This window comes from Dipodomys merriami, unplaced genomic scaffold (assembly GCF_024711535.1).
Source record: "Dipodomys merriami isolate MVZ:Mamm:240054 unplaced genomic scaffold, mDipMer1.0.p SCAF_92, whole genome shotgun sequence".
Taxonomy (NCBI): Eukaryota; Metazoa; Chordata; class Mammalia; order Rodentia; family Heteromyidae; genus Dipodomys; species Dipodomys merriami.
The window spans coordinates 3,052,708-3,174,603 of NW_027206535.1; the positions used below are offsets into that span (position 1 = coordinate 3,052,708).

General features: G+C 46.2%; 8 protein-coding genes and 1 non-coding gene across 20 annotated transcripts; 5 read left to right on the top strand and 4 right to left on the bottom strand.

Annotated features, from left to right (window-relative positions):
• Window positions 1–11,677: 11,677 nt before the first annotated feature.
• On the bottom strand, window positions 11,678–20,088 carry S100a16 (S100 calcium binding protein A16). 3 transcript variants are annotated; one of them, XM_070013669.1, is made up of 3 exons: window positions 19,926–20,088; window positions 13,100–13,278; window positions 11,678–12,422 (listed from the first exon to the last, which is right to left on the bottom strand). In XM_070013669.1, the coding sequence occupies exons 2-3, from the start codon at window positions 13,250–13,252 to the stop codon at window positions 12,264–12,266; spliced, it is 312 nt and encodes a 103-aa protein (XP_069869770.1). In that variant the 5' UTR covers window positions 13,253–13,278; window positions 19,926–20,088; the 3' UTR covers window positions 11,678–12,263. The 3 variants fall into 3 exon arrangements, with proteins under 3 accessions (XP_069869770.1, XP_069869772.1, XP_069869771.1); XM_070013671.1 differs by lacking the exon at window positions 19,926–20,088 and adding an exon at window positions 19,803–19,869; XM_070013670.1 differs by lacking the exon at window positions 19,926–20,088 and adding an exon at window positions 14,583–14,669.
• A 1,097-nt stretch (window positions 20,089–21,185) lies between these two features.
• Window positions 21,186–23,013, bottom strand: S100a14 (S100 calcium binding protein A14). Of its 2 annotated transcripts, none has more exons than XM_070014018.1 (4): window positions 22,941–23,013; window positions 22,514–22,618; window positions 21,899–22,045; window positions 21,186–21,708 (listed from the first exon to the last, which is right to left on the bottom strand). In XM_070014018.1, exons 2-4 carry the CDS (start codon window positions 22,541–22,543, stop codon window positions 21,571–21,573), a joined length of 315 nt encoding a protein of 104 aa, XP_069870119.1. In that variant the 5' UTR covers window positions 22,544–22,618; window positions 22,941–23,013; the 3' UTR covers window positions 21,186–21,570. The 2 variants fall into 2 exon arrangements, with proteins under 2 accessions (XP_069870119.1, XP_069870120.1); XM_070014019.1 differs by lacking the exon at window positions 22,941–23,013 and adding an exon at window positions 22,841–22,911.
• A 2,773-nt stretch (window positions 23,014–25,786) lies between these two features.
• Window positions 25,787–34,830, bottom strand: S100a13 (S100 calcium binding protein A13). Its single transcript, XM_070014052.1, has 3 exons — window positions 34,727–34,830; window positions 33,624–33,816; window positions 25,787–26,031 (listed from the first exon to the last, which is right to left on the bottom strand). The coding sequence occupies exons 2-3, from the start codon at window positions 33,774–33,776 to the stop codon at window positions 25,888–25,890; spliced, it is 297 nt and encodes a 98-aa protein (XP_069870153.1). The 5' UTR covers window positions 33,777–33,816; window positions 34,727–34,830; the 3' UTR covers window positions 25,787–25,887.
• Window positions 34,831–35,546: 716 nt separating this feature from the next.
• S100a1 (S100 calcium binding protein A1) lies at window positions 35,547–39,419 on the top strand. 3 transcript variants are annotated; one of them, XM_070013725.1, is made up of 3 exons: window positions 35,547–35,650; window positions 37,567–37,720; window positions 39,082–39,419. In XM_070013725.1, exons 2-3 carry the CDS (start codon window positions 37,580–37,582, stop codon window positions 39,223–39,225), a joined length of 285 nt encoding a protein of 94 aa, XP_069869826.1. In that variant the 5' UTR covers window positions 35,547–35,650; window positions 37,567–37,579; the 3' UTR covers window positions 39,226–39,419. The 3 variants fall into 3 exon arrangements, with proteins under 3 accessions (XP_069869826.1, XP_069869825.1, XP_069869827.1); XM_070013724.1 differs by having other exon boundaries at window positions 35,559–35,663; XM_070013726.1 differs by lacking the exon at window positions 35,547–35,650 and adding an exon at window positions 37,316–37,393.
• Window positions 39,420–40,958: 1,539 nt separating this feature from the next.
• Window positions 40,959–51,736, top strand: Chtop (chromatin target of PRMT1). 3 transcript variants are annotated; one of them, XM_070013718.1, is made up of 6 exons: window positions 40,959–41,208; window positions 42,020–42,101; window positions 43,396–43,549; window positions 47,612–47,798; window positions 48,589–48,726; window positions 50,562–51,736. In XM_070013718.1, the coding sequence occupies exons 2-6, from the start codon at window positions 42,037–42,039 to the stop codon at window positions 50,765–50,767; spliced, it is 750 nt and encodes a 249-aa protein (XP_069869819.1). In that variant the 5' UTR covers window positions 40,959–41,208; window positions 42,020–42,036; the 3' UTR covers window positions 50,768–51,736. The 3 variants fall into 3 exon arrangements, with proteins under 3 accessions (XP_069869819.1, XP_069869820.1, XP_069869821.1); XM_070013719.1 differs by having other exon boundaries at window positions 40,961–41,208; window positions 47,615–47,798; XM_070013720.1 differs by lacking the exons at window positions 40,959–41,208; window positions 42,020–42,101 and adding an exon at window positions 42,121–42,186.
• Window positions 51,737–55,863: 4,127 nt separating this feature from the next.
• Window positions 55,864–57,813, top strand: Snapin (SNAP associated protein). Of its 2 annotated transcripts, none has more exons than XM_070013722.1 (4): window positions 55,864–56,098; window positions 56,372–56,418; window positions 56,686–56,804; window positions 57,300–57,813. In XM_070013722.1, exons 1-4 carry the CDS (start codon window positions 55,911–55,913, stop codon window positions 57,399–57,401), a joined length of 456 nt encoding a protein of 151 aa, XP_069869823.1. In that variant the 5' UTR covers window positions 55,864–55,910; the 3' UTR covers window positions 57,402–57,813. The 2 variants fall into 2 exon arrangements, with proteins under 2 accessions (XP_069869823.1, XP_069869824.1); XM_070013723.1 differs by having other exon boundaries at window positions 55,868–56,053.
• Window positions 57,814–58,794: 981 nt separating this feature from the next.
• Ilf2 (interleukin enhancer binding factor 2) lies at window positions 58,795–69,200 on the bottom strand. Of its 2 annotated transcripts, XM_070013717.1 has the most exons (14): window positions 69,102–69,200; window positions 68,421–68,480; window positions 67,957–67,999; window positions 66,820–66,924; window positions 65,520–65,597; window positions 64,868–64,970; window positions 63,594–63,659; window positions 62,774–62,890; window positions 62,028–62,106; window positions 61,314–61,401; window positions 59,925–59,986; window positions 59,738–59,852; window positions 59,456–59,546; window positions 58,795–59,299 (listed from the first exon to the last, which is right to left on the bottom strand). In XM_070013717.1, exons 1-14 carry the CDS (start codon window positions 69,104–69,106, stop codon window positions 59,139–59,141), a joined length of 1,173 nt encoding a protein of 390 aa, XP_069869818.1. In that variant the 5' UTR covers window positions 69,107–69,200; the 3' UTR covers window positions 58,795–59,138. The 2 variants fall into 2 exon arrangements, with proteins under 2 accessions (XP_069869818.1, XP_069869817.1); XM_070013716.1 differs by having other exon boundaries at window positions 59,040–59,299; window positions 59,738–59,986.
• A 205-nt stretch (window positions 69,201–69,405) lies between these two features.
• Trnam-cau (transfer RNA methionine (anticodon CAU)) lies at window positions 69,406–69,477 on the top strand. The gene has a single exon. It is a non-coding gene; the product is annotated as a tRNA-Met (tRNA).
• Window positions 69,478–79,091: 9,614 nt separating this feature from the next.
• Window positions 79,092–99,314, top strand: Npr1 (natriuretic peptide receptor 1). Of its 3 annotated transcripts, none has more exons than XM_070014082.1 (22): window positions 79,092–80,553; window positions 81,176–81,375; window positions 82,636–82,749; window positions 83,657–83,792; window positions 84,225–84,316; window positions 85,716–85,851; window positions 86,039–86,123; window positions 86,855–86,975; window positions 88,247–88,321; window positions 88,546–88,623; window positions 89,051–89,155; window positions 89,660–89,731; window positions 89,829–89,985; window positions 90,720–90,875; window positions 91,137–91,305; window positions 94,467–94,604; window positions 94,698–94,821; window positions 94,974–95,042; window positions 95,348–95,522; window positions 95,728–95,826; window positions 98,213–98,304; window positions 98,445–99,314. In XM_070014082.1, the coding sequence occupies exons 1-22, from the start codon at window positions 79,815–79,817 to the stop codon at window positions 98,505–98,507; spliced, it is 3,195 nt and encodes a 1,064-aa protein (XP_069870183.1). In that variant the 5' UTR covers window positions 79,092–79,814; the 3' UTR covers window positions 98,508–99,314. The 3 variants fall into 3 exon arrangements, with proteins under 3 accessions (XP_069870183.1, XP_069870182.1, XP_069870184.1); XM_070014081.1 differs by having other exon boundaries at window positions 79,093–80,553; window positions 94,458–94,604; XM_070014083.1 differs by lacking the exon at window positions 90,720–90,875 and having other exon boundaries at window positions 79,093–80,553; window positions 94,458–94,604.
• Window positions 99,315–121,896: the final 22,582 nt, after the last annotated feature.

Consider the following 121,896-nt stretch of genomic DNA (forward strand, 5'->3'; position numbering starts at 1 on the left):
GTTCACAACTGTAATCTTAGCTACTCAGGAACTGAGATCTGAGGATCATGGTTCAAAGCCAGCCTAGGCAGGAAAGTCAGTATCTCCAATTTGCCACCAGGAAACTGGGAGTGGCGCTGGTAGAAAAAGCTCAGGGACAGTGCCTAGGCCCTGAGTTCAAGCCACAGTACACACATACACATACATACACACACACACACACAGTACACACACACACACACACACACACACACACACACACACACACACACACACACACACACACACACACACACACATGGAGGAGAAGGAAGAGGAGGAGGAGGGACCTGAGCTCAGGTCCCTGGCCACCAGAAGTGTGCCTTTAGGTAAGTAATATCACATCTCTGTGTCTTGGTTTCTTCGGTGAATTGTGAGCATTGATGTCTATCTTGTGGGCTTGTGGGAAGAAATAAAAAGTGTTCTTTTAAACTTTTAATATTGGGCTGGGAAGGTGGCCTCATGCTCGTCTTGCATGCATGAGGCCCTGGGTTCAATTCCTCAGCACCACATAAGCCCCATGACCGACAAAAAAAATAATAACCTTTTAATTTTGGACACAGAAATATCTCCCTAGTTGTTTTTGTTGTTGTTGTTTTCTTTTCTTTTTCTTTTCTTTTTTTTTTGTCAGTCATGGGGCTTGAACTCTGGGCCTGAGCTACAGAGCCACTTCCGGTTTTCTAGTGGTTATTGGAGATAGAAGTCTCACAGACTTGCCTGCCCGGGCTGGCTTTGAACCAAGATCCTCAGATCTCAGCCTCCTGAGTAGCTAGGATTACAGGCGTGAGCCACCGGTGCCCAGCTCCTAGTTTTGTTTTTATTGGTGTTGTTGTTGTTGTTTCTAGTTTTTTGTTTTGCTTTTTTTGTGGGGTTTGTTTTTTGTTTTTTGTTTTTTGTTTTTGTCAGTCATGGGGCCTGAACTCTGGGCCTGGGTGCTGTCCCTCAGCACTTCACCCCAAGGCTAGTTTAGCTCTACCACTTGAGCCACAGCACCACTTCCGACTTTTTTTGCTTATGTGGTACTGAGGATTCAAACCCAGGGCCTCATGAGTGCAAGGAAAGCACTCTACCACAGAGCCATCTTCCCTGACCCTGTTTCTAGTTTTTGTTGTTGTTGTTCTGGCTCTGTGTGTCTGTGTTTGTGAATCCCAGGATTAGACACGTCCCTAAGCCTTTTTTTGCTCAAGGCTAGTGCTCTACCACTTGAGCCCTTCCACCTTTTTTTCTTTTAGTAGTTTATTGGAGATACGAGTCTCATAGACTTTCCTACCTGAGTTGGCTTTTGAACCTAAATCCTCAAATCTCACTCTCCTGAGTAGCTAGGATTATAGGTATGAGCCACCAGTGCCCAGCCTGGCTAGGTTTTTTGTTTTGTTTTGTTGGGTTTTTGTTGTTGTTGTTTCTACGCGGCGAACATTTTAATCATTATTATTGAGCATACGTTTTGGAAATTTATTTCAAACTACAACAAATTTAAATAAATGTTTATAATATACAAAAAAATACAACCAAACATGCTTCAAGTGTCTGGCTAGTTTTTGAAAGGAGTTTTACTAGGAATCCAAATGGGAAAGCATAAGTATCCTATTTTGTATTAAAATTCCTCATTTTGAAGCACTAAAAATAAAGGAGTTGTAACATCAGATTAGAACTGAGTGCTGGAGGGCTGGGAAGGTGGCTCAGTGGTACAGCGCTTGCCTTGCATGCCTGAGGCCCTGGGTTCGATTCCTCAGCACCACATAAGCAAAAAAGCTGGAAGTGGCGCTGTGGCTCAAGTGGTAGAGCACTAGCCTTGAGCTGAAGAGCTGAGGGACAGTGCCCAGGCCCAGAGTTCAGGCCCCACGACTGGACCCAAAAAAAAAAAAAAAAAAAAGAAGATTTGGGCTGGGAAGGTGGCTCAGTGGTAGAGCACTTGCCTTGCATGCCTGAGGCCCTGGGTTCAATTCCTCAGCACCACATAAGCAAAAAGAAAAAAGCCGGAAGTGACGCTGTGGCTCAAGAGGTAGAGCACTAGCCTTGAGCTGAAGAGCTGAGGGACAGTGCCCAGGCCCAGAGTTCAGGCCTCATGACCAAAAAGAAAAAAAAAAAAAAATAGAACTGAGTGCTGATTTGTTTCCAAAGCTTTCCAGATGGTGTCAGGTGTTAATGAAGTGCTAGGGACATAGGGCAAGAGTGGCCATATGCACGCTACTATCATGGAAGTAACTACTCAGGGATGCAATAGCTCTGCACTTACAACCTGCCTAGAAGCACGGACAGAAGCGATATGCAGCTGGAATGTTACACATTCTATTCTGGAACCTATCAATTCACTGTGGTCCTAGGTCCCCAGTTGCCCACCTATGATTCCCTCATGATTCCTTCATCCCTTTTTCTCTCCTCTTCCTTTTTTTCTTCCTTTCTTTCTTCCTTCTTTCTTTCTTTCCTTTTATCTTTCTTTCATTTTTTTTTTTTTGTTTTTTGTTTTTTTGGGTTCGGTCGTGGGGCCTGAACTCTGGGCCTGGGCACTGTCCCTCAGCTCTTCAGCTCAAGGCTAGCACTCTACCTCTTGAACCACAGCGCCACTTCCCACTTTTTTTCCTTTTTGCTTATGTGGTGCTGAGGAATCGAACCCAGGGCCTCAGGCATGCAAGGCAAGCGCTCTACCACTGAGCCACCTTCCCAGCCCCTATCTTTCTTTCTTTTATTCTCTTTCCTTTTTCTCTTTCTTTCCCTCCTTCCTTCTTTCCTTTCTTTCTTTTTTTTTGTGTGCCCATTCTGGGGCTTGAACTCAGGGCCTGGGTACTATTCCTAAGCTTTTGTGCTCAAGGCTAGTGCTCTACCACTTGATCCACAGTTCCACTTTGGGTTTTTTTGGGGGGGCTAATTGGAGATAAGAGTCTCACAGACTTTCCTGTTTGGGCTGGATTCCAAACCACAATCCTCAGATCTCAACCTCCTGAGTAGACAGGATTATAGGTGTGAGCCACCAGCACCTAATATATTCATTTTTTATATATTTCAGTGACTAAACAAACTAAAAGTCAATGGAGATAAAGTGAAAAAGAAAGTCTAGCATTTACAAGAAGAAACACCAACCAATAGAGAAGTACAAAAGCCGCACACAAGTAGTTTTAGAGTCTCTACTCTTGTGTGGCACAATAAGCCAGGATCTTACCCTAAGAGGAACGATGCTGATGGGTACCCACATACACACACACCTTAATTGCAAGAGGTTCAAATCCTGGACCAGGCAGGCCAGACTGAGATCATAGGCACAGGGTCAGAGAAGCCTGCTGCTGGTTCTATCTCCCCTGCTCAGCTCAGGCTCTCTGGTCACCTCCCCTCTTCGACCTTGTCTTACTCACTCTCGTGGGACATTTTAGACTGAGTCCCTTGGTCCCACCGCAGCTGCTTCTGCTCCTCCAGGATCTCTCTGGCTCTGGGCCCAAAGATCTGGCTGCCATTAAAGTCCTACAGACCTCTACAGAAGCTCAGCTTACTCTAGGAAGTTCCTCTGCCTCCTAGCTCCCATCAGATTAAGCTTATACCCTTTAAAAAGCCATAGACATCTAACTGCAGTCATTTGCTGCCACCTGTTCTAAAGTCTTGATGAGGTGCAATGCTGGGCTCTGCCAAGTATTTTGGGTAGCCCATCTTCTCCCAAGGGAGCAGTGCTGGGGACTAGGCAGGGGGTTGGCCCACTCAACCCTCTGCCCCTCCCTCACCCTACCTAAGAGACCTCCCTGGTCTCTGATATGCAAATAATATCTCCCATCATCCCCAGTTCTCTTCTTCCTTTGGAAGAAAGAAGAGAGAGCTGAGTGGGGTGAGAGGGGAGAAGCACTGTGTGGAAAGATGGAAAATCACAGGGAAGCTGGGAATTGGAAGAGAGGGACAGGAAGGGCACCTCTGTCTGGAATTGCTTCTGAGATTTCCTTTGAAACTGGAAACACCTAGGGCTTCGAGGATTGCCATAGTTTAGATCTTGTGTGTCCCCCGCGAAGACATATATGTTAAAGATTTGGTTCCCCCATTTGGCACTGCTGGGAGGTGGTAGAAACACTAAGAGATCAGGCCTAGGGGGAGGGTTTAGGTCATTATGGATATGAGCTCAAAAGGGTTTGTGAGACCCTGACCCCTTTCTCTTCTTTGTGTTACAGCCATGAATTAAGCAGCTGTGTTCTTCTGAACATTCCCTGTCCTAACAAGGAAGCCTACTGATCATAGACTGAAACTGCCAAAAAGTGTGAGCCAAAAAAGCCTTTCATCTTCATAAACTGAATATTCCAAGCATGTTGTTAGAGTAAGAGAAAAATTAAGGACAAGGATCCACCTTCTCTACCACCAGGAGACCTGACATGTACTGTCATCATCTCATTCCTGCTCTATCTTCAAAGTCACCTGCTTCTTTTCCACCCTGTTGTCCACCAGGCCTGTTCCTCTCCTGCTTTCTTTGATTTTTTTTTTTGGGGGGGTCCGGTCATGGGGCCTGAACTCTGGGCCTGGGCTCTGTCCCTCAGCTCTTCAGCTCAAGGCTAGAGCTCTACTACTTGAGCCACAGTGCCACTTCTGGATTTTTTCTTTTTGTTATATGGTGCTGAGGAATGGAACCCAGGGCCTCAGGCATGCAAGTCAAGTGCTCTACCACTGAGCCACCTTCCCAGCCCTTCCTCCCCTGCTTTCTGATTCAGCTCAACTCATGCTTTCTCTAGGAAGCATTTTTTAGCAGCACTCACATTGCAGTAACTCCGTAAAGTCTAACCTTTCAGCTCTAGTTTCTATTGCTCTTTGAAGGATTTTTAAATTATTTCTGCATTGTGCATTTTTAAGTTGACAGCTAAGATCTTACACATTTTATTTATTTATTTATTTATTTATTTTTGCTGGTCGTGGAGCCTGAACTCTGGGCCTGGGTGCTATCCCTTAGCTCTTCAGCTCAAGGCTAGTGCTCTAGCACTTGAGTCACACTGCCACTTCCAGCTTTTTCTGCTTATGTGGTGTTGAGGAATCGAACCCAGGGCCTCATGCATGCAAGGCAAGCACTCTACCATTGAGCCACCTTCCCAGCCCCTCTTCCATCATTTTTAAATGATTGTGAAAGGTGTACTTTCTAAACTGTTTTAGATATTATAACAGTTTCAAATGAAACTATTAAATGTGTTTTAACTGGGTTTGGTGAAATCCAACTACCATCCATTTAAAATATATAGCTATAAGAGAACAATTAGACAGAAGATCAGTAGGCACGCAGAAGAATTGAACACTACAGACCAATTAGAGCTGATAGATATTTATTAGTCAGTATTTCATAACCATGATGAACTACCTGCAGCAACTAACTTTATAAGGAGGAAAGGCTTATTTAGCTCACCATTTTAAAGGTCCAAGGTTCAAGACTAGATGGAGAGACCTCATTAGTTTAGCATCTGAGGAGGACAAAAGATGGAGGCAAGTTGTTTGGGAGTTTATGTGGGAGTTTCAATCACATCTCACACAGACAGAAAAAAAAAGCATGGGTATGGCCAGGCCTGCTCCCTTTATAACATTCCTCTTCTGAAAATGATCAAAGGACTCATAAGAGAAATTCCTCATGCCTCCAAAAACCTAAGTATCTTTCACTAGGTCCCACCTCCCAACAATATAGGACCAAGCCTATAGTCAGCAAAGATCCTTGAAGAATTGAGAGTATGATCAAACCCCAGCAGATATACACAGAACACTCTGTACAACAGCAGTAAAATGCATTCTTCTCAAATGTTCTCAAACAGTGAGAGACTACATGTTAAGTAATATAACAAATCGTAACACATTTGAGAAGATTGAAATTGGACCAATTGTCTTCTCTGACCACAATGGAATGAAGCTAGAAATCAACAACAGAAACTGGAAAATTCACAAATATGTGGACATTGGGCAATACACTCTTGTACAAGGTCAATGAAGAAATCACAAGATAAATTAGAAAATATCTTAAGAAAATGAAAATAAAGACACAGCACACCAAAACTTATGGTAGAGAGCAAAAATAGTATAAACAGAGAGGTTTCTGGGGATAAATGTTACTTTTAATATGAAATAAAGATCTCTAATAACCCAATTTTACACTGCAAGAAACAAAAAGACTAATTCTAAACTTAGCTTTAAAAAAAAAAAGAAACTAGTTGAAAGTAACAGAAAAAAAACATGAAAAAAACAACAAAACAAAATGTTTTTGTAAAGTCAACAAAATGACAAGCACTTAGCTAGATCAACTAGAGAGGTTTCAAATAACTAAAATCAAGAAAGAGAAGCATTACAATGACACCACAAAAGAAGACACTATTGTGTAAACTACATGCCAACACATGGGATAATCTACAAGAAATGGACAAATTCCTAGACATACAACCTCTCCAGACAGAATCATGAAGAAAAAGACCCTCTGAAAATAAGACAGATGTGGTGATATATGCTTATAATCATAGCACTTGGGAAGTTGTGTCAGAGAATTGTAAATTCCAAGACACCCTGGGATACATAGTGAAACTTTGTCTTAAGAAAACAAAAAACAGCCAGGTGCTGGTGGCTCACACCTATAATTCTAGCTACTCAAGAAGCTGAGATCTGAGGATCAAGGTTCAAAGCCAGCCCAGGCAGGAAAGTCTGTGAGTATCTTATCTCCAATTAACCACCAGGATACTGGAAGTGGCACTGTGGCTCAAGTGGTAGAGTGCTCACTTTGACCTGAAGAGCTCAGGGACAGCGCCCAGGCTCAGAGTTCAAGCCCCATGACTGAACAAAAAAATTTTTAAAAATAAAATCTGAAGAATTATAGTTAAGGGGCTGGGAAGGTGGCTCAGTGGTAAAGCACTTGCCTTGCATGCATATGAGGTCCTGGGTTCAATTCCTCAGCACCACATAAGCAAAAAGAAAAAAAGCCAGAAGCGGTGCCGTGGCTCAAGTGGTAGAGCACTAGCCTTGAGCTGAAGAGCTGAGGGACAGTGCCCAGGCCCAGAGTTCAGGCCCTGCGACCGGACCCAAAAAAGAATTATAGTTAATAAAATAGTGAATCTGATCAAAACCCCCAATGAAGAAAAGCTCAGGACTAAATGACATTACTGGAGAATTTTATTGAACATTAAAGAAAAATTAATACCAATCCTTCACAAACTCACCAAAAAAAAAAAAAAACTGAAGATAGAAGCAATATTTCTGAACTTATTTCATGAGACCATCATTACTCTAATACCAAAGTTTAAAGACATTATAAGAAGACTACAGTCTAAAATCCCTGATAAATATTAATGCAAAAGTCATCAACAAGTTAACACCAATGGCTCATGCCTATAATCCTAGTTATTCAAGAAGCTGAGATCTAATGGTTTGGAGAGAGCATGGGTCGGAAAGTCCATGAGACTCTTATCTCCAATTAACTACCAAAAATCCATAAGTAATAGAGCACTAGCTTTGAGCAAAAAAGCGCAGGGACAGTGCCCAGGCCCTGAGTTCAAGCCCCAGAACTCACACACACACACACACACACACACACACACACACACACACAAACACACACACACAAATTATCAACAAGATGCTAGCAAATTGTATTGAACAGTAGATTGACTATAAACCATCACCAAAGAAGGATTTATGCAAGGTTAGTTCAACACAAAGAAATCAATAACTGTACCATACCAATAGGAAAATAAGCACAAAAAAATCAAATGATCATCTCAATTGATGCAAAAAAGCACTTAATAATATTCAACACCTTCATGATAAAAAACATCAAAGGCAATTAGGAATAGAGGAAAATTACTCAAGTCATATGTGAAAAACTCACAACTAACATCACATCTAACAGCTTTAAACTTAGAATTTTCCTCTAAGATCAGGAACAAGACAAGTATATCTGCTCTTACAGTTTCCTTAAGCTTGCTTAGCAAACTCAAGACACTGAGTTCAAACTCCATACCATTTAAAAACGTATAATATATGTGTACGGGCAGCAAGTTCAAGGCTAGCCTGGGTTATTTTGGTAGGTCTTATCTCAGAAACACACATACACACATGCATACTGAAAGGCAGAAGATAAAGGGTTAGTTAAATACAAAATTAATCAGAAGGATCAAGCTCTAATGTTCCATAACTCAACAGAATGACTATAGTGGCTCACGCCTGTAATGCTAGCTACTCAGGAGGCTGAGATCTGAGGATCATGGTTCAAAGCCACTCGGGGCAGAAAAGTCTAAGAGACTCTTATCTCCAATTAATCACCAGAAAACCAGAAGTGGTGCTGTGGCTCAAGTGGTAGAGTGCTAGCCTTAAGCTGAAGAGCTGAGGGACAGCGCCATGCCCAGAGTTCAAGCCCCATAATCAACAACAACAAAAAAAGAATAAAACAAGTGTAGGTGAAGAAGATGTGGGGAAATCGAATGCTTATACTTTGTTGGTGGGATTATAAAATGATGCAGCTACTGTAGAAACATTGTGAAGTGGGGCTGGGAAGATGGCTTAGTGGTAGAGTGCTTGCCTGGCATGCATGAGGCCCTGGGTTCGATTCCTCAGCACCATATAAGCAGAAAAAGCTGGAAGTAGCGCTGTGGCTCAAGTGGTAGAGCACTCATCTTGAGCTGGAGAGCTCAGGGACAGCACCCAGGCCCAGAGTTCAGGCCCCACGACCAAAAAAAAAAAGGAAAAAAAAAAAGAAAACTGATCTATCCTATGACCTTGCAATTCTACTGGGCATACATCAAAAAGAATTGAAAACAAGATCTTCAGGAGGCCATTGTACATCCATGTTCATTCACAATAACCAAGAAATAAAAACAGCCTAAAAGTTCGTCAGTAGATAAATGAATAAAATGTGGTATACACATAAAATGGAAGGAAGTCTTGTCTAATCTATCATACTGGTAACTATACTGGTAACTCTAGATGGCATAGTGCCAAATGAACTAAACCAGTCGCAAAAGACATATGCTACATGATTCAAACTGGGTACTTGTAATCTTAGCTACTTGGGAGCTGAAATCTGAGGATCAAGGTTCAAAGCCAGCTCAGGCAGGAAAGGCTGTGAGACTCTTATCTCCCCTAACCACCAGAAAACGGCAAGTGGCATTGTGGTTCAAACTGGTAGAGTGCTAGCCTTGGGCTGAAGAGCTTAAGGACAGTGCCCAGGCCCAGAGTTTAAGCCCCATGACCAAAAAAAAAAAAGAGAGAGAGAGAGAGAAAGAAAGAGGGAGAGAGAAAGAGGAGACAGAGAGACAGAGACTGAGAGACATATATGTGATTCAATTTATAAGATATACCTGAGATAACTAAACTCATAGAAACAGAAAGTAAGGGGCTGGGAAGGTGGCTTAGTGGTAGAGCACTTGCCTTGCATGCATGAGGCCCTGGGTTCAATTCCTCAGCACCACATAAGCAAAAAGAAAAAAGCCGGAAGTGGCGCTGTGGCTCAAGGGGTAGAACACTAGCCTTAAGCTGAAGAGCTGAGGGACAGCGCCCAGGCCTAGAGTTCAGGCCCCATGACCGGAACAAAAAAAAGAAAGAAACAGAAAGTAAAAGGTGGTTGCCAGTGGCTAACACCTATAATCCTAGCTACTCAGGAGAATCAAGGTTCAAAGCCAGCCCAGGCAGGAAAGTTCATGAGACTTATCTCCAATAAACTACTGTTTTAAAAAATTAAAGGAGTTTGGTAGAGTGGTTTAGGGGTAGAATGCTTGCATAAGTTCCTTAATACCACAGAAACAAAAAATAAATGAAAGAAACAAAATTAAAAGAGAAAAAAATGCTTTAAAAAAAGGAAAAGAAAGAAAGTAGAATGGTTGTTGCAGAGGGGAGAGAAAAGCAGAACTGTAATTCAGTGATTATAAAGTTATAATCATGTAAAATGAAAAAATTCTAGAGATCTGTTGTACAATAATGTGCATATGTAGGTGGCAGTTGTGGTTCACACGTGCAGTTCCCAGCTAATTGGGAAGCAGATCCCAATTCAGGAGGATTTCTTGAGTACAAGAGTCTGAGGCCATAAAAACAAAAACTATGTGCATATAGTTAATAACACAGCAATATATACTTTGAACACATTGGGGTTCATTGTATACATGCATGGGAATGTTGCAATGAAATCCCCCTTGCATAGCTAATATATGCTAATTTTTTAAAAGCATTGGCCACAAAACCATCAAAGACCCACTCATCCCACATTACACAATGCTTTCCATAGAATAGACACAATAAAAATACTCAGCAACTCATAAAAAAATTAATTAAATTAAATTGGGTAGACTTATGTGGGGTTTTTTTTGGGGGGGGTTGCCATGATAGATAATAGATATGACTCAAATGGTAGAGAAACTAATCAAGAGGCTCTAAGTTCAAAAAAAGAAAAATATGGCCAGGCACCAGTGGTTCATGTCTGTAATCTTAGCTACTTAGCAGGCTGAGATCTGAGGATCAAGGTTCAAAGATAGCCCCGGCAGGAAAGTCTGCAAGACTCATCTCCAATGAACCACCAGAAAACTGGAAGTGGCACTGTGGTTCAAGTGGTAGAACACTTGTCTTGAGCTGAAGAGCTCAGGGACAGTGTCCAGGTACAAATTCAAGCCCCATGACCAACAACAACAACAAAAAGAAAGAGAGAAAGAGAGAGGGGGGCAGAAAGAAAGAAAGAAAGAAAGAAAGAAAGAAAGAAAGAAAGAAAGAAAGAAAGAAAGAAAGAAAGAAAGAAAGAAAGAAAGAAAGAAAGAAAGAAAGAAAGAAAAAAAGAAAGAAAGAAAGAAAAAGAGAAAGAGAGAAAGAGAGAAAGAGAGAGAGAGAGAGAGAAAGAAAGAAAGAAAGAAAGAAAGAAAGAAAGAAAGAAAGAAAGAAAGAAAGAAAGAAAGATGTGGATAGGTAAATGAGAGCAAGAAAGACAGAGAGATCACACACACACACACACAAAGTGAACAGATTCTTTACCACTTGAGTAACATCATAGTACCTGAGACAGGTAAAGGTCATGTCTTTTGTTTTTAATTGAGAAAGGATTAAAGCAATGTGGAGGTGGGAAAGGAAGCTAGAGGGACACCTTGACAGACAGCCAGTTTTAGAAAGCTAAAAATCTATAAGTGGGTTCCTATAAAACTCTCTGTGCCTATACTTCTCTTGGGAAATATTAAGCCCTAGAGTGTCCGCTCCCATTTTAAAGCCTGAAATGGAGCAGTTGGCTCCAAGCTATGCTTCTCTTTTCCTTTCCAGTCTTCCACACATCCTCTCTTGCACCCCTAGGTCCCACATCAGGTGTGTGTATTAGAATCCTTGATAGGGATTCAGGACCTCAGTGCTATTCATGGCTTGAGAAGGAATCATGGCTGCAGTGAGACCTGGAAACAGAATATAAGCGAGTCTGAGTATGAGATCAGGAAGACAGTGACATATGGCCTCTAGTTCTCCATGAAGCAGGAGAGAGGGAGAAAGAGAAGGAGAGAGGAAGAGGGAGAGGGAGAGGGGGGAGGGGAGGGAAGACTGGCTTAGGCCAATAGCACCTGCTAGAATTGTGAAGTCCAGGCTCCTTTCTTGCTCTGTCTTTGAGGTTGATTTCTCTGAAAGATTTCTCTGGATCTCAGGGTCCAGGGCAAAGACCACCAAAGCAGAAGTTTCCAAGGTGTGTGATGGGTTTAATGAGCATCATAAAGGGACAAGGTAAAAGAGGTACAAATTCCAAATCCAGCCTTTATTGCCATTATCTCAGTGGCTGAGCTGAGGAAGGAGGCTCAGCAAAGCTTAGCTCATTCATTCCCAGGTTGAGGCAGCTGGAAGAGAAGCTCTGGAGTGCTTTTCCTTCCAGCCGAGGGGCTTGAACTGAAGGGAGGGGGAGCGGATGCTGCTGTTGCTGCTGTTGTCAAGAGACCTCAAGCAGCAAGCTGACCTCCGGAGGTCAGGACAGATCCTGAGTCAGGCAAACATCAGACAGGAACATCGGACATTATTAGGGTAAATAGACTGAAGAAATGAGAGAACTCTTAAGGTCCCCAAACAGCATTGAAATCTCACAGAGAGGCTCCTAGGGCATATTGGCTCCAGGGGCTGAGACCCTCAGGGAAGCACCCCCTGAAACTGAGACACTCACAAGGGGACCCTAATGTCTTCCCTCAGCTATTCAGGGAGGAGCAGGAGCAGGGATGGAGGGAAAAGGAAAGAAAGGGGCTGAGAGGGCAGAAGAGGCTGAGGGGGAGCCTGAGACCAGCACCAGGGCTAGGACATGGTTCAGGACCTGGAAAGGGTATTGGGTAGGGCCTCTAGCAGCTTCCCTGTTGCTCTTGCTGGCGGATGAGGTTGGCAATGGGGCTGGTGATGCCACCTATCAAGGTCCAGTACTCATCAAAGCTGATCCACCCATCATGGTTGGCGTCTAGATTCTGGATGAGCTTGTCTGCAGCTTTTCGGTTCCCTGTGTCCTACAAAAGAATCAGGGGTCAGCATGATAAGTGTAACAGCTTCTAAAAGCCCCAAGATCAGACACTGGTAGCTCATGCCTGTTATCCTAGCTACTGAGGCTGAGATCTGAGGATCTCATTTCGAAGCCAGCCCTGACAGGAAAATCAGTGAGACTCTTATGTCCAAGTAACCACCAAAAATCTGGAAGTAGAGCTGTGACTCAGGAGATAGAGCAACAGCCTTGAGCAAAAAACCTAGGGACAGTGACGAGGCCCTGAGTTCAAGCCCCAGTACCAGCACAAAAGAAGTCGGGCAGGCAGGAAGGCAGGAAGGCAGGAAGGCAGGAAGGCAGGAAGGCAGGAAGGAAGGAAGGAAGGAAGGAAGGAAAGAAGGAGAGAAGGAGGGAGGGAGGTAAGGGAGGGAGAAAGGAAGGGAGGGAGGGAGGAAGGGAAGGAGAAAGGAAGGGAGGGAGAAAGGAAGGGAGGGAGGAAGGAAGGAAGGGAAGGAGGGAAGGAGGAAGGCAGAACCCTAGATAGTACCAGAATCGAGCCTGGCAGCCTCTTCATTAGCTAGGCCTGGGCATGTGGAGAAGACAGAGGCCTGTGAAAGGAGGAGAAGGGGCTCTGGAGAGAGTAACTGAAAGGACTTGAGCCTCAGTGGGGCAGAATGGGGAGAGGCTGCGTGTGGGGAGCCGCACCGTTAGCATGTGGTTTAGCTCCTTCTGGAGCATCTTTCGGAAGCTCCTCTTGTTGATCTTGTTCTTGACTAGGCTGTGCTTAGCCACATATTTGTAGAAGTTTTCCACCAGGACAACCACCGCCTTCTCCAGATCAGTGTAGCAGTCAGCCATCTCCCTGCTTCAGCTCCTCACAGGACCTGAGGAGGGGAGAGGAAAAGAGATACCATCAGCCCCCTGCTTTTCCACTCCCAGGTTGCTTATCCTTTTTTTTGTTTTATTTTGTTTTTGTTTTTGTGATGGTATTGGGGCTTGAACTCAAGGCCTGGACGCTGTACCCTAGCCTTTTCACTCAAGGAGGATCTCTACCCCTTGAGCTATACCTCTACTTCTAGCTTTTTGGAGATAAGAGTCTGCCCAGGCTGGCTTCAAACCATGATCCTCAGGTCTCAACCTCCTGAAGAGCTAAGATTATAGGTGTGAGCTACTGGTACCTGGTTGCTTATCCTTTGGAGAAGAGAAGAGGCTAAAGGATGGGAGCACAGTAGGTGTGAGAGTGGAAGGGGAGGCCTGGAATGAGAGTTATGTGGCTCCTCTAATCCAAGTGCTCCCCAGTCCAACTGCCTGGACAGGTTCCCCAGGCCCTTCCCTTGCCCCGGGCACCCCTGTCAGAATCCTGGCTTGAGCAACAGACTCCCTTGGGGAGTGGAGGAGGGTAACTGCCCAGCTTTCCTGCCCTGCTACACATCAGGCCTCTAAGCCATTCAAGGCCCCTATCCTGGTGACAAGCACAGCTAAGAATTGATAGAAAATGTCAAGGTGGTTTTTGTCTTCCACAGGACTTGCTGAGACACACACACACACACACACACACACACACACACACACACACACACACACACACACACACACACACACACACACACACACACACAGAGACCAAAGGAGGTAAGGACCTAGGCCTATGCCAACTCCTTCTGTAGGATCCAAGGCAGGGAATTCAGGGGTTCAAGCCATAGTTGCACCTCTTTAAGATAAGACTGAAGGGTTGATTCCTGCCCTATTCCTCCAGGTCCAACAAGACACCAGGTGCACATGAACAGGCCTGACCACATGCCTGTAGGCAGGCAGGTTATTCCAACGGAAGCCTGGCCAAGGATGCCGCCCTAGGCCCCCAAGAGACCATAGCCCATTTTTTATTTTCTGCTTCCTTGTTAAGCCCTATATAAGCCCACCCCAAAATCCAGTCCCTTGAGCAACCTCCAAACCCACAAGAAGGTCGGTGCTCCCTCGCTGGCAATAAACAGTCCTCCCCTGCTGGGGATCAAGTCGAGCCTATTCCTTTTCCATTCTCCTCCATTTCCCTAACAAGGACAACATCTTAATCCATCCAATTAAATTTTGTGTAGCTACCCCAATTCTGCATCACATTCTGCTGGTCTATCTCCCTCATCCCCACCCCTAAACATTCAGCAGGATCAAAAGATACCCCCTACTTCATTACCTAAGCAGGAGACAGGCCCTCGCTCTGCTCCAGCTGGCGACTGACCCTGGACGCAGCAGCTGCTTGGCAGAGGCCACATGCATCACCCCCTCACCCCAGGACAAAAGGCGTTCACATTCCAAGCGGATATAGCCTCTGAATAACAGGATATGAGGGGAGCAGGCGGATCTACTCTACTTGTCTCCGCCCATGCCCAGAGTCCCCCCAAGTCTACCCCAGCAAACCAGACTGCTCTCCCACCCTGAAGCCTAAGAATGAGCTCCAGCCAACTTCATCTTACTGGTCCCTAAGCAAGGGGCGGTAGAAAGGGCCACAACACAGGCCTGAACCCCCACAGTCTGACTAGGGAGATCTCCTGCACCAGGCCCCACCACAGCCTTCCGCCCCTCCCACCTGCATTCTGATCTCTCTTGTAGCCATTCCTACTTCCATGTCAGCCGCCCAGTACTCTCCACCCTGCTGTCTACCCAGCCTGCCCATCATTCTGGCCCTGCCCAAACCATGCCTTCCTCAGGATGCCTGCCCTGACTCCTGGCCTCAGCATACTCCAAGGTTCCGTTCTGCCACAAACATGTCTGCCCTCACTACACCAACACTGGCTAGGGTCACTAACTGGTTTGATCACTGTTTCTTTCTGGCTCTGATCTCATTCCTCAAGGCAAATACAGTCTTTCTTACAGGCAGCTATTTTGTATTCTAAACTGGATGGCAGGATTCACAGACTTGGGGACAAATATCTACCCTCCTTTTAATCTCTATAATACCCCTGACTCAGTGCCTTGCTCAAAAGGAGACATTCTACAACTTATTCTACCTCGTGCTAGCTCTGATGCCAGATGCCTAAGGTACCTGACCACTTTGCCAAGCTTTTTCTTTTATGGAGTTTTTTTTCCTAAAGAAAGGGTGAGGGCTGGGAAGGTGGCTCAATGGTAGAGTGCTTGCCTTGCATGCATGAGGCCCTGGGTTCGATTCCTCAGCACCACATAAGCAAAAAGCCGGAAGTGGCGTTGTGGCTCAAGTGGTAGAGCACTAGCCTTGAGCTGAAGAGCTGAGGGACAGCGCCCAGGCCCAGAGTTCAAGCCCACAACCAGACACCCCCCCAAAAAAAAAAAGAAAAGAAAAGAAAGGATGAGACCATGAGCAAAGAGGCCAGGATGCAAGAAGGAAGGAGACTTGAAGAGGGGTCAAGGCTGGGGCATATCTGGCGGGAAATCCTGCCCCACTCTGCCTGCCTGACCACTCTGGTCTGTGGCTAGAAAGATGACATACAGTGCCAAGATTGCAGGAAACCATATTTTTTTTCCATACTCTATATTTGTTAAGGGTATAACTGTGTGGTTCAATACGCCTTCGTAAGTATTTGTACAGATTCTCTAGCATTCACAGAAGAAGACATTTTTTAACCTATGATTTACCACCCTTGGGTGGGATGGGGGTGTCCCAGGCTCAGGCCCAATGCTCCTGGGAATTGTCCGCAGAATCTTTTCTTTTAGAAAAGATTGTGCCAAGCCCTATCCCAAACAAGCCTTGGGAATAGGGAGAGAATCTGAAGAACCTCCAATCCCTTGCCATTCCAGACTAATTCTCTGGGTGAGGAGTCCTGTGGGTAGCAGTCAAGGAAAAGGTAAGGGAAAAAATGGGTGTTTGGGTGTTGTACCTCTAGTTCTCTCATCAAAGGCAAGCCTTCCACCTGCCTTCTTGAAGTCTTCTTTCTCCCACCAAGAGTCCCTCCTCCTGCTCCTCCTTAGTATGATACCCAATCCCTACCTGGCCTCTGAAAGCAGCAGACAAGACGCAGATGAGACCCCAACAGAGGATGGACTGTCTGTTTCAGGAGTGCTAGATGGAAGATCCAGACAGGCAGCTTTGGTGTCCCTGGGCTTTCTTTCCCAGGCCCTCCTCCCAGGAATCTACCTCCTCCCAACCTTCCATGGGTTGTAAAATGGACAACTCTGAGATAACCATCTAGACAGCAGCTTTTCCGAAGCTTTTTCTGAAAGCAGGCTATCAGAGTAGGCCAGTCAGGTGTCATTATTGTCCTTCTTCCACCCTACCCTGGAGGCCAATAGACTGGCCCCACCCATGCCACTGCCTTCTGCTAGGGCAGCTGCCCATCCTCCCACCAGCTAGGCCTAAAGACCTCCAGGCATGCGGGGAGGGCAGGTGTGCTGTACCTTCAGCCCCTTCCCAGGCAGGTTCCTTCACTGACTTGGCCACGGGCAGATCATGGCCTGAGAATGAGGGACTAGGGCATGGAGGTATGCATAATGTACATTAGAATCTCTCCCCCCGAAAAAAAGTAGCATTGGGAGAACCACTAGCCTACCAAAGGTCCTTTCCCTAAAGGGGCCTCTCACCTGGAGACACCTGCCCCTCCCCCAATGTTTTCATTGTCTTCTCCTTGGCTGATTCATCATTGAGCAACCAGGAGGCTCCTACCCCCACCTCCGCCCACCACCTGAGTCTAGCTTGCTGACTTCTCCAAAAGCCCAAATTGCTCTGACACCATGCCCTTGGATCTCAGCCATTATATCCCCTCCCTCCCACCCCCAGATTTGGAGCCCCACCCCCTCCAAGTGCCTGTTAATCACCCCTCAAATCCCCAGTCTGGAGTCCAGAATGTCTACCACACCCTCCAAAGTTCATCTTCTCTTCCCATCTCACACACATTTCTTGAGAGACTTTCATTGTTTCCAAGCTTTGGGATGGTCTCGAACTCCTGTCCCCCTACTCAATATCTTCTTCAGAGCCTAATCCACTTTCAAACTTAAGTTTGGTATTCTTTGGGTACCTTCCACATACCTCAGATTCCTTCACTCATTCATTCACCATTCATTTGCTTACTCTGTCACTCATTGTCCCATTTATTCATTCTCATTCATTCCCTTCCATGTTCAATATAGCATTCAATCACTCACTCTCTCAATCACTCCCTCAGCTACCTTCAATACAAAAAAGAGCAATCTGAACTGGGCTGGTAATGCAAGCTCTATTTGTAAAACAATTTCAAATAAAAACAAGCCTCTCCAGCCTCAACAAGATCTAATGCTGAAAAATCACTAGAGCAAGCCCAGCACTAGTGGCTCAATTCTAGCTGTAATTCTAGCTATTCTTCCTGTAATTCTAGCTATTCAGAAGGTTGAGATCTGATCTTCAAAGTTCAAAGCCAGCTGGCCCAGGAAAATGCATGAGGCTTTCATCTACAATTAACCACCAAAAAGCCAGAAGTGGTGGTGTGGCCCAAGTGGTAGAGGGCCAGCCTTGAGTTAAAAAAAAAAACAACAAATTAAGGGTCAGTGCCCAGACCTCTGAGTGCATGAGGCACTGGGTTCAATTCCTCAGCTGGAAGTAGCACTGTGGCTCAAGTGGTAGGGCGCTAGCCTTGAGCTGAAGAGCTGAGAGACAAGACAAGACCCAGGCTCAGAGTTCAGCCCCCAAGACTGACTAAATAAATAAAATAAAAAATCACTAAAACAGAAAGAAATTGAATCCACTCTTCAATAACAAACAGACCTGCATTCCTTCCATCACTTTCTCTTATCTCTTAGATGTTAAATGATATACAAAATGGCCTACACCAGAAGTGGCACTGTGGCTCAAAGTGTTAGAGCTCTAGCCTTGAGTGAAAAAACTCAGGGACAGTGCCCAGGCCCTAGTTCAAGCCCCATGACCAATCCAAAAAAAAAAGCCCTAGATGAGTAATTGATCCCAAGAACATGAGGTCTCTGTTATTTGTAAATCTGTGACCAGTAAGAATACCTTAAAAGAATCACAAGGAGCTGGGCACTGGTGGCTCACACCAGTAATCCTAGCTACTCAGGAGGCTGTGATCTTAGGATCACAATTTAAAGCCAGCCCTGGCAGGAAAGTCCATGAGCCTCATATCTAATTAGACACCAGAAAACTGGAAGTGGTGCTCCAACAACAACAACAACAACAAAAGAATCACAAGGAACATATTTCCACATCTCAAGATCCTTTGATTACAAAGCTAACTTAGATCCATTGTCTCTCTGCTAAGGTGACAATACCAAAACAAGATAATTGGAAAATTGCTAGATGACCAGGTTTGAACTAATAAAATATCTCAGCCCATTTATGGGACATAACACCTCTGGAATGAAGACCACATTTTGAGCTTTCATTTTCTTGCCCTTTCCTTTCTCCCTACTTTGACTTCTTGTGCTAAATAAATTTGTGCTGGCTATTACCTATGAGACTCTTTCATGAGATACTTCAAATTTCCTCTCATCATTAGTCCAAGTTCAAGGGTATCTGGTGAGTGACTGGACAACTGAGTAAGTAATCTTTTTTTCTATCAGAGGATCACTTCTCTTTTCCAAATACCCTACCAGTGACAAACCCACACAGGACAAGAAATCCTGCCATTCTTGATCCCTTCTACTTGAGTAACCCATTTACCTTCTACCTACTTTGATTTCAGACTTCTCTAATTTTTTCCAGACAAATAAAGTTCACACGCGCACACACACACACACAAACACACACACACACACACTTGGCTGCCCCTGGCCTCGCTCACATTGACAGCTCTCCACAAGTTGGTACAGAAGGTTGAGCCCACTTCACCACCATGCCTGACCTTGCCCCCACCTCAACAGGACTGGGCAGGAAAATGCACCCATAGTACAGTTGGCTCTGCCAACCATAGCAAGTCAAGCCAGGACCTGCCTGGGTCCTGAGGTGGAGAAGCTGCTGGTTCGAGGTTCAACCCCTTTCCCTTTCCCTCTCCTGGGAAGCTCCCAGGCTTCCCCAGGGCCCCACCCAGGCTCCTCCCAAAGAACAGCACCCTGAGCACCATGGGGCCTGCATCCGGGACCTGTGGGGCCTGCCCAAAAGGTAGAACAGAGGCCACCAATGCCCCAGCCTCCCCTTCTTGGGTTCTCAGGCTCCCTGGGCTCTCCCTGGTTCCTCTTGAATTCAAACCCTTTCCCAGGACCCAATTAACAGAGCTCTATGAGACCAGGGTCTCTACTGACATACATTGCCCTTTTCTTTTTGGAGGGGACTGTACAGCTGTGGGCAAGGCTCCGGTGTGAACTGCCCAATGTCCTAGCCCCTGGAGACGAGCCCAGGCAGCTGCTGGGCCAGGGAGGGGATCTTGCTACCCCAATCACTTCTCTGGAGCCTCACCCAGCCTCCGACATTACCAGCAGTCCCCACTCCCAAACTGGCCTTTGGGAAAAAGTTAATAATTACCAAAATCTTCCTGGCTGGCCTCTGGGGCAGGCCCCTGTCCTCAGGCCCCCTTCACTGGCCTCCCAAGTCTACAGACTCCCTCGGGCAGCCACCGGTGTCCCAGGCTGGGCCTGGGGTGCTCACCTGCTTCCTCGGTCCACCGCCTCTCCAGCAGGGATCTAGGGCCTGGGCTCTGGCACTGCCAAGCAAGCTCCCCGCTCAGCCCAGCCAGGACTCCTCCCCGCTGCACTCCCAGAATCTGTCCCACTCCCTCCCGGCCCTGCCTGGCTGAGCTGGCTCGGTGGGGAGGTAGTGACTGAGATCCCACTTGACTTGGCCCTGGGGTTGGGCCCTTGTTAAAGGGATACACACCTTTTTTAACACCCCTCTACCTCCACCCCAGAAGGAGTGGTAGAAGCTGGCACTCCCCCAACCCCACCCTTCTTACTCCTCAGGACCTGAGCAGAGCCCCACAAGGTGGAGAAAGGCAGGGAAGGGCTGCCACCTGCCCTTACCTAGGTCACTGAGAGCCCAGTTTCAGGGGCACCTAACAGACAAGTTCAGTTAGCATTCCAGGCTAGCCTAGCTGGCCACAGAAACTTCCTTGCTATTGGGATTCCAGGAGAAACACCTGATAGCTGTTGGTCCAAGTCAGAAGGCAGACACAGGAAGCCAAGATTCTGGTCTTTCTAGTTCAGTTATCCTGAACTCTCCTGAGACCCATCCCTAAGACCCCCTCACGCCCAGCTGAGGCCCCCTCTGCAAACTCCCACCGCTCATCTTTCACTCAGGTACCCAGGGAAGCTGGCCATCTTGACCTCTCTTTAGCAAGGTCACAGCTAGAACCACAGAGGACCCTGTCACCAACTTCCACAGTGACTTCAATTTATTCACCCATGATATGTCAAGTTGTCAGTTAAGAACATCACACGTCAGACTGTGTTATGGGCCCCATCATCCTCCCGACACTCCTGTGATGAGTCACATTTTATAGATCAGGAAAGATACTCCATGAGCATGCCCCAAACTTCAAAGACGTAAATGGCAGAGCTGGGATTCAATCCTAAGCCAGTTAGCTTGTTTCTCAGCCCCTATTTTCCTTGCCATTCGTCATCTGTGCCTGAAAATATGTGGGCTCATGTTTTTTACCCCAAATGTGTACACTTGTCTGAAAGCCCATTGGCAAGGAGAGCCTTACTCCTGAGAATGGACCAGTACTCCCACATTTCAGGCCCAGGACCACCCTTGACCCAAGTCCATGGGGAAAGTGAGCACTCAATCCCTGCCAACCACTCCAGCCCTAAATGTTCACCCCACCAATGACTTTTCCATTTAACCCCAAGAAGCTCTCATCCAGGGGTCCTGCAGGTGGGGAGAGGCGGTGTGTCCAATCAAGACAACATCTTTTACTTTTTCCATTTTTTTTATTAATCAAATTGATACAAAACAACCATCATTCTGTCAATGCCCAAGCACCCAGCTGGGTTCTCTTATTCCCAGAATCACACCCTTCTCAGCCTCTTCCCTGATCCTGTTCCCTTTCTTCCCCTGCCCTTGCCCAGGAACAGAGTGCTGGGAGGAGTATGAGACTGAGTTAGAAGCAAGAAGGGATAGCACGGGGCAGATGGCTGTTATGAGCCTGGACTTTGCAGAGATGAGGAGAGGTGCAAGTTGGGGAATAGTGTAGTGATGGTGGAAAGAAATTTTATTTCCAGGTCCACAGTCTCTAAGGTTCCCTTCCCCCTCCACCCTACCCTATACCCCCTCCCCCCAGAATTCCATGAGGATGTCAACTTCCTGGGACTGGGCTCTCCAGCTTCACACTCTTGGCTGCTTCTCCAATCAGCTCCCAGAAGCTCCCAAACTCCAGTTTAGAGTCATTACAGTTGCTCAGGTTGGCAATTTTCTCTTCCAGCCCACAATTGCTCTGGGGAGGAGGGAAGATACCACAGCTAAGCAAGTTAGTACCTTCTGATCTTCCCACCCCACCCTGGCTGGAGGCAGACAGCATGGCAAGAGGGAAGGGCTGGGGGTTGCCAGTGTGTGGGGGTGGGGTCTTGGAACAGTTTCTTGGGAAGTCAGGGGCCAAGATGGGGTGGGGTCTACTCTCCCAGTACCGGCATAAGGTGGGGCAGCTGCTGGGTGACTAGATCCCGTAGCTCAGAGGGAGTGAGCATCTCCTTTCCACCTTCCGCAGAATACTGGTGGAAATTCTTGATGAGGGTCTCAATGGCCCTCTCCACATCACTGAATTCCTGGGCATCCTGAGGGCAGAAGAAATGAGCCATGTCAGGGAAGTTCCACCTATTCCCACGGCACCTGCTTCCCCCAGGAACTTGGGCAAAGCCAACTGGGCTAAAGACAAGTGGGAAGATACACTGGCCATTACCCACTCCAGAGCCCAGAGTCTAGCCCCTCTCCCTCACGCCCACCATGGCCTCCAGGCCACAACTGCTTCTGCTCTGAGCCTTAGGTTAGGCAAGCCTTCCCTCCTCAAAGCCCCAAAACCCAGCAGGACAGGTTCTAGCATGTGCCCAGATATCCTCTTCCAGGAAGGACTCCATCTGCTTCACACTGTGTGTAGAGATCAGATAGGGGGAGGATTCAGGTCTCCCTGGCCAGGTCTAGGTGCAGAGCAAGGCCAAAGTAAGCAGCACTAGTCAGTGGGAGACATAGACACTAAGGAGAAAGAAGGGAATGTAGGAACAAATCCAGCAGGTAATTAGGCCCACCTCAGCATTGGCTGACCGACACTGTCCCATGGTGCACTTGGTCCTTTGGTGAGAGTTGCGTTGTCTTATAGGCTATCCCAGGGAAGCTGATGGCTCATGATCTGCCTAGAAGAGGAGAAGGTCTAAAGTAAAACAAGCATTTATCCTTCTTTCTCTATGACCTCTCAAGGTATTCTTTTACCCATGGGTTGGAGTCAACTATACACAGACCTAGATCCTGCCCACAGACCCTAGGCCAACCCATTTAGAGGCAATCCTTTAGGCTTCACTTCAAATTCATTCTTCCCACCTCCTCTAGCCACCCACTTCTGCTCCAAACACACATACCAAGCTCCAGGACACAGATCTCCAGCCCTCCCTTGGAAAACTTGGGGAAAGAGAGACACAGGCGCAGCCCATCAAGATGAAAGGCCCTGGGTTTCCTTACCTGCTGGCAGCCGCTGAGACTGGACAGGAGGAACCAGCTCACCTGAGCTCAGCTATTATACCTGGGGGAAGGGAGGGGAGGCAGCGGGCTGGGCCTCATCCCTTGGCCAGCCCTCCTCTTACAGCAGCCCGGGCTGTGAGCCAGCTGTGCAGGCCCCACCCTCCACTGGCCCAAACTCTAGTCTGTTCCCACTCCTACCATGAGGAGGGAGCCATGGAGGGCCCCTGGAGCTGGGTTGCCCCTGGCTCTGAATCAACATGAACAGTCACTAGGAAAGAAGGGGAGGAACAGGGAGGAAGGGGGAATCATGAAGGGTCTCACCTGGGAGCTGAAAGAGCTTAGGAAAATTGTGAGGCAGAGACGCAGAGGAGTCTACATTAATCAAGAGAAAAGAGAAACAGGGGCTGATCAAAGAAAGGTCTGTGGGACAAAGGGAAATAAAGGGACTTGGAAAAGGTCCACAGGGGTCTCTCTGTAAGTTCAGTGTCTCAATATCTGTATGCTTCCTGCCTGCTTGCCTGTCTGACTGTCTTGTCTCTTTCTTTCCAATCAGGGCCAATTTTGATTGTGACTTTCAAGCCTACCCAGACATAAAGCCCAACCTCTCCCAGTTAGGATGACAGAAAGGAATGGGGAGGTCAAGAGAAAGATCCAGAGAAAAGCCTGGTAGAAGGAGCATTGACCTGACTTCCTAAGAGCTCCCTACAGCAGTCGAGAATGCACATGTGCAAGGCCCAGATGAGTTAGCTGGCAGCTAACCACACCTCCAAACTGGTTAGACTACAACCACCTCCTCCTCCCTCCGAATCCCAAGTCTTCCCAGGCCCAGCGGCTACACCTCACCACCCGCCTTCCAATCCAGTCCTTAGGTCGTCACCCTAGAAGGCCTGCGCTGTACCCAAGTGATCCTCTTCATCTGTCCAGGCCTCCAAATCACAGTCATAGGGAGGTGTAGAAGGAAGGGCATGAATCAGGGCCCAGGCAGAGAAACCAGAGGCAAAATTCCCGGACTCCTTTCCTACATTCTGAGATCAGAGCACACATCTCAATGCCCCGCCCATGTCACCTGTTAGAGCTCTCTTGTACTTTTGGCCTCAATCAGTGGCCCTTCCACGAGGGTCCCATTCAGACAGTTCCTCTGAAGGGCTTCTGAAGAGACCCTTCAGAGAGTCTTTCCATCTCAGGGCTTCTCTGAGAGCATGGTATCGCTCTGAGGAGTCTCAGCCTGAGGGTCCCTGTCATTGTAAAGACATCCCCAGTGTGGAAGCCCTCCTGAAATGTCTCTGTCAATGGCCCTTCTGAAGCCTCTGTCTGGAGGGCTTTGGGAGAGGGAGGGGACATCACCAGGGACCCTTCTGTGATATATGATGGGAAGCTTTTCTCCATCTAACTCCCTGGACTTCTAGCTGCCCCATGTGAATACCTGTAGGCACTACAATGACTGTCCAAGAAGGCAGCCCTGAATCACTGTCCCACCCCTGCTCTCTCTGGTGGTGGATTTTGCAAACCACATGCCCCTCAGGCCAGGAAGAACAGGGAGGGGAAGGCCAGGCCCCAACTGCTACTCCAGCACCCTTACCTCACTTCCTTAAACCATGATCCCCAGTCCCTTCTGTTTCACTTGTGCTCTAGAGGAAGGGAGGGAGATGGGGAAAAAAGTTCCCATGAACCTACCTGCAAAAGACTCATGAATTAGAGGCACTAGAATTTCATACCAGTTCCAGCTACTCCTTCTCTTGCTTTCTTCCTCTTTTCATTTTCCTTTTCTCTCTTTTGAAGTACTAGAATTAGAATTAGAGCTTGAGCTATCCTTGAGCTTATTTCCTATGATACTGCTGAGGAACATCTCTAGCCCTATTTTTAGGATTGGGTCTTGCTGCCCACCCAGGTGCATACCTGAGCTCTGATCCGCTTACTTTTAAACTTCCTTTTGTCACTGAGATGATAGGCACATGCCAAGTTTTCCTTCTGTGGACACAGTGTGGTAAACTTTTCTTCCTGGGCTGGCCTGTACCGCCCAAACTCATTCTCCCATGGGTGAGCCACTGTTCTCAGATATGGGTTAAGAAAGGGTCTCATGAACCTTTCTGCCCAGGTTGGACTCAAACCACAATCCTCCCACTCTCAGCCTCCAAAGTGATAAAATTACAGGCCTGGGTCACTATACATGGCTCTCACTGCTCTTGCCTTTGTGACTTAAACACCCTAAATTTTTTTCTTCATCTTTTTTTTTGGGGGGGGGGGTATTAACTAGAGATAAGAGTCTCACGGGAACTTTTCTGCCCAGGCTGGCTTTGAACCACAATCCTCAGATCTCAGCCTCCTGGGTAGCTAGGATTATAGGCATGAGCCACCAGCATCCAGCTGTTTCTTCATCTTTCATACTGGGTTTTGGAATACTATGGGTTTTAAAGGGCTGTGAGAATTAAAAAGGATAATGCAGGTAAAATATCTAGCCATGTGCTCAACACCCTTGCCTCCTATGCATTACATCTAGAGGACAAAGTCTAGGAATAATACAGGAAAAATGGGGGAAGCCGAGCCAGAACCTTGCAGCTGAGCCCAGCAACCAACTGATGAGCTAGGCGCCACCTCACCTGCTCCCTCTGTGTCTTTTATCAACCACTTATTTACTGAGCACCTACTTAATACAAGACCTAATGCTAAGTCCCTGAGTCAGATCCCCAGCACACAGAAGAAAAACAAAAAAGTCCTCTGCTAGATGCCATGGGATATTTGAAGATAACATTCTTCAAGGAACTGATACTCATCCAACTCACACACAGGTCAGGGCAGAGACCCCTGAAATCAAGAGAAGAAATCAAGTGGGATGCGAATAGGAAACATTTGTGTTTCAAGGAGAACATTTTATTTGCGGGAAGAGGGGTGCTGCCTGACCCTACCCAGCCCTGCTCTCTCTATCCACCCCTATCCAAGCCAGCAAGCTTTACTTCTTCCGGATCTCCAAGGCCTTCTCCTTCCTGATTTCCTTGGCCAGCTCCCCAATCAGTCTCCAATACTCATTGAACTTGAGCTCCGAGTCTTGATTCACATCCAAGCTCTTCATTTTCTCATCTAGGGAACCCACATCCTGCAGAGACCCAAAAGGAAAGGAGAGCATTAGAAACTAAGGCTCTTACGACAGGGAGAAAGGATTACCAGCTGCCTTTCCTCAGAGAGCACCAGCACCTGCCTCTGACCTAACGTTGAGGATGTAGCTGGGTGCTGATGGCTCACACCCATGATCCTAGTTACTCAAGATGCTGAGATAGGAGGATCAAGGTTTGAACCCAGCCCAGGCAGACAAATCTGACTCTTATCTACAATTAACCAGAAAAAAAGCCAGAAATAGAGGTGTGGCTCAAGTGATAGAGCACCAGCCTTGAGTAGAAAAGCCAACTGAAAGCTGGTTCATTCTCTGTCTGTCTGTCTGTCTGTCTGTCTCTCTCTCTCTCTCTCTCTTTCTCTCGTGCACATGCGCATGCATGCACACGCACACACACGCACACACACACACACACACACACACACACACACACACACACACACACACACAGAGACAGACTTCCCTGCCCAGGCTGACTTTGAACCTTGATCCTCAGATCTCAGCTTCCTGGGTAGCTAGGATTACATGTGTGAGCCCCTGACATCCAACATTTATGTGCCGTTTTTTAAATTGGAAAATACCCTATATACATGGTTGAGTTTTTGTTTTGTTTTGTTTTGGTTTTCTGTGGCAGTGAGGTTTGAACTTAAGCCTTGAACTTACTAGGCCAACACTATGCCACTTGAGCTATACCTTCAATCTTTTTTTTTACTTGATTTATTTTTCCAGATAGGGTCTCATGCTTTTATCCAGGGCACACCTTCAGGCCTAGATTCTCCTGCCTTAGCTGTCTAAGTAGCTAAGATTACAGGTATGTACCACATCACCCTGCTTCCAGGATTAAATGTGCCCTTATTTAAAATAAAAAAATAAAAAATAAAAAAGCTGGGCTCTGGTGGCTCACACCTGTAATCTAAGCTATTCAGGGAGGCTGAGATCTGAGAATCTCAGTTCAAAGCCAGCCCTAGCAGGAAAGTCCAAGCGACTCTTATCTTCAGTTAACTACCAGAAAACCAGGAGTGGTACCATGGTTCAAGTAGAGCACTTGCCTTGAGCTGAAGAGGTCCAGGGACAGTGCCCAGGCCCAGAGTTCAAGCCCCATGACCAAAAAAAAAAAAAAAAAAAAAAAAAAAAAAGGCCCAGCTAGGCCCACACTAGCACTGTGGCCCATGTCTGTAATCCCAGCACTTTATAGGCTTAGGCAGGAGGATCTCAAGTTCAAGTCTAACCTGAGCTGCCATGGTAAGACTCTATCAAATTTAAAAAGAAAAGAAAAAAAAAAAAAAAGCCCAGACAGTTCTCTATCCAAGAGCAAACACATATTATGCCCATGTGCCCATGAGAGGTCTCATCTTACTGGGCATGGTGGTACACAGTTGTAATCCCAATCTCACAGATAAGGTTCTTATTTCTAATTAACCACCAAAAAGCCAGAAGTAGAGCTGTGACTAAAGTGGTAGAGCACTAGGAGCTGAGACTGCCCTAAGTTCAAGCCCCAGTACTGGCACCAAAAACAAACAAAACCAAGGGCTGGGAAGGTGGCTCAGTGGTAGAGCGCTTGCCTTGCATGCATGAGGCCCTGGGTTCGATTCCTCAACACCACATAAACAGAAAAAAAAAGCCGGAAGTGGTTCTGTGGCTCAAGTGGTAGAGCGCTAGCCTTGAGCTGAAGAGCTGAGGGACAGTGCCCAGGCCCAGAGTTCAGGCCCACGACCGGACCAAAAAATCAAAAACAAAACAGGAGATGTTATAGTATATTTGTAAACTAGGAATGACTGTAAAGGACAATCCAATGATGCAAGAAAGAGAAAGAATGACTGGGGGCTGGCTGGGAAGGTGGCTCAGTGGTAGAGTGCTTGCCTAGCATGCATGAAGCCCTGGATTAGATTTCTCAGTACCACATACACAGAAAAAGCGCTGTGGCTCAAGGGTAGAGTGCTAGCTGTGAGCACAGAGAGACTCAGGGACATTGCCCAGGCCCTGAGTTGAAGCCCCAGGATTGGCAAAAAAAAAGGCATGAAAACAATCTGGAGGGCTGGGAAGGTGGCTCAGTGGTAGAGTGCTTGCCTTGCATGCATGAGGCCCTCGGTTCGATTCCTCTGCACCACATAAGCAGAAAAAGCCAGAAGTGGGGCTGAGGCTCAAGTGGTAGAGCACTAGTCTACAGCTGAAGAGCTGAGGGACAGCACCCAGGCCCAGAGTTCAGGCTCCGTGACCGAAAAAAAAAAGGAATAAAAAGAAAGAATGACTGTAGAAGGGAAGTTCTTTAAGTAGGTGGGACAGGCTAGAGTCTATCCAGGTAGTAATGGAGGAGCAGGACTCAGAAAGAGAGCTACATTATTCATTGAAACAGGATGGAAGACAAATGTGCTGATCAGGTGGTAGATTTGGGGGTAGAGGAAGCATTTAGATGTTTCCTGATTGCCCTTATTTGCTCAGTGATTAACTGTCAGTGACAGGAAATGTGAAAGAAAGAGAGACATTGTGAATTGATCACTGAAAGAGCTGGTAAATGAGTCAACAGGGCATTGTCAAGGGTCCCTTTGGAGTTTGTGGCTATAGATTTTAAAAGTGAGAAAGTCAACACAGCTGCAAATCTTTTGCCAGACAGATTCAGCCATCCAAGTGCCAGGCACAGATGATGAATCTAACCAGTACGTTAATGTAAGCTAAATGTTGGATTTCACCAGGATTGGGCTTCTGTTAGATAATCAGGACACAGGGACAGAATCAAGGGATTTGAGGGAGTCATTCTAATGAAGAGTCTTAGAAAAAACTAAGAAGATAAATGAAAAGATGAAGGATGATGATGGAAAATGAAAAGTTACAAATCAAGAGCTTGAAGGCTGGGCATGGTGGTGCATATCTATAATCCCTAGCACACAGGAAGCTGAGGTTGGCAGATCTCCAGTTGAAGAACAGACTGGTCTAGGGCTTCCTTGCTAGGCGGGTGTTCTACCACTTGAGCCATGTTTCCAATCCTGCTTTCTGTTGCTTATTTGTGTGTGTGTGTGTGTGTGTGTGTGTGTGTGTGTGTGTGTGTGTGTGTGTGTGTGTGTGTGTGTACATACCAGGGCTTGAACTCAGGACCTAGGGGCTATTACAGAGCTTTTATTTTTATTTTAAATTATTTTTTGGGTCGGGTTGTGGGGCCTGAACTCTGGGCCTGGGCACTGTCCCTCAGCTCAAGGCTAGCGCTCTACCACTTGAGCCACAGTGCCACTTCCGGCTTTTTTCTTTTTGCTTATGTGGTGCTGAGGAATCGAACCCAGGGCTTCTGGCTTGCAAGGCAAGCGCTCTACCACTGAGCCACCTTCCCAGCCCCTATCACAGAGCTTTTAGACCCAAGGTTGGTGCCTTACCACTTCAGTCAAAGCTCCACTTCCAGCTTCTTGGTGGTTAATTGGAGACAAGAGTCTCACAAACTTTCCTGCCCAGGCTGACTTCAAACTGTGATTCTCAGCTGATAGAAAATAATTTAAACTAAAAGCACTCATCTTCTCCCTAACAGCAATTCCCTTGAACTATCCTCGTTTCCCACTCCAGTGAATCATCTCCTCTCCCCTTCCTCCTGAACAAATGCACTGGCAGTCTTGGAAGAGAGACTGAAATCAAGGCCACATCTGTCACTGATGCCCCTAGCGTCACAGATACTTCTGAAACCTTGAAACTCTTGAGAAAAATAACATTGCTAGCCCGGCACCGGTAGCTCACGCCTGTAATCCTAGCTATTCAGAAGGCTGAGATCTGAGGATTGCAGTTCAAAGCCAGCCCAGGCAGGAAAGTCCATGAGACTCTTATCTCCAATTAGCCACCAGAAAACCAGAAGTGGTGCTGCGGCTCAAGCGGTAGAGTGCTCGCCTTGAGCTGAACAATGCAGGACAGGGCACAAGCCCAGAGTTCAAGTCCCACGACCAACAAAAAAATAAAATAAAAAATAACATTGCTCTCCCACCCCACTCCATCTCACCCCACTTCCATCTGCCCCACTGACTTCACTTTTTCTAATATTTTCAGGGACCCTAGTTGTAAGGGGCTGCTCCATTTACCCTTTATTCAGGCTCCAGAAGACTTGGCTAACCTTCCCAGGTTTTGTTTTCTTCCTGAATAAAACCTGTTGGAGGGGCTGGGAAGATGATAGTGGTAGAGTGCTTGCCTTGCATGCATGAGTACCACATAAGCAGAAAAAGCCAGAAGTGGCACTGTGGCTCAAGTGGTAGAGCGCTAGCTTTGAGCTGAAGAGCTGAGGGACAGTGCCCAGGCCCAGAGTTCAGGCCCCACAAATGGACCCCCCCCCCCAAAAAAAAAAAAAAAAAAGAAATGGTGTAAGAATTGAAAGGCTAGGTGGTAGACACAGATTGGATACTGTGACCACTGAAAATAATGACAAACACAATGATGAGAAACAAAAACAATACCCCAGGAGCTGGAAAACTAGAGGCACTACAGGTAAGCAGGAAAGCAGACAAGTAGATGAGCTTCCAAGGGGCTGGGGGTTCCTGAGGGAAAAAAAAGAACCTAAGATCTGGGAGAAGATGAAGGAGGAGGAGGAGGAGGGAGGGGGAGAAAGGGGGAGGGGAGGAGGAGAAGCAGGAGGAGGAGGAGAAGAAGAAGGAGAAGGAGGAGGAGGAGGAGGAAGAGATCTAACTTCCTGAATGTCCAGGCCCAAAGGTGTTGAATTTAGAGGGGAAAAAATAAAATAAAAAGCCAACCTCACTCATTGTTTAACCAGGCTACAAGAGGATGCTGTAATTTCAGGGTAGAACCTGAAGTTTCTTATTACAAGGCAAAGTCTGAGAAGTCAGGAAATTTTGCAAATGAGGGATTCTAAGTTTCAGAGACTCCTTTTGTTATTCAAAAATCTATATTTACACTAGGCATCCATAATGGCTTATGTCTGTAATTTCGCCTCCTTAGGAGGAGGAGATCAAGAGAATCATAGTTGGAGACCAGCTGTGGCGCATAGTGAGGACCCTGCCTCCCTCATCTCCATCAATAATCCAGAAGTGGTAGCACATATCATCCCAGCTCTGCAGAAGACATTAATGGAAGGATCTCAGACCAGGCCAACCCTGGGCAAAAAGGCAAGACTGTCTGAAAAATAATTGAAGCTGAAAGGGCTTGGAGCATGGCTCAAATAGTAAAACACCTGCATAGCAAGCATGAGTTCAAACCTCAGTACTACCTAAAAAGGAAGAAAGGAAGGAAGGAAGGAAGGAAGGAAGGAAGGAAGGAAGGAAGGAAGGAAGGAAGGAAAGAAAGAAATTTAGTTCACATTCACATACTGTTATGTGTGTATAAATTCAGGAAAAATATAAAAGAAACTGTTAATGGCCTGAAATGCCATGTAAAACTAGAGTCTGTGAAATTTAAATCCCAGCTGACTTTTGAGAACAGATGTAAAAAAATTACTGCTGTCTTGTGATCTACTGAGGGGATTTCCATAGAGGACAGGAAGTAGTCACTGATATTCTTTATAGGCCCTCCTATGCTGAGAGCATTCCATGAATTTGGCCGTGCTGCTGGTTGGATAGGACTTAGCTATGTATCCAGGTCGGCTTTGAATTCATGATCTTCCTGTCTCAGCCTCCCATATACTTGTATTATAACTATGCACTACCATGCCTGTCTTGTGGGGTATTTTTGGTTTAGGTTCTGTGGGCTTGCTTTGTTTTTTAATGTTTGATTTGTAGTACTGGGGTTTGAACTCAAAACCCCTTATACTTACTAGGCAAGTATTTCACCACATGATCCATGCCTCCAGCTCTTGTAGCTTTAGTTTATTTACCAAGTTAGGTCATGCTTTTATCCAAGCCCAGCCTTGGACAAAAAATCCTCTTACCTACCTACACCTCCCACATAGCTAGGATTATAGACATAAGCCATCCAGCTTCGTTGCTGAAATGGAGTCTCAGTAACCTGGGCTAGCTTCAACTGTGATCTTCCTATCTCTGCCTCCCCAGTACCTGGAAGTTACAGACATCTGGCTTATGATTTTATTTCTGACAATCCCTTCCCACTGCTGAGCCTTACTCTCCATTGTGCAAAATGAGGTATGAGGACTTGTTTTCTCTTGATTATTTTCTAGCTCTTACAGTCTGTTTTTTTTTTTGCTGTTCTTTGTTTTTTTGGCCTGTCCTGGGGCTTGAACTCAGGGCCTGGGCACTGTCCCTGAGCTTCTTTTTTTGCTCAAGGCTAGACCTCTACCATTTGAGCCATGGAGACACTTCCAGCTTTTTTCTATTTATGGTACTGAGGAATCAAACCCAGGGCTTCATGCATGCTAGGCAAGCATTCTACCACTAACCCATATTCCCACCTTCTTACAGTCTGTAAATCTTCTGGTATCCAGCTCTGGGTCTAATCCTGTTTTGAAGAAATGAGACTAGAGAAGCACAAGCAGATACAAGAAGCTAACAGGAGGGGCTGGGAAGTTGGCTCAGTGGTAGAGCGCTTGCCTTGCATGCCTGAGGCCCTGGGTTCGATTCCTCAGCACCACATAAGCAAAAAGAAAAAAGCTGGAAGTGGCGCTGTGGCTCAAGTGGTAGGGCACTAGCCTTGAGCTAAAGAGCTGAGGGACAGTGCTCAGACCCAGAGTTCAGGCCCCACAACCGGACCAAAAAAAAAAAAAAAAAAACAAGAAGAAGAAGCTAACAGGAGCCAGGTACCAGTGGCTCACACTAGTAATCCTAGCACCTCAGGAGGCTGAGATTTGAGGATCGAGGTTCAAAGCTAGCCTGGACAGGAAAGTCCATGAGACTTTTACCTCCAGTTAACCACCAGAAAACCAGAAGTGGAGCTGTAGCTCAAAGTGGTAGAGCACTAACCTTGAGCACAGAGCTCAGGGACAGTGCTCAGGTCCTGAATTCAAGCCCCACACCTGTGAGTAAAAAAATAAATAAAAGAAGAAGCTAACAGGATCATTTGATGGTAACACAGAACCCTATAACACACTTCCAGCACCTTTTTCTTACTTAATGCAATTCACATACACTCTCTCAGACAGAGAGACAGAGACAGACAGATTCAGACACGGACACAGACACACAGACACACAGACACACACACACACACACACACACACACACACACACACACACCACAAGCAGGAAAACCTAAAAAACATACTCTCATATTCTTTTGTGTGTGTATATAAGTACTGGGGCTTGAACTCAGAGCCTTGCACTAGCTCTTGACTTTTTTTTTCTCAAGGCTAGCATTCTACCACTTGAGCCACATCCCAGTTTTGCCCTTTTTTTGGGGGGGGGGGGATTGTGGGGCTTGAATTCTGGACCTGGGCACTGTTCCTCAGCTCTTCAGCTCAAGGTGAGCACTCTACCACTTGAGCTACACTGCCACTTCCAGTTTTCTGGTGGTTTATTGGAAATAAGAGTCTCATGGACTTTCCTGCCCGGGTTGGCTATGCACCATGATCCTCAGATCTCACTACAATTACAGGTGTGAGTATAGGTGTGAACCATGAATGCTTAGCATCCCATCTCAACTCAGCAATCTCACTACACATACAGAACCCCATAACTCTGTCTCACAAAATCTCAGTCCCAGACTTCATCAACCTTAAGCAGATGAGGTAGTTGTTGGGTGGCCAGGTCCTTAAACTCATTGATGCTGAGGCTGCCCTTCCGGCCTTCCTGCCCTGCAAAGGTGAAGAAGGTGGTGACCACTGTCTCAATAGCTGTCTCCAGCTCAGTCAACGGTTCAGCCGCCATTAGCACCCTGAGGCAGAAGCCAATGGCCTCACAGGCAGACCTACAGGATAGGGGAAAAGCAGAGGGAGAGTTAGTATTCCCAGGATGAGAGATGACCAAGAGCTCCAGGTTGGTGCTGTCATGTCAGGCCTCTGCCTGAAGGGGGCACTGTGAAGAAGAGGGAAGGGATAGGTCTGGAGCTTGAGCCGGGAGACCAGGCAATAGTATCTCAATTCAGTTCCTGAAATTCTTTTTTCTCTGAGTTCTACAGTCTGAGAGTCCTTTCTAAGTGTCTGTCTTAGGGATGTCTCTGTGGAGATCCTGGGAGGGGGCTCTTGGCGGGGGAGGGGATCATCCTTTGATACTGGTAGCCCAAGTTTTCTTGTTTGTGGTCTTAGCCAGCCTCAAAGGGTCAGGAGGTTGTTTGTCTCCAAAACTTGTTTATGTTGAGACCTGGGTCTCCACCCCGGCAGTCAATCCACCCACATGCTGGCCAATGTTCCCAGCAGACCAGCCCAGGATTGGCCAAGGCCCAGTGGTCAGATGTCTGGACAGATGTCTTCTCTGCTTCCTCACCCTACTCTCCCCACAGATCCACCCCACTCCTGTCTCTTGGTGACACGATCCTGGGACCCTGGGACCCTGAAACGGAAATTCCCCAAGACTACAACGGGCTTGGTTTTGCACTCACAGCCCCTGACAGGGGAGGGAACTGGAGGAAGGAGACATGCACACACTCATACCTCTCATTCTCCCCAACATGCGTGCACGCACATACGTGTACACACACACACACACACACACACACACACACACAACCCTACAGGGACCATCATTTTCTCTCCCAAAGCCACTTCCTGAATTGCTTCAGAATGGGCCTTGGGGGAGAGGGACTTGGGGACAGAGAGTAAAAAAAAGGATCCCTAGGATATTTGGCACTCACAACCCCAGGGTCATCGAATTCAACTCACCAGGGCAAGAAGATAGGGTGCTGCTAGCCAGAGCCTGAGGGCTGAAGTTTATAAGAGCCGGAGAGAGGGGAGAGCCACTCCCTTGCCGAGGTGTCAAATTGCACTCTTGATTCAGAAGACAGGAGCCGCCCAATCCCGCCTCTCTGTGCCTGATTGCAGGGCCTGGAGCCCGATGTCCAGCCCAGCCCTTTGCGCCCCCTTGAGGGCAGAAAGACTCCCAAGAATCCTGTCCCCCAGTGAAGGCTACTGCCCCTCCACACCCTCACAGCTAATTGGTTACTATTAGGGGGTAACTAATGGGGGGGGGGGAACTATTGATTGAAAAATAAAACATCTGAGAGAACTCAGCAGAGGTCCCACTGGGAAACTACTTAAAGAACCCCACAAATCAAGACCCTCTGGGGACCTCATGCTGAGGGCCCTCCAACCGAGGGGAATCCAGGCTCATACCCTATAGAAGAACTCCCAGATTGAAATTCCTCCTGAGTTCTCAGACAGGAACCCCTCAGGGACACTCCCAAGGCTAAATTACTCGGAAGGAGAAGCGCCAGGGTAGGGCTTTCTGAGCCATCCCTCCTGCTCCCCTGTCCAGTGGACACAGCCTGCTTCAGGGCATCTCTGTCCCTCCCAGGACCTCTCTTCCCACCTCCTTCCTCTGCCACTGGTGCCCAGCAGGAGGGGGCGGCAACCAAGGCCAGGGAAGAGACACAGGGCAGCCTGTTCCAGCCCAGGAGACAGAGGGCGCCTGTGTCTGCTCCTGGCCCTTTGCCCCACCACCCGGTGTCTGTATGTGAAGGGGTGGAGCCGGTTGGGGGGTGGAGTAAGGGGGAAGGACTAAAGACAGGTTTCCCCCACATTGCAAGAGCCACAGTTGCATCCTGCTTGCCTGCCTGCCTGTCTATCCAGAAGCTGCTTTCACTTCAGGTACAGGCCTACAGTGAGTATTCTGGCCCACCTGGGCAACTGGATCCCTGACCCGGCCAGCTTGGGGGAAAGGGGATTTCCAAGGGGCCTCAAGTGCCTGAGGATGATGGCGTTGCATGGCTCTGAGGGTCTGGTAGGAGTTAGTCAGGGTAAGGATAGTTTAGAATCTGGGGGAGTCCCGGGTTTGGATAGTGGTGAGGAGAGGCAAGTGAAGGTCAGAGGGAGAGCTGAAAGTCTAGTAAATAAACCTGCCATCCAGCTTCCAGGGCACTGGGCGGTCGTACAGAGAGACAGCCCCCCCCCCCAGTATCCCAGGAGTTAGGGAGGGGACACTGCCTGTGGGGTAAGAATAAGAGTAGAACAGCTGTTCTGTTCCCCCTCCCTCCCCCCCTCCCCAGCCTCAGTCTCTGCCATCTCCACCCCCCCCCACCAAGACCCATGTCCCAGGGAAATCTGGGGGTGGCAGAGCATGGGCAATATGATATCAAAAAGAGGGGGCCTAGGTCACTGTGCCTCCTTGCAACCCTACCTCCGCTCTCTCTTTCGCAGCTGACTTCCACACCTCTCCCCCAATTCTTTCCTCTTTGTTTTCCTCCTGCCCCCAGGTCTTCCCAGAACTACCCCCATATAAAATCCTAGGCTGCTGGAGGGCTCTGGACAACCTCCAGGTGCCCCTCCTGGATGGGGCTGGTAATTGAGCCACCAGCATCCCTCCCGCAAGCATCCCCTTATCCCTTCCATCAGCCCAGCTTGGGTTCCATCTCCCCTATGTCTCTGTGACAACCACTTCTCATGTCCGGAGTTCAGGTGACATTCACAAGGGCCCCATTGAAAAGCTGGGATGTCATCTGATCAGAACCCATTGTCCAGCCCCCCAAATATGGGGAAGGATAGGGACATCTGATCTGGGACACCTGAGCTGCCGCCTGGGACTAGGGAGGGCCTAACTGTCCCAGAGCCAAAGGACAGAGGTCCCCTGGTGTGGCAGTATCTTCTCAACAGACTCCTCCATTCATCTGCTTTCTCCCAGCCCCTTGAACTCAAAGGACCTCATGCTTTCAGCACTTTATCTCCCACATGCCAGCCTTGTCTTCCTGCTTGCACTGTCCCTGTAGTTCCCACTGTCCCCATATCAACCAGGCAGCCTGGAGATGGGAGTGGGCAGCCACAGGGACAAGGCTTACAGATTTTCTCCCACTCCCCCCCCCTCCCCTCCTCAACTTTCCTGGGAGCTTTGTTTCTAAGAGAAAAAAAATGCACAGACATTCCTATCTCCCTCACTACCACCCACTTGCTGGAAGGGATAATTTTGCAAAGAGGAGGACTCTGACTATAGGCAAATCTCAGAGAAGCCAAAACTGTTGAAAAGAGAAGGGGTCTGAAGGATCGGGAGGACCTCAGGCTATTTGATGGGAACCTCAGAGACTCCCCTTCCCAAAAATTCTTGGACCTGCCACCTCCTCATTAGGCTCACCAAGAGTACCAGACTAACTCCTTGCTGGAGTGAACAGAATCAAGGCAATAGAGACCCTGACCCACCACCCCCAATAGCAGAGCTTAGCTGTGCTAACCTTGCAATGTCCAGGGTAAAAATAGAGGCAGAAGACACAGGCCTGGTCCTGTGACCATCCCTGCCTGCCCCACCCTCCTCAGACACTTCCCAGGCATCCAGAAGCCATTGCAGACTTACACTGTGGCCTCTGGAGCCGACCCAGCTTTTGCTACTCACTCTCCCTGGCTGAGGTAAAGGACAGGACTGGGTTAACGTAGGCTGGGTCTCTCCCCACAGTGCGGCAGCTGTCTCATAACTATTTGAGCTGTGACACCAGGACCAGGCCTGAGGTCTCCCCCTCATCTATACCTCAGACCCCCTGGGCCTGGTTCCCAGCTCATTTCTAATGGTGGGGTGTGGGTAGGTACTCTGCCACAATGGGCTCTGAGCTGGAGACTGCAATGGAGACCCTCATCAACGTGTTCCACTCCCACTCGGGCAAGGAAGGGGACAAGTACAAGCTGAGCAAGAAGGAACTGAAGGAATTGCTGCAAACGGAGCTCTCTGGTTTCCTGGATGTAAGCACAGAATGGGGGGTGGGGGGAGGGAGGCGGGCTCAAGATGGAGGGGGTTCAGCCCTGTCATTACCCTCTTCTCCAACCTTCTCACTTGGGTTCTTCCAGGCTCCCTACTCTTCCCAAACCAAGTCGAAATGCCCTCTTTTATTGATTACCTGTTAAATGCTAGGCCCTGTGCAGATGTGTCAGTAACAGGACTTGGTCTGGAAGAGAAAGGGACTGCATCTTTGGAAGTAAAACATTAATTCCAGGAAATAAACAGCTTTAACAGAGGTGCTAGAAAAGGCTGTGGTACATCAGTAGCCTGACTCTAGTGAGATGGCTTTTCCGAAGAAAACCCAGCTGATTCATGGGTTTCCACCAGAAGACTATGGAGTAAATTACGACATTTTAGAGGGTAATAGCTTATACAAAAGCTTTTACAAAAGGTAGAGCTGCCCCACACTGTCATTTTGAGAATGCAGAAAAATAGACTGCAAATGCTTATAGGGGGAACACAGTAAGAAGCTTCTATAGACAGTAGAAAGGGCAACTTTGAGGTTTTACTAGACTTCATTTAAATTCTTGTCTAGCTACTTTCTGGATGTGTGATTTGGGGGCACATTTATTTAACTACCATCACTTTGTGTCAAGGAAACATATATTATTTTCATTAGACTTAAACTAAACAAGCCCTAAAACTTGTGGCTTTACACCATAATCCGAGCTTAGGAACCTGATATCTGAGTTTGAGGTTCAAAACCAGCCTGGGCAGGAAAGTATGTGAGTCACTTATCTCCAATTGGCCACCAAAAGCCGAGTAGAGCTGTGGCTCAAGTGGTAGTGTTAGCTTTGAGCAAAAATCTCAGGGTTAGCATCCATTCCTTTAGTTCAAGCTCTAGAACTGGCACACACGAAAATTATACTAACCACGCACCGGTGTCTCATGCCTATAATCCTAGCTACTCAGGATTCAAAGCCAGCCCGGGCAGAAAGTCTATGAGACTCTTATCTCTGATTAACCACCAGAAAACAGGAAGTGGGGCTGTAGCTCAAGTGGTAGAGCACTAGCCTTGAGCTGAAGAGCTGAGAGACAGCACCCAGTCTCAGAGTTCAAGTCCCATGGCCGACCAAAAAAGAAAATTATATTAAACAATGTCTCTAAGGCTGTTAGTGAGTGTCACATGGTAGACAAACATACAGTAACTGTTATTAACTCAGGCCAGGTTTAGGAGTTGATTCTGTAGGCAACAGGAGCCCACCAGTTTTGAGGAGGGCTGCAGAAAGCTCCCAATAGTTAGATTCTGTTCTTCCTGCTTATCTCCACTTCAACTTTTCTCACCCACCTGACTCACCTCCTTCTCTCACTCATCCCTCCTCAGGTGCAGAAGGATGCTGATGCTGTGGACAAGGTGATGAAGGAACTAGATGAGAATGGAGATGGGGAGGTAGACTTCCAGGAGTATGTGGTGCTGGTTGCTGCTCTTACTGTGGCTTGTAACAACTTCTTCTGGGAGAACAGCTGAGCTCACAGCCCTAGTGGGAAGCGCCCTTCCCCACCATCCTGGAAGTTCTGCCTTCTTACCCAGCTTTTCCCTCACTCTGCCTATGTCTCCTCACACTCTTATCCTTGCCCATCCTGCTCGCCACACACAAGGGCGCAAGAGTAGCAGTCTAGGCCTGCAATTCGTTTCATTAAAGGCTTCTCTCTCACCAGCCATCAATGTCTGTCTCCTCTGGTGTCTGGAAGTGGGTAGAAGTGGGGGTTGCTCACTTCTAGCTCCCCTTATTTTGAAGCAAGTTCATGTGTATCTCCTATTTGAGGAATGTTCAATGCCTAGAAACGTAGGATCCAAGGTTCCACCTGGAAGTATAAGAGGTATCAATTTCAACTATAAAAACAGAACAACTTCTTTTCAACTTTCAACCATTACTAAGGTCCTCCCATGTGCTACATATTACACAGGAACTGGGGACACAGTAGTGAACAAATAAGTTCAATCCTTACACTTACCTGGGTCAAGTCCTGCAAGGGTGCAGGATCACTAAAAACATCCCTCCACCCCACCCCCAGGTCATATATGCATAAATGCCAGAAGAAAATGAAAAAATGCTGAAGTGCCTATTGGGCAGAAGAAGGGTCAACGATGTATTCATCCAGCAAACATCTGGGCACTTTGTTTTTCTTTGTTCTAATTCTGGGGGTTGAATTCAGGGCCACAGGCTGTCCCTTAGCTTTTTTGCTCAAGGCTGGAACTCTTAACAGTTGAACCACAGCTCCTCTTCCAGCTTTTTGCTGGTTAATTGAAGATGAATCTCAAAGACTTTCCTGCCCCCGTTATCCTCAAACCGTGATCCTCAAATCACAGCTTCCTGAGTAGCAAGGATTACAAACATGAGCCACTAGCACCTGGCTCTGGGTACTTTATTATATAACCTGCCATAAGAAAAATCCCTTGTTAGCCAGACATGTGAGACCCACTTGTAATCCTAACACTCTGGAGACTGAAGCAGGAAAATCACAAGTTTAAAGCCAGCCTAAGCTACATAGTCAGAGCCTATCTAGAAAAGAGAAAGGGGAGGGGGAGAAAAATCTTTTTAGATATGCATCAAATTCCACAGGAACCACAGGTGGGTAGGGAATTAATATATGGAAGGGGGACCAGGGAAAGACATGAAGGTTCTCCCTAAGGGTATCAAGTCAAGGTGAGGTACCTATGAAGTGAAGAGGAATGTAAAGATGGCAGGGGTGGCTGGTGGAGGATCGGCTAGAGGTGTGCACCCAAACTAGCCTCCTGGGCCTGGGTCAGGGCATTTATGCCACTCACAACTCACAGCAGGTCAGAGATGACAGCCCCAGAAGAAATCACCCAGGCCCGGGAATCAGGAAGGGACCCAGGCAATCCCGCACATTTTTTGATCTTGGGGGTTAGGGGACGAGGTTATATGAACACTGCTTTCATTCTAAACGGAAGCTGTCTTCGGCAGTCCAGATTTCCCAGTTCCCGTGCAAGGAGCAGGCAGTGCAGCCCGGCCAGAGAGTTAAAGCCACCACAGTCCCAGACGGGAGCGCCCACGCCCCTCCTGGGCGGAGCAGAGGGCAACGCGGAAGACTCCACCTCCTCTCGCTGCGCAGGCGTAACACGCATCCGGACCGCCCCTACTTGCGCACGCACCCGACGCCTGACGTAAAGGCGTCGACGCCATTTTAGCCGGTCCCACTTCGCACTGGGCGTGGCGGCCATTTTGTTTTGGATACCGAGCAGGAGTTGGCGGCGGTGGCGGCAGGCGAAGTCAGGAAAGGGCAGGCCGGACAAGCGGGCGATTCGGCCGTCTAGGGACCCAGCCCACAACGAACGAAGCTCGAAATCGACTTCTTGCGCCTTTCACCGCCCAGCTCGTGACCCCAAGCCCCTCCGCCGCGTTCGCTCAGGTTCGGCCGGTCCGCGGCCCGCCTGCCGCAGCCGTGGTGGCAGCCCCGGGAGCAGCGCTGGCGTCCGTTTCCTTCGGTGAGGAGGAGGGGTGAGGCCTGGGGGGGCGGCCGAGGCCATCGGGCGCAGCGTGGGGGGGGGTGAGGGACCCCGACGGAGCCGGGGTGGCGTGCAGGCCCCGGGAGGGGGCGGAGCCCCTGAGCGCCGGCCGGCGGGCGGGCGGGCCCGGCCTGGCAGGCCCGGCATGGAACCGGGGCCGGGGGGGGGGGGGGGAGGAGGGAGGGCGGAATCGCCGGCGGTCAGCGCTGGGTCCGGACTCGAGGGCAAGTTGTTCGGCCATTGAGCGAAGTTGGGCGTCTTGACAGCCAGCGCCTTGAAGATGGTAGGGAGACTCTTTAAAAAAGAGGATTGCAGGAGTCAGAGGCGACTTTAGGGTTAAATTTTCTCCCCCTCCTCCCCCCCCCATACTCCCATGCGGGAATTGAGTTGTTGCTCGTGCTATCCCAGCTCTTTGGCCCCTCAGTTAACACCCCGTTAGCTAACCTTTAAAAAAACAAAACTATGAGACATGGCCTTCCTAAGTTGCCCAGGCTGGTGTCGAACTTGTGCTCGATCTTCCTATCTCAGGGTCCCAAGTATGATGAGATTATGAGCATAAACCCCTGGCGCCCGGGTTTTGGTAGACTTGGTTTTTTTTGTTGGTTTTTTTGTCCTGTGGCCTTGAAGTTTTGAGGCAACTAACATAAACTTAAAGCACTTGAAATGAGTTTGGTGTGATCTTGGGTCTTCAATCCTATAGACCTTTTCATTCATTGTTGATTTGGGCCTTGCCCCTTGTAGAAGTGAAATGGCCATTCTGATTTACTGGTCTGCCTGTTGTCCTTTACAGACTCTCGAGATTTGAAGATGGCTGCACAGTCAGCGCCGAAAGTTGTGCTAAAAAGCACCACCAAGATGTCTCTAAATGAGCGGTGAGGCAGCCAACAGCAACTTCAGCTCCTACCTAAGAAAACATTACCTAAATTGGCCCTGGGGTCCAATGCACCAAAACCAGTTGTAAGCTAAATACCAACAGAAGGCTACAGACTTCTGTTCTTAGTTGCATCTAATGTGGTACACAAAACAAATTGGGCAGTTGTTTCTAAACCCCTTATCAATAGATTTTTATGTTAAGCTGTCTGAAATATTTGCCTGGTGGGATGTATTTTAAAAAGACTCCTCACACCCTCTCTTTTCTTCAAGTGTTTTTTTACATTGATACAGGGGTGGTGCAGCACGGTGGCATGGTATACCCTGGCTGCAGAAGGCTTGCTGCCCAGTCCGAGGCCAGCAGTGTTGTCTGGTCTGTAAGAGGCAGGTAGCAAGCCATGAAAATGTCCGAAGGCCCTGAATGATATTCCTGGGCCTTGTAAGAGGCACTTGGCTTCGCTTCATTTCACTTTCTTTCCATTCTGCTTTGTTTTGTTTTTTGATTCTTCTAACAGTTAAGTGTTCTTCTCTTTCATTCCATTAACTTAATCATGACAGGTATAGTAGAGGAATGTTTTTACAGACACTGAAATGATTGGACTAATCTAACTTTCTCAGGAGTACTGAGATAGGTGATTATTTTAGACTAAGAAAACTTGAGGTATTTAAAGCAGTTGCTATCTCTGAGAGCTTTGTTCATTCATTGCCTTTGTTTAGTGATTTTATCAAGTTAAAGTTGGAACACTCAGATATCTAGTGTCTATTTCTTTGCTTTTTCAAAGTATATGTGCGTATCTCTCTGGATGTGATGCACTATATTCACATTACTAAGTGGCACATATATTATAAAATATAATACACTCCTATAATTTATATGGATGTTTTTGCAGGCTTTGAAGGCACTTCAGTTTTTCCTCATATTTGCCCTTAGAATGAACCCTTGAGTCCCCTAAGGTTTAGGCTTTCTTCGTTTGTCTTTGAAACTACATCTTCTGTCTCTTGTCATCATATCTGCTTATTGCGTGTTTTTCATACTTTCCACCTCTCTGAGAGCTGTTACCTAAGCCCTTGTTATCACTTGACTGTGCTGCACTTAGCTGCATTTCTAAGTTTCTGATTCTTGCAAGTTTGTGGAAACAGAGGAGTCTTTAACCCACATCAACCTTGATCTAAATGTACCACTTTACTTAAAAGTTCGTGGGATCTGGAGCTCCTGGTCTAGCAAGCCATGAAAATGCCAATAAATGTTTTGTAATAAAGCTTTTATTTAAACATCCATTTTGTTCGACCTTGAAGCTTTACTAATATGATGAAGAACAAACAGCCGATGCCAGTGAATATTCGGGCTTCGATGCAGCAACAACAGCAACTAGCCAGTGCCAGAAACAGAAGACTGGCCCAGCAGATGGAGAATAGACCCTCTGTCCAGGCAGCATTAAAACTTAAACAGGTGAGAGAATGGGTCTTAATGCCCTGACGCAGCTGGTGATCTTTGTCAGGCAGTCTACCAAGGCTGTCAGGACCTGATGGATCATTACAAGGTAGCTCAGGTCAAAAGCTGAATCTTCTCTAAAGACAAAAATTCAGAGAATTTCAATTTTGGCAGGTACCAATAAGTAACTTATTATCTTGGCCATCTGTGTGGCTTGTTTGTGTTAACAGTGAATATCAGTGTCTTGTTTCCTGGTCCTTTACCCTTAAAGCAGGATAAACCTTTTTTTCCTGCAAAAAAGAACTATTTGGGCTAGGGATATGGCTCCATAGTAAAGCGCTTGCCTAACGAGCATAAGGGCCTGGGTTTGATCCCCAACACCACCATTTAAAAAAAAAAAAAAGGGAAGATAATCTTTAAACTATCCTGTGCTCTATTAAATGACTTATAAAATAGAATCTGGATGGCTTTAGTCAAAGGTTTTGGTACTTAAAAGAGAACAGTGATCCACAATTCCTAAAGTTTTATTGATTTAGTAGATTGAAAGTACCCAATTTCAAATTTCCAGTAAGAGATAATTCTGTGAGACCAGAAATTAAACCTGCTCTTTATTATTCATAGAGTTTATATGCAAGTCCGGACAGTGGCTGTGGAAGGATATGTCCAAGCTGTGGCTGGGCGTCTGGAGGGCGATGCCATGCAACTGTAAGAATTATAACTGGTGGCACTGCATGGCTGTGCATAAATTCAGTAGTTAAATATAACCACCCTCACACTGAACCATTGGACTCACTGACCAAAAATAAACAAGGCTTTCTGCTTCAGCTACCTTAAGCCTTGGAATGATTGGATTTATTCCTGGTTCAGAAAAGCAGCAGGCAAAAGGCAACACTATTTTCCAGGAGTCCAAGAGTAAATGAAAATTGTTAAAGAAATCTCTGACAGGTCATGCCAAAGGATCCTGCAACAAGAAGCTTTTAAAAATATACACTGTATAGAAAGTAGCTTCAGGAACAGCGTTCTCCAGTAGATGATGATGAAAATGCTCTATGTTAGCTGGCTAATACAATAGCCAGTAGCCATGTGTTGCTGTTCAGGACTTCGAATATGGCTGGAGCAATTGAACATAATTTTTTTTGGGGGGGGGGAGTCCGGTTGTGGGGCCTGAACTCTGGGCCTGGGCGCTGTCCCTCAGCTCTTCAGCTCAAGGCTAGTGCCCTACCACTTGAGCCACGGTGCCACTTCCGGCTTTTTTTCTTTTGCTTATGTGGTGCTGAGGAATCGAACCCAGGGCCTCAGGCATGCAAGGCAAGCGCTCTACCACTGAGCCACCTTCCCAGCCCCTGAACATAATTTTTAAGTTACTTCTAGGCTAGACATGGTGGTACATGCCTGTAATCCCAGCACTTGAGAGGCTGAGGCAGAAGGATCAGATTTGATGCCAGCCTATGCTACATAGTTTGAAGCAGTGTGGAAAATGGCAGTGAAACTCTCGTTTAAAAAGGTTGTGGAAAGCCAGGAGCCAGTGGCTCATGCCTGTAATCCTAGCTGGTCCAGAGGCTGAAAATTGAGGACTGTGGTTAAAAGCCAGAGAAAGCAAGAAAGTCAGTGAGGCTCTTTATCTCCAGTTAATCACCAGAAACTAGGGCTGGGAAGGTGGCTCAGTGGTAGAATGCTTGCCTTGCATGGATGAGGTCCTGGGTTTGATTCCTCAGCACCACATAAGCAGAAAAAGCTGGAAGTGGTGCTGTGGCTCAAGCAGTAGAGTGCTAGCCTTGGGCTGAAGAGCTGAGGGAAAACACCAGAAACTGGAAGTGGAGGGCATGACTCAGGTGATATAGCAACAAGCCTTGAGCACAAAAGCTCAGAGACAGCACTCAGGGCCTAAGTTTTAGCCCCTGAACCCTCAAAGGGGGGGGCTGGGGCTGGAGTGTTGGCTCAGTGATAGAGCACTTGACTAGCATATGCAGGGTACTAGGTTCAAGTCTCAAAACCACCCCAACCCCCCAAAAAAATCAACAGAAAAACAAACCTGTCGGGCTGAGAAGGTGGCTCAGTGGTAGAAAGCTTACCTTGCATGCACGAGGACCTGGGTTCAATTCCTCAGCAGCACATTAGCAGAAAACAAGCTGGAAGTGGCACTGTGGCTCAAGTGGTAGAGCGCTAGCCTTGAGCTGAAGAGCTGAGGGGATAGCACCCAGGCCCAGAGTTCAGGCCCTATGACCAACCAAAAATTTTAAAACAAAACAAAAACCTGTGCTGCTAGTGGCTATAGTTGCTACCTTATTTGTATGGCACAGGTAGAATGAAAACTCTGTTACATCATTGACATACTTAAGTGTCCTACCAGTGTTTCAGTTCAGTATTAGTAGTAACTAAAGATGTAGATGCTAAGCCTGGCACCAGTGGCTCACACCTATAATCCTAGCTACTCAGGAGGCTGAGATCTGAGCATTGGGTTAAAAGCCAGCCCAGGCAGGAAAGTCCATGAGACTATTAACTCCAATAAACCGCTAGAAAACCAGAAGTGGCTCTGTAGCCCAAGAGGTAGAGCACTCGCCTTGAGCTGAAGAGCTGAGTGACTGGGCCTAGGCCCAGAGTTCAAGCCCCACGACCTCCTCCAAAAAAAAATGTAGATGGGAGAACTCAGCACTCTATAGTTCTTTCTTAAATCATAGATCTTAGGAGAAAAGGACAAACTAGGAATAGAGTAACTTCAGGAATGCAATTCTGACCTCAAAAGTGTGTGCTGGGGCTGCAAGTGTAGCTTAGTGGTAAAGCGCTTGCCTAGCATGCATGAGGAGATGTATTTAATTCATAGCACCACAAAGAAAAAATTGTGTGATAATTGGATGAGTAACAACAGACCTGTATGGTTGGTTGTACCTGCCTATGCTAAGGTACATAATGTTCAGAGCCTCTCCTATCTGATTAGAAGCAATTTGTGATCTTGTGCTAGGAAGCTAATGTCTCATAGCATCTTTTTGAGGGCTGTATTGGTAAATAAATATGTGTACACAATTGTATGTATGTATGTTTCTGTATAATATCTATTATTGGTTATCTACTTGTGGGTGCTGAGGATACAAAATTATCATTTTATATTAACTGATGGCTTTATGGAAAAACGACTTACTAGGGCCTAGGTTATATTCAAGGCTGTCATCCCCTTGGAAGAAATTTATCAGAGATGTGATCCTCAGGGATTTCTCTCTGAGAATAAATGAATTAAGAATCTTATCTGTATATGTCTTCGTTCTGATATGTGGCTCTTTGTCCTTATAGCTCACCCATCTTCATTCTACCATTAACTTGACTGGCACCTTGTAAAAATACATTTTGAGCTGTATGTTTGGGGGTTTTGATTGATTGGTTGGTTTTTGTTTGTTTTTTCAGTACTATATAAACTCAGGGCGAGGCTCTGCCATTTGAGCCACACCCTCAGCCCTAGAGTTATGTTTATAATTATACTGGATTAAGGACACTGTTTCAAGGGTAGGCATGGAATTACAGATTTTTGAGAAATATAAGGAAAGGAAGTTTGACTTTTTGTGTTTATTTACATTAAGGTAAAAACTGGACCGTCTGGAGATAGCTAACTCGAAAATGGAACACACTGGCTTCTTTGAGAAATCAATCTTGCTCTTAAGTCACAAGAATTCAAATGAACTTGTAATTTAAAATTTTGCCCCGATTGTGATGATCTTCCTATGGTGTTTGAGTAAGCCTTTGAAGACAGTGGTAGTCCTTGGGCAGGTATGAATTAAGTCATATCATTGTCAGCCTATGATTCAAAACATCATTTTCAACTGGCAGCATATGACTTCTGTAGCTAAATTAGTAAGATAATCTGCAGTAATACTAATTTCATGGGCTAATAGAGTCTGTTCTGGATCGGAGTTTTGCTTTTATATACCATGTTCTGAAATAAAGGCTTGTGGTTTGGGATCCATAAGATACTCAAAAAAGCTGTATTTACCCCTACAGGCATTTCATTTGCTTCTTTCTCTCTGCACTTTGAATTGCCAAATTGCATTGAATTGCTTTTTGATCTCAATCCTTCAACACCCTTTCTTCCAGAAGAGCTTAAAGCAGCGCCTGGGTAAGAGTAACATCCAGGCACGTTTAGGCCGACCCATAGGGACCTTGGCCAGGGGAGCAATTGGAGGACGAGGCCTACCCATAATCCAGAGAGGCTTGCCAAGAGGAGGACTGCGTGGGGGACGTGCCACCAGAACCCTGCTTAGGGGCGGGATGTCGCTCCGAGGTTAGTGTTACATGTATTGAATGATTGTTAGGCCCTATCCCCTTCCCTTTTCTCTTGGGCTGCTTATGGGCATATTTGTTTAGCATCTTTAATCCTGAATTTATTACTGTGATTAATAACTTTTGAAATCACATTTTTAGTAGTGCTGCATGTGTTATCAATATCATTTCTGATAATGTGCAATGGTAAAGGCATAACAGGTAATTCATGTCATCTCCATTCCATTTTAAAACACCCTGCTGCTGCTTGAATCAAAGCACATTCAAGTTCTAGAAATAAGTGTTAAGAAATACATACTTAGCATGTGTGAGGCCCTGGGTTAAATTCTCAACACCAAAAAAAAAAAAAAAGGGAGGAAGGAAGGAAGAAATTTGTTGGTCTTGTGGCCTATATCTTGATTAGTTACCTCTCTCTTTTTGGTGCTATAGCACTTACTATATCTTACTTTTTGGGCACTGTTATACTGTTCCTTGTGTAGTTTTTGTTCCCTACAAGAATGTTGAACATTTAAAAATCTAGCATAATGCTAGACGTCGGGTTATTCAGTTACTTAATGAATGTATGTACTTGGTTAAATCCCTGCTTCTTTCAAAGATAGGCTTGTGTTTAGAATTGTTGAATAAAGAGCAGCTTAACCTGTTCACACTCAGTGTGTAGCTTGCCCCACCCAGACTAAAAATTAACTGAATTAATTACTCATTTATTTAACCCTCACCGCCTTCCTTTGGTTAGAGTCTATTTTGTCTCTCTTGGATTTATCTGCATATACATTGTATGCCTCCTCTCCAAGGTCAAAACCTGCTCCGAGGTGGACGAGCCGTAGCTCCCCGAATGGGCTTAAGAAGAGGTGGTGTTCGAGGTCGTGGAGGTCCTGGGAGAGGGGGCCTAGGGCGTGGAGCTATGGGTCGTGGCGGAATCGGTGGTAGAGGTTAGTCAGCTACCAACTTCAGAGAGTAGCTCCCCCTTATTTCCCTCCCTTAATAACTCAGAGCCACCTTTCTGCACAGCTTCAAGTCACAGGCAGGCTTCTTTGTTTGTCTTGTTTTGTTTTTCAAAACTGGCTTATTTCCTAAATCCACATCCTAGTAGTATAAAAGGTCTCATGATTTTTCTAAGAATCAGTCAAGTGTATTTATAGAGCCGTATTTTAAGTTGCCTTCTTCCAGGCTTTTGGAAGAATTTAAATTATCTCATCAAAATGACAAAGTGTTCAGGTGGATTTTACTTCTTTCTGTCTATGCTCTACTATACCACATACCTACTCCACAGCTCAGAAACCTCAGTTTAAGTCAGATAAAAAGCTAGGGCTGGGGATGTAGCTCAGTAATGAAGTATTGATCAAGAATGTACAAGGCCCTGATTTTGATCCCCAGCATTCTAAAGAGCAAGAATAGAGAAGAGGGAAATGTACAAAGATGAAGCAGAATTTGAGATTGTTAAGAGACTAGGAGTCTAGCTTAGTGAGAGAGTGTATGCTTACCAAGCATGAAACCCTGGGTTCAATTCCCGGTTTTCCAGGGAGTTGGAGAGTCAGGAGAAGACCTTGAATATGGGCTCTGAGTCCAATAAATCATAAAATTTCTGTGAAGACCCAAAGATAGTACTTCTGATCAAGGTAGAACGTAAGGTGATATTATCAGTGAGCCACCTGGCTGTTACAGATAATCTTACCTTTGTGGCCTTGACATTTGCCTTGTGACTTTATGGATCCAATTTAGAAAAGACTTGAATGGTGGTGGCAATGCCAAATCTCCTGGGAGTTTTCTGACTTAGAGCAGCACAAGGAGAAACTCCCAACAATACCTGTTCTGGATGAGGGAGACTATTCTTAGAGCACCTGAGATTTACTTTGATTCTTTTAAAATGTGTGAGTGGGTCTTCTATAACATTGAAAGGATATTCCATAAAGATTTATTTGTTTCTCTGCCATTATATAGTTGGCTTCTTGAGTAAAGTGCAAGCTAGCTTGGATTCCCGGATGCAAAAAAAATGTTTCCAAATTATGTGGACTTAGTTTCTGAAAGTGACATCACAGGGTGGGAAAGACTAAAATAGCTTTTCAGAAAACAATGTATTAAGTGAATTGAAACTACCTCTCAGATAACCACAATTGCCCTAATGCCTAGTGTCAGAATGACTGCTCACATTGTTCCTGTCAGAAATAATTCCTTAGTCTTTAGACACATAGAATCAGTTCATTAGACTTTTTGAGGAGAGATGAGATAACTTTCCAGAGGGTCTCCATTAAGCCTTAATTTGAAAACTGCCCTTCTGTACTGCCTACCTGCCTTACTAAATGAGATTATTATCTATAATGTGATTTATGTTTATAGTGGGTCTCAGACTTTTGTAAAAACACTTCAATTTCTTTGTCTTAAGGCAGGCTAATATTTTTTAAGTTATATGTCAATTGTTTTACCTTTTGGGGGGAGAAAAAAAATTTGCTGGGGATGGGGTGCAGACCAGTAATCCAAGCACTTGAGAGGCTGAGGGAAGAGAACCAGGGTTAGCCTGAGCTAGATATTGAAACAAAAGCTTTCAAATAGCATTTAGTGATGAGCATGTGATAAGGGATTCATTATGTGTGCTTTCCATGTGTTGCTTTCTGCGCAGTGTGTTTCTTGTTTCTCCAGACTTCTCTTTGCCCTACCCTTCAGCTTTTCTCAGCTAGGCTCCACTACTATAAGGGGCATTTGCTATAGCACTCATTAAACCTACTTGTAACTGTTGTCTTTTTTTTTTTTTCCCCCTTCCTTGGGCCAGGTCGGGGTATGGTAGGTCGGGGAAGAGGGGGCTTTGGAGGCCGAGGCCGAGGCCGTGGACGAGGAAGAGGTGCCCTTACCCGCCCTGTATTGACCAAGGAGCAGCTGGACAACCAGTTGGATGCATACATGTCAAAAACTAAAGGACATCTGGATGCTGAGTTGGATGCTTACATGGCTCAGACAGATCCAGAAACGAATGATTGAAGCCTGCCTGCTTATTTACCCTTCTACAAGAGACTTGTTAAAGTCATCACATCTGTAAATAACTTTGAGAAAACAGAAGATGAAACCTGATGGATGCTGGAAGGACCTATAATAGGCTATGGACTTTTACCTGCCACCAGTTTGTGCATTTTAGTGTGTTCATTTTACTTTTTGATACTGTGTTATATGAAACTTTTTTCTCTTGATTTGGTTATTTTTGGGTTGTGTGACTTTTGTGTTTTATTTTCCCATTCTCCCAGAATTCTCTTTAAACATGAATGTTTTGGCTTTATGGGCAGAACACTTTTCCTACCTCTGCCTTCCCTTACATGTCATAAGCTATGGCATTCTAACATTTCCTCTGTTCATCTATGTGCTCCCCTAAAAGTGTCCCAGAGAGCCTTGATTTCTCAATAGAATTCTGTTCTGCATCCTCACTAATAGCTTCTTAGAAATATCAAGAAAAATAACGAAGCTTACAAATGCAGTCTGTGTCAGAAGTGTCAAGTAGTTGGAGATATTGACACAGAGCCACATTGTGGCAGCTTTGATTTGATGGAAATTGGTGCATTGGCACCACATAGATGGTAATGAGTGTGCTGGGTTGTATATGCACAGTTTTTACCCCAAATGAAAATTTTAACTTTTCCTCTTGGTTTTGTATCCTGCCCAAGAGGATTGGGTTGTCTTGTACCCTCAGTATAGAGGAAAAAGTCATTTGGTTTTGACAGATAAGGCAGAAGGGAAAGGGACGGGAACGTGATGACAACTCTGGGAGAAGGGGTCGAGCGATACTGCTCTCATAGTGAAATGCAATTATCTTCACATGTTCCAAGCTATTGTTGGTCTTACCTACTTGGCTTTGTTTTACCCTCTCCCTTGAAGGTTTAAGTTCAACCATAATTGTCAGCTTTTCAGTTTCAACAGAATCTTGTATTTCTAGTTAATTATAACATTGTTCTCATTCAACCAGGATTTTCTCTTTCATTTGTCAGTTTCCTTAAATTGTGATAGCCATTTTTTAATGATGTCTTGATCTATCCTTTGTATGGTTGAGAGTCCTTCTTAGTTGTATTAAAATTGAGGAGGAGGAGAGAAGATGAAAATTTTGCTCTTTGATTAAATTTTGCAGGAAGATTGTTCATCCTTGAAAGTAATAGGCCAACACGTTCAGCCTATGAGAAACTAAAGCCGGATGGCATTTGGACCCCAGCATTGTTTTCTTTCTGCTGCTTAAGAAAAAGCCCAGGGGCTGGAAAGGTGGCTCAGTGGTAGAGCGCTTGCCTTGCATGCCTGAGGCCCTGGGTTCGATTCCTCAGCACCACATATGCAAAAAGAAAAAAGCTGGAAGTGGCACTGTGGCTCAAGTGGTAGAACTCTAGCCTTGAGCTGAAGAGCTGAGGGACAGCGCCCAGGCCCAGAGTTCAGGCCCACAACCAGACCCCCCCAAAAAAAAACAAACGGGGCTGGGAAGGTGGCTCAGTGTTAGAGTGCTTGCCTTGCATGCATGAGGCCCTGGATTTGATTCCTCAGCACCAAATAAGCAGAAAAATGCTGGAAGTGGGGCTGACACTCAAGTGGTAGAGTGCTAGCTTTGAGCTGAAGAGCTGAGGGACAGCGCCCAGGCCCAGAGTTCAGGCCCCACGACTAATCAAAAAAAAAAGAAAAAAACCCCACCCCCAGCCATGTCAGTAACCATTGGGCTGCCTAGAACCATAAACTGTAGGAAGTGGAAGGGATGGAGATGGGCATGGGCAATAGGTAATAGCAGAGGACTGAGCTTGGACAATAAGCTCCATTTGACTTTTTTAGTGCTGGAGTGCAAGAATGGATTTTACCTCTCAACTGCTGTTTTCAATTCCAGCAAGGAACAGGCAGGACGGCTGGAATCTTATGCTAAAAATAGTGATCAAGGGGTAGTCTCAGCAAAGGAATTGGCTGTAGTAACCCAGGCTGTCTTTTCCTATCTCGCTTGTGTATCCCATCTCATGGGAGAAAAGAAATCCCCAACAAAGGAGCACAGAGCCCTGGGTGCTGGTAGTTCATTTCTATAATCTGAGCTATTCAGGAGGCTGAGTAGGAGTAGTGGGGATCATGGTTCGAAGCCAGCCCAGGCAGGAAAATCATGAGACTCATCTCCAATGAACCACCAGAAAAACAAGTAGTGCTGTGACTCAAGTGGTAGAGCGCTTGCCTTGAGCTGAAAAGCTGAGGGACAGCACCCAGGCACAGAGTTCAATCCCCACAACCAACAAAAGAAAAAAGCACATTGAGTCCAATAGCTGGTAGGGGAATTCCCTGTGCTCCTCTAGGAGAATCATGATCTCTGAACTTGGTATGAATTCTACCCATCCTCTCCTGGGGCTTGAACTCAGGGCTTGGATGCTGTCTCAGCTTTTTCACTCGAGCCTGGAACTCTACCACTTAAGGTACAGCTTTTTGATGATTAACTGGAGTCTCATGGCCTTTCCTGCCTAGACAAACTTCCAATCACAATTCTTAGATCTCAGCCTCCTGTATAACTAGGATTACAGGCACATGCCACCAGTACCTGGCTTCTAGCTTTATTTTCTAAGAGACAATTACTTTGAAGACGTAACAGAAAACTAGCTTGACTTGGGTTTCTTTTTTTTTGTCAGTCATGAGACCTGAACTGTCTGGGCACTAACCCTCAGCTCTTCAGTTCAAGGCTAGTGCTCTACCACTTGAACCACAGAGCCACTTCCGGCTTTTTCTGCTTACATGGTGCTGAGAAATGGAACCCAGGGCTTCATGCATGCAAGGCAAGCACTCTACCACTGAGCTACCTTCCCAGCCCCTAGTTGGGTTTCTTGTCCAAACACTGACCCATAAACTTCCAAGACCTTTTCCCAGTTCAGGTCTCTTTTCTCTAATAGAGGCCTCAGAAGCTTGGATCCTTTTCTGCACTGACATCACTTTTATCCCCTGGGCGTCCTCTTGCCAAGGGCTAACAAGCAAGTTGCAGTTACCCTTGCTACCCCTTTCATGTTAACTCTTCCCAAAGTAAGTCCTGAGCCTCTTAGGAGTTTTACCTTTAAATCACCAGAGAGAACAATGAAACCCAGTGTTTTTTTTAAATGTACAAGACTAAAAATCACAGCTGGGTCTCAGCTCTGCTGACCACCATTCTCTGGTGATTAACATCTACCTCCATTACTGAAGATTATGATCCCCTTTATCTCTGTGGACCCTTTGGCTCATCCTCAGGGAGTATTTCAGCATCATTTTGTCCTACTAGTGCCAGGGACTTAGGAGCCACTGAAGCACATTAACATATAAGAACACATATTCTCTGAATGAATGGCCTAAGAAACCATCTCAGATGGAAGTGGCACTGTAGCTCAAGTGGAACAGCGCTCGCCTTGAGCTGAAGAGCTGAGGGATAGTGCCCAGGCCCAGAGTTCAAGCCCCACGAACGACCAAAAAAAAAAAAAAATCTGAGGGGAGAAAAAAAAACATGGCAACATAGAGTTTCAAGATTTTTCACTATGAACATACAACAAAATTTACTTTCACTGATTTCAAGTGTACAGTTCAGTGGCATTGAGTACATTAATACTGTGCACAACAATCACTATCTCCAAAGCTTTTTCATCTTTCCAATACTGGGACTTCATAATAAGCAAAACTCTATTCTCCTCTCCTGTTCAACCCAGTCTACATTTTCCCCAATGCTGAGACTCCGACGCAGGGCCCCACTCATTCTATTCAAGTGTCCCTACCACTGAGCTACACCCAACTCCTGCCGTAAATTAGGCCTCTATAAGTACGTCTTACACATTTAAGCTTATTTCATATAGTGTCCCCCAAATTCATTCATGTCCTAGCCTGTAGCAGAATTTCATTCTTAAATTCATTCCTTTTTTTTCTTTTTTTGGTCAGTCCTGGGCTTGAACTCTGGGCCTGGGCGCTGTCCCTCAGCTTCAGCTCAAGTCAAGTGCTCCACCACTTAAGCTACAGCACCACTGCGGGTTTTCTGGTGGTTAATTGGAGATGAGAATCTCTCGGATTTTCCTACCCGGGCTGGCTTTGACCGTGATCTTCTGAAGCCTCCTGAGTAGCTAGGATTACAGGTGTAAACCACTGGCCCCAGGCAAAATCATTCCTTTTAAAGACTTGTAGTTATGTAGTTTGTTTACATATTTCCTGCCATTAAAAATACTCGGGGCTAGGAAGGTGGCTCAGTGGTAGAGTGCTTGTCTTGCATGCATGAAGCCCTGGGTTCAATTTCTCAGCACCACATAAACAAAAAAAAGGTGTAGTGCTGTGGCTCAAGTGGTAGAGCACTTAGCTTGAGCTGAAGAGCTGAGGGACAGCACCCAGGCGGCCACAGTTCAGGCCCCAAAACCGACAAAAAATAAAATAAAAATAGTCTTTGGGGACTGGGACTGTGTCTTAGGTAGAGTGCTTACCTAGCATTCATGAAGTCCTGGGTTCAGTTCCTCAGTACCACATAAACAGAAAGCCAGAAGTAGCCCTGTGGCTCAAATGGTAGAGCGCTAGCCTTGAGCAAAAGGAGCTCAGCGACAGTGCCCAGGCCCTAAATTCAAGCCCCAAGAATGGCAAAAATAAATACTCTTTGGAGGAGCCCAGCGTCATGACTCACGCCTGTAATACTAGTACTCAGACTGGGTAGGAAACTCTTTATCTCCAATTAACCACCAGAAAACCAGAAGCGGAACTGTGGCTCAAGTGGTAGAGGGCCAACCTTTTTCAAAAAGGCCCAGGCAAGGCCCAGGCCCTGAGCTCAAACACACACACACACACACACACACACACACACACACACACACACACACACACACACACACACACACACACACACACACACACACACACACACACACACACACACACACACACACACACACACACACACACACACACACACACACACACACACACACACACACACCCTGCCTTTCATGGCCTCCAAAGAACTACAACTCCCAGAAAGCTCTACGGCCAGGCCCTTTCCGCTGGCACTCTTGAAACTCCATTTCCCAACCATCCCAGTGTCTCAAGGATGCGCATTTCCCGAGCGCCCTCTCGCGGCGCACTTCGGCAGGCTGCAGTTCCCGGCGGCCTCCGCGGCAGGCTCTTGGCGGCTGGATAGTTCGCCATGGCGGGATCTGCCTCCGCCACTGTGTCCGGGGCAGGGACCCCGGTGGCGGGGCCCACAGGCCGCGACCTCTTTGCTGAGGGGCTTCTAGAGTTTCTACGGCCGGCTGTACAGCAACTTGACTCCCACGTCCACGCGGTCAGGTGCTCGGGAAGAAGGCTGGGGGCGGGGCCTCGCGAGCTAGCCGTGTAAGGGCGGGGCCGCAAAAGGCGGAGATCTAATGAGTTCTAGTGGAGTCTGAGGAATAAATATGAGGGCTGGGGGCGTGGTTCAGGTGGTGGAGAGCCTGTCTGGTAATCGCTAGGCCCTCAGTTCAAACTTCAGTTCGCCAGTACGCAAACTGCCTAAACGAAGAAAGGAGAATGGGTGGAGGTTGCCGGCTGGGGCCTGTGAGGCCGACCCATCCCAGTACTTAGGTCAGCAAAACTAGTACCATTGTAAGCCTTTTTACCTCTTTGCAGAGAGAGCCAGGTAGAGCTCCGGGAACAAATTGATAATCTCGCTACAGGTAAGCGAGCATCCCTGTATACCAAAAATCCGCTAAGTCGCTTTCACGACCTTTTTATTCTGCCAACCTCTGGGCTGTGTCTCTGTCACTTCCACAACGTCAGAGCTGCCAACACTCTTCTTGAAGGAAGCACAATTAAAAAAAGTGAAGGAAAGGTGTTTCTATCCCAAGAGGGCGCAAGTGCCTGTCATCCCATTATTGGCCTACTCTTGCTAAGAACAGGAGATGAGCCAGCAAATGTTTACTGTCTGTGCCTTCTATCCCCAGAACTGTGCCGCATCAATGAGGATCAGAAAGTGGCCCTGGATCTCGACCCCTATGTTAAGAAGCTGCTTAATGCCAGACGACGTGTTGTCTTGGTCAACAACATTCTACAGAATGCCCAGGTAATGGCTCACATCTGTAACCCTAGCTTCTCAGGAGACTGAGAGGATGCCAGTTCAAGGCCAGCCTAAGCAGAAAAGTTCAGAAGTACACATCTCTAAAATAATCAGCAAAAATACAAGGCTAGAGGTATGGCCCAAGTAGTAGAGTGCTAGCCTTCCAAGCATGAGGCCCTTAGTTCAAACTCTACTGCCCACCAAAATAGAAATTTCTGAAGAACTGTGATTCTTTGCTCTGCTTTATAACAAGTTTAAATCACCTCAAAAAATTCTTTGCAGTACTTGGGACTTGAATCTAGGACTTAATGCTTGCTAGGCAAGCACTCAATATTGGAAAAGGGGACTTAGTTGATAGACTCAATTCTCAATTTGCTGTCATTTTACATGTTTACCTATGACATTCTTAGACCAAATCCAAGATACTTCTCAGCATCTGGTTGACTAAATGTTAAAGCCATTAACAGCAGTTACTAGAATCAAAATCTTCCTGTCTTGTAGGAACGGCTGAGGCGGCTAAACCACAATGTTGCCAAGGAAACTGCCCGCAGGAGGGCAATGCTGGATTCAGGAGTTTATCCTCCTGGTTCCCCAAGCAAGTAACAGAAGGTGGGGCTGTGACCCAAGTAGCACAAGTACTGTTTCCCAGCTGCCTTGTTTCAAGACATGAAGAAGATTCCAGGAAACAATACCTATTGATCTTGAGACACCAGAAAGGCAACTCTGGTTTCTTTTGAAGTACTTATGTAGTGATCCTAAGAACCCTCTGTACAGGACTCAGGATCTGAAAGGACTATATTAGTTCTTGCTTCCTTCCAAAAATGAATCTTTACATTTTTAAGAAAGCTACATATTCACCTTTTTACATGCCTATAGTTAACCAGACTGGAGCGTCTTTTGTTAACATGCCTTGTTCCTTGGACTTGGGCAGCATATCCTTTACCTGTGATTTCTTTTGTTTACAGTGAAGAGACAGTCAAGAGTCAAGGTAAATAAATAACATAGGTCCACCTTCTGTTGATTGCACTGGTTTGAATATAGCAGTATTGTTAGGACCATTTAATTCAATAAATGTTTAAATATAGTATTCTAGTTTACTGATATGTGGAAGGGGTCCAAGAGTCTGTACTTATTTCAAGATTCTTTGGCTAGGCACCAGCAGCTCACTGGTACCCACCTGTTATCATAGCTACTTAGAAAGCTGAGATCTGAGCATCAGTTTGGAGGCAACTCAGGCACACAACCAGAGACTTGTCTCCAATTAACCAGTAAAAAGCTAGAACTGAAGTAGTGATTCAATTAGTAGGGTGCCAGCTCTTGAGCAAAAAAGAAAGCTCTTGAACAAGAGCACAAGGCCCCGAGTTCAAGCCCCAGTACAGGCACAAAAAAATATGCTGTATCTCCACAACAAGAATACTAAGCTTGGGGCTGGGAAGGTGGCTCAGTGGTAGAGCACTTGCCTTGCAAGCATGAGGCCCCTGGGTTTGATTCCTCAGCACCACATAATCAAAAAGAAAAAAGCTGGAAGTGGCGTTGTGGCTCAAGTGGTACAGCTGAAGAGCTGAGGGACAGTGCCCAGGCCCAGAGTTCAGGCCCCACGACCGGACCCAAAAAAAAAAAAAATAATAATAATACTAAGCTTTTGGCCTAGTCATTGTACAAGCTGTAAATGTTTGTTGGCAACTGAAGGGAATCTCTTTTGTAGCATTATCAGAAATGAGTAAAAGTTCATAGTAAACAAATACTCAGTTTCCATAGGAAAATGTGACCTGCTACGTACTTCCTAGCTTTCCGTATTGATGCATCTCTCAGCCTTACTTCTATAAACATTGAAGAACTACCAGTAATTAAAGGGTCTCCCAAATCCCTTAAGGCAGAAGTCTATATTTAATTCACCTAGCTTGAGATTGTGTTCTTAATGTAAATAGTAAATGACTAAGTATAATTCTCAAAGACTATAGAAAGAAAAAGAAAAAAAGTCATCACAGACCAGAAGCCCTACTAGGAAGTACTTTAATCGTTTTTCTTAGAAAAAAATTCCACTTAACAGTTCACAACATTTCAACAACAAAGTACTAGTTGAGAGGTTTGGGGGGAATTAGGATTCTAGAGCAGTAAGAAATGTTGGTAACCTGCTTTATTATGATGAGTGGCATGGGTCATAAATGGGAGATTTCTGGCTGCTAAGCCAGTATCAAAACAAAGGAATGACCTATCTTTCTGTACAGTTTATTTTCCTTCATGCCATCTCCCTATCCCATAGAAAAGCCACCACATAAAACCCAGTAGCAGGTAAGTTAGGCTCCAGTCTTCTTGAATTAGAAGAGTGTGAAGGGAAGGTCACTCCTGAGTCTCCATGCTTTCCTCTTCCTCCCCTTGAGGTGGTTCTTCTGTATTTTCCTCCTCTTCCTCACCTTCCTTCTTCTCTGGTGGCTTCTCATAAGCCTTTTCTGAAGGTGTCACTATCACTCCATCCCAAGTAGAGATTTCAGAAGCAAGATCTAGGAGGTGAAAGAAGGTAGTATCAGACAAAACAGCCCAACAAACAAGTATGACATACAGAGTAGAAATCCTAAGACGTTTGAGGAGTAAAGAGCTGTCTGTAAACCAGAGTACCCCCTAAGAAACCCCTAATCTACCCCACAAGAAGCACTCACAGCTGGCATCACCCTCCTGGCCAAGGATCTTCCTAAAACCACCATGTGAGAGGATTCGAACGAGAGTCTGAGCTGTATAGCAGACCATGTCCTAAAGAAGAGCAAAATGATGGTAACTTGGCAAAGAGGATCAAAGTTTTATTTGTTTAACAAAAGTGTGAAAACAGACTACTTTCAATCCCAGGTCCTTAAGTACTTCAGAATTCCAAGATTCTGAACCTTTTAAGACCAAGAGTATTTGAAAGTGGGGCAGAATGCACCATTTCATAGCTGTCATAATACCTGCTGTTCCAGGGTCATGACTGTGTGCACTCTGAAGTTGCCACTCTCACAGGGGTCAGTGATACCCACTGAACCTGGCAGGAACAGTCCTGCAGCCAGAATCTGCAAGCAACGCCTGAAACACAGAAAGGCACTTACAAAGTGCACAAAACAGCTTATAATCCAAATCTGAAGAAACTGGCTGTACCTGTATGCCACATTTAGGGCCAAAGGCTGCCTGGTGGGGTTATTCATCACAGCATAGTGCCCCTGGAAAAGAATTAAGTCTGGTAGGTATACAACCAAAATGGCAATTGTATCTTCAAACAAACCATACAATCATTAAGGAAAATTAGCCATTAAAGTCTAGCCAAAATTTCCACAATTCTCCAGGAATCCTGAAATGGCTGCTCAGTCATCTATCATCACAGTAAAAAAGTTATAGCAGTGAAATTAATAGGTACTACCACTCAATTATTCATATAACAAACTCCTACTGAAGTAATAACTTTGAATTTTTTATTGGGTTATCTACCAAATTGCCTTTTGTCTTGGGGAGGAGGGAGTTGAGACAGAGTCTTGCTATATAGCGTAGGCTGGCCTTGAATTAGGGTTTGTTGTATATTCTTTTTCTGATTCAGAGCCTTACTCTGTGTACTACAGGTTGGCCTCAAAATTGTTAAGCTCCTGGGTGCTGGTTTATGTCACCCAGAAGGCTGAGATCTGAGGACAGCAGTTTGATGCTAGCCTAGACAGGAAATTTCCAAAAAAGCCAGGAGTGGACTATGGTTCAAGTGATAAAGGGCTAGTCTTGAGCACAAAAGCTCAAGTATAGCATCCACGCCCTGAGTTCAAGCCTCAGGCAGGCACAAAAAAAATAAAAATCAAGCCTTTTTGCCTCGCAAGTGCTAAGACTACAGATGTGCACTACTACGCAACAGCTTCAAAGTTCTTTTTTCTGTTGGTAATGGGGCAGGAGCTTAAACTCAGGTCCTAGACACTGTCTAGGCTTTTCCACTCAAGGCCGGTGCTCTACCACTTGAGCCACTGCTCTACTTCCAGTTTTCTGCTGGTTAATTGAAGATTAAGAGTCTTATTCCATGGCTTAGTGGTAAGAGTGCTTGCTTAGCATGCATGAAGCCCTGGGTTTGACCCCATAGTACCACATACACAGAAAAAGTCAGAAGTGGCACTGTGGCTAGCCTTAAGCAAAAGAAGCTCAGGGACAGTGCCCAAGCTCTTAAGTTCAAGCCCCAAGACTGGCAAAAAAAAAGTCTCAGCCTTTGCTGCCACAGCTGACTTCAAAGAATGATCCTCAGAACACAGCCAAGCCTCCTGAGGAAACAGGGCCACCAGCTTGGGCCACCAGCACCCAGCTCTATGTTTCTTTTTTTTACTGGTTTTTTTGACACAGGGTCTCCCTGTACAGCCCAGTCCAGCCTCTTACTTGAAATGCCCCTACATCAGAGTGTTAGGATTATAGATATGTTATCACCAATGCATGTCAGAATTGCTATTAAGCTTCTCCATCTTGAGGTAGGTTTCAGAGTAATTACTGTCAATAGGCTGAGAGGAAATCCAATTGCTCTTTACTTACAAGTAGGTCAAGAATCCAGGGTGTGAGGGGCTCAAAACCAGGAAAACGAATCCTTAAGTCCTTTAGCAGTCTGATGAGAACTTTAACTCTGAATAAAGGAGAGACACAAAAAATAAAAAGAATATCATGTATTTCCACATTGAGCCAGAGTTGAAACTATTTACACAATTACACATCCTCTTTCAATCTTAATGTGAATCACAGCCAAAACAGTTCTTTCAGTGGAGTATGGGTGCATCCTGCAATTCACTTCAGTTACAAAGGTTATCTTTTTTTTTTGTTCTTTGACACAGGGTCTTGTGTATCCTGGAACTCACTATGTAGCCCAGGATAGTCTCTATGACATCCTTCAGCTTCCATCTCTACAGTGCTAGAATTACAGGCATGTACTACCAAACCCATTCAAGGAGGTTTCCTTTTTCTTTCCTTTTCTTTTTCTTTTTTTTGGTGCCAGTATACGAGGGCTTGAACTAAGGGCCACATGTTCTTGCTCAGCTTTTCACACATAGCTGTTGTTATACCACTTGAGCCACGCCTCTAGTCCAGCATTTTGCTAGTTAATTGGAGATGGAGTCTCAGACTTCTGGTCAGGCTGACTTCGAACCTTGATCCTCTAGGTCTCAGCCTCCTAAGTAGCTAGGATTGCAGGCATGAGCCACCAGCGCCAAGGCTCAGAAAGGTTTTCTTCATACCAGTGATCAGGGAGAGACTCACGTGGACTGAGAAGCATTTTCCTCAAACCAGCGGGCATGTCTGATGGCTGCTAAGGCACTCTGCAACACCTTGATATCCACTAGAAGACAAGTATGACAGGCCAAAATAAAACATTCCTATTAAGAAAGCAATTTAATGCCACAGTCCAAAAACTTGGAAAGAAGGTAGGCTAAGAGCAATTCTTTAAACCATCTAAAAGTTGTCCAAAATTTGCTACTTCTCCTCCAAACAAATATAGAAGCATGCAAGATCCATTATCTTTTCCAAAAGCCTACAACATCCCCTTTAAATATTTCTGCAGTCCACCAGTTTCTTGGCCATTCTATCTTTGAAAATTTCAGGGCTGGGCGCTAGTGGCTCACACCTGTAATCCTAACTACTCAGGAGGCTGAGATCTGAGGACTGAGGTTCAAAGCCAGCCCGAGCAATCCAGAAGACATCTCCAATTAACTGCCAAAATGCCATACTGGAGGCATGACTCAAGTGGTAGAACAGAGTGAAGAATCCAAGCAAGAATACAAAGCCTCAAGTTCAAGCCCAGTACTGGCACAAAAAAGAAAAGAAAATTTCACTAGGAAACTTGTAAATCTTCTAAATTACAGGGAATGAGCAAGTTAAGGGCAAATTTAAAATATTTAAATTTCCAAAAAGTTTCATGTGGAACAGCAAAACAGCTAAAGTAAATGTAACAGGAAAAGTACTATGTTTTAAATTTCCCTCTTGTGAGCAGTGGAAAAAAGACTCACAATGGAGCTCTGGGTCCAGTTTTCGGAGATTGGGTGGCACTGTTGTTATGAGAATTTTCACCGTGGCATCAGAAGAACTGATTTCAAAGCCAGTTTCATTGGTCAGCATGGTCAAAACTGAAAGAAGAAAATATCCAACTTTTACCTCACATTTTCATTAAATCACCAGTTTTACTCCAGAGTGGGGGTAGAGAAAAACATTCTTTTTCCTGAAGGAAAGTCTCACTATATAAATAGCTAATGTTCCTCCTGCCCCATTATACCTATTTTACAAGCAGGTGTTGATATTCTTTTATGTTGAGCTTTCAAAAAATGAGAACTGGTAATATAGCTAAATGTTAAATACTTGCCCAGCACATGTGAGGCCCTGGGTTTGATCCCCAGAAATATAAGAACTTCAATAAGCATTTAATAGAATACAAAACTTTACAAACGAAACTAAGTTGCTAGGTGCTGGTGGTTCAAATCTATAATCCTATCTACTCAGGAGGTTGAGATCTGAGGATAGCAGTTTGAAGCTTACCCAGGCAGGTAAGTCCATGAGACAATTTATCTCCAATTAACCACCAGAAGTAAGGCTGAGCCTCAAAGTGGTAGAACACTAGCTTTGAGCACAAGAGCTCAGAGATAGCACCCAGGCCCTGAGTTCAAGACCTACAACCAACAACAACAACAAAAAGGAAACCAAGCCAATTTTGACCACTTGAAGCCTCTACAAAAAAACTGCATTTACCCTTCAATCTAGCCTGACTAGACTTTGTTCAAAGTACACGATGATACAACCCAGCTTCCACTGATCAAATGAACAGTTAACACAAACCTTCAGAAGGATCTTGTGCTCGTAGGCTTTCCACAACTTTATTTCCCAGGGCAGCAACAGCTTCCACTAGATGGAGAACACAGTGAAGGTTATAACAATCCATTTATGAAGAGACTTCTGTGTATCTCTAAACTAAATGCTCATTTCTGAAGTAAAGGCATGTAATAGAATAAATTATAAGGGGAAGATAAATCCTGGTCAGAGGTTCAAGAGACTGACAACCTCATGTCTCTTTTTCTCTTTTTTGCAGTAGTAGGATTGAATTCAAGGTCTTTGCATATGCTAGGGCAAATTCTACCATTTGATCTATACACCCAGACCCTGACATTTCCAGTCAGTAGCGTGAATTGGGGGCTGGATAATTCTTTAGAGATGAGAGGTATCTTGTATACTATAGGATATTTAGCAATATCTCTGATGGTGTTTGAAACTGGATGCTGTCTCAACTTTTTTGCTCAAGGCTAACAATCTACCACTTGAGCCACAGCTCCATTTCTAGCTTTTTGGTGGTAAATTAGAGATAAAGTCTCATGAACTTTCCTGCCTAGGCTTCAATCTAGGATTCTTAGATCTCAGCCTCCCTCAGCTAGCGTTACAGGTATGAGCCACCAATACCAACCTATCCCTTGACTTCTATCACTTTTTTTTTTTTTTGGGGGGGGAGTTTTGGGCCTTGAACTCAGGGCCTGGATACTGTCCCTGAGCTCTTTTGCTAGCACTCTACCACTTTGAGCTAGAGTGCCACTTCCAGTTTGCATGAGTGGTTAATTGGAGATTGGAGATAAGAGTCTCACAGGGACTTTTCTGCCCAGGCTGGCTTGGAACTGTGACCCTTAGATCTCAGCTTCCTAAGTAGCTAAGTTTACAGGTTATGAGCCACCGGCGCACAGCTTCTATGGCCTTTTCATGCCAGTAGCACCCCCTAGTTAAGACAACCAAAGATGTCTCAACACTGCCAAGTATCCTATGGGGAGCAAAATCACCTCCAGTTGAGAAACACAATCCCACTACAGTACCTTAGGCTATACATTCTTTAAAGTATACATTACAGAGTTTTTGTTCCTTATCACCTCAACACATTGTCTTTCAAACATACCTTTTCACAAAAGTCTGGGCTATATAAGTTTCTTAGACCTCAAACCCACTTGTGTCCCATTTACTGGTCAGAAAGATGGGCTGGGGAATGGTAGAGTGCCTGCCTAACATGCACATAGCCCTGGGAGGGGGTGGGGGAAAGAGAGAAAAAAAGAAAAGACACAGGAAGGAAAACTCACACGTTGGCAGAATCTTCAGTATTACCACTAAGTCAGCCACATTGTGTCCTGTAGTCATTGTTCCCTTTTTGTATGATCCTACCTGTCGGACTTCTTCAATTTGCTGTTGGAAACAGGATTCATTTCGGGAAAAGAATTAGAAGAACAAAAGTGTGTTATTTTTCTCAGAACTCTTATCAACACTGCTTTTAATTACTCAGATTTGGAAGTAGCAACAATGAAACAATCAAAAGCCTATTCTAACAGTGATAAAGATTTTGTTCAGAATCTCACTGTACTTTTGGACTTGGATTCCAATAAAAGATAACTGAAAGCCGGGCGCTGGTGGCTCACGCCTGTAATCCTAGCTACTCAGGAGGCTGAGATCTGAGGATCGCGGTTCAAAGCCAGCCCGGGCAGGAGAGACCGTGAGACTCCTATCTCCAATAAACCACCAGAAAACCGGAAGTGGCGCTGTAGCTCAAGTGGTAGAGCGCTCGCCTTGAGCTGAAGAGCTGAGGGACAGCGCCCAAGCCCAGAGTTCAAACCCCACGACCGACAAAAAAAAAAAAAAAAAAAAAAAAAAGATAACTGAAAAGTTAACAGAGGCCAAGAAAGCTTCCAAATTACCAAGGATGCCCTTTCTTAGTACTGTATCATCAAAAAAACTCACCACTTCAAATGTCCCTGGAGCTACAATTAGATTGTCGATCACATTGTTTATTTTTGTCACCAGAGAAAGGATAGAGGCCTGAAAAAAAACATGAAGCAAAGATTAAAAAATTAAATGCAAGCCTGTAATCCTAGCTATTCAGGAGGCTGAGATCTGAGGATCACAGTTCAAAGCCAGCCTAGGAAGGAAAGTCCCCTTCCGTTAGACTCATCTCCAATAAACCACTAGAAAATCAGAAGTGGCCCTGTGGCTCAAGTGGTAGGGCGCCCACCTTGCACTGAAGAGTTGAGGGATAGCACCCAAGCCAAGTTCTAGCCCCACAATCAACAAAAATAATAATAATTAAATGCAACTTCTCTAGAGTATATTTTCCCCTAATCCTTTTTTATACTAATTTAGGGCTTTGATAACAGTTCAACACTGCTGGTCTTGAATATATCAGAAGAAAACAACTATTTGACAGCATTACTAGATTCCCCTCCAAAAATATGAATTCATGAGCAAGGTGCCAGTGGTTCATACCTTAATCCTACTACTTGGGCTGAGATCTGAGGATCATGGGTTGAAGCTAGCCTAGGCAGGAAAGTCTATAAGACTCATCTCCAACTAACCACCAAAAAGACAGAAATGGAGCTATGGATCAAGTGACAGAGCACTAATCCTGAGCAAAAAAGCTCAAGGACAGAACCCATACCTGAGTTCAAGCCCCGGACTGGTACCAAAAAAGAAAAAAAAAAAAAGCATAATCTGTTCATATATTCATCTCCATCTCTATCTCTACCTACAAGAAGGAAAACAAATGCCCAGTGGAGTTTAAGATCTGCCATTCTTGCTGGGGATCACAGCCAAGGCTCTGACATTCTAGACAAGCTCTCTAACACTGAAGTTCAGTAAAGATCAATAACCTCACTAATATTCACATTTTACTTTCAGGCATCTCTTACTGATATACCAACTAACTAGTAGGCTCAAGACCCTGAGTTCACATCAGTACCACCAAAAACTTTTAAAAACTAGCCTGATGCCAGTGGTTCATGCCTGTAATCCTAGTTATTCAGGAGAGTGAAATCTGAGGATCATTTTTGGAAGCCAGCCTGGGCAGGAAAAGTCCCTAAGACTCTTATTCCACCACAACAGCCAGAACTGGAGCTTGCTCAAGTGGTAGAGCTCTAGCCTTGAGCAAAAAGCTCAGAGACAGTACCCAGGCCCCAAGCTCAAGCCCCAGGACCAGCATCAAAACAAACAAAAAACCCCAGAAACTTTCTTAGCATAATCTCAGACAGAAGCTAAAAGAAGATACCTGTTCAGCAGAATTGGGAGCAAGGTCCTGATTCCTCTTCAGCAAGGCTTCACTGAAGGAAGTTTCATCAGGTGCTGGCTTCACCCGAGGAAAGGCCATTTCACACTAAATAAGAAATACTATTTACCAAAATAATATACAGATTTTTTTTTTCCTGCTACAATTCAAGAAAATTTAAAACAGAAAACTCTACAGTAGCTAGGCACCAGTGGCTCACACCTGTAATCCTAGCTACTCAGGAGGCTGAGATCTGAGGATAATGGTTCAAAGCAAGCTCAGGCAGTAAAGTCTATAAGACTCTTATCTCCAATAAACCACTCTGAAAACCAGACTTGGTGCTGTGGCTCAAGTGGTAGAGCACTAGACTTGAGCTGAAGAGCTGAGTGACAGCACCCAGGCCCAGAGTTCAAGACACACACACACACACACACACATACACACACACACACACACTGTTCAACAAGGATACAAGCTACAATGGTAGAGCACTAGACTTGAGCTGAAGAGCTGAGTGACAGCACCCAGGCCCAGAGTTCAAGACACACACACACACACACACACACACACTGTTCAACAAGGATACAAGCTACAAGAAGAATCATAATTAAAGTTCTCATTACCTTTACATGAAAAGGTAGGCAGAGATACAACTAATTGTCCAGAACAAAGATTACAAATCATGTAGCCAAGGAATTATGTCCTCTACCCTGCCTACATTATTTTCACATATAACGCAACACAGTTCATTCACAATAACTCTTTGGAAAGTGGATGGACAAAGAAAGCTTGAATTTGATCAGATGAATACATGCATGTGTATATGTGTGTGTGTGTGTGTGTGTGTGTGTATTCACTGAACCCCAATGTGTATACAATATATGTTAAAGATAAAATTAGAATTAGGAGCTGGAAGTGTACCTTAGTGGTAGAGCACTTGCTTAGCATGCTCAAAGCACTCATGTAATCCTCAGCACCAAAACTAGACAACAAAAAAAAATTTAAACCCTAATTCCATTCACAAAGCCCTTTTCCAACTCCAACTACCCTCTCACTTGATAAAGCGGTCTGGGCTCCATTTCTACATCACTAGATAAACAGTGGCCAGTGAATTCATCCATACTAACCCAAGGTACTCACCAAATAGAAATCAAATGGGATATGTGGCACAAAGGGCCTGAACCTAAAATATAAAAAAGTCAAAATTATTCACCAGACATCAAGTGAGCTGTATACAATGCACCAGCAACTTTGGAAACATATCTGTCTTCAGAATAAAGTACTACTCTATTTTCATAGCAAAGTGGAGTCTAATTTAGCAGGAGACATTTAGCTGATAAATGTTTCTAAATCATACTTGGATTTCACAAAGTCAAGTAACATAGGCCACTCCAAATGTTCTCAGACTGAAACTAACCAATACAAGATGCAAAGAAAGGAAAGGAAAGGGGGGGGGGGGGGAGAAGAGAGAGAGAGAGAGATGCAAAGAAAGGAAAGGAAAGGGGGGAGGAGAGAGAGAGAGAGACAGAGAGAGAGAGAGAGACAGAGAGAGACAGAGACAGAGACAGAGACAGAGACAGAGAGAGAGAAAGAGAAGCACTCACCCGCCTCCTGGGCCTCCTCGGGAACCAAAGCGCCCGCCACGACCCCGGCCTCTGTCACCCCTAGAAACGCAAAGATTTTATTTTCACCTGAGGAAAGTAATCCCAACACACCTGCCATAACATTTCAAGTTGGCTAACCATCATCACTCTTAACTTCTCAACTGGAGAGGGGACGCCACTGCTCAGATCTCCCACTCCAAGCTATGCCAGATCCTCTCCCAGGACATCCTAATGGATTTATTCGCAAACTCACCAAGTAACGACTGGGTTCAGAGAGAGGCCACCCAAGAAGTAACCGATACCCCTGAGCACACCAATCCTACCGCTCAGAGACTAAGGAACTTCCTTCCCATTTATACACTAACGCGGTGTAACTTTTTTTTTTTAATCTCGCCAACATCAAGCACGGGAAGAATGCGCCATGTTCTGGCCTTCTCAGTCTCAAAGGGTGCTCCTCAGGATGCCCCCTCATCCCAACTCCGCAGACCCAGGAGTCGAACCCGCCCCGCCTCCTCACGGCTGGGCCCCAACCCGTCCCAGGCCGGTGCCCCGCCAGCGCCGGCCTCCCAACTACAGGCCAGAAGTTTCCAGGTTTGGGGCCAGCCGCTAGATCCTCAGTCCTCGGCCTTACGATTCCTTTCCATTTTTGGAGACGCCTCCGGCGCACCTCAGTCCACTTACCTCATGGCGCCCTCACTCCTGAACAATGGAGACCGTACCAACCGCCTCTTTCTTAGCAGGACCAGACTACTGGAGAGGCGACTTGCCGGCGTGTCCCAACAAAACCCGGCGCGATTGGCTCCCACCTTGAGCCAATAAAAACGCCTACTGTGTCAGGAACCGACCAATAACAGCAGGGCAGCGGGTTTAACCGTAATGACGTAAATTGTTCGACAAGTTACTAGATGGCGCTTGGTTATAAGGTCAGAACCACCACCGTGTTGAGAACCTTCTATAGGGATCACAGAAGAGAAAGTGCTTGGGTAGCAGAGTGGCGCAGCGGGAGCGTGCTGGGCCCATAACCCAGAGGTCGATGGATCGAAACCATCCTCTGCTAGCATGAATTTTTTTGCTTTCCCATTTTCAGATTAAATGTGAACAATTTACACTTCTCCAGTGAATACTAATTTTCTTTCCACCCTTCTGAACTGCAGCCTTGGTACGTACATACGCGTAAACGTGTTAATGCGTGGATATGTAAGTAGAATATGACTAGCTACTGAACTGTTTAGAGAGATGAGAGGGAGAAGAAAAAAAAAGAGGGAAAAAGAATGGATGGTCAATAATTCAGAAATACATGAAGATGGAATAAGGAATTTCAGTGAGAGTTGATGATAAATAGAGTTGGGAGCAGGTAAATAGAAAGCAGTATTTTTTTCGGATTAAAATGTAATATAATTACATCTGAAATGCCATGGTGAGCCCCCTCGGTGAAATTAATGCATACTAAAAAATGAGTTACAGGAAAGTAATAGAAGCACTATTGAGGGTACCAGCGGGAATGGAGCGGGTAAGAATGTGGCAGAAGAGGGGAAAGAAGTAAGGGAGATGGAGGGGGTGAGTTTGAAGCCGATGCATTGCATACATGTGAGGAAAGTCCTGTGAAACTCTCCCTCGCATAACTAATGTAAGCAATCGTGGGATGGAGGCATGGCTCCAGCAGTAGAACACCTTCCTAGTAAACTCCAAACCTTCAGCTCAAACCCCAATACAGAAAAGGAGGGGGGGGAGAGGAGGAGGAAGGAGAGGAGGAGGAAGGAGAAGAGGAGGAGGAGGACGAGGGAGGAGGAGGAGGAGGAGAAGAAGAAGAAAGAAGAAGAAGAGGAAGAAGAGGAAGAAGAGGAAGAGGAAGAGGAAGAAGAAGAAGAAGAAGAAGAAGAAGAAGAAGAAGAAGAAGAAGAAGAAGAAGAAGAAGAAGAAGAAGAAGAAGAAGAAGAAGAAGAAGAAGAAGAAGAAGAAGAAGAAGAAAGAAGAAGAAGAAGAAGAAGAAAAGAAGAAGAAGAAAAGAAGAAGAAGAAGAAGAAAGAAGAAGAAGAAGACGACACTGAGTGGTGAGAAACTAAAAGGCAAATTTGGGACTCAGGAAACCCAAGCAAAGCTGGCTCCAGCCTGTAATCCCATTTACTCTGGAAACTGAGAGTTTTGGGTTAAAGTTTGTTTTTGTTTTTTGTTTTTTTCTTGGGTCCAGTCGTGGGCCTGAACTCTGGGCCTGAGCCCTGTCCCTCAGCTCTTCAGCTCAAGGCTAGCACTCAACCATTTGAGCCACAGTGCCACTTCCGGCTTTTTTCTTTTTGCTTATGTGGTGCTGAGGAATTGAACCCAGGGCCTCATGTATGCAAGGCAAGCGCTCTACCACTGAGCCACCTTCCCAGCCCTTGGGTTAAAGTTTGAAGACAACCTACGCAGACAAATCTATGAGACTCCATCTCTAACCAGCAAAAATGCCAGACTGGAGGTGGGGCTCAAGTGGTAGAACGCCAGCATTGAAGGGAGAAAGCCGAATTGGCACCAAAGTGGGGGGGAGGGAGGGGGTGGGAAGAAGGAGAGGGAAAGGGAGAGGAGGAGAGGAGAGAGAGAGGGAAAGAGAGAATCTTCTTCCCTCTGATATCTTCAACAGCTAAATGTTGATAAAATAATAAACTGGGATAGATTCTATCTGCATTTACTTTGTATTATTATTATTGTTGTTGTTGTTATTATTGTTATTATTTTGGCCACTGTGGGGCTTGAACTCAAAGGCCTAGGCTATGCTGTCCCTGAATTTTTTCACTCAAAGCTAGTACTCTGCCACTTTGAGCCACAGGACCACTTCCAGTTTTTTGGTGGTTAATTGGAGATAAGTCTCACAAACTTCCATGCCCAGGCTAGCTTTGAACCGTGGTCCTCAGGTCTCAGCCTCCTGAGTAGCTAGGATCACAGGCGTGAGCCACCCACCTGGCATCCTGGCTTGTATCTGCATTTAAATGCATCACATTACTTTCCCTTTTCTTCCTCCTTCTTGTCCTCTTTTGCACTGATTAATATTTATTATTCCACCCTGTTTTTTTTTTGTTTTTTTTTTTGGTCGGTTGTGGGGCCTGAACTCTGGGCCTGGACGCTGTCCCTCAGCTCTTCAGCTCAAGGCTAGCGCTCTACTACTTGAGCCACAGCGCCACTTCCGGCTTTTTGCTTATGTGGTGCTGAGGAATCGAACTCAGGGCCTCATGCATGCAAGGCAAGCACTCTACCACTGAGCCACCTTCCCAGCCCCTCCACCCTGTTTCTGTTAACTGAAAGTTACTGTAGTCTTTCTCTTTTAGTTGTTACTCTAAAAATAACGATATACATCCTTCTCTTAATAATTTTATTTGAGACAGGATCTCATTATTGAGTCAGGCTTCCTAGTCCTAGAATTATATGAATGACATGCCATGCCCAGTAAGCTAATCTGATTTTTACTCTCCTTGTGAAAAGTACAGGAATAATTTAATGCCATTTACTGATATTGCTCCCTCTTCAAAATTTTACGGTATTGCTGTGTGATACTTGTATTTTGTTGATGTATAACTTGCTAATGAAGAACGCATAGATCTTAATTGTGAATGCACTTACACTTTACCACCACCCAGGTTAAAATACTTGTCTCTGTGTGTGTGTGTGTGTGTGTGTGTGTGTGTGTGTGTGTGTGTGTGTGTGTGTGTGTGTGTTTTGCTTGGGGTTTGAATTCAGAGCCTTGAGTTTGCTAGGCAAGCACTCTACTGTTTTGAGTCATTGGAGTCAGGCTGCTAGTAAAATAAAAATATTTTTATTACCTCAAAATCTTGGCTCATGGGGCTGGGAAGGTGGCTCAGTGGTAGAGCACTTGCCTTGCATGCATGAGGCCCTGGGTTCGATTCCTCAGCACCACAGAAGCAAAAAGAAAAAAGCCGGAAGTGGCACTGTGGCTCAAGTGGTAGAGCGCTAGCCTTGAGCTGAAGAGCTGAGGGACAGTGCCCAGGCCCAGAGTTCAGGCCCCACGACCGGACCCCCCCAAAAAAAAATCTTGGCTCATGCCTGGCATGAGCCAACCTATATTAGCTACTCTTAAGAGACTGAGATCTATCCTAGCTACTCAGGGCTACTCAGGCGGCTGAGATCTGAGGATACAGTTCAAAGCCAGCCTAAGCAGGAAAATCTGAGATATTCTTATCTCCAATAAAGTATTCTGAAAAAAAGCTAGAAGTAGTGCTATGGCCCAAGCTGTAGAGGGCTAGAGTGCTATCCTTGAGCAAAAGAAGCTCAAGGACAGTACCCAGGCCCAGAGTTCAAGCCCCAGGACTGGCAAAAAAAAAAAAAAAAGGCTGAGATCTGAGTGTCCTGGTTCAAAGCCAGCCTGGGCAGGAAAGAGAAAAGTCCTTGAGATTCTTATCTCCAATTAACCACAACAACTATACAGTAAGTGGCACTGTGGCTCAAAGTGGTAGACCACTATCCTTGAGAGAAAGTGCTCAGGGACAGTGCCCAGGCCCTGAATTCAAGTCTAACAACTGACAAAAACAAAAACAAAAACTGGCTCATAGGGCTGGGAAGGTGGCTCAGTGGTAGAGTGCTTGCCTTGCATGCATGAGGCCCTGGGCTCAATTCCTCAGCACCACATAAGCAGAAAAAGCCAGAAGTGGTGCTGTGGCTCAAGTGGTAGAGTACTAGCCTTGAGATAGGTGAGGGACAGCCCAGGCCCAGAGTTCAGGCCTCACGACCGACAAAAAAAAAAAGGCTCATAAAAGCTAAAGGATAGCACTCAGGCCCTGAATTCAAGCCCTAATACCAGTTCACATGTGTGCATGTAGACATGCGCGCATAGACACATACACACAAAATTGTTCATATTCCTTTGCCCTACAGACAACAACTATTCTGGTTTCTATTATCACATGCTAGTTTTGAGTTTCACATAGATTATATGGGATATTTTCTCTCTTGCTTTCTTTCTCTGCCTCATCCAGGGGTTGAACTCAGAACTCAGGGTTTGATGACTCCTGAGCTTTTTTGCTCAAGGCTAGCAATCTACCACATGAGCCACAGCCCCACTTCTGGCTTTCTGGTGGCAAATTGGAGTCTCACAGACTTTCCTGCATAGGCTTGCTTTTTTTTTTTAATTTTAATTTTTTTTTATTGTGAAAATACTGTACAAAGGGGTTACAATTACATGGGCAAGATAATGAGTACATTTCTTTTTTTGGGGGGGGGGGGGAAATCCGGTCGTGGGGCCTGAACTCTAGACCTGGACGCTGTCCCTCAGCTCTTCAGCTCAAGGCTAGCTCTCTACCATTTGAACCACAGCGCCACTTCCCGCTTTTTCTTTTTGCTTATGTGGTGCTGAGGAATTGAACCCAGGGCCTCAGGCATGCAAGGCAAGCGCTCTACCACTGAGCCACCTTCATTGAGTATATTTCTTATCAAGCATTGTAGCCTCCTCCTTTGTTTCCCCTTCCCATCCCTTCCCATCCTCCTCCCCCTCTGCCCCCCCCCCCCCAATCCTCCCTGCCCCACAGGCTTGCTTTGAACCACGATCCTCAGATCTCAGCCTCCTGAGTAGCTACTAGATCACAGGTGTGCGTCACCAGTGCCCAATTGGATGTTTTCATTTTTGTCTAGCTTCTTTCACTTGTCCATTTTGAGATTCTTCCTTGTTTTGGAATTCATAAACAAAGTTGCTGTTGTTTTGTTTGTTTTTTGTCAGTCATGGGGATTGAACTCAGCCTGGGTGCTGTCCCTGAGCTTTTCAGCTCGAAGCTAGCACTCTACCACTTGAGCCACAGTGCCACTTCCAGTTTCCTGGTGGTTAATTGGAGATAAGAGTCTCAGGGACTTTCTTGCCTGGGCTGGCTTTGAACTATGATTTTCAGATCTCAGCCTCCTTAGTGATTACAGGCGTGAGCCACCAGTGCCAGGCAAGAATCTGTTCTTTTTTATGATGGCTTTCCATTATGTAAATACATCACTTTGTTTATTCATTTTCCTGTTGATGAATTCAGTATGTACCACTTGCTGAAGCACAGGCATACACACCAGGGTTTTCCAGTTTAGGGCCATTTATTTATTTATTTAGCCAGTCCTGGGGCTTGAACTCAGGGCTTGGGCACTATCCCTGAGCATCTTTTGCTCATTCTACCACTTGAGCCACAACACCACTTCCAGATTTTTCTGTTTATGTGGTACTAAGGAATCGAACCCAGGCCTTCATGCCTGTTAGGCAAGCACTCTACCTCTAAGCCACATTCAGCCCATAGGGCATTTTTTTTAAGGTCCGGTCGTGGGGCCTGAACTCAGCTCTCTGGGTGCTGTCCCTCAGCTCTTCAGCTCAAGGCTAGCACTCTACCACTTGAGCCACAGCGCCATTTCCGGCTTTTTTCTTTTTGCTTATGTGGTGCTAAGGAATCGAACCTAGAGCCTCAGGCATGCAAGGCAAGCGCTCTACCACTGAGCCACCTTCCAGCCCTGCCCATACAGCATTTTAAAATAAAGCTACTTTGAACATTTTTGTAGTTTGTGACCAGATGCATTTACTTCTCTTTGGTAGGCAAAGGTGTATATGTGTGCAGAAATTAAATTCTCCACATCTTTTTATTCTAGAATTTTTTTGTCTTTTCTTTTTTGGCACTGGGGTTTGAACTCAGGACATTACACTTGCTAGGCAAGTCATTTGTCACTGAGCTACATCCCAGCCCTCTTTTAGAACTTGTATTAGCAGGGGCTGGGAAGGTGGCTCAGTGGTAGAATGTTTGCCCCTCATGCATAAGGCCCTGGTTTTGATCCCTCAGCACCACATAAGCAGAAAAAGCCAGAAGTGGAGCTGTGGCTCTATTTATAAGAGCACTAGCCCTGAGCTGAAGAGCTGAAGGACATTGCCCAGGCCCAGACTTCAGGCCCCACAACCGACAAAAAAAAAAAAAAAAAAAAAAAAAGAATTTGAATTAGTATATGTTAGTTGTATATGGGAAGGTTTTATGACATTTCCATAACTGCATACAATATATCCCAATCAAACTCAGTCCTTCTATTGTTCTCTCCAGTGAAAAAAAATTCCACAAAAAATACTAATGTTCATTAATCATATAGATTAGCCACTTTATTATTTTAATATTCTTCTTTCCTGTATTTCTAAAATTTCATACGGAATTTTGCTACTTCTATTTGAGAATTTAGTACTCCTTAGTTTTTGTTTGTCTAAATAGGACTGTTTTTTATTTACTTATTTGGTTGGTTGGTTTGGTATTTGTATGTGTGTATACAGGTCCTGGAGCTTGAACTCAGGGCCTGGGCACTATCCCTGAGCTTTATTGCTCAAGGCTAGCGCTCTAACATTTGAGCCACAGCTTCATTTCCAGCTTTTTGGTGGTTAATTATAGGTAAGAATTTCATGGACTTCCTGCTAGGGCTGTCTTGGAATCATGATCTCAGTCTTCTGAATAGCTAGGATTACACAAGCCACTGAAACCTGGCTTATTACTTTCTGGGCCTGGGCACTGTCCCTCAGCTCTTCAGCTCAAGGCTAGCGCTGTACCACTTGAGCCACAGCGCCACTTCTAGTTTTCTGGTGGTTTATTGGACATAAGAGTCTCACGGAGCCAGGCGCCAATGGCTCACACCTGTAATCCCAGCTACTCAGGAGGCTGAGATCTGAGGATCATGGTTCAAAGCCAGCCCAGAAAATCTGTGAGACTCTTATTTCCAATAAATCACCAGAAAACCAGAAGTGGTGCTATGGCTCAAGTGGTAGAGCGCTCACCTTGAGCTGAAGAGCTGAGGGACAGTGCCCAGGCCCAGTAGTCCAAGCACCACGATCCCCCCCCCCACACACACACATACACATACACAAACCGGAAGTGGCACTGTGGCTCAAGGGGTAGAGAGCTAATGTTGCTCAGAAACAGCGATCAGGCCCAGAGTTCAAGCCCAAGACCACGGGGGAAAAAAAAAAAACCCACAAAATTTTCCAGGACACTATCTCAAGGATTCAAGTCATGGAGACTCCCTAGACCTTGGGGCTAAATGCCAGACTGTTCACTTTGATGCTTAGTAAGATAACTTGTCTGTGTGATCTAACAGAGATCTGAAGCCCAGTGTTTAGACCCATGGTAACTCCTCTTTGCACTTGACTAGTTCCCTGCTTCCCCAGTCACTTTGTCCCTAACTCCCAGGATTTGCTGAGCACGTCTTATGTCTCAGATGCTTGGTCTTTCAATCTTCAAGTTATTCAGGAAGTTGTCATATCATTACATTTTTCAGAGTAGGAAACAGGTTTGAATGATCATGTAGCTTGTCCAAAGCCACAAAGTATGAAGGAGCAAACCCTGGGTTTCTATCTGCATCTATGAACCCAGGCTGGAGGAACTGCCGACTCCGCTGTGTGTGCTGCCTTCCTGGTGGTCTCGCAGAGCCAGTGATGGATGACCTAGGAGGCGTGATACTGGGTGGGAGGTGAGGCGTCTTTGCTGGATGTCTCACTCCTTGGGTCTGGCATTTGCCAGCTGTATGACTTGTATATCTCTCAGCTTCTTTGAATTTTAATTTTCCTTCTCTGAAAAAAAAAATGCTATTCTTTCCTGTTTTTTAAAAAAGTACATGATAGCTGTGGGTCAAACGGTAGAGCGCTAGCCTTGAGCTGAAGAGCTGAGGGACAGCACCCAGGCCCAGAGTTCAGGCCCCACGACCGACAAAAAAAATAAATAAATAAAAGAAGATATATAGAAAAAAATGAAAGCCAAACAGAGCGTGCCTGCCATGTGAAATCAGCCATGAGGCCACCAGCTCTAAACAACCGGAACAGTCAAAGTTCTCCTAAACTCCATACATAGAAAGTATGCTTCATATTCTTTTCTCAGGGCTGGGAAGGTGGCTCAGCGGTAGAGTGTTTGCCTTACATGCATGAGGCCCTGGGTTTGATTCCTCAGCACCACATAAGCAAAAAAGCCGGAAGTGGCACTGTGGTAGAGTGCTAGCCTTGAGCTGAAGAGCAGAGGGACAGCGCCCAGGCCCAGAGTTCAATCCCTATGACCAATAACAACAACAACAACAAAACCCCCACAAAATAACTTTCTTGTCCTTTTATCCTTTTTGAATTATTTCTCCTTGGAGATCTTCCTAGCCCCAATCTAGGCAGAATTGTTAGCCCTCATATTGGGCCTCTTAGCACCTTACCCATATCTTTCTACTGGTACTTAATGTAGATTGCATTATGGCTATGTGTCCTCAAACGCACAAACTACATATATTCATCCTTATGCCCTTGGCATGTAGCAGAAACTTGACACACTGAAGGTTATCTGGAAATATTGTTTGTTTTCTTTGTTTCTTTGGAAAAGCCATGAAGAACCCCAGAAGCCCACTTGCTGATTGCTAAACAATTCAAGTTACCTTAAGGTCACAAGTGGGTTAGGTTAGCAAGAGGAAAATCAAACACTCAAGTTGGGGAAGGAAACGTTAGACTATGTGAATCGTTACTATCCAGGACAGAACTTACCCACCATTCCAGAATAAGAAGCAGGTAAATCTAAGCTGAACGATGACACTGTAACCCAGGTATGAGAGATTATGAATACCACTTCTTGACAGACTAATTCAAAATTTACTTTGCACCCTTTGCAAAGTCTAATGTGGAAGCCTAGCAACCTGAGTGTAAGATGAGTAGCTGGAGGCCTGCTGTGACTACTTCCTAGAGATGAGCTAAATGCAGCAACTGATGCTGCAAAGTCTTTTAACACACGAGTAGATGCTTTCATAGAATCGTGTGGAATTTCACTCAAGTTTGATCAGCCTAGCCTTAAAAAAAAAAAAAAAAAAAAGCCTGGAAGCAAATGGAAAACATCAGAGGCCTCTAAAAGCCACGAGGTGCAGGGGAAGGAAGAGGACAGAGGGCAGAAAGGGCAGGCCTGGAAATGAGTCACAAGACTCCTCCCGGAGTCCACTCATTTCCCATCCTGCGCGCACAAGTTTGCGGAGGTTGGGGCCAGCTTTGCGCGCGAGCCAGGAGGTGCAACAGCGTCAGGAACTCCTGCTGACCATTAGAGGGCAGTGTGGTTCCACAGAGCTGTAGACCAGGGGCCAGGGGGGTCAAGTGCCCCTAAACCCTCCAAAGACCTTCGACGCCTGGGAAGATCATTTCCAACACCACCTCCCACTGGCATCACAGATGCCGCTTTCACAGCCCTCCTGCAGAGAGCACACCTATGTGAGTTTACACCTCTTCCTCACCCCGCCAGGCAGCCACCGCTCTGGCCACCTTCTTCCCACAATCTTTCAGAACGAAAGAGTTCATTGCGGGCCCCCCCCCCCCCCGCCCACCACACACACACACACACACACACACACACACACACACACACGCACGCGCACGCACGCACACCTGCCGCTTTTTCCGCCTCTTAAGCCGCGAAAAGGAAAAGGGAAGGAAATCGTGGGTGGACTGGGTACCCAGGACCCTGGCTCGCCTTAACTTCCCTGCGTTGTTCTAGAAATCCATCACCCCTCCCTCCCAACCCCCAGACACACGCGTCCGTGCACCTTTTCCTGCCAAGACCTAGCACCTCCTGCCCTCTTCCCCAGCGGGAACCGGATGAGCCGTGGGGCTCCACCGGACCGATCGGTCCCTCCCCTGGCCTCCCGCACGCAGCTTCCACACTCCTCCGGGGTTCAGCCCTCCCCCACTCCACCCTTCTCCAGACGCCCATCCCGGTGAGGGCGCCCTGCGGGCGGGAGAGGAAACCGTCGGGCAGCGGAGCGGCGGGAAGCCCGGGCTACTGAAAGCGCGCGCGGGCTGACGCGGAGAGATGAGCCCCACAGACTTGGGACGGCGAGGAAGGAGTTAAAAGAGCCAGGATCGGCTCCGCGGGCTCCGCGGGCTCCCAGGCTGGGAGGGGAAGGCGCCGGGAGGGAGGGTTTCGGAGCTTGGCTGCGGTCCTCGTCGCCCCTCCAACGTACCCCCCCTCCCGCCGCAAGGCACAGACTCGGGCCGGCCGGACGCCCCCTCTGGCACACTGTCCGGGCCAGGCGCTCACGCGCGTCGACCGACACCAACTCCCCTGCCGTCCCGCGCGCCCGCCGCGCCCGCCCTGCTCCACCGAGCGCTGGCTTCTTTGGCTTCCTAGCTCTGGCTCGCTCGCTCCGTCGCTCGCTCACATCGTGGGGGGGGGGATCGCCTCCCGCGGGGCGCTCTTCTTCTCGCTCCCACCTGCTGGGCGACGCCCTCCGCGCGCGCCCAGCCTCTCGCGCTTCTCCACCCGGACCGTCGCAGGAGGAAAAGCGCGCCCTGTGGAAGCACCCTCGATTCGATCCGCTCCTTCCAGCACCCGAACCCCCCCCCCAACGGAGCCCGGGATGGGCCGCTGAGTCCGACACCGGCGTCGGAGACCATGGTGACAGCGCTTGCCAGCTGCGATGCCCACTGAGGCCATGCCGGACCCCCCGCGCCCTGCCTGCGCCCGCGCGCGCTGCCTGGTACCGCTGCTGCTGCCCCTGCCCCTGCTGCTGCTGCTCCCGGGCAGCCATGCAGACACCCTGACGGTAGCCGTGGTGCTGCCTCTGGCCAACACCTCGTACCCGTGGTCCTGGGCGCGCGTGGGACCGGCCGTGCAGCTGGCACTCGCCCGGGTGAAGGCGCGCCCCGATCTGCTGCCGGGCTGGACGGTCCGCACCGTGTTGGGGAGCAGCGAGAACGCGCTGGGCGTCTGCTCCGACACCGCCGCCCCCCTGGCCGCGGTGGATCTCGAGTGGGAACACCACCCGGCCGTGTTCCTGGGCCCCGGCTGCGTGTACGCCGCCGCTCCGGTGGGCCGCTTCACGGCGCACTGGCGGGTGCCGTTGCTGACCGCGGGGGCCCCGGCGGTGGGCTTCGGGGTCAAGGAAGAGTTCGCACTGACCACCCGCGCGGGGCCCAGCCACGCCAAGCTGGGCGACTTCGTGGCGGCGCTGCACCGACGGCTGGGCTGGGAGCGCCAGGCGCTGGTGCTCTACGCCTACCGGCCCGGCGACGACCAACACTGCTTCTTCGTGGTGGAGGGGCTGTACATGCGCGTCCAGGACCGCCTCAACATCACCATCGACCATCTGGGGTTCGCCGAGGGCGACCGCGACCACTACACCCTGCTGCTGCGCACCGTGCGGCGCAAGGGCCGAGGTGAGAGGCCGCTAGGCCCTTCTCTTTCATCTGGCCTAGGCACCAGCGTTCCCCTCCCTTCTCTAGGCCGGTCTGATTTTCATTCCTGCCCCAGTCTGTCCAGTAACTTCCTATCCGACTCTGCAGTTCCTTCTCTCCGTCTCCCCCACCAACGCCCCCATGTATGTTCCTACCCTCTGTCCCATCCCGGCCTCCCCTCCCCCTGCCCCCACGCACCCTGCCGAGTTAAATAGAAGGGAGAGAGAGCCTGGATTTAGCACTCTTAGCATGTTCCATCCGCCTTTTTTTTCTCGGCTGCTTTCTCTTCCCTGCGTGTTGCGGCCTTCTCCCCTCCTCCAGCCTCTCCCTGCCTGGCTCACCCGCACCTTCTCCGCATTCGTTCTCCAGCCCACCCTTCTGTCCCTAGGCCTTTCAATCCGTCCTCTCTTCCCTTCTCCCCTCGGCTCTGCTCCTTTTCCTTCCACCCTCCACACCTCCTCCTACTTTTCTTCATCTTTCTCCTGGCCTTGCCTATGACTGGGCCTGGAGTTGCCATTTAACTGCCACCAGCTGAGAATGTCTCCTCCCCTCCCCCCCACCCAGCAAGCTGCCCCTCTCCCTCTCTGACTCTCTTCCCCTCCAGTCATCTACATCTGCAGCCCCCCAGACACCTTCAGGACCCTGATGCTGCTGGCCCTGGACATTGGCCTCACTGGGGAGGACTATGTTTTCTTCCACCTTGATATCTTTGGGCAAAGCCTGCAAGGGACACAGGGTGCTGCTCCACGCAGGCCCTGGGAGAGAGGAGACGGGCAGGATGCCAGTGCCCGCCAGGCCTTCCAGGTGAGAACTTGCCTTTTGAAACCGAAGCTGTGAGTCTCTGAGCTAGGGGCACAAAATCTGGAACACTGGGCTCCAACATAATCTAAAAGGATTTCAGAAAACAGGGAGTTTGTTTGTTCGTTTGGTTGGTTTCTTGTTGTTTTAGACAGGATACCCAAGCCTGATAGAACTTTTTTTTTTCTTCTTGTGCTAGTACTAGGGCTTGAACTCAGACCCTAAGTGCTATCTCTCTCAGCTTTTTCCCCTTAAGGCTGATACTCTACCACTTGAGCCACAGCTCCACTTCCAATTTTTGGGTGGTTAATTGGAAATAAGAGTCTCAATGAGCCAGGAGCTGGTGGCTCACATCTGTAATCTTAGGTACTCAGGAGGAGGCTAAGATCTGAGGATTGCAGTTCAAAGCCAACCCGAATGGGAAAGTCCATGAGACTCTTATCTCCAAATAACCACTAGAGTAAACCAGAAGTGGCACTGTGGCTCAAAGTGGTAGAGTACTAGACTTGAGTGAAAAAGCTCAGGGACAGTGCCCAGGCCCTGAATTCAAGCTCCACTGACTGACAAAAGGGAAAAAACAAAGTATCAATGAACTTTCCTGCCCAGACTGGCTTTCAACCATGATCCTCAAATCTCAGTCTCCTGAGTACTTAGGACTACAGGCACGAGCCATCCACACCCAGCTTGGTAAAAGAACCCAGTCAGCTTCCTGAGTGCTAAGATTACAGATGTGCCCCACTGTGTCCAGCTAGAAAAGAGCGGTTTGTTGTTGTTGTTGTTGTTGTTGTTGTGTTTCAGTCGGTCATGGGGCCTGAACTCTGGGCCTGGGCGCTGTCCCTCAGCTCTTCAGCTCAAGGCTAGCGCTCTACCACTTGAGCCACAGCACCACTTCCAGCTTTTATTTTTCTGCTTATGTGGTGCTGAGGAATCAAACCCAAGGTCTCATGCATGCAAGGCAAGCGCTCTATCACTGAGCCACCTTCCCCACCCTGAAAAGAGGTTTTTGATATTCATAGAGAGTTAGGCAATGAAATATGTGGGAGGACAGAGCCAGAAAACTAAATAAGAAAACAACTTTGAAATGGGAGGGACTTGAATAACTTGCTTAAGGGCAAGCATCACCTCATGCAGGACAGAGTCCAGCTTGACCTTGACCTAAGCATAGAGGCAGGTCTACGTGCTGGATCACAGACAACTGGGGCCCCAGGGGTATTGGAGGATGGAGTCAGCTCCTAGCTCTCTCTTCTCCATTTACCTCTTCCTTAGGCTGCCAAAATCATCGCTTATAAAGACCCAGATAATCCTGAGTACTTGGAATTTCTGATGCAGCTAAAACGCTTGGCTCAGGAACAATTCAACTTCACCCTGGAGGATGGTCTGGTAGGAGTGGGTACTGGGGCCCTTCAGTGTGGATCTCTGGCTCCTACTTCGTGGTGCTCTGGAAGTCTCCATCCTGGTTCTCAACCTTCCCAGGAGTCCCTGGCCTCCCTTTTCTCTCCTTTCCTGTTGTTTCTGAATCTCATCTTTGTTGGAGGGGCAGAGTCTTCATCAAAACCAGAAGGATGACGTGTCTTCCCCCACCTGCCTAGTGAGATTCAGAGAGCAGTGGTCAGTGATGACATCTTTTTCTCTCTCCCTCCCTCCATTCTTCCCTCCTTCCCTCCCTCCCTCCCTTCTTCCCTCCCTCCATTCCTTCCTCTTCTTCCTCCTCCTCCTCTTCTTCCTCCTCCTCCTCCTCCTCCTCTTCCTCCTCCTCCTCCTCCTCCTCCTCCTCCTCCTCCTCTTCCTCTTCCTCTTCTTCTTCTTCTTCTTCTTCTTCTTCTTCTTCTTCTTCTTCTTCTTCTTCTTCTTCTTCTTCTTCTTCTTCTTCTTCTTCTCCCCCCCCCCTTTCTCTCTGTCATAGAGCTTGAACTCTGGGCCTGGGAGCTGTCCCTGAGCTCTTTTACTCAAGGCTAGCATTCTACCACTTTGAGCCACAGGGCCACTTCTGGTTTTCTAGTGATTAATTGGAGGTAAGAGTCTCACAGACTTCCCTGCCCAAGGTGGCTTCGAACCGTGATCCTCAGATCTCAGCCTCCTGAGTAGCTAGGAGTACACGTGTGAGCCACCAGCACTCGGTGTGATGGCATTTGTAAAGTAGTCACAGCTCTCTGTGATACGGTTGTTGTCTTCTGTACCTCCTTCCAAGCTGCCAGTGCATCCTGCTCCCATCCCCAGGCACTGCCTTAGCACCGTACTCTGTGCCCTTCATCTATGCTATCCTGACTAAACTCTGTTTGCCCCACAGGAGAACATCATCCCAGCATCCTTCCATGATGGGCTTCTGCTCTATATCCAGGCAGTGACAGAGACTCTGGCACAAGGGGGAACTGTCACTGACGGGGAGGACATCACTCAGCGGATGTGGAACCGAAGTTTCCAAGGTCAGGGCCTGGAGGTGGCTGGAAGGGGCTACCTTCGGGGGTGGAGAGGAGACCCAGATGCCCCAGCAGGAGGCTACAAGAAGCCTAAAGCTACTGAACATAGGTTGACAGCTGTCCCCAACCAGTGGGCCGAGGCACTGTCCCTGAGCCTCCCTGTGCTCAAGGATAGCGCTCTACCACTTGAGCCACAGCACCACTTCTAGCCTTTTCTGTGTACGTGGTGCTGAGGAATTGAACCCAAGGCTTCCTGCATGCTAGGCAAGCACTCTACCACTAAGCCACATTTCCAGCCCACAACATTCTCTTTTGTTGTTACTCTGTGTGTGTGCACACACGCATGAATGCCCATTAAAGAGCAGAGAATGAGAGATGGAGTGGGATCTCTCTAACTTTCCATTCTCTTAGGACAGCCATCTTCCCCCATGTCCACAGGTGTGATGGGATACCTCAAGATCGACAGCCGTGGAGACCGGGAGACAGACTTCTCCCTCTGGGATATGGATCCTGATACTGGTGCCTTCAGAGTAAGTTTGTTCACCCAGAAAACAGTGCCATCTCGTCCTCCTACATTCCTTCTATATCCCTACCAGGGCACCGGTCTATTCTGTGGTCACAGGTCCAGACACCTACCAGAGCCCTGGATAAGACAGACCAGCTCCAGTCTGGGGGAACAATCAGAATGACAGGGACTCAGGCATTGTCCTCAGGGAACTGTGCTGGAGGAGTGAGCACAGTCTTCTCTTAGGGCACTCATAAGGTGGGTGGGACTCCTACCCTGCAGAGACAGGGACTCTGGGCCAAGAAACATGCATATGAACAGCTCTGGAAGTACAGTGGACAGGGATTGGCCCAGGCCAAAAGCACAAGGATCAGCTCATCCAGGGAAGGCTTTTGGGAGAAGGGGACATGGAAATTTGGGAAGGAGGATAAAAGGTTGTTTCTGTGCTTCGAGCAAAATCATAAACCCTGTGAATGTAAGAGTAAGGCTCTGTGTGGAGGTTTCCCTATAAAGTTCTTTTTTGTTGTTGTTGTTTTTTGGGTTTTTCGTGATTATTTGGAGAAAAGAGTCTCATGGATTTTTCTGCCTGGACTGACTTTGAACCTCCATCTTCAGATCTCAGCCCCCTGAGAAGCTAGGATTACAGGCTTGAGCTACTGGCACCTGGCTCCTCTGTTTTTGTGGCTGACACTGGGGCTTGAACTTAGTTAGGGCATGGTGTGCTCTTGCTTGGCAAAAATATGGCTCTATGCCAGGCACCAGTGGCTCACACCAGTAATCCTAGCTACTCACGAGGCTGAGATCTGAGGATCGAAGTTCAAAGCCAGCTCAGGCACGAAAGTTCATGTCAAAGCCAGCTCGGTCACGAAAGTCCATGAGATTCTTTTTGTGTTGGTCATGGGGCCTGAACTCTGGGCCTGAGCTCTGTCCCTCAGCTCTTCAGCTCAAGGCTAGTGCTCTACCACTTGAGCTACAATGCCCCTTCTGGTTTTCTGGTGGTTTATTGGAGATAAGAGTTTCACGGGCTTTCCTGCACAGGCTGGCTTTGAACCGCAATCCTCAGATCTCAGCCTCCTGAGTAGCTAGGATTACAAGGAGCCACCGGTGCCTGACTCCATGAGACTCTTATCTCCAATAAACCACTCAGAAAACTGGAAGTGGCGCTTGGCTCCAGTGCTCACCTTGAGCTGAAGAGCTGAGGGACAGCGCCCAAGCCAAGTTCAACCCCCCACGACCGACCAAAAAAAAAAAAAAAAAAAAAAAGAACATGGGTCTGAGGTCTCTGTACAGAGTCACAGCAGCAGGGGTTCCGTGAAGAGTTTGGCAGCCCAGATGCAGGCCCTGAAAACAGGTGGGAGACAGGATTCCACTACTGGAGGCCACATGTCAGGTGCTTGCCACCCACCACTGCTGCTTTTCCATAGGTTGTACTGAACTACAATGGCACTTCCCAAGAGCTGGTGGCTGTGTCAGGGCGCCAACTCTACTGGCCCCTGGGATACCCTCCCCCTGACATCCCTAAATGTGGCTTCGACAATGAGGACCCAGCCTGCAACCAAGGTGACTGGCCTTAGTTCTCCAGCCTCCATTCTGGAGATGTTGTCTCCTCCCCACCTGAGGCTTTTCTGGGGCCAGGGCATCCTCTTCCATTTTCTTCCTTTCATCTGTCATCTCAGTTCACTGATGGACTAGTTGAAGGTTCTTCCTCCTGCTGTCTAACCCAAATCTCTCTTGGACTCTCACGCAGACCACTTTTCCACCCTGGAGGTGCTGGCTTTGGTGGGCAGCCTCTCCCTGCTCAGCATCCTGATAGTCTCCTTCTTCATCTACAGGTGAGCTGTGGCGGGGTGGGGTGGGGGGGATGCTGGCTGAGGCTGGGGAGATGGGAGGAACCCAGAGGGAATGAGGAAGAGGTGAATGGAGAACAGCAGAAGGTCAGGAGGAAGGTGGGACTGAAGACAGCAGAAGAGGGGAAGGATAGGCATGGTTTGGGAGGGTCTGGATGTAAGAAGGAGCGGAGAAGTTGGGGCTTGTCATCACAGCAGAGTGGATTCTGGTTTTCCTTGCTGTCCTGAGGCCTGATGGAAAAGGCAGTGATTCCAATCCTCTAGGAATTGGGCCCATGTTCGTTGAGCTAAGATGCTGGGCTATGCTGGGTACCAGGTGCCCAACCTGGGGTGGAGACAAGGGAGGTGAGGGATGAATGAGCCCTGTTCCTGCCTTCCAGTGGAGGCGGAAATGAAAGCCCAGGGGAAGTTAATTGGGCAGGAAAGAGGAGGAAGAAAATCAATGGTGATTAAGCGAGTATTGTGTGTTAGGCTTTAATCATACACACGATTAAAGTTGAAGCAAATATGAAGGCTCCCCCAGTTGCTAAAGGAGGACATTGAGATTGAGTACCCCGGCATCCCCAGGGAGGCAGAATTTTACCCATACCTCCTGACCCAGGACAGAGAATTCTCCCACCAATGTCTTAGCACATGGAGACCTCGTAGGGCTCTGAGGAAGGGCTGCTGAGCACCCCTACCAGGTCAGGGGCTCAGGTGCAGGCATCATGCCCCAGGAAGATGCAGCTGGAGAAGGAGCTGGCTTCAGAGCTGTGGCGCGTACGCTGGGAGGACCTGCAGCCCAGCAGCCTTGAGAGGCATCTCCGGAGCGCGGGCAGCCGGCTGACCCTGAGTGGGGTGAGAACACTGGCATTGGGGGCTGGGTTCGAGGAATGCTGGTGACTGTGGGGAAGCTGGGTACTGAAAGCAATGCCTGATGGGTAAAGTAAAAAAACAAGGTTTTACACTAAGCTATGCCTTCCTTGCTGTGTGACCTTGAGTAAGTCACCTTCTGTCTCAGAGACAGTCTTAAGACAAGATTACAGCAAAAGAGCCACGAAGGTAAAAAGAGATAGCGTGTGAACACACAAATATAAACAAGTTGGCCAGGTGCTGGTAGTGTAAGCCTGTAATCCTAGTAACTCAGGAAGCTGAGATTCAGAGGATCAAAGTTCAGAGCCAGACTGGGCTGAAAAATCCAAGAGATTTTATCTACAAAATAACTAGCAATAGCCTAGTGTCAGTGGCTCATTTCTGTAATCTTTTTTTTTTTTTTTTTTGGCCAGTCCTGGGGCTTGAACTCAGGGCCTAGGCACTGTCCCCGGACTTCTTTTGCTCAAGGCTAGCACTCTACAACTTGAGCCATAGCGCCACTTCTGGCCCTTTCTGTTTACGTGATACTGAGGAATCAAACCCAGGGCTTCATGCCTGTTAGGCAAGTACTCTAGCACTTAAGCCACGTTCCCAGCCCTCACTCCTGTAATCCTAACAACTCAGGAGGCTGAGATCTGAGGACCAAGGTTCAAAGCCAGCCCAGGCAAGAAAGTCCTTGAGACTCTTATCTCTAATTAACCACCAAAAAGGTAGTCGTAGAGCTATGGTTCAAATAAAAAGCTAAGGTTGGTCTGGGAGTGTGGCTCAGTGGTAGAGTGCTTGCCTAGACAGTGCCCAGGCCCTAAGTTCAAGCCTCAGGACTGGCAAAAAAAAAAAGGAAAGAGCGAATGGAAGGAAGGAAGGAAGGAAGAAAGAAAAGCTAAGGGACTGCTCTCAGGTCCCTGAGTTCAAACTCCATCAAACTCCAGTATTGGCACACGGGAAAGGAAAGGAGGAGAAGGTCGGGGAAGGGAGGAGAAGTAAGAAAGAGAGAGGAAGGAAGAAAAAGAACTCAGCAGGCTGGAGATACGGTTCAAATGGTAAAATACCAGCCAAGCAAGTTGCTCGTGTGTGTGTGTGTGTGTATGTGTGTGTGTGTCTGTCTGTCTGTCTATCTGTCTGTCTGTCTGTCTGTGTGTATACACAAATTAATCCTCATGAGGGATGTAAGGAAGGGTAACACAAAAATTAAGGCAGGGTACCCAAGATACAGACTGCCCCTGAGCTGACCACACTTCTACTCTCCAACCCTATAGAGAGGCTCCAATTATGGTTCCTTGCTAACCACAGAGGGCCAGTTCCAAGTCTTTGCCAAGACAGCATACTATAAGGTGGGTCTGGGGGAGGGGGTAGGGAGGCAAGCTTCATTTCCAATCTTTTTCTGGTTCATTGTGGGGGGGGGGAGTATGCTTTGAGGGCTGAGGGAGGGTCCTGAGGTGGGCTCTCAGAGAACAGATGGGAGTCATGGGGGCAGATGTGGGTTGTCGGGAGCAGGTGGCATTCCCAGGGAATCAGGCCATGCCCTGCACAGCAACGGTCTCTATTCCTTACCCAGGGTAACCTCGTGGCTGTGAAACACGTGAACCGTAAACGTATTGAGCTGACACGAAAAGTCCTGTTTGAACTGAAGCATGTAATATGGGGGAATGAGCCAGTGGCCTGGGGAAGGTTCCATGGGGACCCAAGAGGGTGGACCAGCAGAACTGTTACGCAGGGACCCGGCCTAGCAAAGCTAGGGACTGTAGTCTGGGATGGGTCTTGCATCTTGGTAAGCACGAGAATCAGTCATAAGAAGAGAGATCACTGGATGCCAGGAAAGCTTCTTGAGGGATCACACTTGATGGCCCTGTGGGAGTGGAGGACATGCTTGCAGAGGGAGGAGGAGGCAGATTCTGGGGGAGGACGGGCTGACTAACAGGTGGGAATCACGGGAAGGTCTCAGCCGTGTCTACAGAAAATGATTCGAGAGTGAGGAAGAGTGAGGGATCCCTGAAGCCAGCTGGAAACTTGGTGAGGAGTGAGGGTTTTACCACACCCCTGATGCTGTCCCTCCCCTGCAGATGCGGGATGTGCAGAATGAACACCTGACTAGATTTGTGGGTGCCTGTACAGATCCCCCCAACATCTGCATCCTCACAGAGTACTGTCCCCGTGGGAGCCTGCAGGTAAGAACCAGGGGGATGGTCAGGAAGCCTGAGTTCTAACCCTTGCTCTTTTCTTTTTTTGTGTGCCAGGACTGGGGCTTGAACTCAAGGCCTCACACTCTTGACTTTCCCTCTCGAGGCTGGCACTCAACCACTCGACCCACAGCTCCATTTCTAACCTTTTTCTGTTCATTAGAGATAAAAGTCTCTTCTCTCTGAGCTTCCTTTTCCAGGTTGGCTTTGAACTCAGATCTTAGCCTCTTGAGTGGTTAGATTACAGGCATAAGCCACCAACACCCAGCTCTCCTGGGTTTGCTCTTGACTAGTCATATGACCCCAGGCAGGCCTGTTTTTCTGGCTTTTATTGGCCCCCATCTACTAAATGGAGTCGAGGGAGGATGATGACCTTAGAGGAAATCCAAAGGCCTGTCTTTTCTACCAGCTTAGGTTGATAGGACCCTGGTACCCTCCCCCTGCTCCCAGGAGGTCTGCAGGGTACAGGTCTGACTCTCACTGCCCCAGTAGGACATCTTGGAGAATGAGAGCATCACCTTGGACTGGATGTTCCGGTACTCACTCACCAATGACATTGTCAAAGTAAGCCCAGAAGAGCCTATCAGATGGGGACAGGGGAGAAAAGGTATGCTTCTCCTCTTGACCAGGCTCATGACTTTTGCCTCCCCAACTTTCCCAGGGAATGCTGTTTCTCCACAATGGAGCCATTTGCTCCCATGGGAACCTCAAGTCATCCAACTGCGTGGTAGACGGTCGCTTTGTGCTTAAGATCACCGACTACGGGCTGGAGAGCTTCAGAGACCCAGAGCCAGAGCAAGGACACATCCTGTTTGCCAGTGAGCCTAAGTCTTGACCCCTAGCATCTACTGCTGGCCTAGCCCAGTAAAGACACTGAGGCCTGGCCTTAGTTGGGTTTAAGTGTGCCTCTCCTACCTCTGGACCAAATTCTCATCAATAAAAAGGGGGAGGTGGGCTGGAATGGTAGCTTAGTAGTAGAGTGCTTGCCTAGCATGTGTGTGAGGCCCTGGATTTGATCCCCAGCACCATAAAAATAGCTAACTAAATAAAACCACAAAAGAGGCCAGTCAGATTTAAGTTGTGTTTAGGCGTCTTCTAGATCTCAACATCTGCAGTATATCCAGACCAATCCCAACCACAGCCTGGTTCAAAGCATTTTTTTCCCCTTGGTGGTGCTAAAGTTTGAACTTAGGGCCTCACGCTTGCTAGGGGGGCACCCTATCACTTGGAAACTGCCCCCGCCCCTTCCTCCAGTCCTTGTTTAGTTTATTTTTTCAGATAGGGCCTCAAAAAATGACCTCCAACCACAATCCTCCTGAGTAGTTGGGATTCCAGGCATGCACTACCAGGACCAGCTCAAAGCTTTACTTAATCCTGCTCCCCCTCTGAAGCTCCTTTCCCAGCTTTACCACACTCTTCTGTTTTACTTTTATCATTGCATTGTTTCCCCATATTCATGTGTTAGTTTTTCTTTTCCCACTGGAATGTAAAGTCCCTTATCTTTTAGCTTGGGGGCCCCCTTGCCCCGTGACTCCCGACCTCTGACCCACAGAAAAGTTATGGACAGCCCCAGAGCTCCTGCGAATGGCTTCACCCCCTGCCCGGGGCTCCCAGGCTGGTGATGTGTACAGCTTTGGGATCATCCTCCAGGAGATTGCCCTTAGGTGTGGGGTCTTCCACGTAGAAGGTCTGGACCTCAGCCCAAAAGGTGAGAGGACCATATTGCCCCTTACCCCTACCAGTCTCAGTTAGTTCTACCCTCAGGGAGAAGGACCTCTGGAAAGACGCCAAACCATTCCTTGTGGAGTGGGTTCTAGCCACCACACTTTGCCCTGATGACTAGTCTCCTGCCAGCCTCTGCCCCCATGCCCTGGTCCTGAGTATCCCCAAACTACCTTAGCTGCTTGTCCCAACTCTGACTGAGTCCTTGGCTCATCCCTACCTCTTAGTTCCTCTCCTCCCAATACAGAGATCATCGAGCGTGTGACTCGGGGTGAGAAGCCCCCCTTCCGGCCTTCCCTGACACTGCAGAGCCATCTGGAAGAGATAGGACATCTGATGCAGAGGTGCTGGGCTGAGGACCCACAGGAGCGGCCACCCTTCCAGCAGATCCGCCTGACGCTGCGCAAGTTTAACAGGTCACTAATATTAGTGTTGGTTCCCCATATAGCCACACCAGCCCTCCTAAACCTCACACTTAAGCCTGTTCCTGCAGCCTCAGAGGGAGCCCCAACACTCTGCAAGTGCTAAATGACTTAGCTGTCCCCAAAGTCTCCTAGGATTCATACCCCTTTCCTCTACCACCATCAGCCCACATCCTTTCCTGTCCACCCTCCACACTGGCCGCAGACTTTTAAGTGGTGTGCAGAATAAATAGACCATATTCTCCTGGCCTCCTACGTCCTTCCCATAGCCTTGCCCACCTCTCTCCTCAAAGCTCCAGCCCCAGTCCTTCAGTCTCCCTTTCCAGGGGACTCACTGGGGCCAGTACTCTCAGACACACGCATCTGCCTCTTTAGTCCTCAGCCAATCTATCTTGTATTCAACAAAAATCGCACACCTGTAATCCTAGTTACTCAGGAAACAGATCTGAGGGTCCAGGTTGACAAGTCAGCCCAGGTAGATGAGTCAGAGAAACTCTTTTTTTTTTTTCAGATCTTTTCAAAATTTTTTATTGTGATTAAGTGGTTACATCATTTCCCAAATTTCACAGTATTATAGTGATGCTTAGTTAAAGTTACAAACACATTCTAACTTTTATGGGGCAAATTGTCTATCATGATCTATAACATTTATGAATTCTATGAGCTTTGCAATAGTTATTTCTTCCACACTGGGTGATATGTACATTTCTTTTGTTTTGCATAGCATCAGCTGTTCCCTCTTTCCCACTTGTTCCCTCCCTCCCATCGCTGCCATTGAGTTGCTTAGTTCATTTTTGTCAATGTCTAGTGCAGCTGATGGATTCCGCTGTTGTTTTTTCCTTGATTCCCTCTAGTTCTGTGTCGTCCTCCTGGTTTCCCTCCGGTGTGCACATATATACAATATATGTGATCAGCAGCGTGGGGTTATTTAGTAGTGACTCGACCAGATGAGTGGAAGTCCTTTGTTTCTTTTCTTTTCTTTTCCTTTTTTTTTTTTTTTTTTGTCAGTCATGGGGCTTGAACTCTGGGCTTGGGCGCTGTCCTTGCACTCTTCAGCTCAAGGCAAGCAGACTACAGCGCCACTTCTGGTTTTCTAGTGGTTTATTGGAGATGAGTCTCACGGACTTTCCTGCCCAGACTGGCTTTGAACCTCAATCCTCAGATCTATTGAAAGCATAGACACCAGCGCCCGACTTTCTTTGTTTCTTAAGTCTTGTTAATTTTGTTGTATCATCTTACATTTTGGATTTAACATCCACTTATCAGGGAGACCATGTGCCGTTTGTCTCTTTGCTCTTGGCTTACCTCGCTCAACATGATTTCTTCTAGCTCCATCCATTTCCCTGAATATGCCATTATTTTGTTCTTTCTAATGGCTGCATAACATTCCATTGTGTATCGATACCACAATTTTTGGATCCATTCATCTGTGGTGGGACAGCTGAGTTGTTTCTATATCCTGGCTATTGTGAACAGTGCTGCAGTGAACATGGAGGTGCATGTGTCCTTGTATACTGGTTCCTGTTGCTCAGGATAGATGCCTAGAAGTGGTATGACTGGGTCATAAGGGTGGTCAATATTTAGCTTTCTGAGAACCCTCCAGACTGCTTTCGAAAGTGGTTGTATAAGTGTACATTCCCACCAGCAGTGTAATAGGGTTCCTCTTTCTCCGCATCCCCTCCAGCATTTGTTGTTGGCTGACTTGAGGATGTGGGCCATTCTGACTGGGGTAAGGTGGTATCTCAGGGTTGTCTTTATTTGCATTTCCTTCACTACCAGGGATGGTGAACATTTCCTCATGTGTTTCTTTGCCATTTTTATTTCTTCATCTGAGAAGTCCCTCTTTAGTTCCCTTGCCCATTTAGTAATTGGTTTGTTAGGTTTGGGAGGGATTAGTTTCTTGAGTTCCCTGTATATACTGGATATTAACTCCTTGTCTGATATACTGCTGGCAAATATTTTTTCCCAATTAGTTGGTTGTCTTTCTAGCTTGGTTGCTATAGCTTTAGCTGTGCAGAAACTTTTTATTTTAAGGAAGTCCCATTTGTCAAGTCTTTCTCCAATTTGTTGTGACCCTGGGACTCTGTTCAGGAAGTTCCTTCCTGTGCCTATAAGTTCAAGTGTCTCTCCTACTCTGTCCTGCAGTAGTTTCAGGTTTGATGTTAAGGTCTTTAATCCATTTTGAGTTGATGTTGGTGCATGGTGATAGGCTGGGGTCCACTTTTAGTTTTCTGCATGTGGCCGCCCAGTTTTCCCAGCACCAGTAGTTGAAGAGGCTGTGTTTCTTCCACTGTATGTCTTTGGCTCCTTGGTCAAATATCAGCTGACTGTAGGCGTGTGGTTTTCAGAGAAACTCTTTATCTCCAATAAATCAGCAAGTAGCCAGAAATGGTGGTGTGGCTCAAGCCTTGAGAGAAAAACTAAGGGAGAACTCTAGGTCCTGAGTTCAAGTCCATTATGAGTATACTAAAAAAAAAAAAAAAAAAAAGCCGGGTGCCGGTGGCTCAGACCTGTAATCCTAGCTATTCAGGAGGCTGAGATCTGAGGATCACGGTTCAAAGCCAGCCTGGACACAAAAGTCCATGAGACTATTATCTTCAATAAACCACTCAGAAAACTGGAAATGGCACTGTGGCTCAAGTGGTAGAGCATTAACCTTGAGCTGAAGAGCTGAGAAACAGTACCCAGGCTCAGAGTTCAAGCCTCATGACCAACAACAACAACAAAAAAGCTGGGCACTGTAACTCACACCTGTAACCTTAGGCTGAGATCTGATCATTGAGTTCAAAGCCTGCCAAGGCAAGAAAGTCTATGAGACTCTCTTCGGTTAACTACCAAAAAGCCAGAAGTGGAGCTGTGGCTCAAGTGCCAGTATTAGACTTGAGCACAAAAGCTGAGGAACAGTGTCAGGGCTCCAGGACTAGCACACACACACACACAAAGAACAAGACATGAATGTTTAAAGCTTCATCAGAGATGACTTTTTTCCTTTGCTCTCCCTCTGTATCCCAAGCCCAGATGCTCTCAAGGGATCCACAGCTGGGGTTAGGCTGACATTTAAGCCTGGGTAGAGCCAATGTCTGCAAAGTGGGCACTCCAGGTCCACTTCTCCCTCACCAGCTTCATCTCCACCCTGTGGTCCTCAGGGAGAACAGCAGCAACATTCTGGATAACCTGCTCTCCCGCATGGAGCAGTATGCCAACAACCTGGAGGAGCTGGTGGAGGAACGGACACAGGCCTATCTGGAGGAGAAGCGCAAGGCTGAGGCCCTGCTCTACCAGATTCTGCCTCAGTGAGTACCTCTGCTTCCCCTCTCCCCACCTCCATACGAAGCTCATTCTCACAGCACCTCACCCTCTGGTCTGCGCCTGCCCTGTCCCATCAGCTCTGTGGCTGAGCAGCTGAAACGTGGGGAGACAGTTCAGGCAGAGGCCTTTGACAGCGTAACCATCTACTTCAGCGACATCGTGGGGTTCACAGCCCTGTCGGCAGAGAGCACACCCATGCAGGTAAGCTAGGGTTCAGCCACAGGTGGCAGACCAGGTGAGTCAGTTTGGCATTCATTTTCCATCCCTTGCTCTGTCTCCTGACTTGCTTTGCCCAGCCTGCCCAAGTGGAGGCCCTAACTCCCTATTCCTTTTGGCTTCTTGTTACCTTCCAGGTGGTGACACTGCTCAATGACTTGTACACTTGCTTTGATGCTGTCATTGACAACTTTGATGTGTACAAGGTGAGGGTATGCTAGGGATGGGAAGGGGCAGACAGTTAGACACTGACTCCAGGTAGGGAAATAGTCCCAAGAGGCCGACAGAATGTGAGAGGAGACCAAGGGACATGGGCAGAAAGTGACAGGGGCACCCAGGAACAGCAAACCCTGGAGATGGGGGAAGAGGACAGACAGCACCTTGCAGGTGGGTGGGCAACAGAAAGACAGTGCTCATGGGGTAGCAGACCAGTGACCCAGAGAAGAGAATTCCAGAACTCCTGTCCTGTGTTCTTTTCTACACACACATACACGCACACACACACACACAGGTGGAGACCATCGGCGATGCCTACATGGTGGTGTCTGGGCTCCCAGTACGTAATGGGCGTCTGCATGCTCGCGAGGTGGCTCGCATGGCGCTGGCCCTGCTGGATGCCGTGCGCTCCTTCCGCATCCGTCACAGGCCCCAGGAGCAGCTGCGCTTGCGGATTGGCATCCACACAGGTGAGGCTGCCAGGGACTTGGGGAAGGAAAGGGGCTGGGAAGTTACCCCTGGGCCCAGTCATTCACTTCATCCCCTTATAACACATGCTCACACTCACACACTCACACAAAACTGGGACCTCCTATCTTACCTCCTACCTTGATCGTCTTTTCTCCCTTAGAACAATACAACTGACCAGTTCTGTTCCTTCCTTGCCCCTCCCAGGCCCGGTATGTGCTGGTGTGGTAGGGTTGAAGATGCCCCGTTACTGCCTCTTTGGGGACACAGTCAACACAGCTTCAAGAATGGAGTCTAATGGAGAAGGTACAGTGCCCCTCGGAGGAAGAATGAGGAAGGAGGGCTCACCAAGGGCCACTCTGTGCACGCTCTTAGCTCTTCTTCCAAGTTTTTCTCCTAATACAGATGCTCCTCTACTCTAGATGGAATTACAGTTGTTAGGTAGAAAATATTATAGTAGAAATGTGTTTAATACCACTAACCTCATAGCTTATTCTCACCTACTTTAAGCTTGCTCAGGGCATTTTCATTAGTCTACAGCTAGGCAAAACTACTACAAAACCTATTTTAGCCGGGCACCAATGGCTCACACCAGTAATCTTAGTCTACAGCTAGGCAAAACTACTACAAAACCTATTTTAGCCGGGCGCCAATGGCTCACACCAGTAATCTTAGCTACTTAGAAAAATGAGATTTGAGGATCACAATTCAAAGCCAGCCTGGGCAGGAAAGGCCGTGAGACTTTTATCTCCAATAAAATACTCAGAAAACCGGAAGTGGCGCGCAGTGGCTCAAGTGGTAGAGCACTAGCCTTGAGCTGAAGAGCTGAGGGACAGCGCCCAGGCCCAGAGTTCAAGCCCTATAAAAGTGTTAAACTGAGCCAGGCGCCAGTGGCTCACGCCTGTAATCCTAGCTACTCAGGAGGCTGAGATCTGAGGATCTTGGTTCAAAGCCAGCCTGAGCAGGAAAGTCGGTGAGACTCTTATCTCCAATAAACCACTAGAAAACCGAAGTAGTGCTGTGGCTCAAGTGGTAGAGCGCTCGCTTTAAGCTGAAGAGTTCAGGGACAGTGCCTAAGCCCAGAGTTCAAGCCCCACAACCCACCAAAAACAAAATGTGCTAAACTGGCTAGGAATGTGGCTCAGTGGTAGAGTGCTTGCCTAGTATGCATGAGGCCCTAGATTAGATTCCTCAGTACCAAATAAACAGAAAAAGCCGGAAGTGTTGCTGTGGCTTAAGTGGTAGAGTGCTAGCCTTGAGCAAAAGAAGCCCAGGGACAGTGCCCAGGCCCTGAGTTCAAGCCCCAGGACTGGCAAAAATTAAAATTAAAAAAGTGTTAAGCTGAGCGTTGGTGGCTCATGATTGTAATCCTGGCTATTCTGGAGGCTGCAACATGAGGATCATAGTTTGAAGCCATCACAAGCAGAAAAGTCGAAGAAACTTATCTCCAGTAAAAAGCCAGTAAAAGCCAGAAGCGAAGGCATGGTTCAAGTAAGCACCAGCCTTGAGTGAAAAAGCAAAGCAACAGTGCAAGACTCTGAGTTCAAGTCCCAGTACGGCACAAAAAAACAAACTAAAGTGTTGAGTGTATAAACACAGATGAGTGTGTTATACACATGATGTGTAGAAAGCAAATACAACATCCAAAATATGCTGACACACAGTACATTCAGAGTACAATTATTTCCCTGCACTGTAGATTGGGAGATTTGGCTCACTTGCTGCTGATACTGCCCAGAATCACAAGACATTACTGTACTATACATCACCAGTCCCCCAAAAGGGATCCAAATCCAAAGAACAGGGTTTTTGTTTTGTTTTGTTTTCTTGCTGGTCTTGGGCTTGAGGCTCAGGAGATGCCTGGGCACTGTCCCTGAACTTTTGTGCTAAAAATTACCACTCTACCACTTGAACCACAACTCACTTCTGGCTTTTTGGTGATTAAGATAAGAGTATCATGAAGCTGGGTGCTGCTGACTTATACCTATAATCCTAGCTACTCAAGAGGCTGAGGTATGAAGATCCATGTTTGGAAGCCAGCCTGAGCAGGAAAGTCTGTGAGGAGAATTTTTTTTCCCCCACCAGTCCTGGGGCTTGAACTCAGTGTCTGAGCACTGTCCGTGAGCCTCTCTGTGCTCAAGGCTAATGCTCTTCCACAGCCATAGTACCACTTCCAGCTTTTTCTGTTTATATATTACTGAGGAATCAAACTCAAGGCTTCTTACATGCTAAGCAAGCACTCTATCACTAAGCCACATTCCCAGCCCAGTGAGACTCTTATCTTCACTTAACCATGTGAAAACCAGAAGTGGCACTGTGGCTTAAAGTGGTAGAGCATTAGCCTTAAGCAGAAGAGCTCAGGGACAGTGCTAGACTCTGACCCCCAAAATAAATAAATAATGAAGAGTATCATGGACTTTCTTGCCCAGCTTGGCTTTGAACCATAATCCTCAGATCTCAGCCTCCTGAGTAGCTAGGATTACAGATAGGAGCCACTGGCACTTGAGTTCAATCCCCAGGACCAGACATAGCATGAAAGGGGTGGGACTTCTCTGAATTAAGAGATTTCCAGGGCTAAAGTAAGGTAGGAAAGCCACAATCTACACCACTTTCAATCCCTGATGTCTCTGCCTTCACCTTCCTCCTCTGGTCTCTTGTACTCACTATCTTCTTTCTCCCTTGTCCTACCCAGCCCTGAAGATCCACTTGTCTTCTGAGACCAAGGCTGTCCTGGAAGAGTTTGATGGTTTTGAATTGGAGCTTCGAGGGGATGTGGAAATGAAGGTAAAGAAGAAAGAACCCTCTGCCTTCACTACTCCTTGGGTTCTAGAGGGTCCCAAGGCTCCCATCCTAAGCCTGTCCTGTGGTTTGGGCACGTGAGTATGTCACTCCCCACTCCAGCCTCCTCTTCTTATTCCCTCCAGGGCAAGGGCAAGGTTCGAACATACTGGCTCCTAGGAGAGCGTGGGAGTAGCACCCGAGGCTGACCTGTCTCCTCCGCTGTCCTTCTGCACCTCCCTTACCTGGGCTAGAGACACTGCAGGTGCCAGGCCGTCTCATGTGCACAGCAGCTCTACCATTGTGGAAAGATCAAGGATTGGAGAAGCATTCTGAACAGCTTACGTGTGCAGACCTAAGCTGTCTCCCAGTGGAGATATAAGATGTGACCTCTGAGAGTGGATCGGTGTGAGGAACCTCAAGCTCACAGGACTCACTGAAGCAAATAGTCACACAAAGTGGTGCACATGCACATGTATGCACACACACACACACACACCACATACCACTACTAGATATGGATTTCTTAACCCTCTACTTTGCTACACCATAACTTTTATCAGGAAGAAAAGAGATTCTAAGTGAATTAGGGAGTCTGAGAATCCAGAACTTGGTCTAATCCATAAGGGCCAATTATCACCCCCTAGCTAATAGTGGGCAAACTATCACCCCCTAGCTAATAGTAGACATAGTGTCCAGGGAACAAGAAGGGATTACTGCCTGTATGCCTTGCTCCTCCTGCGAGTGGAAACCATTAAAATCGTTCTTCCAGTGACTGTCTCTTCTTGAGGGAGAGAGGAAAAACAGCCTCTACTTCAAAAAGACTCATTTCTCAAGCTCTAGGAATGTGGGGTCTGAACAGGCTGCAGCCACCTTCAACCTTGAAGAGATCATGGGACAGCTGATGCATTTCCTAGTAGTACTGAAATTGTATTGACAGCCAATAAGAGCTCATGTTTATATGGGTTATATTTATCACTATTGGTCATATTAGAAATTAAAACAACAAAAAATAACTTAGATCCTTATTTATTAGGATAATAAACCCTTTACATGTTAATACTTTTTTTTTTTAGTTTTATCAAAGACATTTTCAAAAGAAACTAGCCTTCACATTGTATGATACTGGAGAACAGGACTAGTTTGGTACCATTTCTCTGAATTATGCTCCTCCCAAGGCATGGGTGAGTTTATTCCCATTGCTTTTGCATGTCTGATGCTGATGGGAACTCAGTGAAAAAGGCAAATGTCTGGTGCAGTGGCTCAAACCTATGATCCCAGGAACAGGCTAAGGGTAGGGGATCACAGGCAGGAGAATCATGATCTAACATAGCTCCAGATAAAAACACAGATGTCAGCTGGGCACCGGTGGTTCAACAATATAATCCTAGCTATTCAGAAGGCTGGGATCTGAGGATTTTGGTTCAAAGCCAGCTTGATCAGAAAAGTTCATGAAACTTTAATTACCAGCAAAAAGCTAGACATGGAGCTGTGGCTCAAGTGGTAAAGTACCAGTCTTGAGTGAAAAAGCTAATTGAGAGTAGGCCCAGCCTTAGTGCTGTCACACACACACGCACACCACACACAAACATACACACACACACACACACACACACACACAAAGAAGAAACCAACCACTGGTGGTTCATACCTGTAATCCTACTCAGCTACTCAGGAGACTGAGATCTTGCCGCGGACCGGGTTCTGTCGGGACAACGGAGGATACCTAGGGGAGGAACCTGGAATAGGACGGGGAGATGGCAAACAGACAACTCACACACATTAGGAGTGGATGCTGAGTGCTGAGTGCTGAGTGCGATTTAATGCAGAGGATAACAAACTTTTATAGCAAAAGTCTCCATAAGAAAGGGCAAAAGGTTACATAATCTTGCTGCAGGGCTTCATTCTTGGGCGGTCACCAGCTGGTCGCCTGAAAGGGCAAAAGGTTACACAACCTTGCTGCAGGGCTTCGTCCTTGGGTGGTCACCAACTGGTCGCCTGATAGGCACTTGTTTCCAGCTTTACCTCTATTTTTAAGAAATACAATGGGTTTCGATGATTGTCACCAATTAACCACTACTTTTTTCTATAGAGGCTTTAACTGTCCCATTAAGATCTTTCCTGTTCCTTCTTTAATAGTAAGCACCAAGGAGACTTAGATTTAGCAAGTCTCTTAGTAAATGAGGAAGTTCTTTCTCCTAAGTAGTTATCTCAGCAATTGCCATACATTCTTTCTGTTCTAGCCGCGCCTACAACTTTTTGTAAATCTCTTACAATTCCTTCTGGAGTGACTTTGTGAAACCCCCAATACTTTTATATTTACTTATAACTTGTCTACTAGCCTCCATAAGAGGGGTTTCAGGGTAGCACTGAACTCTGGTGAGTTAGTCATATTTTTAAGACACTCATCAGATATTGGAGTCGTCAACACTCTTAAGAAAGAGCTTTGAATAAGGGAACGTTGACAATGAGTAAGTACAATGAACAGTAGAAACAGTAAAAGATTAATAGGCACTCTTATGAGGAAAAGATAGGCAGAAACACATCTTTTCCAGGGGTTTTTGCCAGCCTTTTCCCAGGAGTAGGCCTCTTAGAAGCCCTATTCTCCAAGGTAGACTTCGGTGAAGTCCCAAAACTTGGAGATAGGTTTCTGTAAAGCCCCATTCTCTGAGGTAGACTTCGGTGAAGTCCCAAAACTCAGAGATGGGTCTCGAGGCCCCTATCATGGTCTGATAGATGGTTTCCCATGCTAAGCAGACTCTACTGGGGTCGGCGTGGCATTTGCCCCCCTTTTTTTTTTTTTTTTTTTTTTTTTTTAATTTTCACCAGTCCTGACTCCGTGTATCAATTTTATACCAGCTGTCCTTGTAAGCTCCAATTTTAAGACATACTCATACCATTTGCGACATACTTAAACTTTCTGAGGTTTGTCTTAAAGATAATCCTTACTTTTCAAATTTCCCCAATTCTCTTTCCAAGGCTTTCTTTACCACCCTCTTTCTTTACAATCTCTTGACCATCTTTGTGGCTGTAGTTTAAAACTGCCCAATTTTCCTTTGGCTTGTGGAACCTTTATCTTAGAACAGCCTTAAGGCACCACCATGATGCAGAAGCTTGCTAGATTTTAAGGCTAAGAGTATTACCTCTATTGATAACACACTCAGGTTATTACCATATCAGAGTCAAACTAGGCTGTGACCCTAGAGTGGATTTTCAGTCACTATGCACTGAAGTGCCTAAGACAAGCAAGCCAGTGATATCCTTGTCCCCAATATCCACTGTGGGAATAGAGAGGATTTCTGGATATCACCCAAAAGAATGTCCCACAAGATCTTAGATTTAGCAGCTTTCAACCAGGAAGCAGATTCAGGTGATGGAATCAAGCAGGAGTATCTCCGGTTGACTGTCAGGCCGTCGTTGAACTTTACCCATTAAGGTATGCAGCAACAGCAGCAGCAACCGCAACAGCTGGGTCTCTCAGTGGCTCCAAGGGACTGTCACACCTCATGCTGGGCTGTAAATTCCTACACAGACTGGTTAAGGATGCAAGTAATACATAGGCTTGGCAGGCCGTGACTCCGTTGGTTTCTAAGAACATTTAGACAATAGCCCAGGACAATTTACCAAAATAAATTTTTTTTTTTTTTTACTAACCAGATTTTTTTTTTTTTAATAAATAGACACAGAAGGCTTAGTCTTGTAACCATCTCTGACAAATGCAGTCTCCACACTTGCACACCTACAGCTGTTAACACTATTCTTTATGCCTTTTTCTAAAAAAAATTATTTTATCTATTTTGCCTCATTTTTTCAAAACTGACTCTGGACCCTTGATCTTAAAATGGGGGTAGAAGGGCGAAGGTCAATCTTCTGTAACTTCTTCAAGCTGACTTTAGGGGCGTTGATCTTACCTAGCCAAGAACCTATAACCTTAGCCTATTTTACAAAGAGGCTATCAGGGTTAGATGTCATTAAGAACAATATTTAACTTTTGACAACTGCACAGACATTTTCTCCAGCTATAGCAGTGTAGCTTGTTTAGCACTCTGGTTTGCAAAAAGCATCTTTTTAGATGGCTTAGGAATGTGATCTCTAATGATCCCAAATAATGCCTAAGACAGATATCAATAGAAACACTCTCTCAGGTTTACAAACTTTTTCCTGGGCAGATGAATTTCATGTAACTAGTGTCAGCTCAATAGTAACTGCCAATTAGAGCTTTTGGCACATAAAGGGGTTGAGATTTAAACTATCTCCCACATTTTATAACATTAGCTTTTCACTATCACAGAGGACTGGCAAGTTCTTGTCCCTTACAAGGTAGTCATGAACATTAGGCATGCTTATAAACTCTTCCCATGACCTCCCGGCTCTGACCGGTTTTGAAGGGCCATGCACAAATGACTCTAGGATCTGACATTTCTGCCATCCAAGCAGTGGCTTACTGCCTCTGGATGCTCCACCATTGTTTTTGTCCCAGGAGTGTCTTCTCTACATTGGGATAAATGCCTCATTGGCATTTTCCTTAGCTGGTTGTTGGACTTGAACTCGGGGCCTGAGCACTGTCCCTCAGCTCTACAGCTCAAGGCTAGCACTCTGCCACTTTGAGTCCCAGACTCGGGGCTTGAATGCTGTCCCCTAACTTTTCAGTCCAGGGCTAGTACTCTGCCACTGTGAGTCTCCAGCTTGGGGCTTGAGTACTGTCCCCTGACTCTTCAGTCCAGGGCTAGTACTCTGCTGGCTGAATAGAGGTGACAGCCTCTCAGGGACGTTTTTCTGCCCGGGCTGGCTTTGAACCAGTTTGCAGATCACTGAGTCTTATAAAAGGCCATTTTACTCCAATTAAAAGCAACAAGGTGGTCAACATAGAAGTAGCTTTTAAGCATGCACTTACCTGACACTTATTAAGAGTCAAAGTTACATCTGACAAACTGTAAGAATCCTCTGTGCTTTGCTTTGGGCTTGCTGGAAACTTAAAAAACCTATAAGAGCAAACTAGAATAGCAATCATTTTGATAATCCTATTTTTTTTTTTTTTGCACATTGAGGCCAATGTCAAGAATGATTTTACATTTAAACTATATATCCAAAAATCCATTCCCTATTTTTTTTAAACCTCTTATTAATCACCTTTAATATTTTATACTTTAGTTTTCATTTGCATTTTGAAAAGATCCCTTGAAATCTTGAGGCCAAGTGTCACTCATTGCCTCTTGGCTGCTTGTTTTAAAACAGACACACATTAAGATTTTTAAACTCAAATGACAATTTTCCTTAATGCAAGAATTACAGTCACCTTTACTATACCACAAAGCTAGATTTAACATCTTTATAACTTTTAAAAACATCCTAATTGTAGAACATAATTGAAAGTAAGCCACATTATACAAATAACTTTTTGCCCTCTTTTTAAGGCCTTCCTAATTTTAATGTTAACACATCCAAGGGAAAGTTTTTCCAGTACTAATCAGATCATCACACCACTCATTTTAACCATCATGTTTTCAGTGTCTATCTGCAGGGAAAAGAGACAGAACAACGATGGGCCACTTGGCCCCTCCTATGGAATGGCCACACACTCAATCTGACTCTTTAGGGTTAGATGAACTGCGTTTGTGCCAGCTTGCCTCACCATGGGTGGACTCCTCCCAGGGCCTGTCCCACTGCATGACCAGCTGAACTGCACTTCTGCTTGTTCACCCTTCACCTCTAAAGATAGGTCTTCTGTTGGTTTCTAAGTTTTTCCCTGTCTCTTCTCTTGGTTCTCAAATGAAATACAGTTTTAGATAGACAGAACAGGTAACATCTTTGACAGTGTTAAACTAACCTTTACATTTAAATTTCTAATATTTATCCCAAATTTTAGCCAAGGGAATTAAATCCTGAACTGCCAATGCATTTTTGTTAAGCCAGATAACTTGATTACAGTATAAACAGTCTTATGCATTTTAAAATATTAGTTTTTAAAATACCAGATTTTCTAATTTGCAAGTTAAAGAACCTTTTAAAAAGCCATTTAAAACAATGTGAAGATTTTTTTAAAATTTTTTGGTAATGTCCAAACCTCATAACCTTTTGAATTTTTTAAATTTAAACTCACGCAATTGTTACAGCATGCTGACAATTTTTTATCTTTGAACACGTTCACAAACACACACAAAACACACAGATCTTAAAGCGCGCAAAAATCAAAGTTAGTTGTACGTACATTATTTAAAGTTTTTAAACAAAAATTTAAGACAGTGTTTCTTTTAAACTAGGTACCTTTGTTGGGCTTCATTTTCCCAGAGCTTGCTTATCTAGCAAGGCAATTCACTAATTAGTCTTTTGAATCTCTGTGCTGTTCTCATTCAGCAAACTGAATCCAGAGTCTGCAGAGTGAGCCTGTCACACTCACCCAAATCTTCCCTACCTCAGAAAACATAAAACGAACACACACACTAAACAAGACAAACAAGTGGCCACAAAGACAAAATTAGGTCTCAGTGAATGGGGTGACATCTCACCACTTACCAGGGGACTAGAACCCCCTCTACCCTATTTCGAGAATTTTTCTTTTTAGATTCTTCTGAGATTTTCAATTATACTCAAATTATACCCCCTCTCTTTTACCTCTTTGAAATGACTGAGCAGGAAGTTGAGAGGAGTAAGGTTACTTTGTCCTTGCCCCATCTCTGGGACAAGGAGTGTCCAAATTAATAAAACCGAGATAAGAAAGAAAAAGAAGTTAAAATTACACACACACACACACCACACACACACTGCTGCATACGGGGGTTGGTAATGTACGCGCACTTGGTCACGCTTTCTCTGGGGAGGTGGGCGATCTGGTCCGGGCACTCCTGGAATTCTAAAAGGATGGAAGGGGCAATTAAGTGGGAAATGCGCACTCTTCCTCTGGTCTACGGGATCAGTAAGCCCCTCATCCACCAGCCCCAGGGCTGTGTGCCTAAGATTCAAATTAGAGTTAACAGAAGACATATACGCACACTCAAGACAGACAGCAAGCGCGTCAGACTGCTGGTCAGACAGTCTGTCCAGAAGGGCTTCCAACCAGAGAGAATCGGCCAATCGGGGGGACTCGAACCCCCTCTACCCGATCTCGAGGACAGCCCCACCCAGGGGTCCAGGGGACGTCTCCCACTGGCCCCACTGGCAGTCTTATAGCGCGTCCGCCAAGACTCTCCGCCAGCCCCAAGACCACACCTGCAGGCTTTCACCATTCCTGAAATATGAAAATTGTATCAAATGATCTAACTGTTTCTTATTCTCTTGCGGAGGGGCTGGTTGCCCCTCTGTCCGTTTTTTGTTTCCTCTTGAAGAGGAGTTCCCTCTTTATGGAACTTAGATTTACATTCACTTTTTCAGTGGTTTCCTTTTTCCATTTTTTTTTTTTTGGTTTCCTCTCGAAGGAGGAGTTCCGTCTTTATGGAACTTAGATTTACATTCACTTTTTCAATGGTTCCCTTTTTCCGTTTCTTGTTTCCTCTCGAAGGAGGAGTTCCGTCTTTATGGAACTTAGATTTACATTCACTTTTTCAATGGTTTCCTTTTTCCTGCGGGAACCAAGGATTAGTTTGTTCTCCCACTGCTACTGTGGAGTATATGTTTTAAAATAGAGACAAACTATCCTTATTCTTAGAAGATGAACTCCCCGTGATTTGCTCGTTATCTTTCTCAGTCACAACTGAGGGGCCTGCAGCACCCCAACGAGCTTCTGACTACTATTCCAGGTGAAAGGAAAAGAGAGAGAGAGAGAGAGAGATGCTTACCTCCCAAGGTTCCTTGACTGAAGAAACTGCTTCGTGCCCCGCTCTGAGCCCCACGTTGGGCGCCACCTGCCGCGGACCGGGTTCTGTCGGGACAACGGAGGATACCTAGGGGAGGAACCTGGAATAGGACGGGGAGATGGCAAACAGACAACTCACACACATTAGGAGTGGATGCTGAGTGCTGAGTGCTGAGTGCGATTTAATGCAGAGGATAACAAACTTTTATAGCAAAAGTCTCCATAAGAAAGGGCAAAAGGTTACATAATCTTGCTGCAGGGCTTCATTCTTGGGCGGTCACCAACTGGTCGCCTGATAGGCACTTGTTTCCAGCTTTACCTCTATTTTTAAGAAATACAATGGGTTTCGATGATTGTCACCAATTAACCACTACTTTTTTCTATAGAGGCTTTAACTGTCCCATTAAGATCTTTCCTGTTCCTTCTTTAATAGTAAGCACCAAGGAGACTTAGATTTAGCAAGTCTCTTAGTAAATGAGGAAGTTCTTTCTCCTAAGTAGTTATCTCAGCAATTGCCATACATTCTTTCTGTTCTAGCCGCGCCTACAACTTTTTGTAAATCTCTTACAATTCCTTCTGGAGTGACTTTGTGAAACCCCCAATACTTTTATATTTACTTATAACTTGTCTACTAGCCTCCATAAGAGGGGTTTCAGGGTAGCACTGAACTCTGGTGAGTTAGTCATATTTTTAAGACACTCATCAGATATTGGAGTCGTCAACACTCTTAAGAAAGAGCTTTGAATAAGGGAACGTTGACAATGAGTAAGTACAATGAACAGTAGAAACAGTAAAAGATTAATAGGCACTCTTATGAGGAAAAGATAGGCAGAAACACATCTTTTCCAGGGGTTTTTGCCAGCCTTTTCCCAGGAGTAGGCCTCTTAGAAGCCCTATTCTCCAAGGTAGACTTCGGTGAAGTCCCAAAACTTGGAGATAGGTTTCTGTAAAGCCCCATTCTCTGAGGTAGACTTCGGTGAAGTCCCAAAACTCAGAGATGGGTCTCGAGGCCCCTATCATGGTCTGATAGATGGTTTCCCATGCTAAGCAGACTCTACTGGGGTCGGCGTGGCATTCCTGCCGCGGACCGGGTTCTGTCGGGACGACGGAGGATACCTAGGGGAGGAACCTGGAATAGGACGGGGAGATGGCAAACAGACAACTCACACACATTAGGAGTGGATGCTGAGTGCTGAGTGCGATTTAATGCAGAGGATAACAAACTTTTATAGCAAAAGTCTCCATAAGAAAGGGCAAAAGGTTACATAATCTTGCTGCAGGGCTTCATTCTTGGGCGGTCACCAGCTGGTCGCCTGATAGGCACTTGTTTCCAGCTTTACCTCTATTTTTAAGAAATACAATGGGTTTCGATGATTGTCACCAATTAACCACTACTTTTTTCTATAGAGGCTTTAACTGTCCCATTAAGATCTTTCCTGTTCCTTCTTTAATAGTAAGCACCAAGGAGACTTAGATTTAGCAAGTCTCTTAGTAAATGAGGAAGTTCTTTCTCCTAAGTAGTTATCTCAGCAATTGCCATACATTCTTTCTGTTCTAGCCGCGCCTACAACTTTTTGTAAATCTCTTACAATTCCTTCTGGAGTGACTTTGTGAAACCCCCAATACTTTTATATTTACTTATAACTTGTCTACTAGCCTCCATAAGAGGGGTTTCAGGGTAGCACTGAACTCTGGTGAGTTAGTCATATTTTTAAGACACTCATCAGATATTGGAGTCGTCAACACTCTTAAGAAAGAGCTTTGAATAAGGGAACGTTGACAATGAGTAAGTACAATGAACAGTAGAAACAGTAAAAGATTAATAGGCACTCTTATGAGGAAAAGATAGGCAGAAACACATCTTTTCCAGGGGTTTTTGCCAGCCTTTTCCCAGGAGTAGGCCTCTTAGAAGCCCTATTCTCCAAGGTAGACTTCGGTGAAGTCCCAAAACTTGGAGATAGGTTTCTGTAAAGCCCCATTCTCTGAGGTAGACTTCGGTGAAGTCCCAAAACTCAGAGATGGGTCTCGAGGCCCCTATCATGGTCTGATAGATGGTTTCCCATGCTAAGCAGACTCTACTGGGGTCGGCGTGGCAAGATCTGATGATTATGGTTGGAAAGTTTATGAGACTCTTTCTCCAATTAAGCACCAAAAAGCTCTAAGTAGAGCTGTGGCTCAAGTGGTAGAGCACTAGCCTTGAACAAAAAAGCTCAGAGAGAACTCCCACGCCCTGAGTTTAAGTCTCAGGACTGACACACATACACACACAATAATTTTTGTGCCACTTCTGGGTACTATCTCTTAGTGTTTTACTCAAGGCTAATGCTCTACCACTTGAGCCATAGCTCCACTTTGAGTTTTTTTATGTTTAATTGGAGATAAGAGTCTCATGAATTTCCTGCCCAGGCTGGCTTCGAACCATGAACCTCAGATATTAGCCTCGAGTAGTTGAGATCATAGGCATGAGCCACCAGTACCTGGCTAATACCTTTTTTTTTTTTTTTTTTTTTTTTGTCAGTCGTGAGCCTTGAACTCTGGGCCTGGGCACTGTCCCTGAGCTCTTCAGCTCAAGGCTAGAGTTCTACCACTTAAGCCACAGTTCCTGCCACTTCGGGTTTTCTGGTAGTTACTTGGAGAGGAGTCTCCAGATTTTCCTGCCTGGGCTGGCTTCTAACCATGATCCTCAGATCTCAGCCTCCTGAGTAGCTAGGATTGCAGGCATGAGCCATCAGTGTCCAGCTAATATCTTTTATTAATTAAAAAAAAGACCCTATCAACAAAATATTTAAAGCAATAAAAAGCCTGAGAATTTGACTCAAGTGGCAGAACACTTGTCTATCAAACATAGGCCCTGAATTCAAATCACAGTACCGCTCAAAACAAAACACTGTAAATGATTTTGATATATGATTTGACACCATGTATCCCTTGAAAGTCTTGGGACTTAAGAAGGGCTATATTTTGGAGCACTGGTGGCTCACGCCTGTAATCCTAGCTAGTCAGGAGGCTAGGATCTGAGGATCATGGTTCAAAGCCAGCGCAGGCAAGAAAGTCCGTGAGACTCTTATCTCCAATAAACCACCAGAAAAACCCGAAGTGACACCGTGGCTCAAGTGGTAGAGTACTAGCATTGAGCTGAACAGCTGAGGGACAGCGCCCACACCCAGAGTTCGAGCCCCACAACCGACAGAAAACAAAAAACTGTTATATTGTCCAGTGGTTGCTTATAGGAGGAATAATATAATTGGTTTGGACTGAATTGAAGAGGCCCAGGAGTTAGGAAGTGTGAATCCTTTTTGTGATTTGGAGATTGTCTATCCAATGCCTCTCAAGTTCACTAAGGACCCTCCTAGCCCTGCTCCAGCTGCCCCACCCCCTTCCTAGGCAGGCAGGCAGGAATGTAGGGGAGAAGTAGCCACAGCTTCACCTCCCCCACTGGGAAGGAGAGTGCCAGACATTTCTTCAGTACCATCCATCAAATGCCGACAGAGGCCTCCCTTGACCTCCCCAGGCCTTTTCCTGGGGACAGAGCCAAGTGGGACCTAGAGGTATGGGTGGGCTCACCAGGAGCTTGGAGGTCTGGCTACAAAGCAGTGTTCCCTGATAACACAAGAGGTGATTTGGGGATGAGGAGGATAATTTGTTCTTCCTCTTGTCCAGTCACTCTTCTGGATGTTCTGTGCTTTCTACCCCCCCCCCTTTTTTTTTTTTTGCCTCAGTCAGCCTTGATTTATTGAGAGAAGGAACTTGCGTGGTCAAGTCCTCACCGCCCAGGCTTTGGATGAAAAAATACTGGGAAGGACTAAGGAAAAATGGTTGCCCTGGTAACCACAGCATATTCAACTTCCTGTGGGCCCTAGTGGCCATGTTGACTCCCATGTCCAATTACTCCTTCCAGGAGTTGTACAGAGGCTCAGAAAAGGGTAGCCCTGACCAAGAGAACCATGGATCCTAAGGAGTTAGAACAGGGCGGGGAGGGGGGGGGGTGCTGGGACATCTACCCAGACTTGGGCTTTGGAGAAGGGATACTGAGATGAGGTGGGGACCGGGGGGGGGGGGGGGGGGGAAGCTGGAAGACTGAGGAGCTCCAGCTAGACAATTCTAGGAAATTGCCGGTCAGATCCTTCCGGGGCAGCCAGGCTCCACGTCGGGCATTAGGAGGGGAGGGGGCTGGGAGGTGGGCCCGAGGAGATGCCTTTGCAGTCATTTCACCAGCTCCAGAACTTTCACTGGAACTGAGACTTCCTTCCGGATTTAGGCCCCAGAAGCCAGGAAGAACTGGGAAAGTCATTACTCTGGAGGGGAGGGAAACACTAGGCCCCTCCCCCAAGCAGGGGAGGCCAACTGGTGCCAGGAGCCTCCGCCCATGTGGGAGGAGCAGTCGGACCTCATAGATTGAGGGCGGGGGACATCAAGGGTTTCCCCTAGAGTGTGATAAGAGTAATAACCACAGGAATAATTGGCATTCAGTTGACAAAGGCTTTCATATACATTATCTCACCAGCCCATGTGACACCCTGGAAGAGCCAGACAGACTGAACTAGCTGTCCAGTGGTAGGTAGGAGGACCCAGCAAAGATCCAGCTGTGGTGGGCAGGAGGGCTCAGTGGAGACTGCACAAAAAGAACCCAGCCCAACTGGCCCATGCAAAGCAGGACCTAGAAAAATAAAGAGAGCTGATGGAAGCCGACAAACATCCTCCTCACCCCCAACTCCTGTTTTCTCTACGTCAAAGGACTTGGGTAATCTATCACAGCAGTACATTTAGTGATCTTTTTTTTTCAAAAAAGTGATTTATACCTTTCAGGACAGATTCATAGAATCTAATTAGCAGCCAAGGCCAGTTTTACAGCCTGAAAGTCATCTTTTAATTAAATTACAGGCGCTATAAAAATATTCTTGAAATTAACTATTAAAAAATAATGCTGCTCAGAGAGATTTAACCTCCTTGGGTTGGAACCCAAGTAAGATTCCAGGCGAGGTGTTTATTACCAAGATGAAGAGTTGGGATGTTGATAAATTTGGTATTACACAAAGCAGAGGGCCAGGATGCTCTTAAAGCCACACCTGTGCATGTCCCAGACCCATTTCCACCAGGAAAAGCGGAGGTGGGAGGCAGGAACCCATTGGATTGTGGCTCACATCCAAAGTTAAGAGAAGTGAGAGGGTCTAGATAGGAAAATAAACCCACCCACCTACTTCCATATCACACACATTAGCTTCAGTGAGTAAGTGGTTGGGCTGGATGCTCATTAAGAACATTTGCAGGGCCGGGCGCCGGTGGCTCACGCCTGTAATCCTAGCTACTCAGGAGGCTGAGATCTGAGAATTGCGGTTCAAAGCCAGCCCGGGCAGGAAAGACCGTGAGACTCCTATCTCCAATAAACCACTAGAAAACCGGAAGTGGCGCTGTAGCTCAAGTGGTAGAGTGCTAGCCTTGAGCTGAAGAGCTGAGGGATAGCGCCCAGGCCCAGAGTTCAAGCCCCATGACCGACAAAAAAAAAAAAAAAAAAGAACATTTGCAGGGGTTGGAAAGGGGGTTCAGTGGTAGAGTGCTTTCCTTGCATGCATGAGGCCATGGGTTCAATTCCTTAGCACCACATAATAGAAAAAAAAGCTGGAAGTGGCGTCGTGGCTCAAGTGGTAGAGCACTAGCCTTGAGCTGAAGAGCTGAGGGACAGAGCCCAGGCCCAGACCGACAAAAAAAGAAAAGAACATTTGCAAAGGGGCTAGGAATGTGGCTTAGTGGTAGAGTGCTTGCCTCACATGCATGAAGCCCTGGGTTCGATTCTTCAGTACCACATAAACAGAAAAAGCTGAAGTGGCGCTGTGGTTGTAGTGGTAGAGTGCTAGCCGTGAGCAAAAGAAGCTTAGGGACAGTGCCCAGGCTCTGATTTCAAGCTCCAGGACTGGCAAAAAAAAAAAGAAAGAAAGAAAAAAGAAAAAAAATATTTACAAAGCAAGATTCCATAATCAAATACATCTGTTATCACTGCAGGGCCTCTCTCTCCCTGCTCATAATGTGACTATCCCAGTTACCAACTGCCTTGGCTCCCAAATATGGACAGCATATGGTATGTCTTGGTTGTTGTATGTTCTATGATCAAATTAGCTTGTCCATTCTCAGCCTAACTCCCAGCAGGCAAAAACTAGGCCAAAGTACCATGTAGATCTTGGTGTTCAGAAATGGCATAATTAGAGACTGTGGGAGTGTGATCAAGTGATGGAGTGTCTGCCTAGCAAAAGCTAGGCCCTGAGTTCAAATTCCAGAGATAAAACAGCACAACCACACATACCTAACAAGTGACAGCAGTATGTTAATTAAAGAGATGGACTCTGGAGACAGTTTACATGGGTTCAACTCTCCACCCTGCCACTTATGATCCATATACAGATAAACCTGGGCAAACGAATCATATTTTCAATGCTCTCAATTTTCTAAAACAAGGAAATAATAATAATAAAACCTGCCAAATAGATTTGCTTGGAGGAGTTAATTCTTCTATTATATGCTTATACTGGGACTGGGAATGTGGCTTAGTGGTAGAGTGCTTGCCTAGCATGCATGAAGCCCTGGGTTCAATTCCTCAGTACCACATACACAGAAAATCAGAAGTGGTGCTGTGGCTCAAGTAGTAGAGTGCTAGCCTTGAGCAAAAGAAGCTCAGGTACAGTGCCCAGATCTTGAGCTCAAGCCCCAGGACTGGCAAAATAAATAAATAAATAAATTTATGGCGTTGTGGCTCAAGCAGTAGAGCGCTCACCTTGAGCTTAAGAGCACAGGGACGGGCCCAAGCCCAGAGTTCAAGCCCCACGACTGACCAAAAAATAAAATAAAATAAAATACATGGTTTTCAGAAAGTATAAAGGACTATGGAGAAAATGCAATAAAAAAATGAAATTCCCTACATTAAAAAGTTTAAAATATATATATACATACATATATGCTTATACTCCTGTTATATACTTATAGTCTATTAGATACTTCCTATTAAACTCTATTGTATACTATATATAATATATGATAGAGTATAAGGATATAATTGGATATATTATACTTTTACACTCCATTATATAACTTCCATATATATATATATATGTATATATATATATACTTATATACTTATATACTTTTTTTTTTTTTTGGTCAGTTGTGGGGCCTGATCTCTGGGCCTGGGTGCTGTCCCTCAGCTCCTCAGCTCATGGCTAGCACTCTACCACTTGAGCCACACTGCCACTCTGGCTTTTTCTGCTTATGTGGTGCTGAGGAATCAAACCCAGAGCCTCATGCATGCAAGGCAAGCACTCTACCACTGAGCCACCTTCCCAGCCCTTACATACTTTTTTTTTAAGGAATTATTATTATTGTTGTTGTTGTTTTAAATAAGAATTTCAATTGTATGACAGCTTACACAGAGACTTGCTTGGATCTTTCTCTGAGCATTCTCTTGTAATTACAAATGTGTTCAACTCTTTTTTTTTAAAATCATGGTCTATAACATTTATGAGTTCTCTGAACTTTGCAATACAGTTATTTCTTCCACACTGGGTAATATGTACATTTCTTTTGTTTTGCATAGCGTCAGCTGTTCCCTCTTTCCCACTTGTTCCCTCCCTCCCATCACTGCCATTGAGTTGCTTAGTTCATTTTGGTATGTCCAGTGTAGCTGATGGGCCTTACATACTTTTATATCCTTATATACTGGCAAGGAGTAAGAAGTAGACAAGTTGACAAGTACCAGTGGCTTACACTTGCAATTCTAGCCACTGAGAAGGCTGAGATACAAGGATCACAGTTTGAAGCCAACTGGACAGGAAAGTTCCTGAGACTCTTACCTCCAATTAGCCAAAAAACAAAACAAAACAAAAAGCCAAGTGAAGCTGTGGCTCAAGTGGCAGAGTGCCAGCCTTGAGCAAGAAAGCTAAATGAGGGGCTGGGAAGGTGGCTCAGTGGTAGAGTGCTTGCCTTGCATGCATGAGGCCCTGGGTTTGATTTCTCAGCACCACATAAGCAGAAAAAGCTACAAGTGACACTGTGACTCAAGTGGTAGAGCACTACCCCTGAGCTGAAGAGTTGAGGGACAGGGCCTATTCCCAGAGTTCAGGCACCATGACCAACAAAAAAAAAAAAAACTAAGGGACAATGCTTAAGACCTGAGTTCAAACCTCAGAACCAACACACATACATACATGCACAACCACAGACATCCACAACTAGACAAACATTAGCATTAATAGAGTCTATATTATGAAAACTATAATGTTAAATGCAAGGAGTTCTGATATTCAGAGAAAAATTACAAGTGAAAGACAGCATATAATTGGGCCCTCAATTAGATAGGGGCCCATTAGGAAGACCTAAAAATTTTAGAGTTAGGGAAAAAAATAGACATATGCAGTCCAATTTTACACCCAGGACTGAAATCTTTTTTAAAATAGCTGTGATCTTTCGTGTTCTCTTGGAAATTTTTCAGGGCCTTGGAACTAAGACCATGCTATTTATAAACTGCTGTAATTAGAATATTCTTCCTGATATAAGATGATGGAGATATTTCAGTCATCACAATTCCTTTTGAGGGGAATCCTCTTGTTTACTGAAAAGATAGGTCTTTTTGGATGGGAGAATCCTTTGGTTTGTTGAACTTGGAGATGTTTTATTTTTTGTTTGTTTTTGGCAGCTCTAGGGCTTGAACATCAGGTCTTATGCTTAGTAGACAGGTACATGATCACCAAAGCCCTGCCCCCAGCCTCTCCGAGATGACCTTTTATGTATTTATTGCAAGTCTGGTGCTTTTGAGTCACACCTCCGCTTTGGGCTTTTTGCTGGGTAATTGGAGATAAGAGTCTTAAGGACTTTCCTGCCTGGGCTGGCTTCAAACCAAGATCTGGCTTCAAACCTCAGATCTCAGCCTCCTGAGTAGCTAGGATTACAGGTATGAACCACCAATGTCTAGCAGAGGTAGAATATTTTGGCATGTTGGCCTTCCATGAGAATGGAAATGTGCAATATCTATCTATATAAATTTGTAACTCAATAGATACACATACACATATACATATATGTATATAAGTGTATATATGTGATTTGTATATAGATACATATATATGTATATATTAGCAATACTGGGGTCTGAACTTAGGGTCCTTCACTTGCCAGGCACAAGTGATTTACCACTTGAGCCACACCCTGACCCCAAAAAACAGCCAGGAACCAGTGGTTCACACATGTAATCCTAGCTACTCAGCAGGCTGAGATCTGAGGATCAAAGTTCAAAGCCAGCTATGCAGAAAAGCCCATGAGACTCTAACTCAACCACCATAAAATCTAGACTAGAAGTGTGGTTCAAGTGGTAGAGCATCAATGAACAAAAAAAGTCGTGAGTTAAAGTATCAGTACCAATACAAATGAAAGAAGGAAAAGCAAGAAAGAAACTTGGCACCAGTGGTTTATGTCTATAATCTTCATCATTCAGGAGGCTGAGATCTGAAGCTTGGGATTCAAGGCAGCCTGGGCAGGAAAGTCCATGAGACTCATCTCCAATTAATGAGCAAAAAGCCAGAATTAGAGGTATGGCTGAAGTGGTAGAGCACCAGGGTGAGCAAAGATGTCCAGTGAGAGCACAAAGCCCTGATTTTAAACCCCAGTACTGGCAATAGACAGATAATAAAAAGAGAAACATAGGAGCCATAGGCACAATAGGAAATTCAATGAAAGCTACGTAATTGAAGCTTATAAACCCTACAGAAGTAAATTTTGGGTTCCTAGAGTGAGGTGGCCACCTTATGGGAATGTGAGAGTTGGAAAATGCATGAAACAAAGTTTGTATTGAAAGGTTATAGATTAAAAGTCTCCCAGGTAACTGTCACCAGAAGGCTGCCTGTGGTAATCTCTGTCTGGTCAGGGGTCAGATACAAATCTCCATTTCCTGTTGAAAGATATTTTCTAAACAGAAAAAGGGAGGATCTCAGAGAAAGATTGCTTGCCTTGCTGGGTTTTTTTTGTTGTTGTTGTTTGCCAGTCCTGGGGCTTGAACTCAGGTCTGAGCACTGTCCCTGAGCTTCTTTTGCTCAAGGCTAGCACTCTACCACTTGAGCCACAATACCACTTCCAGCCTTTTCTGTTTATGTGGTACTGAGGAATCAAACCTAGGGCTTCATCCTAAGCAAACACTCTACCACTAAGCCACATTCTCAGCCCTGCTTTGTTGTTTATTCTACTAATATATAAATATTCCCCACAAAAAGACAGCTTTCCAGAGCTCTCCTAGGTCTGCAGTCTCTCTGAATAACCATCTTGAAATACACTAAAGAAGTGTTTTTTGTGGTGGTCTAATTTGATTTCCTTCATGTTATTGGAGCTAATGCTGACACTAACATAGGTAAATTTAATTTTGAGGACAGTGTAGTTTCCAGAGCTTTTCTATTAATGACTCTGTGAATCAACCATCCAAAAATGCCTATCAATTTTAATTAATAATCTATTAGATTGTTTAAAGTTTCACATGTATTTCAGGAATAGGTACTTTCAGTTAGAGAAAGATGTTACTAGCTTTTTGATGCTTATAGTGACACTGCTTTTTTTGGTGTGGTACTGGAGTTTGAACTCAGGGTAATGTACTTGCTAGGCAGGTGATATACCACTTGAACCACCTTATAAGCTGCTGCACTCTGGTTTTTTTTTTTTTTTTTTTTTTTTTTTGTCGGCCGTGGGGCTTGAACTCTGGGCCTGGGCCCTGTCCCTCAGCTCTTCAGCTCAAGGCGAGCGCTCTACCACTTGAGCTACAGCGCCACTTCCGGTTTTCTGGTGGTTTATTGGAGATAGGAGTCTCACGGTCTCTCCTGCCCGGGCTGGCTTTGAACCGCGATCCTCAGATCTCAGCCTCCTGAGTAGCTAGGATTACAGGCGTGAGCCACCAGCGCCCGGCTACTCTGGTTATTTTTGAGATAAGGTCTCAAGATTTTTTTTGTTTGTTTGTTTTGGTCCGGACGTGGGGCCTGAACTCTGGGCCTGGGCGCTGTCCCTCAGCTCTTCAGTTCAAGGCTAGCGCTCTACCACTTGAGCCACAGCACCACTTCTGGTTTTTTTCTTTTTTGCTTATGTGGTGCTGAGGAATCGAACCCAGGGCCTCATGCATGCAAGGCAGGCACTCTACCACTGAGCCACCTTCCCAGCCCTCAAGATTTTTTTGCCTGGGTAAGACTAGACTGAGATCCTCCTATTTATGCTTCTCTATGTAGCTGAGATGACAGGAATGGGCAACCACACTCAACTTTTGTGTTCTGTGTTGTAGCTATTGTTATTTTTGTTGCTGTTGTTGATCCTGGGCCTTGATCTCTGGGTGTCTCTAAGCGCGCTGTGTGTGTGTGTGTGTGTGTGTGTGTGTGTGTGTGTGTGTGTGTGTGTGTGTGTGTGTGTGTGTGTGTGTGGTTTTAGGGTAGAACTTGATCTCTGGGGTGTCTCTAAGCGTGCTGTGTGTGTGTGTGTGTGTGTGTGTGTGTGTGTGTGTGTGTGTGTGTGTGTGTGTGTGTGGTTTTAGGGTAGAACTCAGAGCCTTGTGCATGTTGAGCAAGCCCTTTATTACTGAGCTACAACTCGTTTTTTTTTTTTTTTGCTAGTTCTGGGGCTTGAAATCAGGGCCTAAGCACTCCCTGAGCTTCTTTTGCTTAAGGCTAGTGCTCTACTATTTGAGCCACAGTGTCACTTCTGGGTTTTTCTGTGTATGTGGTACTAAGGAATGGAATCCAGAGCTTCATGCATACTAGGCAAGCACTCTACCACTAAGCCACATTCCCAGCCCCCTAAGCTCCTTTTGCTAAAGGCTAATAGTCTACCATTTGAACTACAGCACCACTTCCAGCTTTTTTTGTGATTAATTGAAGAGTCTCAAAGCCCAGGCTGGCTTTGAACCATGATCCTCAGATCTCAGCCTCCTGAGGAGCTAGGATTACAGGTATGAGCCACTAGCTCCTGGCTATTATTATTGAGATAGGGTCTCTAAAACTTTTGACCTGGGATGTCCTGAACCACTTTCCTCCTTGTCTCTGACTCCCAAGTAATTACAATTACAGGCTTGAGCCACTGGGCCCAGTGGCTATCATTCTTTCTTTTACTTTTATTTATCCATAACTCTTTTTATTGTACCAGTCCTGGGGCTTGAACTCCAGAACCTGGTCCTGACCTTGAGCTTTTATGCTCATGGCTAGCACTTTACTACTTGAGCTAAAGCTCCAAGTCAGTCCCTTTTGGTGTTTAATTAGAGGTAAGAGTCTCATTGACTTTCCCTTCCTGAGCTGGCTTTGAATGACAATACTCAGGTCTCAGCCTTCTGAGTAGCTAGGATTATAGGTGTTAGCCACCAGCGCCTGGTCCTAACTTCTTTTTGAGGAATTCCTAGACTTGATCTTGCTAAGCAAGACCTCTACCCCTGGTCTACCACTCCCCAATCCCACTGTCATGGTATCTCACTATGCTCCACTCAAGTAATTCTGCTTCAGCTTATTGAGTAGCTTATACAACTAATGTGCCAGCTTTACTTTTTGTGTGTGTTTCAGTCATGGGGCTTAAACTCAAGGCCCGGGCACTGTCCCTGAGTTTTTTTCACTCAAGGTTAGCACTCTACCACTTTGAGCTACAGTGCTGCTTACAGTTTTCTGGTCATTAATTGGAGATGAGTCTCATGTACTTTCCTGCCAACGCTGGATTTGAACCGGGATCCTCAGATTTCAGCCTCCTGAGTAGCTAGGATTACAGGCACAAGCCATCAGCACCTAGCTCACTACCACCACCTCCTACTCTTCTTTCTTTTCCTCCTCCTCCTTCTTTGTTGTTGTTCCTCTTTTTTTGCAAATTTTATTTTGGGATGGGATCTCAATATGTAGCCAAGGCTAGTTTTGAACTGATAAGCCCCAGTCTCCCAAGTGCTGAAAGTATAGGAGTAAACCACCACATCACAGTTGAAATTTGTCTTTTAAAAGACCAACAAAGGAAGTAGAAGTGTTGTATCAGCCTTGAGAAGAAAAAGCTAAAAGACAGCAGCCAGGGTCTGAGTTCAAGCCCCAGTACCAGTACAAAAACAAAAACAAACAAAAAAGGCCAAAAAACATATACAAGAATTATCCAAATCACTACGTCATTTTGTTTTAAAATCCTTTTTTTCTTTCATTTTCTTTTTTCTCCATTTCCTATTTTTATTGACAAAAAGGAAGAATGAAGTTGGGGCAAAATGTGCATGTTTAGGAACTAGACTTCTTGGAGCCTAGCTCTGACATCTCCTAAGCCACAAGACTTGTACAAATCAATGATTTTTTTTTCTGTCTCAATTTCATTATCTGTAAGGCAGGGAAGATAACACTTCACCCAAAGTATAACAATTAAAACATGTTGTTTGGAGCTGCAGGCTCACATCTGTAATCCTAGCTACTCATGGGGCTGAGATATGAGGATCATAGTTCCCAGTCAGCCTGGGCCAAAAAGTCCAACAAAATTCTGGATTGGAGTCCGGGCGCCAGTGGCTCATGCCTGTAATCCTAGCTACTCAGGAGGCTGAAATCTGAGGATCTCAGTTCAAAGCCAGCCCAGGCAGAAAAGTCAATGAGACTATCTCCAATAAACCACTAGAAAACTGGAAGTGGTGCTGTGGCTCAAGCGGTAGAGCGCTCGCCTTGAGCTGAAGAGCACAGGGACTGTGCCTAAGCCCAGAACTCAAGCCCCAGACGGACCAAAAAAAAAAAAAATTCTGGATTGGAGGTGTGGCTCAAGTTGTAAAGAGCCAGTCTTAGAGTGAGAAAGTGGAGGGATTGGCATAAAACAAACGTGGAATATTTCCTGGCATGTAGCTAGCACTTGTTAAATGTAAACTGTTGTTTTCTTCTTCTTTTTTTTTTGCCCTTCCTGGGACTTGAACTCAGGGCCTGGGCACTGTTCCTGAGCTTCTTTTGCTCAAGGCTAGCACTCTACTACTTGAGCCACAGCACCACTTCTGGTTTTCTATGTACGTGGTACTGAGGAATCGAACCCAGGGCTTCATGCATGCTAGGCAAGCACTCTATCACTGAGCCACCTTCCCAGCCCCTGTTTCTTTTCTTTTTCTATTAGTTGTGGGGCCTGAACTCAGGGCATAGGTGCTGTAGCTGAGCTCTTTTGCTCAAGGCTAGTGCTTTACCACTGAGCCAGAGCTCCCACTTCTGGATTTTGAGTGATTAATTGGAGACAAGAGTCTCACTGGGACTTTTCTGCCAGGGCTGGCTTCAAACTGCAATCCTCAGATCTCAGTCTCCTGAGTAACTAAGATTATACGCATGAGCCACCAGCATCCTGCTAAACTGTTGTTTTAGAGAAGGGGAAAGTAAACGTTGTTACAATTTAAAAAAAGAAAGAAAGAAAAAGCCTGGCACTGATGGCTCACACCTATAATCCTAGCTATCCACGAGGCTGAGATCTGAAGATCACGGTTCTAAGCCAGCCTGGGCAGAAAAGTCCCCTGGAGACTCTTATCTCGAATAAACTAATCAGAAAAGGCTGGAAGTAGTGCTGTGGCACTAATGGTAGAGCACTAGGCTTGAGCAAAAAGAGGGTCAAGGACAGTGCCCAGGCCCAGGGTTCAAGCCCCAGGACTGGCCAAAAAAAAAGCAACAACAAAAAAACCCAAAATCAAAACAAAATCAAAGAGCCAGGAGTGGTAGTTCACACCTGTAGTCCTAGCTACTCAGAAGGCTGAGATCAGCTCAAGGCAGGCGCTCTACTGCTGGAGCTACAGCGCCACTTCCAGTTTTCTCGTGGTTTATTGGAGATAAGAGTCTTTCAGACTTTCCTGCCCTTGCTGGCTTTGAACCGAGATCCTCAGATCTCAGCCTCCTGAGTAGCTAGGATTATAGGCGTGAGCCACTGGCACCCGAGTTCTGTGAGACTCTTATCTCCAGTTAACCATGAGAAAATCAGAAGTGGTGCTGTGGCTCTCGTGGTAGAGCGCTAGCCTTGAGCTGAAGAGCTGAGGAACAGTGCCCAGGCCCAGAGTTCAAGCCCCAGGACCAAGAAAAAAACAAACAAACAAACAGTCTCAAGGACTTTCTTTGTATATGCTGGCTTTGAACCACAAGCCTCAGATTCTCAGTCTTCTGAATACCCAGGATTATAGTTGTGAGTAATCAATGCTTTGTAACAATGTTTCTGTTTCTGTCTATACAGTGTAATGTTAATGTTTTCATCAGTAGCTGAAGCAGTGTTTTCACCAAAGCATACTTGGTACAACTGCAAAACAAATGCTAAAATGGTATTTATAGACCCCTGTGTCCAGGTCTTACTTTAAGAATAATTAACATACGTTAATTTAAAATAACTTGTCTAGCAAAAGAGTGGCCATGGTAGTTGAAATCCTTTAAGGAGCATATAACTCACCTGCCCAATGACCAGGCCTGAAAATGGGATGGTATTCGAGAATAGAGTCCATATACAGTGGTGAGGGAAAAAAAAGCACCAACTTGATGTTTTTGGATCTGTGTGTGGTAATCCTTTTGTATTCCTAAAAATGGATGCTACTGACAACCAAATGGAGAAATAAGATAGAAGAAAATAAAAATGGAGCCTGACTTCACCGTAGTTCACACCTGTAATCCTAGCTACTCAGGAGGAGATAGGGGTTCAAAGTTGGCCTGGGTAATACAGTCCATAAGATTTTCATCTCCAATTAACCATTGAGGTCTAAATGGATGTGTGGATCAAGTGACAAAGTACTAGCCTTGCAGGAAAATGTTATGCTATGCCCAGACCCTGAGTTCAAGACCTAGTACCAGAAAAAAAAAAATCGACTCACA

Coding starts and splice junctions, on each gene's coding strand:
- S100a16 (XM_070013669.1), bottom strand. CDS start 13,252: ATGGCTGACTGCTACACTGATCTGGAGAAGGCGGTGGTTGTCCTGGTG. Junction 12,423..13,099: donor AGCTAAACCACATGCTAACG/GTGCGGCTCCCC, acceptor ATTCTTTTGTAG/GACACAGGGAACCGAAAAGC.
- S100a14 (XM_070014018.1), bottom strand. CDS start 22,543: ATGGGACAGTGTCGGTCAGCCAATGCTGAG. Junction 22,046..22,513: donor GTCGGTCAGCCAATGCTGAG/GTGGGCCTAATT, acceptor TTCTGCCCTCAG/GATGCCCAGGAATTCAGTGA. Junction 21,709..21,898: donor AGCTGCCCCACCTTATGCCG/GTACTGGGAGAG, acceptor CCTCCTCCCCAG/AGCAATTGTGGGCTGGAAGA.
- S100a13 (XM_070014052.1), bottom strand. CDS start 33,776: ATGGCGGCTGAACCGTTGACTGAGCTGGAGACAGCTATTGAGACAGTG. Junction 26,032..33,623: donor AACTACCTCATCTGCTTAAG/GTTGATGAAGTC, acceptor GGGTCTCTGCAG/GATGTGGGTTCCCTAGATGA.
- S100a1 (XM_070013725.1), top strand. CDS start 37,580: ATGGGCTCTGAGCTGGAGACTGCAATGGAGACCCTCATCAACGTGTTC. Junction 37,721..39,081: donor AGCTCTCTGGTTTCCTGGAT/GTAAGCACAGAA, acceptor ATCCCTCCTCAG/GTGCAGAAGGATGCTGATGC.
- Chtop (XM_070013718.1), top strand. CDS start 42,037: ATGGCTGCACAGTCAGCGCCGAAAGTTGTGCTAAAAAGCACCACCAAG. Junction 43,550..47,611: donor CAGCATTAAAACTTAAACAG/GTGAGAGAATGG, acceptor CCTTTCTTCCAG/AAGAGCTTAAAGCAGCGCCT. Junction 47,799..48,588: donor GGGCGGGATGTCGCTCCGAG/GTTAGTGTTACA, acceptor CTCCTCTCCAAG/GTCAAAACCTGCTCCGAGGT.
- Snapin (XM_070013722.1), top strand. CDS start 55,911: ATGGCGGGATCTGCCTCCGCCACTGTGTCCGGGGCAGGGACCCCGGTG. Junction 56,099..56,371: donor GGGCCTCGCGAGCTAGCCGT/GTAAGGGCGGGG, acceptor ACCTCTTTGCAG/AGAGAGCCAGGTAGAGCTCC. Junction 56,419..56,685: donor AATTGATAATCTCGCTACAG/GTAAGCGAGCAT, acceptor TTCTATCCCCAG/AACTGTGCCGCATCAATGAG.
- Ilf2 (XM_070013716.1), bottom strand. Junction 68,000..68,420: donor CGAGGAGGCCCAGGAGGCGG/GTGAGTGCTTCT, acceptor TTTATATTTTAG/GTTCAGGCCCTTTGTGCCAC. Junction 65,598..66,819: donor CTCCCAATTCTGCTGAACAG/GTATCTTCTTTT, acceptor GTTTTTTTTCAG/GCCTCTATCCTTTCTCTGGT.
- Npr1 (XM_070014081.1), top strand. CDS start 79,815: ATGCCCACTGAGGCCATGCCGGACCCCCCGCGCCCTGCCTGCGCCCGC. Junction 86,124..86,854: donor GTCTCCTTCTTCATCTACAG/GTGAGCTGTGGC, acceptor ATCATGCCCCAG/GAAGATGCAGCTGGAGAAGG. Junction 94,605..94,697: donor CTCTACCAGATTCTGCCTCA/GTGAGTACCTCT, acceptor CTGTCCCATCAG/CTCTGTGGCTGAGCAGCTGA.